This window comes from Crinia signifera, chromosome 9 (assembly GCF_055691185.1).
Source record: "Crinia signifera chromosome 9, ASM5569118v1, whole genome shotgun sequence".
In the NCBI taxonomy this organism is placed as follows: Eukaryota; Metazoa; Chordata; class Amphibia; order Anura; family Myobatrachidae; genus Crinia; species Crinia signifera.
In genome coordinates, this window is record NC_139225.1 from 166619496 (window position 1) to 166759727 (window position 140232).

The 140232-nt window shown below is 49.3% G+C and overlaps 2 protein-coding genes across 3 annotated transcripts; both read right to left on the minus strand.

Annotated features, from left to right (window-relative positions):
• Positions 1-1514: 1514 nt before the first annotated feature.
• On the minus strand, positions 1515-4680 carry FBXO46 (F-box protein 46). 2 transcript variants are annotated; one of them, XM_083160407.1, is made up of 2 exons: positions 4509-4680; positions 1515-2955 (listed from the first exon to the last, which is right to left on the minus strand). In XM_083160407.1, the coding sequence occupies exons 1-2, from the start codon at positions 4617-4619 to the stop codon at positions 1570-1572; spliced, it is 1497 nt and encodes a 498-aa protein (XP_083016533.1). In that variant the 5' UTR covers positions 4620-4680; the 3' UTR covers positions 1515-1569. The 2 variants fall into 2 exon arrangements, with proteins under 2 accessions (XP_083016533.1, XP_083016534.1); XM_083160408.1 differs by having other exon boundaries at positions 4529-4664.
• Positions 4681-61845: 57165 nt separating this feature from the next.
• Positions 61846-119920, minus strand: GIPR (gastric inhibitory polypeptide receptor). The gene is made up of 12 exons (XM_083160409.1): positions 119790-119920; positions 107272-107379; positions 107072-107196; positions 92911-93014; positions 88709-88862; positions 84277-84436; positions 84076-84136; positions 83514-83583; positions 80992-81080; positions 63957-64095; positions 63837-63878; positions 61846-62072 (listed from the first exon to the last, which is right to left on the minus strand). The coding sequence occupies exons 1-12, from the start codon at positions 119875-119877 to the stop codon at positions 61908-61910; spliced, it is 1305 nt and encodes a 434-aa protein (XP_083016535.1). The 5' UTR covers positions 119878-119920; the 3' UTR covers positions 61846-61907.
• Positions 119921-140232: the final 20312 nt, after the last annotated feature.

The following is a 140232-nucleotide window of genomic DNA, read 5'->3' on the forward strand; positions in this document are numbered from 1 at the left end:
ATTGTGCTGTACACTATGGGAGCGATAACCAGGGACAGAACCCTCCCCCTACAGGAGGCAGCAGGTAGTGAGTGTGTGTCAGTATGACACCTGTACATACAGCACGCAATACGCTGAAGTCAGGGTAGTGCTGAACTGCGTGTTCCTGTACAATACCCACTTCTAAGGTTTCATGGTAATGGAATCCCCTAAAGTTACTTCATAGTCACCGATATGACCAGGAGAGGAGAACAATGACCGCGCACAGCCGCGACACGAGATAAACCATCGGCTCACAAATCCAACCCTCATGTACCCCAACGCGTCACATTCAGGTGGGATCAGTACTGACCCAGCAACATAAGAGATCCGCGAGCCGTGTCCGGAGTGGGGGGGGGGGTCACAATACGCACTACACAGATATCCTGTCCTCTGTAATGAGGTAAATGTGAAGAGCGTATATACCACCCCCGTATTCTCCCGAGCACTGGCACTTCTCAGTAGTGCACAGTAATCGTCTTGCCAGTCACCCGGTTCTTCTTCTGCGAATCCAGGCTGATTACCGCCTCCACAGGAGTGTATTACAGGAGCCACCCGGGACTTCATATTACTGCGACAGCAAAATAATCTATTACAGGGATATACCCCCCTGCGGTGTGTGGCCATGTAACCCCCAGCAGTGCCAGGTCTGGGAACACCCCCCACCCCCTGGCAGTGCCAGGGTCACGCAACACCCCCTGACAGTGCCAGGTCTGGTAACACCCCCCACCCCCCGACAGTGCCATGTTCACGTAACCCTCCCCCCTATCCGTGCCAGGTACCGTGACACCCCCCACCCCCCCCAGCAGGGCCAGGTTCATGCAACACCTCCCCAGCAATACCGACAGGCAGTGCCGACACAACGACAGATATATACATATATAACTTCCCCAGGGCTGCTGACGGTCTCCGTGTCACACACAGTAACAGGCAGTGCCGACACAATGACAGATATATACATATATAACTTCCCCAGGGCTGCTGACTGTCTCCGTGTCACACACAGTAACAGGCAGTGCCGACACAACGACAGATATATACATATATAACTTCCCCAGGGCTGCTGATGGTCTAGGTGTTATACACAGTAACAGGCAGTGCCGACACAACGACATATATAACTTCCCCAGGGCTGCTGACGGTCTCTGTGTTATACACAGTAACAGGCAGTGCCGACACAACGACAGATATATACATATATAACTTCCCCAGGGCTGCTGACGGTCTCTGTGTTATACACAGTAACAGGCAGTGCCGACACAACGACAGATATATACATATATAACTTCCCCAGGGCTGCTGATGGTCTCTGTGTCACACACAGTAACAGGCAGTGCCGACACAATGACAGATATATACATATATAACTTCCCCAGGGCTGCTGACGGTCTCTGTGTTATACACAGTAACAGGCAGTGCCGACACAATGATATATACACACAATCGGGCTCGGATCCCAGGCGCGGTCTGGCCCATGTGACACACGGATATCAGGGCACTGTATAAATAATCCCTTTTATTCAAACACTCATACACACCCGTCCTCGCCCCTCACCTGCCCTCGTCACCCTCCCCATGCACTCTTCCTTTTACCCGGGTCCCCTCTCCAGGCAGCACCCAGTTATTGTCATGAAGTCCCAGCTGGCAGCCAGGAGCCGCCCGGTCTGGCCGTCGGCAGCACATCCAGTAGGAGCGCCCGTAGGGCAGATCGTGGTGGTAAGGCTTTGGGTGCCATCGGCACATGGACACATCACCCCGTCTGTAAATGCGTTTGCACTGTTTGCAGGGGTCATCGCGGTACAGGAGATCCTGGCTCCAGCGTGAGTCACATGGCCTCACTCCGTAGTCATCAATCAGGGCTCGGAAGCGCCGACACGCGCACTTCATAGCAGCTAGCGAGTGCGTGGGCAAGTAAGCAAAGATAGCCAGGAGAACATGGTCCGGTAAGGAAGGCAGGTAAAGCCGCGGCTGTAGCAGGCGCTGCACCTGGAAACGGATCTCCAGAAAGTCGTGGGAGACATGTCGGTAGAGGCGGCAGAGGGGTGGGACAGGCGGTGGTGGGGGCGGGGGTGGAGGAGGAGCAGTAGACAGACGCGGGAAGAAGAGCTGACCAGGTAGTGGTTCCGTTTCATCTGCTTCCCCTCCATAGAAGACACAGCGGTCCACGGCCCCCGTGAGCACCAGGTCCACGTGAAAGCCAGACTCAGAAGATGCCGCCTGCATTTCCTCTTCACGCTCATACTGCTGGGACTCCATCTTCTCCAGCAGGACGCAGACGCGGTGCGGCTCGGGACTTAGTAACTGGTACAGGTCACATGTGATGGGGTCACCCGGCCTCTCCGCCACGCGAAAGGCGATGCGGACCTCGCGCTCTGCGTGTTCTGCCTCGTACTGCGCCACCGCTTCTGCCACGCTCCGACAATGGCCCTCTTCCCCATCTTCTGAAGAGGTCACTAGGACCAGGGGGGGTCTGGGTTCAGCAACTTCGGCCCCCCGATTCTCAGCAAGGGCCACCATTTCCGCAACTGTGGGAGGAACTTCTGGATCAAGCGCATGGCGGCGTCTCTTTGCCCTGGAGCTGCCTCCCGCACTCCAGCGACCTTTGACTTTAGCACCTCCCGGGCGAGGGGAAGTTCCGCTCCCCGCACACTGGTAGGCTACAAAGAAGGCCACTTTCTCCTTGGTATTCCCGGGTTTGATAACATACCATGTGTCTAGCAGGACACGGTCATCGCCAGTAATGTGACATTCGGGGTTATCTGGGGGTGCAGGCTTGTCCTCCGCAGCATTCCCCCCCTCGTCGCAGCCAGCAGCCTTTGTGGTTGGAGGACAGTTTGCAGCATAAGCACCAAAGGGACGAGGGTTCCACAAGTGGAGGGGAGACGTAATCCCGGGATCCATGGCTGGGGCAGGAGATCTCTCACTAATGCCGGAGTTCTGCAAACACAGAGAGACTGATTACAGGATGGACGCCGGAGCCACACTGCACCCGATACAGGCAGCGCAGCGGGCAGAGATTATATACACACACACACTATGTAATGCATACACCAGGCCTGCGGTCAGACATGGTAGGGCGCTGCACACTGACAGTAGCAGGGGAACAGATAGGGTGTCACAGGGTATAATGTTACACACATATGGGAAGGGATAGTCCCAGGACCTGCAGCAAGGGCAGACATATATTATATATACTGCATGTAGACCGCCAGACCTGGGGCCCTGACCATTGCTCCCCTGAGCCCTAAGGACAGATCTCCCAGGGCTAGCACCGGCACAGACCCCCCCCTGGCACCAGCTCCCCCTGCACTGACACCCCAATCCTTGGCACCAGGTCCCCCTGCTCTGACACCCCAATCCCTGGCACCAGCTCCCCCAGCTCTGACACCCCGATCCCTGGCACCAGCTCCCCCAGCACAGTCTCGGCAGGCCTGGCACCAGCTCTGACACCCCGATCCCTGGCACCAGCTCCCCCAGCACAGTCTCGGCAGGCCTGGCACAAGCTCCCCCAGCACAGTCTCGGCAGGCCTGGCACCAGCTCCCCCAGCACTGACACCCCGATCCCTGGCACAAGCTCACCCAGCACTGACACCCCGATCCCTGGCACCAGCTCCCCCAGCACAGTCTCGGCAGGCCTGGCACCAGCTCTGACACCCCGATCCCTGGCACCAGCTCCCCCAGCACAGTCTCGGCAGGCCTGGCACAAGCTCCCCCAGCACAGTCTCGGCAGGCCTGGCACAAGCTCACCCAGCACTGACACCCCGATCCCTGGCACCAGCTCCCCCAGCACAGGCTCGGCAGGCCTGGTACAAGCTCCCCCAGCACAGTCTCGGCATGCCTGGCACAAGCTCCCCCAGCACTGACACCCCGATCCCTGGCACCAGCTCCCCCAGCACTGACACCCCGATCCCTGGCACCAGCTCCCCCAGCTCTGACACCCCGATCCCTGGCACCAGCTCCCCCAGCACAGGCTCGGCAGGCCTGGCACCAGCTCCCACAGCACAGTCTCGGCAGCCCTGGCACCAGCTCCCACAGCACAGTCTCGGCAGGCCTGGTACAAGCTCCCCCAGCACAGTCTCGGCATGCCTGGCACAAGCTCACTCAGCACTGACACCCCGATCCCTGGCACCAGCTCCCCCAGCTCTGACACCCCTATCCCTGGCACTAGCTCCCCCAGCTCTGACACCCCGATCCCTGGCACCAGCTCCCCCAGCTCTGACACCCCGATCCCTGGCACAAGCTCCCCCAGCACAGTCTCGGCAGGCCTGGCACAAGCTCCCCCAGCACAGTCTCGGCAGGCCTGGCACCAGCTCCCCCAGCACTGACACCCCGATCCCTGGCACAAGCTCCCCCAGCACAGTCTCGGCAGGCCTGGCACCAGCTCCCCCAGCACAGTCTCGGCAGGCCTGGCACAAGCTCCCCCAGCACAGTCTCGGCAGGCCTGGCACCAGCTCCCACAGCACAGACCCTTATGCCCGAGCAGGGGTTACCTGGGACAGTGCGGTCTCACCTGCTGCCATCAGCTCCTGCCCCGCTGCCAGCCTTGCCGCCGCCGGACACCCGCTCCTCGCCCGCTGGCTTCCACACCCGGAGATGATCATGTCACCTGATCCCTTAAAGGGCCAGTCCTTCCCCCGCCCCCACGCTGAGGGCACTGCTGCTGACGGACAGGCGCTGAACACTCTGGCAGCCAATCAGGAGTCATGGATCCGGCCATGCCCTTATATGGTATCTCCCCGGCACAATAAGGGAGAGACATCCAACGCCAGGATTTGGCGAGCAGCGCATACAGGGAAGCGTGCAGCTAATGGGCTTCCCTGCTAACCACCTGTAGCACGATGCAGCGGCTCCCTAACGTAGTGTCTCATGTAATCCTCCAGTGTTATTAGGTGTGTACGCGTACAATGTACACTATATAGTGCAGATCTGCGTACAATGTACACTATATAGTGCAGATCTGCGTACAATGTACACTATATAGTGCAGATCTGCGTACAATGTACACTATATAGTGCAGATCTGCGTACAATGTATACTATATAGTGCAGATCTGCGTACAATGTATACTATATAGTGCAGGTCTGCATACAATGTACTATATAGTGCAGATCTGCGTACAATGTACACTATATAGTGCAGATCTGCGTACAATGTATACTATATAGTGCAGATCTGCGTACAATGTATACTATATAGTGCAGATCTGCGTACAATGTATACTATGTAGTGCAGATCTGCATACAATGTACTATATAGTGCAGATCTGCGTACAATGTACACTATATAGTGCAGATCTGCGTACAATGTATACTATATAGTGCAGATCTGCGTACAATGTATACTATATAGTGCAGGTCTGCGTACAATGTATACTATATAGTGCAGATCTGCGTACAATGTATATTATATAGTGCAGATCTGCGTACAATGTATACTATATAGTGCAGATCTGCGTACAATGTATACTATATAGTGCAGATCTGCGTACAATGTACACTATATAGTGCAGATCTGCGTACAATGTATACTATATAGTGCAGATCTGCGTACAATGTATACTATATAGTGCAGATCTACATACAATGTACACTATATAGTGCAGATCTGTGTACAATGTACACTATATAGTGCAGATCTGCGTACAATGTACACTATATAGTGCAGATCTGCGTACAATGTATACTATATAGTGCAGATCTGCATACAATGTACACTATATAGTGCAGATCTGCGTACAATGTATACTATATAGTGCAGATCTGCGTACAATGTACACTATATAGTGCAGATCTGCGTACAATGTACACTATATAGTGCAGATCTGCGTACAATGTACACTATATAGTGCAGATCTGCGTACAATGTATACTATATAGTGCAGATCTGCGTACAATGTACACTATATAGTGCAGATCTGCGTTCAATGTATACTATATCGTGCAGATCTGCGTACAATGTATACTATATAGTGCAGATCTGCGTACAATGTATACTATATAGTGCAGATCTGCGTACAATGTACACTATATAGTGCAGATCTGCGTACAATGTACACTATATAGTGCAGATCTGCGTACAATGTACACTATATAGTGCAGATCTGCGTACAATGTATACTATATAGTGCAGATCTGCATACAATGTATACTATATAGTGCAGATCAGCGTACAATGTATACTATATAGTGCAGATCTGCGTACAATGTATACTATATAGTGCAGATCTGCATACAATGTACACTATATAGTGCAGATCTGCGTACAATGTATACTATATAGTGCAGATCTGCGTACAATGTATACTATATAGTGCAGATCTGCGTACAATGTACACTATATAGTGCAGATCTGCGTTCAATGTATACTATATCGTGCAGATCTGCGTACAATGTATACTATATAGTGCAGATCTGCGTACAATGTATACTATATAGTGCAGATCTGCGTACAATGTACACTATATAGTGCAGATCTGCGTACAATGTACACTATATAGTGCAGATCTGCGTACAATGTACACTATATAGTGCAGATCTGCGTACAATGTACACTATATAGTGCAGATCTACATACAATGTACACTATATAGTGCAGATCTACATACAATGTACACTATATAGTGCAGATCTGCCTACAATGTACACTATATAGTGCAGATCTGCGTACAACGTATACTATATAGTGCAGATCTGCGTACAATGTATACTATATAGTGCAGATCTGCGTACAATGTACACTATATAGTGCAGATCTGCATAAAATGTACACTATATTATAGTGCAGATCTGCGTACAATGTACACTATATAGTGCAGATCTGCATACAATGTACACTATATAGTGCAGATCTGCATACAATGTATACTATATAGTGCAGATCTGCGTACAATGTATACTATATAGTGCAGATCTGCGTACAATGTACACTATATAGTGCAGATCTGCGTACAATGTATACTATATAGTGCAGATCTGCATACAATGTACACTATATAGTGCAGATCTGCGTACAATGTATACTATATAGTGCAGATCTGCGTACAATATATACTATATAGTGCAGATCTGCATACAATGTACACTATATAGTGCAGATCTGCGTACAATGTACACTATATAGTGCAGATCTGCGTACAATGTATACTATATAGTGCAGATCTGCGTACAATGTATACTATATAGTGCAGATCTGCGTACAATGTATACTATATAGTGCAGATCTGCGTACAATGTACACTATATAGTGCAGATCTGCATAAAATGTACACTATATTATAGTGCAGATCTGCGTACAATGTACACTATATAGTGCAGATCTGCGTACAATGTACACTATATAGTGCAGATCTGCATACAATGTATACTATATAGTGCAGATCTGCGTACAATGTATACTATATAGTGCAGATCTGCGTACAATGTACACTATATAGTGCAGATCTGCGTACAATGTATACTATATAGTGCAGATCTGCATACAATGTACACTATATAGTGCAGATCTGCGTACAATGTATACTATATAGTGCAGATCTGCGTACAATGTATACTATATAGTGCAGATCTGCGTACAATGTACACTATATAGTGCAGATCTGCGTACAATGTACACTATATAGTGCAGATCTGCGTACAATGTACACTATATAGTGCAGATCTGCGTACAATGTATACTATATAGTGCAGATCTGCGTACAATGTATACTATATAGTGCAGATCTGCGTACAATGTACACTATATAGTGCAGATCTGCGTACAATGTACACTATATAGTGCAGATCTGCGTACAATGTACACTATATAGTGCAGATCTGCGTACAATGTACACTATATAGTGCAGATCTGCGTACAATGTATATTATATAGTGCAGATCTGCATACAATGTATACTATATAGTGCAGATCTGCGTACAATGTACACTATATAGTGCAGATCTGCGTACAATGTATACTATATAGTGCAGATCTGCGTACAATGTATACTATATAGTGCAGATCTGCGTACAATGTACACTATATAGTGCAGATCTGCATACAATGTATACTATATAGTGCAGATCTGCGTACAATGTACACTATATAGTGCAGATCTGCATACAATGTATACTATATAGTGCAGATCTGCGTACAATGTATACTATATAGTGCAGATCTGCATACAATGTATACTATATAGTGCAGATCTGCGTACAATGTACACTATATAGTGCAGATCTGCGTACAATGTACACTATATAGTGCAGATCTGCGTACAATGTACACTATATAGTGCAGATCTGCGTACAATGTATACTATATAGTGCAGATCTGCGTACAATGTACACTATATAGTGCAGATCTGCGTACAATGTATACTATATAGTGCAGATCTGCGTACAATGTACACTATATAGTGCAGATCAGCGTACAATGTACAGTATATAGTGCAGATCTGCATACAATGTACAGTATATAGTGCAGATCTGCATACAATGTACAGTATATAGTGCAGATCTGCATACAATGTATATTATATTATCGTGCAGATCTGCATACAATGTATACTATATAGTGCAGAACTGCATACAATGTATATTATATAGTGCAGATCTGCATACAATGTACACTATATAGTGCAGATCTGCGTACAACGCATACTATATAGTGCAGATCTGCGTACAATGTATACTATATCGTGCAGATCTGCGTACAACGTACACTTTATAGTGCAGATCTGCGTACAATGTACACTATATAGTGCAGATCTGCGTACAACGTACACTACATAGTGCAGATCTGCGTACAATGTATACTATATCGTGCAGATCTGCGTACAATGTACACTATATAGTGCAGATCTGCGTACAATGTATACTATATCGTGCAGATCTGCGTACAATGTATACTATATCGCGCAGATCTGCGTACAATGTATACTATATCGTGCAGATCAGCGTACAATGTATACTATATCGTGCAGATCTGCGTACAATGTATACTATATCGTGCAGATCTGCGTACAATGTACACTATATCGTGCAGATCAGCGTACAATGTATACTATATCGTGCAGATCTGCGTACAATGTATACTATATAGTGCAGATCTGCGAACAATGTATACTATATAGTGCAGATCTGCGTACAATGTATACTATATAGTGCAGATCTGCATACAATGTATACTATATAGTGCAGATCTGCGTACAATGTACACTATATAGTGCAGATCTGCGTACAACGTACACTATATAGTGCAGATCTGCATACAATGTACACTATATAGTGCAGATCTGCGTACAATGTACACTATATCGTGCAGATCTGCGTACAATGTATACTATATAGTGTAGATCTGCGTACAATGTACACTATATCGTGCAGATCTGCATACAATGTACACTATATAGTGCAGATCTGCATACAATGTATACTATATAGTGCACTATATAATCAATGCAGCCAAGACTTCCTGGCTGCAATACAGGAGCGCGCATCTGGATCGCAAGGGTTAAAACCTGTGCGATCTGCATGAGATCCAGATGAGATTTTGACTATATAGTCAAAATCTCATGCACATTGTACAAATGTGTACGCACCATTACACTGGATTCAGTATTGAATCCCGGCGGTCGGGATCCCGGCGTTCAGAATCCCGACGCCGGAATCCCGACAGCCGAAATGCCGACAAGGGGGGGACGTGGATCGCCCCCCCTTGCGGGCTCGCTGCGCTCGCCACGCAGCGGGCCCGGTGCCTCGCTACGCTCGGCACACTAATTTATTCTCCCTCCAGGGGTGTCGTGGACACCCCAGGAGGGAGAATGTGTCGGCATTTCGGCGGTCGGGATTCTGAACGCCGGGATCCCGACCGCCGGGATTTTAACTGCATCCCATTACACTGGTATACTGTACTGTACCCTATCAGTGTGTAATACTGTACTGTACCCTATCAGTGTGTAATACTGTACTGTACCCTGTCAGTGTGTAATACTGTACTGTACCCTATCAGAGAGTCATACTGTACTGTACCCTATCAGTGTGTAATACTGTACTGTACCCTATCAAAGTGTCATACTGTACTGCACCATATCAGTGTCATACTGTACTGTACCCTATCAGTGTGTAATACTGTACTGTACCCTATCAGAGTGTCATACTGTACTGTACCCTATCAGTGTGTAATACTGTACCCTATCAGTGTGTCATACTGTACTGTACCCTATCAGAGTGTCATACTGTACTGTACCCTATCAGTGTGTAATACTGTACTGTACCCTATCAGAGTGTCATACTGTACTGTACCCTATCAGTGTGTAATACTGTACTATACCCTATCAGTGTGTAATACTGTACTGTACCCTATCAGAGTGTCATACTGTACTGTACCCTGTCAGTGTGTAATACTGTATTGTACCCTATCAGAGAGTCATACTGTACTGTACCCTATCAGTGTGTAATACTGTACTGTACCCTATCAGTGTGTAATACTGTACTGTACCCTGTCAGTGTGTAATACTGTACTGTACCCTATCAGAGAGTCATACTGTACTGTACCCTATCAGTGTGTAATACTGTACTGTACCCTATCAGTGTGTAATACTGTACTGTACCCTATCAGAGTGTCATACTGTACTGTACCCTATCAGTGTGTAATACTGTACTGTACCCTATCAGAGTGTCATACTGTACTGTACCCTATCAGTGTGTAATACTGTACTGTACCCTATCAGAGTGTCATACTGTACTGTCCCCTATCAGTGTGTAATACTGTACTGTACCCTGGCTATCAGTGTGTAATACTGTATTGTACCCTGTCAGTGTGTAATACTGTACTGTACCCTCGGTGTAACTACACTATACTGTACCCTATCAGTGTATAATACTGTATTGTACCCTGTCAGTGTGTAATACTGTACTGTGTATTGCTCAGCAATCATATTGCTCAGTGTCCCCTTTTCATCTGCGACCAGAGATGGTCGCAGATGAAAATGTCACCCTCCCGGCAGAAGAGGCAGGGGAAGTCGCTGGTCGGAGGAGCATGCTCCTCCGACCAGCAACCATTCAGGGGCTGAAAACGGGAGCACGCACTCGGCAATATGGTCGCTCAGTGACCATATTTCCAGCGGTATTTGCAATAATCATCCCGTGTGTACGCAGCATGACCCCCTCCATGCAGGAGAAAATGCTCTGTTCCTGGACTTCCCTGTGGTGAAACACCTTTGCCTAGCTCCCTACAGGTGATGGCAATCATACATTACCAGGCACTGGAAAGGGTCAGGTAGGCAAGTATGCCCTATCAGTGTGGAATACTGTACTGTACCCTATCAGTGTGTAAAACTGTACTGTACCCTCAGTGTAACTACACTATACTGTACCCTATCAGTGTGTAATACTGTACTGTACCCTATCAGTGTGTAATACTGTACTGTACCCTCAGTGTAACTACACTATACTGCATCCTATCAGTGTGTAATACTGTACTGTACACTGTCAGTGTGAAATAATGTACTGTACTGTAACCTGGGTGTAACTACTTTATACTGCACTGTACCCTGGGTGTGGGAAGCGGTCATCTATTAGAATGAACTTAGGTCTACAGTCATTAGGTGGACCCCACTAGGTCGACTGGCAGGAAGGTCGACCTGACTTAAGGTCGACATGGGCCAAGGTCGACTTGACTTAAGGTCGAATTTGCATAAAGGTCGACATGAGGAAGGTCGACTGGTCATAAGGTCGACATGGGTTTTTCACTGTTTTTTGAGCCGACATGTGCCGACAGGCGGTATTTCATGCCCTACCATCCACTAGGCTGTGGTGGGAGAATAAAATAGTGTGCCGAGCGCAGCGAGGTACCGTGCCCGAAGCATCGCGAGCGAAGCGAGCGATGCGAGGGTCCGATTCTCATTGCCAACTGTGTCCATGTCGACTGTGTCGACATTCAGATAAAAAAACAGTGAAAAACCCATGTCGACCTTATGACCAGTCGACCTTCCTCATGTCGACCTTTATGCAAATTCGACCTTAAGTCATGTCGACCTTGGCCCATGTCGACCTTAAGTCAGGTCGACCTTCCTGCCAGTCGACCTAGTGGGGTCGACCTAATGACTGTAGACCTAAGTTCATTCTGACAGATGTACCGATTCCCTGGGTGTAATACTGTACTGTACCCTGTGTGTATCACTATACTGTACTGTACTGTGCTCTGGGTGTAACACTATATTGTACTGTGCACTGGGTGTAACTACATTATACTGCATTGTATACTGACCTGTACCCTGTGTGTAATACTGAACTGTACCCTGGGTGTTACTACACTATATTGTACTGTACCCTGGGTGTAACTACACTATACTGCAATGTACCCTGTTTGTACCACTATACTGTACTGTACCCTGGGTGTAACACTATACTGCACTGTACCCTGTCTGTAACACTATACTTTACTGTACTGTTCCCTGAGTGTAACACTATACTGCACTGTACCCTGGGTGTAAAACTATACTGTACTGTACATTGGTTGTTACTACACTATACTTCACTGTACCCTGTGTGAAAAACTAAACTGTACTGTGACCTGTCAGTGTGAATTACTATACTATACTGTACCCTGGGTGTACAGTATACACTGTACGCCAGTGTTGGCGGGGCAGTTGTGGGGTTTTGGGGTGGGTTAGGGAAGGGGTTTGGGCATGTTGTGGATGTGTGAAAGGTCGGTGTAGCGTTGGTGGGGGAGGGGTGGTGTGGGTGTAGTGGAGGTGTGGGTGGGGCGGTTGTCGTGTTTGCGCAAGTGGATGGTGGGGTGCTGTGTCTCGTAGTGGAGGAGCGGGGGCGGTGGTGTGGTGTGTGTTGTTGTATGGTGTGTGGTAGAGGTGTGCAAGTGTGGCGGGGGGTGCTTGTGGGGGGGCTAGTGTGAGTTGTGAGATAGTGTGGGTGGTGTGTGTAGGTGTGGTGCGTGGGTGCACCGGTTGCGAAACATGCGTTTGCGTGTGTGCTGTGGGAAGTGTGTGGTGTGGTTGGGAGGGGGATGGGCGGGTGCAGTGGCCGGTCTGACTCCTGTCATACATTCAGGGGCTGGCACAGCAGAGAGCAGACACATGTGGAGGGAGGGAGAGACACTCTCTGAATCCCTCTGCCAGCCTGCACACACATACTGGCACTGTGCCAGTTAAGTTAAAGGGGGGGGGGTGTTGAGGCTGTGAGCAGCATGTGCAGGGAGTGGGGGGCAGTTGGGAGTCCCCCCAGCATGAAGGAATAGATGCACAGCGTCTATTCAGCGATGCAGAGGACGAAAAGGGGGCGTGACCTGGCGGGGGATAATTTGCATATGCCCCACCTTCATTTGCATAGACCATGCCCCTTTTTCGCCCGGGTTCCCGTTTCATACACTGAAGTAGTTTGAAGGAATGTGGCTGTGCCGGTGCCTCCCCATCACTGCATAATGGCCCTTATTCTGATTGAGTCTGACGGCTCCGTGTGTGCGTTCGGACGGCCGTTGTTTGGTATTAGTGCATGTGCAGAGGCGTATCTGCGCACGTGCGAATGCCTCGCACGTCTGAACACGGAGTGAGGTCCATGCAGAAAACGATCTTACAGAACCATCCGAGCAGGGGGTGGAGAGGGACGTGAAAGGCTGTTTGGGCTCATTACCATGTGCGTACACCCCGTGTTTCATGGGCGTTCCCATGAAAGCGCTGGGCGTACGTATGGTAATGCGGCCGTGACGCACGTGTGGAGGGCGGACATATGACATAGCCGGATGGCAGCTGCCCCCCCATATACCTGCTTTCATACGGAGAAATGTCCGAGTGGTCTGGAGCACTCGGTGCTGTCTGACCCCCTCGGTCCATCATTCGATGGTCGGCGACCATTGGAGGATGGGGGAGGTTCCCACAGATGGAGGAGGTGTTCACATGAAACATCTACTCGCGGTCTGTACGGTCGGCATCTTACCGCATTCGGGCGGTGTGAGCGATCCATACGGTAGGTGGTTCCTGTCCGAAATACGCATCTGTCCGAATCAGCTAGAATAAGGGCCAATGTGTGTGGGCTGGAGGGATGTGTGCACATGATGGGGAACTTTTTCGGTTCCCTGCAGTGTTTGTGAGGACTGGAGTATGTGACTGTGTGTATAACTCCGCCCATGACTCCGCCCAGTGTTATACACACAGTCACAGACTGACAGTTCTGGCTAAATATATAAGAGATTAGACATTTTTTTTAAGGGGGCACAAAACTCTACCACAGGCAGCAACTTGTATGAACACTTGTGAAGAGACCCCCTCCGCCCTGAATACTGGAATTTTGCATCATTCTATGTGGCATAACATGGATTTTGGCTCATTCCTTGTGATGTTATGTGAATTTTGGAGCATTCCCTCTGGCATGTGGTTTTCGGTGCATCCCGTGTGGCTTAATGTGAATTTCGTCACATTCTGTTTTGCGTAATGTGAATTTCGGCACATTCCATTTGGAATATTGTGAATTTTGGCTCATACTGCGTTGCATAATGTGAATTTCGTCTCATTCCGTGTGGCATGATGTGAATTTCGGCGCATTCCGTGTGGCTTAATGTGAATTTTTGGCACATTCTGTGTGGCAATATCTGACTTTTTGGCTCGTACTGTGTGGCAAAATGTAATGTGAATTTTGGCTCATTCTGTGTGGCCTAATGGGTAAGGGGTGTATTGCACTGGAGGCGGGATCTCTTGGTTAGGGGGAGATGTCGGTAGATCACCATTATGTAGGTGTACAAAAAGTAGATCCCGGGTTACAAAAGTCCAGCCACCCCTGCATTACGGTTTATGGAATGTCCACTGGACATGGTTGACCAATACCTTCTCAATGTCGACATGTATTGTTCTTTCTATGTATGATGTGTGGAAATGTGTTTTCTAGCAAAAACTAGGGATGTGCGGGCTCGGGTTACCGAGATCCGCGCCCGCACGAATGTCATCAATCCGAGCCCGGATCCGAGCGGGCAAAATGTCATCGCCTGGCAATGGTTTCTCGCGAGGGGGAACGGGGTGGAACTTAGTTCCACCACCTCTGATGGTGAGGTGGAACATTTTATCCTCCACATTGGCCCTGCACAGTAATTCTCACAGAAAAGCATTCTAGTTTGCAGGGGGATGACAAAAACCCTACCACTGGCCCTGTCTCTGCCTAATGGGGGGAGGGGGTGTAATTAGGTGTCATAGAGACATGAGTTCCCCCACCTCTGCACAGGGCCACCGACAGGGGGGGTCTGGGGGTACTTGAGTCCCGGGCCCCATCGGCTTTGACCGAGGGTAGGGCCCGGGTAACTCTCCCCAGCAGTCACTCACCCCCTCACTGTGCCCGCCCGCCACCCGGCTCCAAGTTGGTAACGCATTGAGCCTGGCGGCCACGGTGGCACATTGTTACTATCCACACTCACTGTGCAGTCACATGATGCTGCAGCAGCATCATTCACAAGCCGCCAGGACTCAGCAAAGGAAGGAGCCCCGCCCCCAACAGCGGCATGACGTAATGACATCACGCCGCACATGACTGAGCCTGCAGCAGCACAGTCACGAGACTTGCTGCTGCGTGATGTGGAGAGGAGAGAGGAGCTGCCAGACCCGATCCCACTCCCCGGTACCAAAAGTTAGTTAAAAGGCCTTGGTATGTGCCCACTGTCCACCAATGTGTTTCTTTTATTTATACACCCACCAATGTGTATATATTATTTATACAGTACATCCACTGGCCACCAATGTATATATTTTTATATGCCCACTGATGTATATAGTCACGGCCTGGACTTGCTGTGTTCCGGGCACTAACCTGGGTGAGCCAGTGGAGGGCGCTGGGATTCGGAAGCTGGGAGGCTTGAGATATCTGGAGCTCATGCACGGAGGGATGGAGAATAATGACCTGCCGGGGACACAGAGGATTGGCTGATACCTAAAGCAGAGACGCGGGGTCTAAGCCGACAGCGGTGTTCACCAGTGACCCCCGCAAGGGGATATGGACTTAGCTGCAACTGCCGACCAGGTCGCGGCCCTCTGCCCAGGTTCCTCTGTGACTTTGGCAGGGTTTGATACTCTGGAGACTGGAGAGCAACAATGTTATGGGGTACTTAAACCATCGATGGTGATCGATGGCACTGAATGCTTGGTAGCAACACAGAGGGCACAGAGGAATGTGGGTAGCAAGGTGTACACAGTATAGCGGACTGAGTACCATGGGATGCGGCCTGGGAGCCGGTCGATGGTATTCGATGGTGCGACTTGGGAGCCAAGGGAGTGTACTTGTGATGCGGCCTGGAAGCCGGAGGAGAGTACTTGTGATGCGACCTGGAAGCCGGAGGAGAGTACTTGTGATGCGGCCTGGAAGCCAGAGAGGTATATTCGGTGATGCGGCCTGGAAGCCGGAGGAGACTCGATGGGAATCGATAGTTATCGATGGTGATCACTGGGGATCGCTGGAGCGGCCTGGAAGCCGAAGGGTGACGGGCATGGGAACCCACTGGTATCCGGACACTGAGCTGGAAACCTGGGCTGCACACTGAGAGCTGGATCACATGGCAGATGGAACTCGTGGAAGCTTCTGGCAGGAGTGGAATAACCAGGAACGCTGAGGATGTAACAGGTAACAGTGGACTCAGGTAACCGGACCTCTGGAGCAAGTGGGGAGTCTTTAAAGGAGCTTGACGATGGAGAACTTGCAGGGGAACTGACAAGTTGTTCAAGACGGGGAGGAGACTGTGAAGCAGGCTTTTATCCCTCCAGGTGATTAGGGAATCAGACGCAGGCTTGTGGAATGAGCCGTAGCAGCTGCACACTGACCAGGAAGTGAGTTGGAGTTTACCTGGATCGTGTGACCTGCAATCCGGACAGAGAACACACCTGGAGTTCTAGGTGACACAGGGAATGACCTGAGAGCAGGAGTCAACGCACCAGGGGTTGCAGACTGTACCAGTAGCTGATCTGCAGAGCAGATTACACCAGCGTGCCAGTAAGGGGCGCACGCGAGCGGCATGAGAACCGGGGTTCCTGACGGTACCCCCCCTTTAAGGGTGGGCACCAAACACCCTTTGGGCTTGCTTGGATTGTCTCTGTGGAAAGCTGTGATCAAACGAGGGGCATGAACATCGGCAGCATTGATCCAGCTTCTATCTTCTGGTCCATAGCCTTTCCAATCGATGAGATATTGGATGCTTCCATATGGTCTGCGAGAATCCACCACTTTATCGACCTCGAATTCAACCCCTCGATGGGTATAGACTCTGGGGAGCTCAGGAGAAGATCTGTGGAATCGGTTGAGGACAAGAGGTCGCAATAAAGATATGTGAAAGGAATTCGGGATTTTCAAGTAGGACGGTAGCTTCAACTTGTAAGATACGGGATTGATCATCTGAGTCACAGGGAATGGCCCGATGAACCGTGGGGCGAACTTCATGGACGGGACTCTTAAGCAGAGATTTTGGGTAGAGCCATACTATATCTCCGGGTTTCAACAGGGGAACTGCTCTCCTTTTACGGTCAGCAAAGAATTTGTATCTCTTTGAGGTTTTCTTGAGTGAGACATGGACATTCTTCCAAACTTGGGAGAAATGTTTGAGTGTGGAAGATTCAGCAGGCACTTCGAGAGCTGGTAACGACTCAAAGACAGGTGGTCGAGGATGTTGACCGTACACTACGTAGAAAGGAGAGTAGCCGGTAGCTGTATGGTATCTAAAATTATGGGCAAATTCTACCCATGGTAACAGACTAACCCAGTTATTCTGTGATGAGAAGACATACAGGCGGAGGAATGCTTCAAAGTCCTGGTTGACTCTCTCTGTTTGCCAGTTGTACTGCGGGTGGTACGCTGTGGAAAAGTTCAATTTTACCTTCAGGGCAGAACAGAGAGCTCTCCAAAAACGGGCGACAAATTGCACTCTGCGATCGGAGACAATTTTTGCAGGGAGTCCATGAATTCGGAAGATATGCTGAATGAATATCTGGGCAAGCTTGGGAACTGAGGGCAGACCAGTCAGGGGTATGATATGTGCCATTTTGGAGAAACGGTCTACCACCACCCAGATGGTATTGCATTCTTGAGACTTTGGGAGGTCAGAAATGAAGTCCATGGAAATGTGCATCCAGGGACGCGTTGGAATGGGCAACAGAAGCAGAGTACCTGCAAGGGACTGATGATGGACTTTATGCTTGGCACAGGTAGGACATGAGGCCATGAAATCCTGGACATCTTTTTTCATGTGAGGCCACCAGTATGACCGGCGAATAATCTCTAAAGTCTTGAGAACTCCTGGATGACCGGAGAAGGGTGAAGCATGAGCCCAGGATAATAACTTTGGCTGGAGCTCTGGTGATACGAGCATCTTTCCTCGTGGTGGCACAGGAAACACATAAGTGGTAGCAAAGGCAGTAGGACTGATGATTGGACGCTGTTCTTGCGGCACTGTGTCATCCTCCATGGTGCGAGACAATGCGTCTGCCTTTGCATTTTGGGAACCAGGACGGTAAAATATTTTGAAGTTGAACCGTGAAAAGAATAAGGACCAACGAGCTTGACGGGAATTTAAGCACTGGGCTGCTTGGATGTAAAGCAAGTTTTTGTGATCTGTAAAGATGGACACGGGGAATTTGGCCCCTTCTAACAGATATCTCCATTCTTCCAGTGCTAATTTGATTGCCAACAACTCTTGATCGCCAATGGAATAGTTTTTCTCAGCAGGGAGGAATTTTCATGAGAAAAACCCACAGGGATGCTGTTTGCCATCGTCAGTGGTTTGGGAGAGCACAGCACCAACACCCATATTGGAGGCATCCACCTCGAGAAGGAAAGGTCTGTCTGTATCTGGCTGCTGGAGGATGGGAGCAGAGATGAAGACTTGTTTTAGTAGGTGGAATGCGGACAAGGCTTCTTCAGAGCAAACGGCCGGGTTGGCACCTTTTTGGGTGAGAGCTGTGATCTAAAAGATAAGCATGGAGAATCCTTTAATGAATTTTCTGTAATAATTGGCAAAGCCAGTGAAATGCTGGACTGCCTTGAGAGTGGTTGGCTGGGACCAACTATTGATGACTTCAAGTTTCGAGGGATCCATTCGTAACTCTGAGCCGGACACGATATACCCTAGGAAGGGTATCTGGGAAACTTCGAAAGTGCACTTGGAGAGTTTACCATACAATTTATTGGCACGTAAACGGGATAGCACTTCTTTGACTTGGAGACGATGAGACTGGAGATGTGGGGGAAAAAATCAAGATATCGTCGAGGTATACAACAAGATACTTGTATAGGACATCTCTAAAAATTTCATTGACAAATTCTCGGAAGACAGCTGGTGCATTACTGAGACCGAAGGGCATTACCAGATATTTGTAATGCCCATCTCTGGTGTTGAAGGCGGTCTTCCATTCGTCACCTTTGCGAATCCTGATTAGGTTGTACGCCCCTCTGAGGTCAAGCTTGCAAATTTTTGTACCTTTGACATGGTCAAATAACTTGGTGATGAGAGGGAGAGGATAACTGTTCTTGATGGTTAGGAGAGAGTGAGCGACCCGCACCAGATGTAGTGCTTATGATTGGTAGGTATAGATGTGAATGGATATATGCCCACCTGTGGGAATTTATTATATATAAATCTTCCCTACTAGGTTGGGGGTGCTGCCGACTGATTAGTAGATATGAATTACGTAAAAAAGAGTGTTCTTGATGGTTATCTCATTGAGACCTCTATAATCTATACAGGGGTGTAACCCTCCATCTTTCTTTTTTATGAAAAAGAATCCTGCACCAGCAGGGGAAGATGAGGGACGGATAAAACTGGAGATTTTCTTGGATATACTCGGACATTGCTTTGATCTCAGGTACTGATAGGGGATAAGTGCACCCCTTAGGAGGGGACTTCCCAGGGAGAAGATTGATGGGACAATCCCATCGACGGTGTGGAGGAAGTACATTAGCGTCTTGTTCGCTGAAGACATCACTGTAGTCGCGATACACAGAGGGAAGACCAGACAGATCTTTGATCGCAGAGGATCGGACAGGAGTTACTTCACTCAAGCAATGTTTATGGCAATAATCACTCCATTCTTCAATCTGAAGAGATCTTCAATTGATACAGGGGTTGTGAAGTTGTAACCACGGCAACCCAAACACAATGTCGTAGGAGGATTTGGGGATGACCAGGAACTCCATACATTCTTGATGAAGTATACCCACATGAAAGGAAACAGGTACTGTCCGATGCACAATGTCACTTCCAGAGATTCTTCTTCCATCCACCGCAGTCAAGTAGTGAGGCTGGGATAACGGGAGAACAGGGATTTTACACTTGTTCACCAAGTCAGCTGAGATAAAGTTCCCTGCAGCCCCGAAGTCTGCCAGGGCTGAGACATGCAGGGTACCCACTGGGGACACAAGGGCAACAGGTAGCACTAAGTCAGTGGTAGGAGGAGATTTACTGGAACAACCTAACCTGACTCTCCCAGTGCAGGTTAGGGCTTGGCGTTTCTTCTCTTTGTCTCCTGGACATTTCCTCTGTAGATAGCCTAGATCAACTTAGCTGCAACTGCCGACCAGGTCGCGGCCCTCTGCCCAGGTTCCTCTGTGACTTTGGCAGGGTTTGATACTCTGGAGACGGGTAGAGCAACGATGATTATGGGATACTTAAACCATCGATGGTGATCGATGGCACTGAATGCTTGGTAGCAACACAGAGGGCACAGAGGAATGTGGGTAGCAAGGTGTACACAGGATAGGGGACTGAGTACCGTGGGATGCGGCCTGGGAGCCGGTCGATGGTATTCGATGGTGCGACTTGGGAGCCGGAGGAGAGTACTTGTGATGCGGCCTGGAAGCCGGAGGAGAGTACTTGTGATGCAGCCTGGAGGCCGGAGGAGAGTACTTGTGATGCGGCCTGGAAGCCAGAGAGGTATACTCGGTGATGCGGCCTGGAAGCCGGAGGAGACTCGATGGGAATCAATAGTTATCGATGGTGATCACTGGAGCGGCCTGGAAGTCGAGGGGTGACGGGCACCCACTGGTATCCGGACGCTGAGCTAGTAACCTGGGCTGCACACAGAGAGATAGATCACACGGCAGATGGAACTCGTGGAAGCTTCTGGCAGGAGTGGAATAACCAGGAACACTGAGGATGTAACAGGTAACAGCGGACTCAGGTAACCGGACCTCTGGAGCAAGTGGGGAGTCTTGAAAGGAGCTTGACGCTGGAGAACTCACAAGGGAAAATGACGAGTTGTTCAAGACAGGGATGAGACTGTGAAGCAGGCTTTTATCCCTCCAGGTGATTAGGGAATCAGACGCAGGCATGGGGAATTAGCCACAGCAGCAGCACACTGACCAGGAAGTGAGTTGGAGTTTACCTGGATCATGTGACCTGCAATCCGGACAGGGAACACACCTGGAGTTTTAGGTGACACAGGGAATGACCTGAGAGCAGGAGACATCATGCCAGGGGTTGCAGACTGTACCAGTAGCTGATCTGCGGAGTAGATTACACCAGCGTGCCGGTACAGGGCGCACTCGAGTGGCATGAGAACCGGGGTTCCTGACATATATTTTTAAATGCCCACTGCCCACCAATATTTATATATTTATATGCCCACTGCCAACAATGTATATTTATTTAAACACCAATGTTTATTCATAATAGGTGGTAACGTATAAATTACTGGCACAGGCCAGCAATGTATTGTATATATTACCGCCTATTATTAATAATCATTGGGGGGCAGTGGTGTTTAAATAAATATACATTGGTGGCAGTGAGCATATACATATATAAATATTGGTGGGCAGTGGGCATTTAAAAATATATACATCAGTGGGCATATAAAAATATATACATTGGTGGGCATCGATAAATATATACATTGGTGGGCAGTGGGCATATAAAAATATATATATATATATATTTTTTTTTTTTTTACAATAGGTGGGGGCCTACCTATTTTGTCATTCCTGGGCCCCACAATTTCTGATGGCAGCCCTGCATCTGCATGACCACTTTATGCCCTGCTCCCGCGCCCGCCATCTTCACTCCAGTCTAGGAGCGGGTTGGGAAAAGGGTGTGCTGGTGCTGCTGCTGGGGCTTGAACTTGAACGCTGGGGCTGTCTGCTGGGGCTCCCTCGGTGCTGCTGTGTACTCTGTCCTCTCTGCTTAGGGTGGAATCACCCCAGCAAGGAGGACAGTCAGCTGTGTAACTGACACTGTAAACTGATTCTGCTCTGTGTAACTAACTGTGTACTTAGTACTACTGTCTCCTCTGTGCTGGGGCCTACCTCTGGTGCTGTGCTGTATATAATAATATTATATATATATAGTCCACTGGTGCTGCTAGTGTCTGCACTGAATAGAGGCTGCCAGTACCTACTCAGTCCACTGGTGCCACTGACAGTGCTACTGCCTACCTAGTAGTACCTACTACCTAGGCTATTATATTTAATTAATAAATAATTCCTGTCCTGCAGTGCTGTAATAAATTCCAGGCTGCTGGTGCCCTGCCAACCAGTAACTACTGCAATATATTTATTATGATATCATTCTGCTGGTGCCTAGTACTGCCGTATCTACCGTCTGGTGCCTAGTATTGCCGTATCTACCGTCTGGTGCCCACTGCCTAGTACTGCCGTATCTACCGTCTGGTGCCTAATACTGCTGTATCTACCTGTCTGGTGCCTAGTACTGCCGTATCTACCTGTCTGGTGCCTAGTACTGCGGTATCTACCTGTCTGGTGCCTAGTACTACCATATCTACCTTCTGGTGCCTAGTACTGCCGTATCTACCTGTCTGGTGCCTAGTATTGCCGTATCTACCTGTCTGGTGCCTAGTACTTCCTTATCTACCTGTCTGGTGCCTAGTACTGCCGTGTCTACCTGTCTGGTGCCTAGTAGTGCCATATCTACCTGTCTGGTGCCTAGTACTGCCGTAGCTACCTGGCTGGTGCCTAGTACTGCCGTATCTACCATCTGGTGCCTAGTAGTGCCATATCTACCTGTCTGGTGCCTAGTACTTCCTTATCTACCTGTCTGGTGCCTAGTACTGCCGTGTCTACCTGTCTGGTGCCTAGTAGTGCCATATCTACCTGTCTGGTGCCTAGTACTGCCGTAGCTACCTGGCTGGTGCCTAGTACTGCCGTATCTACCGTCTGGTGCCTAGTAGTGCCATATCTACCTGTCTGGTGCCTAGTACTGCCGTAGCTACCTGGCTGGTGCCTAGTACTGCCGTATCTACCTATCTGGTGCCTAGTACTACCGTATCTACCTGTCTGGTGCCTAGTGTTGCCGTATCTACCTGTCTGGTGCCTAGTACTTATCAATACCGATATAAATATAACCAGATGGATGATAAGTGAAGTGCGCAGTTTACGTACTGTGTCCGTAAACTACTAACCTTTTATTCCTAGCTACGTGCGAACAAAGCGTAGCGAACCTTGTCATATGTATAAAACAGGTTATACTGATACCTATGAAGCGGTATCCTTTCGTTGTACTTAGTACCCAAATGTGAGTACAATTTTAAGGAGAATTTCCTTAAAATCCTTTGTCGCTAAATGCGAATAAAAGCCAAGACTCAAGTATAAATTACGGAATCAGGGGATAAAGTCTCCAAATCATGTATTTCAGTCCCTAACTGATTACAGGGGGTTACAGAAGGAGAGAGAAACAATATAGCACAGTATACAGTTTGTTACACAATACAAAGTATGTTATAAACTACTGAGGGAAAAACAACAGATGTAAAAGCACTCAGCCACACTACAGAATACACTTACAGGAATGCAAATGTTACCGTCTCATCAAATAACGCTGACGCAAATCGGTCTGAGCTCACTATGGGCCTTATTTTGGTTCATTCTTTCTGACAAAATCCTTCTTAGATGGGCAAAACCATGTGCACTGCAGGTGGGGCAGATGTAACATGTGCAGAGAGAATTAGATTTTGGGTGGGGTTTTACTTCAAAGTGAGATCTATATTGCAGTATAAAAATAAAGCAGTCAGTATTTTCCCTGCACAGAAACAAAATTACTCACCCAAATCTAATTCTCTCTGCACATGTTACATCTGCCCCCCCTGCAGTGCACATGGTTTTGTCCATCTAAGAAGGATTTTGTCAGAAAGAATGAACCAAAATAAGGCCCTATGTTCTGTCCAGAACACAGTACAGGGAAATAGCAGGGGAACAGACAGTTTAGGATGTGCTTGAACTCTTATAGTGTCCAGTTAGAGGGGGCAGTGAGGGTCTCCATTGGTCAGGAGATCAGGTGTCGCTTCTCTTGGATTGGTGCATGGGAATGCACCTCTGTGTCTATTGTTCTTTAGGCATCATCATAGGGGTCGTAAGTCAACACTGTAAACCAGCAGCGGATCTCCCACACTGTCCTCATGGTGAAATGACCATTAAATAAGTAATTGTTCCATAACTTTTAGCTGGTACAAGTTGCGAACTTTATACCAGAACCGGAGCGCTGCGCATGAGAGACGGAACACACAGATGCGAAATATGTATAAGAAAGATCGTGTTTTACCATTTAAACTATTTGCTGCGGATTAAAACCATTTATCTACATTTTATTTGTATGTGAGTGTGGAATATGAATTTATGTGTAATAGTATGGCTGCGTATGGGATTTGCAATATTATTTCACCTGATTCCTATACTCTATTTACGTAAGTGTGCGAACCAAGATGGCGGCCATACCGTTCTATTGTGTTGTACATGCAACTCGACTTTGACAGTCCACCCTTTGACAGTAAAATTAAAATGTCACATTTTAAACTACCTGGAAACACAAAAGAATAATTCATAACCCTCGTAAAATTATTTGAGTTACGTAATTATACATAAAAGGGGAATAAACCGTTGTGCGCTATGTCCAATCCTAGATTTATTTATTGGTGACAAGGGGCAATAATATACAGATTTTTGGGACCAAAAGAAAAACAGGGGTGTTACATTTATTTACATATTTCAGATATGTTGTATTTAAGAAGAAATCAAGGTGGAGTCATAGGGACGCTATTACACTACTAGAATAAAACGAAAAGAAATAGAAAAAATTTAAAGGAGGAGATATATATATATAATAAGAGTAAGAGAACAAAGCAGACATGCATTTCTAAGTATGGTATCCCTTCTATGGGTGATGGTTTTGATCATAACTATAAAAGCTTCTTACCAAAACTCTGGTTCTGGGTAACGTATCAAGCTTACTTAGAGATTCTATCACAACCTAATCTGGGTTGGGTAATACACTCTCAGAACCCTGTACCACGTGTCCTATACTTGGCAGCAATGTAAAAACAATGTCCTTGAAAAGAACGGGGAATAAATTAAAATAGAATCAAACGGGGAAAACAAAACTGTTGATAGTAGTCCTTCCAAGCATTTTACCAGTGGGCTTTGTCACAGTCCTTTTTGTAGCTTGTACAGGTTGCTTGACCTTTGTTGCTCTTCAGTCCTCTCGGAATAATGCCTCTCGCAATATTTTCTTTCTTTCGCTCTTAATATAAGGAACTTCTGGGTTTCTGGCCTTCTTGCAGTACGACAAATGTACCCAAGTCTCTCTTTCTGCGATTGTTATTGAGGTAGTTCTGGTCAACAAGACTTGGTATGATCGTTCTCAATGGTCTATCAAGCAATCTGTGTGTGGCAAATCATGGGAAACAACAAATCTTCTGGTTCATGGTTATGACAGTTTTTAACAGGCGTGTCAGGTGTCAACAAATTCTTCTTTGCAATAATTTCAGATGTTCATCTTTAATTTGAGTTGAAAAAAAAATCAGTTCATGGTTATGTCTACGATCTTCCTGTGGAGCTATCATGACGTGTGGCTGCCGGCCAAGCAATGTTTCGATGGGACAAATGAGCTGGAACTCTGAGAGTGATTCTACTTGTTAAAACAGAAATAACGCATCAATAATTCTATACTTTTGTTATACTCTGTTTTCTCAAATATTGTTATTTATTGCTGCAGGTGGTGTTAGCTTGTTGCACAAGGTACTAGCCACGGCGTATGAGGCCTACCCTTTGCGCTAAGCACCAGGTGTTTGTTAGAAGCAGCAGCCATTTTGTTGAATCATAACTTGCATAATAACATTATAAAATGGCTGATCATTCAGAACAGTGCGTAAAGGTGATTTCTTATAGAGAATTGTTTTTGGTTTTAGAAGCTTAAGAATGTGATGTTGACATTATAATGGAGCAAGGACAGAAAGCTAGTCTCCACAAACGTAATAATATGGGAACAGGGCCACACATGCGTAGACCCCAAGGCCACAGTGCCTAGTTACAAGGAAGTTGGGTGTTGGGTTAATTATGACATCATGATTGAAAGCAGAGCTTGCCAATAAGACTCAATGCTTATGAGTAATTAATTAATTAATGTGATTAAGGTTTAAATATCAGAGTTAGAGAAGGAGGAGAAAGGCAGTTGAGGAAGAACAAGCAAGCACGGGGGGCTGGAGGTAACTATGAAGGAGGTTTAATCATGGATGATCACTGTCCTTGAAAGGTGTCCATTTTGATTTGATTTAGAATTACTGTTTAAGTATTAGTTAGTCAGTTGTATGTTTCTTGTGTTAGTCTGCATTTGCAAATACCTGTAATGAAGCTATTCTTTAAGTAAAGCATTGTCATACATTTTATAACAAGGTTGTGTGGGTGTGCAATCATTTCAGCGTTGCCGTTATATTTAAAGGCAATAAAATAAATATATACAAGTTTGGGTTATCAATTATATCTAATCTTATCAAACAAATCTTTACGCTATCATACTACTATACAGAGCAATGAGCAGTGCCCCTGGCCATAGCAACTCTGTTTCAACCATAACTTTACCCAGTTTGTTCTTGATAGTACCCTTCACCCTCCCCACCTTAGCGGTTACTTGGGATCAGTAGGGAGTATGGAGTGTACTATCAATCCCTAAGAGTTTACAGGTGACTTGATAAACCCCTCTTAAGAAAAAGAATATAAGTATTTTTGAGATACCCTATCTATACATAACTATATCAGTACATACCAATAATAGTAAACATATTTCTAAACATATCCGCTGGGTGGTAACTGTACAAAGTCAATTTGTATTACCTGAAAAGGGCCTTCTGTAGGAGGGATGTGGGATGGCTCTGTTGGAACGGTTTTCCAATGTTCTTTCCTCAAACAGGTGAGGCATGACATTGCCACTCGACCTGCTTGAGAAGCAAACCTTGGTGCACACCAGTAGGCTTTCACCAACTTGCACATACCTTCCTTTCCGAGATGTGTCAGCCCATGAGCCGCCTCAGCTAAACTAGGAAGGTATGCCCTGGGGCCACTGGTTTTCCATGTCCATCTCTTCAGAGTCCGGTGGACTCTTGACCACATCCCTTCGACTTCCATACTGCCCTCTCCTGTGGGGAACACAAATTCTGCATGTCTATGAACCTTTGAATGGATACAAGTTAGAACACACAAACATTTACAGGGGAAACATTATTAGCAGAGCACGTGGCTCACCCAGCTGCCCCGCCAGCACAGCTATTACCAAGTGTCACTGGATCCTTTAAGAGGTGTGGGCTTTACACTTGATAACAGCCACTCTGTCCGGCAGCTGTGCGGCTGTCAGGAATCTTTTAACATACAATGCTTGCACCAGTGGATTGCCAGCTACTGTCACAAAATTTCTGAGGCGCCATAGGGCCCCAAAATCTCTTGTATTACCCCAACAAGCGTACTTAGAGTCGGTACAGATATTGACTGCTTTTCCCTCAGCCAGCTCACACACCCTGGTCAGTGCCACTAATCTGGCTACTGTTGCTGAGTGAGATAGTCCAAGGGGCTCAGCCTCTACTATACCTTCTACATCTATCACAGCATAGCCAGTGCACAATTCTCCCTTCTCGGTGTCACTGTGGCAGCTACCATCAGTGAAGAGAAAAAAAATTGTAGTCATCTCTACCTTTTCCAATGTGTTGTTTCCACCCTTTGGGGAAATGCTGCAAAGGTCTGATTCAAACATGTCACACAATCATGTTCGTCTAGGCTCTCACTAAATTCCACCATTCCAGCAACCTCAGTATCAACTCCCAACTGCCTTGGAGGGCACACCTGGTAAGAGTGTTGCTGGGTTTACACTATTACACATTTTACTGGTAATATTTTATAAAAGTCATCAATGCAAGTTCCCATTTAGTGAACTTGGCTGATGATTTTTACATGTTTGGGTGGAATTTTAGGAGTGTCCAGACTACATGAGGAGCATAAATAGTTAAAACACACCCCAACACCACATCCTCAGTCTTGTTTACCGGTAGTGCTATGGCAACTACACTGTGTAGACAAGTAGGAATTGTTCAAGAAACTGGGTTTAATTATATGCACTGCAGTACGGTATTGGTCAGCTGGCATCACCAGGTTTCTAAGTCACTACTTCTGTCGCATACCCAGCAGATTCTTTGCAGTAACATAACATGGTTTCCTCTGTTCAGGCATTCCCAGGGAAGGGGTTTGTGGTTGCACCTATGCCTATGTAAGAGCATATTACAACCTTTTCCATTCTCTGTGAAAGGGAATGCCTTGGACACTTCTTGTACTGCTATTCATAAAATGATGGCTGTGGTTGCCAGGAGTAACATGAACAAAGGAACAAATGATTAAGGTTATGGAAACAGTGTAACTATTATTTTGTCCACTGTACTGTTTTATGGAATACAGAACATTCATAATACATATTTTTCTGCTGGGTCTGCGACAGTGTCCCAGATTTTCCATCCTGGTCTGGCATAACTGCAATTTGTCCTTCGATACCTTATGTCCTGTCTCTGAGGAATACATCAGTAGTTGTCTAGTGCCATCCACTGATGGTAGTGATAAGTCAGGACATACCAATAAATCATTGACCTATTGTGTCGATGTCGGGCCATTTATGGGCTGAACGGACTATGGGCCTTATTTAGATCTGATCGCAGTACAAATTTGTTCTCAAAATGGGCAAAACCATGTGCACTGCAGGTGGGGCAGATGTAACATGTGCAGAGAGAGTTAGATTTGTGTGAGTTATTTTTTTTCTGTGAAGGGTAAGAATTGGCTGCATTATTTTTACACTGCCATTTAGATTTCAGTTTGAACACACCCCACCCAAATGTAACTCTCTCTGAACATGTTACATCTGCCCCACCTGCAGTGCACATGGTTTTGCTTATTTTGAGAACAAATTTGTACTGCGATCAGATCTGAATAAGGGCCTATACGCAGTTATGCAAGACCTGGGAGGAGGTTTTAGGGCTGTAAAGGTCTAGGGGACAGAAGAGAAGGTAGAGAAATCAAAGCAAAAGAAATCAATGACAGTGGTATTGGTAGATTGCGACATGATTTTTCATTTGAATGACAGCAGGATTTAGCACTATGGGGAATTGGCGCTCAACTATTTTACTTTTGCCCCTCATAAATCTTGTTCTAATCTGTAAGCCCCCCTCCACTCTTTTACCCAGGGGGTGAGACTATTGGTCACGCTAGGGGTATGAATTAAAATTCACTGTTGTGACCTTGCTATATCACTGGGTACACTCCCAGCTTGATCTCAGATTGTAAATGGTGGTGTAGTATTTTGGGGCGCTATCCTGCGTGCTTTTAAATGGATTTCTATTGGAGCTATTTTTGCCATTAATCCTGTGTCCTGCCCATCTTTAGTTCAAAGGGAACTTGGTATTTATTAAGCTGTAATTTCAGCTACCTTAGATGGGTTAGAAACTATAACAGTAGAGTGCAGCATTAATCACTGAGGTCTATCCGACAATTCTGCACCTATTGTGCACCTTTGTACCGTTGTATCTAAGGGGGTTATTCTAGTCCATTCTTTCTGACAAAATCCTTCTTAGATGGACAAAACCATGTGCACTGCGGGTGGGGCAGATGTAACTTGTGCAGAGAGAATTAGATTTGGGTGGGGTTTTTCTTCAAAGTGAGATCTATATTGAAGTGTAAAATTATGCAGTCAGTATTTTCCCTGCACAGAAACAAAATAACTCACCCAAATCTAATTCTCTCTGCACATGTTACATCTGCCCCCCTGCAGTGCACATGGTTTTGTCCATCTAAGAAGGATTTTGTCAGAAAGAATGAACTAGAATAAACCCCTAAGTTATGAATCTTCTGGAACCCAGAAGATGACATAGCTCATTTTTCGGGCAGGTCTCTACCTAGAAGATTAGTTGGAGACGCTGCAGCCAACAGAAAAGAATGTTTGATATGCAAGGGCCCGATGATAATCTCTGTTGATTTCATCAATGGGTAATGCTGCACTTTTCCCATTACCCCAATCGTAACTACCATTTGCTTGGTACAATTACATTTTCCCATATTTTAGGCTCCTCCCTCAAATATTGCGTCAGGTTACTTGGTTGTAGGATGCAAGTATGATCTACTTCCTACTAGTACATTGGTGTCACCCTTAGGGCGGCATCGACTAACAGGTGGGGCAAGGGTCATGTGTTGTCACCTGTCCGTCTCCTTCCCTTGTCTTTGTGGTGGATAACTACATGTCTCCTTTCGATGTGGCTCCCAGTCACTTCTATGTGTTTTATTTCTCCTAGGGTTCCCTGACTTGTGGTTTCTGGCTATGTGACCCTCTTTATAGCAGATGAAGCACACCCTTTGCTTCCTGCCTGCATTTTGAGGTATCGTGTATTGTGTGTGTGTGTTTGGGGACCTGTTGAATGTCAGGATGCTATCAGTCCCTTCTTTCTCAGTCAGTGTTTGTTTATACTTCTTAATACTTTTGTCATGATCAATAAAAGATTTTCTTAAGGTATCCACTGTCAAACTTCTCCAGTTGGGGAACAAAGTTTCTACCCTGGTCTTCAACTCTTTCTTAAGACCTTCTATCAGCACAGAGACAATCATTCCCCTAAAGTGTGTGTTGTCCTTGAGGTCAGTGATACCAGTGTGTTTTGACACTGCCTGTAAGGCCCGTTTGAAATATTCGCTGGCAGACTCACTATCCTTTTGTTGGATAGTGAGTGTCCGGTTATATTCAACCAGCGAAGGGAAATATACACCCAATTGTAAATTTATTAGGCGTATATTTTCCTGGTTGCCTTCCTCAGTCAAAGTCTTATCACCCTCCACACCACTATCTCGAATAAATTTCAGGATGTCTATGTATGAAGGGAAGCAAGCTCTCAACATGCTCCACCAATCCTTATTGGTGGGCTCATCTGAATTTCCCAGATCCTTTATGAATTTCTGACAAAGTGGAAATTTGCGATGGGAAAATTGAGATGGGAAAAGGGAAATTGATACTTGTTTCCTAGAACGGCCACACCGATTTTGATCGGGTCGGAAAAATTGCGTCGGTCGCATGCGACCAAATCGCATGCGATGCGACCGACGCGATGGACCCGATTTTTACATTGAATCAAATGTGAATAGGGTACGCGTCCTCCGACCTTTTCATACCCCTACTATCCACGTCGGCGTGGAGTTGAGAATATAAAGTGTGGCGAGCGCAGCGAGCCACTGAGCCCCGCGAGGGGACGCGCATTACTTCACAGGTATACGCGTCCCCTCGCGGGGCTCGCTGCGCTCGCCACACTTCGGGCTCGGTGGCTCACTGCGCTCGCCACACTTTATATTCTCAACTCCACGCCGACGTGGATAGTAGGGGTATGAAAAGGTCGGAGGACGCGTACCGCCGCCCCTCGTGGGCTCGCTACGCTCGCCACGCTTCGGGTTGGCGTCAATCGTGGGGTGCTGCTCACGATGGGGGGGGGCATTAATTTATAGGCATGACGGGGGAATATACAATGAGAAATGGGCCATATTGGCCCATTTCTTGTTAGCTATGTAAAATGTGCTTAATCGCGTCCATCGCATCTTGTGCCATTATAATGGCACAAGACTGATGCGATGAACGCTATTACATTGTTAAAAATATTTTAACATTGAACCCTATGGCAAAATCGTGTCCATCGCGTCAGTCGCGTCGCGTGCCATGTCAATGCACGCGACCGACATGATGGACCCGGTTTTGTGCATGTTACTAAACTTTACAGGCATCACCTCACCTCTGTCACGTTTCGTGAAGCACCAGCTGGAGTGTAACGGAGGCTGGGTGCTTTAATATAAGGTTGTTGCATTAACGACAGAATGGAGTGAAGCAAAGAGATAAAATATAACCTTATTTAATGAAGATACAGCGGTACATGTTGTAATAATGGCACAAGAATAATACTGTAGTTTCTGGAAAGATAAAAGTCAATAATATACAATACTTTATTGAAGAAGTTGAAGATGCTTGGTAATTGAAAGAAGTATTGAAGAATGGTTGAAGAATTGGATGATTGGATGGAGACTTGGATGATTGAATGAAGATTGGTTGATTGTAATAATAATTGGATGATTGGATGAAGATTGGATGATTGGAAGAATAATTGGATGGTTGGACGAAGATTGGATGATTGGAAGAATACTTGGATGATTGGATGAAGATTGGATGATTGGAAGAATAATTGGATGATTGGGTAAAGAATTGAAGAATTGGTTGAGGGAATAATGATGAAGTCCGAGTGACCTTGCTGAATAGCTGCAGAACCAGGAGTAACCGTGGAGAATAACCGTCAGGAGTGAGGAGAAAGATAATACCCCTTTGGGGGGCTAACCTTGTCCAGTCCGTTTAGGCGGCAGCAGGTTCCGTGGTATACAGGTATAGCAGTGAGTAGAGGATGACTTCACCGGAGGCGCAGGAACTGTAGTGAATGCTACAGACAGCCAGGAGTGAACAATGATGTATAGGGATGGACATCATTGTACTGACTGCCGGTCTTGCCCGGCAAGTCAGTACTTGAAGGGTGAGCTGTGCGGCGATTGGGTGGCTGTTTGACAGCCCTAGGTGGAGCAGAGCAGTATAGGCTAAAGGATCCCAAAACATGGCCGCCGCCAGCGGAGGCGACAGAAACCAGCCGGCGGGGATTGTGCGCACATGCGCTGCTGCTGGCGATTCCAGCCAGAGACCAACCAAACACAGACCTGTCATGGTGGCTCATATCTCACGCCACCCAGACCCTGCATGGCACCGGAGTACACGCCACCACTGTCACCCGGCGTTGACAGTGCGGGAGTATGCACCCCACCAGCATAAGGAACAGGAGCGGAGGTGAGCGCTGTGACAGGAGACACCCTGACACAAGTTCTAGGGGCAGGCACAGCACAGGGGAATTGTGTAGCAGCCATGGTGGTCATGACAATCTCTGTCTCCCTTTCCATAAGGAGCCTCCACTGTGTGAATAGGGTAGATTTGTACCCCCTCAGCACCATTGGACACTGCTCTGGGAATAACTGTCTCTGTGCTGTGTTGTGTGTGCTTACCTGTGTCTCTGAATGTGTTGCTGGCATCACCCATCTCCTCTGCTAGGATGGCAGCAGCAGCTTTGGCTGTCTCAGCCCTTCTCTCATTTCTGTTAATTTTGCAAGAGGTGGCTGATGTCAGCAACATCTAGTCTCCTCCTGTATTTTCCTTATGGGGGGTAAAAACAGTGTACAGGTTATTAATCTTCACACTTTTGTCTGTTTCCCCTTCGACGGTAACTGCTCCCTCTGGGGGAGGTGCATTTGCATTCCTGCACACCCACGTATGTTCTCTTTGACACACTTTACTATTTCTATATCGCTATGGGTCACACCGTCATGCGCCCGTCAACCCCGTGTACTCACACGCTGGGTCCACAACCAGTGTTATCTTAACACTCTTGGTCCTATTTATTTCTGCCCTTTTTCTAAATAATAAAAAAATATTTCTGTACAGAAAAACCTTCCCGGGTTTGCAGTTTCTCACCAGATGTTATGTGAGTATAAACCCCTTAAACAACTATAGGAAAAATACTGTTTGAATTGCTTGTTTTGAAAACAATCCGAGAATACTAAACTTTATGTTTTAATAACCGCACCATCAACAGTATTTTTATATATTACTTAATACTGCTTGTAATTAATACTAGCCAATGCTGGGCTACTATGTGTGCTGCGTGTGTAGGGCCCGTGAACTGCCACGTATGTATGTGTCTTTGTTTCTTAATCCTGTTCACACACGTGTTCTACAATGTATTGCAAGTTGTGACCATTTTTCGAAGAAGCGGCGATTTGCGCAAATGCGAAATTAATCCTGTACTTGTTCCGTAAGTTACGTACAAAAGCCCAAAAGCCCAACATAAGCACGTGTGTGCGTTCCTTACGTAATACACTGCAGATGCTTCACATTACTGTATGGGCCTAAAACCTGCCACCATGTGGTGGGGTCCTTGGCCTTGCAGTAACTAATAACAACAGTTTATAGTTTTACACAGAAAGAAATCCTGTATGCACTATAACAAACACAGACCTTTGCCTACACGCGTGCGAAAATATCACACATGTGCATGTACCTTAACTTCAAGCAATTCAAACACTATACCCAGTTAAAACTACTTGTGGCAAACAGAAGTGTAAACAGACCCAATATAAAATACTGTACATACTTTAAACACAAATTATTATTAACTTCACTTATTGTCCTTCGGATTCATACACTAGCACCTATCAAGCTCTGTACTGCCGCCGACTTGGCCTTTCCAGCAAGGGTTAATGACGTCACTTCCACCCTTTTGCTGGTATAGCCTCAAGTGCTGCGTGTAGTACAGCACTTTAAAGTATGTAACGGCCGGACCCAGCCCCAATTATCAATACCGATATAAATAGAACCAGATGGACGATAAGTGAAGTGCACAGTTTACGTACTGTGTCCGTAAACTGCTAATTCTTTATTCCTAGCTACATGCGAACAAAAGCGTAGCGAACCTTGTCAGTGTATAAAACATGCTATACCGATACCTATGAAGCGGTATCCTTTCGCTGTACTTAGTACCCAAATGTAAATACAATTTTAAGGAGAATTTCCTTAAAATCCTTTGTCGCTAAATGTGAATAAAAGCCAAGACTCAAGTATAAATTACGGAATAAGGGAATAAAGTCTCCAAATCATGTATTTCAGTCGCTAACGGACTACAGGGGGTTACAGAAGGAGAGAGAAACAATATAACACAGTATACAGTTTGTTACACAATACAAAGTATGTTTCAAACTACAGAGGAAAAAACAACAGATATAAAAGCAATCAGCCACACTACAGAATACACATACAGGAATGCAAATGTTACCGTCTCATCAAATAGCGCTGACGCAAACCGGTCTGAGCTCACTATGTTCTGTCCAGAACACAGTCCAGGGGAATAGCAGGGGAACAGACAGAATTTAGGATGTGCTTGAAATCTTATAGTGTCCAGTTAGAGGGGGCAGTGAGGGTCTCCACTGTAAACCAGCTGCATCCAGATCTCCCAGGTACACTGTCCTCATGGTGAAATGACCATTAAATAAGTAATTGTTCCATAACTTTTGGCTGTTAAAAGTTGCAAACTTAATACCAGAATCGGAGGGCTGCGCATGAGAGACGGAACACACCGATGTGAAATATGTATAAAAAAGATCGTGTTTTACCATTTAAACTATGTGCTGCGAATTAAAACCATCTACATTTTATTTGTATGTAAGTGTGGGATATGAATTTATGTGTAGTAGTATGGCTGCGCACGTGTTCGCATTATTATTTCACCTGGTTCCAATACTCCATTTACATAACTCTGCGAACCACGATGGCGGTCATACCATTCTATTTTGTTGTACATGCAACTCGACTTTGACATACTGCCATATCTACCTGTCTTGTGCCTAGTACTGCCATATCTACCGTCTGGTGCCTAGTATTGCCGTATCTACCTTTCTGGTGCCTAGTACTGCCGTATCTACCTGTCTGGTGCCTAGTACTGCCGTATCTACCTGTCTAATGCCTAGTGCTGTCGTATCTACTGTCTGGTGCCTAGTACTGCCGTATCTACCTGTCTGGTGCCTAGTACTGCCGTATCTACTGTCTGGTGCCTAGTACTGCTGTATCTGGCTGTCTGGTGCCTAGTACTGCCGTATCTACCTGTCTGGTGCCTAGTACTGCTGCATCTGCCTGTCTGGTGCCTAGTACTGCTGCATCTACCTGTCTGGTGCCTAGTACTGCCGCATCTACCTGTGTGGCGCCTAGTACTGCCGTATCTACTGTCTGGTGCCTAGTACTGCCGCATCTACCTGTCTGGTGCCTAGTACTGCCGTATCTACCTGTCTTGTGCCTAGTACTGCCGTATCTACCTGTCTGGTGCCTAGTACTGCCGTATCTACCTGTCTGGTGCCTAGTACTGCCGTATCTACCTGTCTGGTGCCTAGTACTGTTGTATCTACCGTCTGGTGCCTAGTACTGCCGTATCTACCTGTCTGGTGCCTAGAACTGCCGTATCTACCTGTCTGGTGCCTAGTACTGTCATATCTACCTGTCTGGTGCCTAGTACTGCCGTATCTATCGGTCTGGTGCCTAGTACTGCCGTATCTACCATCTGGTGCCCACTGCCTAGTACTGCCGTATCTACCTGTCTGGTGCCTAGTACTGCTGCATCTACCTGTCTGGCGCATAGTACTGCCGTCTCTACCTGTCTGGCGCCTAGTACTGCCGTATCTACCTGTCTTGTGCCTAGTACTGCCGCATCTACCTGTCTGGTGCCTAGTACTGCCGCATCTACCTGTCTGGTGCCTAGTACTGCCGCATCTACCTGTCTTGTGCCTAGTACTGCCGTATCTACCTGTCTGGTGCCTAGTACTGCCGTATCTACCTGTCTGGTGCCTAGTACTGCCGTATCTACCTGTCTGGTGCCTAGTACTGTTGTATCTACCGTCTGGTGCCTAGTACTGTCGTATCTACCTGTCTGGTGCCTAGTACTGCCGTATCTACCGTCTGGTGCCCACTGCCTAGTACTGCCGTAGCTACCGTCTGGTGTCTAGTACTGCTGTATCTACTGTCTGGTGCCTAGTACTGCTGTATCTACGGTCTGGTGCCTAGTACTGCCGTATCTACCTGTCTGGTGCCTAGTACTGCCGTATCTACCTGTCTGGTGCCTAGTACTGCCGTATCTACCTGTCTGGTGCCTAGTAGTGCCGTATCTACGTCTGGTGCCTAGTACTGCCGTAGCTACCTGTCTGGTGCCTAGTACTGCCATATCTACCTTCTGGTGCCTAGTACTTCCTTATCCACCTGTCTGGTGCCTAGTACTGCCTTAACCACCTATCTGGTGCCTAGTACTGCAGTATCTACCTGTCTGGTGCCTAGTACTGATGTATCTACCAATCTGGTGCCTAGTACTGCCTTATCTACCTGTCTGGTGCCTAGTACTGCCGTATCTACCTGTCTGGTGCCTAGTACTGATGTATCTACCGTCTGGTGCCAAGTACTGCCGTATCTACCTGTCTGGTGCTTAGTACTACCGTATCTACCTGTCTGGTGACTTGTACTGCCATATCTACCGTCTGGTGCCTAGTACTGCCGCATCTACCTGTCTGGTGCCTAGTACTGCCGTATCTACCTGTCTGGTGCCTAGTACTGTTGTATCTACCGTCTGGTGCCTAGTACTGCCGTATCTACCTGTCTGGTGCCTAGAACTGCCGTATCTACCTGTCTGGTGCCTAGTACTGTCGTATCTACCTGTCTGGTGCCTAGTACTGCCGTATCTACCTGTCTTGTGCCTAGTACTGCCGTCTCTACCTGTCTGGCGCATAGTACTGCCGTATCTACCTGTCTTGTGCCTAGTACTGCCGTATCTACCTGTCTGGTGCCTAGTACTGCCGCATCTACCTGTCTGGTGCCTAGTACTGCCGCATCTACCTGTCTGGTGCCTAGTACTGCCGCATCTACCTGTCTGGTGACTAGTACTGCCGTATCTACCTGTCTGGTGCCTAGTACTGCCGTATCTACCGGTCTTGTGCCTAGTACTGCCGTATCTACCTGTCTGGTGCCTAGTACTGCTGCATCTACCTGTCTGGCGCATAGTACTGCCGTCTCTACCTGTCTGGCGCCTAGTACTGCCGTATCTACCTGTCTTGTGCCTAGTACTGCCGCATCTACCTGTCTGGTGCCTAGTACTGCCGCATCTACCTGTCTGGTGCCTAGTACTGCCGCATCTACCTGTCTGGTGCCTAGTACTGCCGTATCTACCTGTCTGGTGCCTAGTACTGCCGTATCTACCGGTCTTGTGCCTAGTACTGCCGTATCTACCTGTCTGGTGCCTAGTACTGCCGTATCTACCTCTCTGGTGTCTACTACTGTTGTATTTACCGTCTGGTGCCTAGTACTGCCGTATCTACCTGTCTGGTGCCTAGTACTGCCGTATCTACCTGTCTGGTGCCTAGTACTGCCGTATCTACCTGTCTGGTGCCTAGTACTGCCGTATCTACCTGTCTGGTGCCTAGTACTGCCGTATCTACCATCTGGTGCCTAATACTGCCGTATCTACCGTCTGGTGCCCACTGCCTAGTACTGCCATATCTACCTGTCTGGTGTCTAGTACTGCTGTATCTAAAGTCTGGTGCCTAGTACTGCCGTATCTACCTGTCTGGTGCCTAGTACTGCCATATCTGCCTGTCTGGTGCCTAGTACTACTGTATCTACCTGTCTGGTGCCTAATAATGCCGTATCTACCTGTCTGGTGAGTAGTACTGCCGTATCTACCTGTCTGGTGCCTAGTACTGCCGTATCTACCTGTCTGCTGCCTAGTACTGTTGTATCTACCATCTGGTGCCTAGTACTGCCGTATCTACCTGTCTGGTGCCTAGAACTGCCGTATCTACCTGTCTGGTGCCTAGTACTGCCGTATCTACCTGTCTGGTGCCTAGTACTGCCGTATCTATCGGTCTGGTGCCTAGTACTGCCGTATCTACCGTCTGGTGCCTAGTACTGCCGTATCTACCATCTGGTGCCCACTGCCTAGTACTGCCGTATCTACCGTCTGGTGTCTAGTACTGCTGTAGCTACTGTCTGGTGCCTAGTACTGCTGTATCTACTGTCTGGTGCCTAGTACTGCTGTATCTACCGTCTGGTGCCTAGTATTGCCGTATCTACCTGTCTGGTGCCTAGTACTGCCGTATCTACCTGTCTGGTGCCTAGTAGTGCCGTATCTACGTCTGGTGCCTAGTACTGCCGTAGCTACCTGTCTGGTGCCTAGTACTGCCATATCTACCGTCTGGTGCCTAGTACTGCCTTATCCACCTGTCTGGTGCCTAGTACTGCCTTAACCACCTGTCTGGTGCCTAGAACTGCCGTATCTACCTGTCTGGTGCCTAGTACTGTCGTATCTACCTGTCTGGTGCCTAGTACTGCCGTATCTACCTGTCTTGTGCCTAGTACTGCCGTCTCTACCTGTCTGGCGCATAGTACTGCCGTATCTACCTGTCTTGTGCCTAGTACTGCCGTATCTACCTGTCTGGTGCCTAGTACTGCCGCATCTACCTGTCTGGTGCCTAGTACTGCCGCATCTACCTGTATGGTGCCTAGTACTGCCGCATCTACCTGTCTGGTGCCTAGTACTGCCGTATCTACCTGTCTGGTGCCTAGTACTGCCGTATCTACCGGTCTTGTGCCTAGTACTGCCGTATCTACCTGTCTGGTGCCTAGTACTGCTGCATCTACCTGTCTGGCGCATAGTACTGCCGTCTCTACCTGTCTGGCGCCTAGTACTGCCGTATCTACCTGTCTTGTGCCTAGTACTGCCGCATCTACCTGTCTGGTGCCTAGTACTGCCGCATCTACCTGTCTGGTGCCTAGTACTGCCGCATCTACCTGTCTGGTGCCTAGTACTGCCGTATCTACCTGTCTGGTGCCTAGTACTGCCGTATCTACCGGTCTTGTGCCTAGTACTGCCGTATCTACCTGTCTGGTGCCTAGTACTGCCGTATCTACCTCTCTGGTGTCTACTACTGTTGTATTTACCGTCTGGTGCCTAGTACTGCCGTATCTACCTGTCTGGTGCCTAGTACTGCCGTATCTACCTGTCTGGTGCCTAGTACTGCCGTATCTACCTGTCTGGTGCCTAGTACTGCCGTATCTACCTGTCTGGTGCCTAGTACTGCCGTATCTACCATCTGGTGCCTAATACTGCCGTATCTACCGTCTGGTGCCCACTGCCTAGTACTGCCATATCTACCTGTCTGGTGTCTAGTACTGCTGTATCTAAAGTCTGGTGCCTAGTACTGCCGTATCTACCTGTCTGGTGCCTAGTACTGCCATATCTGCCTGTCTGGTGCCTAGTACTACTGTATCTACCTGTCTGGTGCCTAATAATGCCGTATCTACCTGTCTGGTGAGTAGTACTGCCGTATCTACCTGTCTGGTGCCTAGTACTGCCGTATCTACCTGTCTGGTGCCTAGTACTGTTGTATCTACCATCTGGTGCCTAGTACTGCCGTATCTACCTGTCTGGTGCCTAGAACTGCCGTATCTACCTGTCTGGTGCCTAGTACTGCCGTATCTACCTGTCTGGTGCCTAGTACTGCCGTATCTATCGGTCTGGTGCCTAGTACTGCCGTATCTACCGTCTGGTGCCTAGTACTGCCGTATCTACCGTCTGGTGCCCACTGCCTAGTACTGCCGTATCTACCGTCTGGTGTCTAGTACTGCTGTAGCTACTGTCTGGTGCCTAGTACTGCTGTATCTACTGTCTGGTGCCTAGTACTGCTGTATCTACCGTCTGGTGCCTAGTAATTCCGTATCTACCTGTCTGGTGCCTAGTACTGCCGTATCTACCTGTCTGGTGCCTAGTAGTGCCGTATCTACGTCTGGTGCCTAGTACTGCCGTAGCTACCTGTCTGGTGCCTAGTACTGCCATATCTACCGTCTGGTGCCTAGTACTGCCTTATCCACCTGTCTGGTGCCTAGTACTGCCTTAACCACCTGTCTGGTGCCTAGTACTGCAGTATCTACCTGTCTGGTGCCTAGTACTGATGTTTCTACCGGTCTGGTGCCTAGTACTGCCGTAGCTACCTGTCTGGTGCCTAGTACTGCCGTATCTACCTGTCTGGTGCCTAGTACTGATGTATCTACCGTCTGTTGCCAAGTACTGCCGTATCTACCTGTCTGGTGCTTAGTACTACCGTATCTACCTGTCTGGTGCCTTGTACTGCCATATCCACCTGTTGGGTGCTTAGTACTGCTGTATCTACCTGTCTGGTGCCTAATACTGCCGTAGCTACCTGTCTGGTGCCTAGTACTGCCGTGTCTACCTGTCTGGTGCCTAGTACTGCCATAACTATCTACCGTCTGGTGCCTAGTACTGCCGTATCTACCTGTCTGGTGCCTAGTACTGCCGCATCTACCTGTCTGGCGCATAGTACTGCCGTCTCTACCTGTCTGGCGCCTAGTACTGCCGTATCTACCTGTCTTGTGCCTAGTACTGCCGTATCTACCTGTCTGGTGCCTAGTACTGCCGCATCTACCTGTCTGGCGCATAGTACTGCCGTCTCTACCTGTCTGGCGCCTAGTACTGCCGTATCTACATGTCTTGTGCCTAGTACGGCCGTATCTACCTGTCTGGTGCCTAGTACTGCCGCATCCACCTGTCTGGTGCCTAGTACTGCCGTATCTACCTGTCTTGTGCCTAGTACTGCCGTATCTACCTGTCTGGTGCCTAGTACTGCCGTATCTACCTGTCTGGTGCCTAGTACTGCCGTATCTACCTGTCTGGTGCCTAGTACTGCTGTATCTAAAGTCTGGTGCCTAGTACTGCCGTATCTACCTGTCTGGTGCCTAGTACTGCCGTATCTGCCTGTCTGGTGCCTAGTACTACTGTATCTACCTGTCTGGTGCCTAATAATGCCGTATCTACCTGTCTGGTGAGTAGTACTGCCGTATCTACCTGTCTGGTGCCTAGTACTGCCGTATCTACCTGTCTGGTGCCTAGTACTGTTGTATCTACCATCTGGTGCCTAGTACTGCCGTATCTACCTGTCTGGTGCCTAGAACTGCCGTATCTACCTGTCTGGTGCCTAGTACTGCCGTATCTACCTGTCTGGTGCCTAGTACTGCCGTATCTATCGGTCTGGTGCCTAGTACTGCCGTATCTACCGTCTGGTGCCTAGTACTGCCGTATCTACCGTCTGGTGCCCACTGCCTAGTACTGCCGTATCTACCGTCTGGTGTCTAGTACTGCTGTAGCTACTGTCTGGTGCCTAGTACTGCTGTATCTACTGTCTGGTGCCTAGTACTGCTGTATCTACCGTCTGGTGCCTAGTATTGCCGTATCTACCTGTCTGGTGCCAAGTACTGCCGTATCTACCTGTCTGGTGCCTAGTAGTGCCGTATCTACGTCTGGTGCCTAGTACTGCCGTAGCTACCTGTCTGGTGCCTAGTACTGCCATATCTACCGTCTGGTGCCTAGTACTGCCTTATCCACCTGTCTGGTGCCTAGTACTGCCTTAACCACCTGTCTGATGCCTAGTACTGCAGTATCTACCTGTCTGGTGCCTAGTACTGATGTATCTACCTGTCTGGTGCCTAGTACTGCCGTAGCTACCTGTCTGGTGCCTAGTACTGCCGTATCTACCTGTCTGGTGCCTAGTACTGATGTATCTACCGTCTGTTGCCAAGTACTGCCGTATCTACCTGTCTGGTGCTTAGTACTACCGTATCTACCTGTCTGGTGCCTTGTACTGCCATATCCACCTGTTGGGTGCTTAGTACTGCTGTATCTACCTGTCTGGTGCCTAATACTGCCGTAGCTACCTGTCTGGTGCCTAGTACTGCCGTGTCTACCTGTCTGGTGCCTAGTACTGCCATATCTATCTACCGTCTGGTGCCTAGTACTGCCGTATCTACCTGTCTGGTGCCTAGTACTGCCGCATCTACCTGTCTGGCGCATAGTACTGCCGTCTCTACCTGTCTGGCGCCTAGTACTGCCGTATCTACCTGTCTTGTGCCTAGTACTGCCGTATCTACCTGTCTGGTGCCTAGTACTGCCGCATCTACCTGTCTGGTGCCTAGTACTGCCGTATCTACCTGTCTTGTGCCTAGTACTGCCGTATCTACCTGTCTGGTGCCTAGTACTGCCGTATCTACCTGTCTGGTGCCTAGTACTGCCGTATCTACCTGTCTGGTGCCTAGTACTGTTGTATCTACCGTCTGGTGCCTAGTACTGCCGTATCTACCTGTCTGGTGCCTAGAACTGCCGTATCTACCTGTCTGGTGCCTAGTACTGTCGTATCTACCTGTCTGGTGCCTAGTACTGCCGTATCTATCGGTCTGGTGCCTAGTACTGCCGTATCTACCGTCTGGTGCCCACTGCCTAGTACTGCCGTATCTACCGTCTGGTGTCTAGTACTGCTGTATCTACTGTCTGGTGCCTAGTACTGCTGTATCTATGGTCTGGTGCCTAGTACTGCCGTATCTACCTGTCTGGTGCCTAGTACTGCCGTATCTACTGTCTGGTGCCTAGTACTGCCGCATCTACCTGTCTGGTGCCTAGTACTGCCGTATCTACCTGTCTTGTGCCTAGTACTGCCGTATCTACCTGTCTGGTGCCTAGTACTGCCGTATCTACCTGTCTGGTGCCTAGTACTGCCGTATCTACCTGTCTGGTGCCTAGTACTGTTGTATCTACCGTCTGGTGCCTAGTACTGTCGTATCTACCTGTCTGGTGCCTAGTACTGCCGTATCTACCGTCTGGTGCCCACTGCCTAGTACTGCCGTATCTACTGTCTGGTGTCTAGTACTGCTGTATCTACTGTCTGGTGCCTAGTACTGCTGTATCTACGGTCTGGTGCCTAGTACTGCCGTGTCTACCTGTCTGGTGCCTAGTACTGCCGTATCTACCTGTCTGGTGCCTAGTACTGCCGTATCTACCTGTCTGGTGCCTAGTAGTGCCGTATCTACGTCTGGTGCCTAGTACTGCCGTAGCTACCTGTCTGGTGCCTAGTACTGCCATATCTACCGTCTGGTGCCTAGTACTTCCTTATCCACCTGTCTGGTGCCTAGTACTGCCTTAACCACCTATCTGGTGCCTAGTACTGCAGTATCTACCTGTCTGGTGCCTAGTACTGATGTATCTACCTGTCTGGTGCCTAGTACTGCCTTAGCTACCTGTCTGGTGCCTAGTACTGCCGTATCTACCTGTCTGGTGCCTAGTACTGATGTATCTACCGTCTGGTGCCAAGTACTGCCGTATCTACCTGTCTGGTGCTTAGTACTACCGTATCTACCTGTCTGGTGACTTGTACTGCCATATCTACCGTCTGGTGCCTAGTACTGCCGCATCTACCTGTCTGGTGCCTAGTACTGCCGTATCTACCTGTCTGGTGCCTAGTACTGTTGTATCTACCGTCTGGTGCCTAGTACTGCCGTATCTACCTGTCTGGTGCCTAGAACTGCCGTATCTACCTGTCTGGTGCCTAGTACTGTCGTATCTACCTGTCTGGTGCCTAGTACTGCCGTATCTACCTGTCTTGTGCCTAGTACTGCCGTCTCTACCTGTCTGGCGCATAGTACTGCCGTATCTACCTGTCTTGTGCCTAGTACTGCCGTATCTACCTGTCTGGTGCCTAGTACTGCCGCATCTACCTGTCTGGTGCCTAGTACTGCCGCATCTACCTGTCTGGTGCCTAGTACTGCCGCATCTACCTGTCTGGTGCCTAGTACTGCCGTATCTACCTGTCTGGTGCCTAGTACTGCCGTATCTACCGGTCTTGTGCCTAGTACTGCCGTATCTACCTGTCTGGTGCCTAGTACTGCTGCATCTACCTGTCTGGCGCATAGTACTGCCGTCTCTACCTGTCTGGCGCCTAGTACTGCCGTATCTACCTGTCTTGTGCCTAGTACTGCCGCATCTACCTGTCTGGTGCCTAGTACTGCCGCATCTACCTGTCTGGTGCCTAGTACTGCCGCATCTACCTGTCTGGTGCCTAGTACTGCCGTATCTACCTGTCTGGTGCCTAGTACTGCCGTATCTACCGGTCTTGTGCCTAGTACTGCCGTATCTACCTGTCTGGTGCCTAGTACTGCCGTATCTACCTCTCTGGTGTCTACTACTGTTGTATTTACCGTCTGGTGCCTAGTACTGCCGTATCTACCTGTCTGGTGCCTAGTACTGCCGTATCTACCTGTCTGGTGCCTAGTACTGCCGTATCTACCTGTCTGGTGCCTAGTACTGCTGTATCTACCTGTCTGGTGCCTAGTACTGCCGTATCTACCATCTGGTGCCTAATACTGCCGTATCTACCGTCTGGTGCCCACTGCCTAGTACTGCCATATCTACCTGTCTGGTGTCTAGTACTGCTGTATCTAAAGTCTGGTGCCTAGTACTGCCGTATCTACCTGTCTGGTGCCTAGTACTGCCGTATCTGCCTGTCTGGTGCCTAGTACTACTGTATCTACCTGTCTGGTGCCTAATAATGCCGTATCTACCTGTTTGGTGAGTAGTACTGCCGTATCTACCTGTCTGGTGCCTAGTACTGCCGTATCTACCTGTCTGGTGCCTAGTACTGTTGTATCTACCATCTGGTGCCTAGTACTGCCGTATCTACCTGTCTGGTGCCTAGAACTGCCGTATCTACCTGTCTGGTGCCTAGTACTGCCGTCTCTACCTGTCTGGTGCCTAGTACTGCCGTATCTATCGGTCTGGTGCCTAGTACTGCCGTATCTACCGTCTGGTGCCTAGTACTGCCGTATCTACCGTCTGGTGCCCACTGCCTAGTACTGCCGTATCTACCGTCTGGTGTCTAGTACTGCTGTATCTACTGTCTGGTGCCTAGTACTGCTGTATCTACTGTCTGGTGCCTAGTACTGCTGTATCTACCGTCTGGTGCCTAGTATTGCCGTATCTACCTGTCTGGTGCATAGTACTGCCGTATCTACCTGTCTGGTGCCTAGTAGTGCCGTATCTACGTCTGGTGCCTAGTACTGCCGTAGCTACCTGTCTGGTGCCTAGTACTGCCATATCTACCGTCTGGTGCCTAGTACTGCCTTATCCACCTGTCTGGTGCCTAGTACTGCCTTAACCACCTGTCTGGTGCCTAGTACTGCAGTATCTACCTGTCTGGTGCCTAGTACTGATGTATCTACCTGTCTGGTGCCTAGTACTGCCGTATCTACCTGTCTGGTGCCTTGTACTGCCATATCCACCTGTTGGGTGCTTAGTACTGCTGTATCTACCTGTCTGGTGCCTAATACTGCCGTAGCTACCTGTCTGGTGCCTAGTACTGCCGTGTCTACCGGTCTGGTGCCTAGTACTGCCATATCTATCTACCGTCTGGTGCCTAGTACTGCCGTATCTACCTGTCTGGTGCCTAGTACTGCCGCATCTACCTGTCTGGCGCATAGTACTGCCGTCTCTACCTGTCTGGCGCCTAGTACTGCCGTATCTACCTGTCTTGTGCCTAGTACTGCCGTATCTACCTGTCTGGTGCCTAGTACTGCCGCATCTACCTGTCTGGTGCCTAGTACTGCCGCATCTACCCGTCTGGTGCCTAGTACTGCCGTATCTACCTGTCTGGTGCCTAGTACTGCCGTATCTACCGGTCTTGTGCTTAGTACTGCCGTAACTACCTCTCTGGTGTCTACTACTGTTGTATTTACCGTCTGGTGCCTAGTACTGCCGTATCTACCTGTCTGGTGCCTAGTACTGCCGTATCTACTTGTCTGGTGCCTAGTACTGCCGTATCTACCTGTCTGATGCCTAGTACTGCCGTATCTACCTGTCTGGTGCCTAGTACTGCCGTATCTACCATCTGGTGCCTAATACTGCCGTAGCTACCGTCTGGTGCCCACTGCCTAGTACTGCCATATCTACCTGTCTGGTGTCTAGTACTGCTGTATCTAAAGTCTGGTGCCTAGTACTGCCGTATCTACCTGTCTGGTGCCTAGTACTGCCGTATCTGCCTGTCTGGTGCCTAGTACTGCCGTATCTACCTGTCTGGTGCCTAATAATGCCGTATCTACCTGTCTGGTGAGTAGTACTGCCGTATCTACCTGTCTTGTGCCTAGTACTGCCATATATCTACATGTCTGGTGCCTTGTACTGCCGTATCTACCTGTCTGGTGCCTTGTACTGCCGTATCTACCTGTCTGGTGCCTAGTACTGCCGTAACTACCTGTCTGGTGCCTAGTAGTGCTGTATCTACTGTCTGGTGCCTAGTACTGCCGTATTTACCTGTCTGGTCTTTAGTACTGCCATATCTACCGTCTGGTGCCTAGTACTGCCTTATCCACCTGTCTGGTGCCTAGTACTGCCATATCTATCTACCTGTCTGGTGCCTAGTACTGCCGTATTTACCTGTCTGGTGCCTAGTACTGACGTATCTACCTGTCTGGTGCCTAGTACTGCCTTATCTAAATGTCTGTTGCCTAGTACTGCCGTATCTACCTGTCTGGTGCATAGTACTGATGTATCTACCGTCTGGTGCCTAGTACTGCCATATCTATCTACCGTCTGGTGCCTAGTACTGCCGTATCTACCTGTCTGGTGCCTAGTACTGCCGCATCTACCTGTCTGGCGCATAGTACTGCCGTCTCTACCTGTCTGGCGCCTAGTACTGCCGTATCTACCTGTCTGGTGCCTAGTACTGCCGTATCTACCTGTCTGGTGCCTAGTACTGCCGCATCTACCTGTCTGGTGCCTAGTACTGCCGCATCTACCCGTCTGGTGCCTAGTACTGCCGTATCTACCTGTCTGGTGCCTAGTACTGCCGTATCTACCGGTCTTGTGCCTAGTACTGCCGTATCTACCTCTCTGGTGTCTACTACTGTTGTATTTACCGTCTGGTGCCTAGTACTGCCGTATCTACCTGTCTGGTGCCTAGTACTGCCCTATCTACTTGTCTGGTGCCTAGTAATGCCGTATCTAGCTGTCTGGTGCCTAGTACTGCCGTATCTACCATCTGGTGCCTAATACTGCCGTAGCTACCGTCTGGTGCCCACTGCCTAGTACTGCCATATCTACCTGTCTGGTGTCTAGTACTGCTGTATCTAAAGTCTGGTGCCTAGTACTGCCGTATCTACCTGTCTGGTGCCTAGTACTGCCGTATCTACCTGTCTGGTGCCTAATAATGCCGTATCTACCTGTCTGGTGAGTAGTACTGCCGTATCTACCTGTCTTGTGCCTAGTACTGCCATATATCTACATGTCTGGTGCCTTGTACTGCCGTATCTACCTGTCTGGTGCCTTGTACTGCCGTATCTACCTGTCTGGTGCCTAGTACTGCCGTAACTACCTGTCTGGTGCCTAGTAGTGCTGTATCTACTGTCTGGTGCCTAGTACTGCCGTATTTACCTGTCTGGTCTTTAGTACTGCCATATCTACCGTCTGGTGCCTAGTACTGCCTTATCCACCTGTCTGGTGCCTAGTACTGCCATATCTATCTACCTGTCTGGTGCCTAGTACTGCCGTATTTACCTGTCTGGTGCCTAGTACTGACGTATCTACCTGTCTGGTGCCTAGTACTGCCTTATCTAAATGTCTGTTGCCTAGTACTGCCGTATCTACCTGTCTGGTGCATAGTACTGATGTATCTACCGTCTGGTGCCTAGTACTGCCATATCTATCTACCGTCTGGTGCCTAGTACTGCCGTATCTACCTGTCTGGTGCCTAGTACTGCCGCATCTACCTGTCTGGCGCATAGTACTGCCGTCTCTACCTGTCTGGCGCCTAGTACTGCCGTATCTACCTGTCTGGTGCCTAGTACTGCCGTATCTACCTGTCTGGTGCCTAGTACTGCCGCATCTACCTGTCTGGTGCCTAGTACTGCCGCATCTACCCGTCTGGTGCCTAGTACTGCCGTATCTACCTGTCTGGTGCCTAGTACTGCCGTATCTACCGGTCTTGTGCCTAGTACTGCCGCATCTACCTCTCTGGTGTCTACTACTGTTGTATTTACCGTCTGGTGCCTAGTACTGCCGTATCTACCTGTCTGGTGCCTAGTACTGCCCTATCTACTTGTCTGGTGCCTAGTACTGCCGTATCTAGCTGTCTGGTGCCTAGTACTGCCGTATCTACCATCTGGTGCCTAATACTGCCGTAGCTACCGTCTGGTGCCCACTGCCTAGTACTGCCATATCTACCTGTCTGGTGTCTAGTACTGCTGTATCTAAAGTCTGGTGCCTAGTACTGCCGTATCTACCTGTCTGGTGCCTAGTACTGCCGTATCTGCCTGTCTGTTGCCTAGTACTGCCGTATCTACCTGTCTGGTGCCTAATAATGCCGTATCTACCTGTCTGGTGAGTAGTACTGCCGTATCTACCTGTCTTGTGCCTAGTACTGCCATATCTATCTACCTGTCTGGTGCCTAGTACTGCCGTATTTACCTGTCTGGTGCCTAGTACTGACGTATCTACCTGTCTGGTGCCTAGTACTGCCGTAACTACCTGTCTGGTGCCTAGTAGTGCTGTATCTACTGTCTGGTGCCTAGTACTGCCGTATTTACCTGTCTGGTCCCTAGTACTGCCATATCTACCGTCTGGTGCCTAGTACTGCCTTATCCACCTGTCTGGTGCCTAGTACTGCCATATCTATCTACCTGTCTGGTGCCTAGTACTGCCGTATTTACCTGTCTGGTGCCTAGTACTGACGTATCTACCTGTCTGGTGCCTAGTACTGCCTTATCTAAATGTCTGTTGCCTAGTACTGCCGTATCTACCTGTCTGGTGCATAGTACTGATGTATCTACCGTCTGGTGCCAAGTACTGCCGTATCTACCTGTCTGGTGCCTAGTACTGCCGTATCTACCTGTCTGGGTCCTTGTACTGCCATAGCTACCATCTGGTGCCTAGTACTGCCGTATCTACCTGTCTTATGCTTAGTATTGCCGTATCTACCTGTCTGGTGCCTAGTACTGCCGTAGCTACCTGTCTGGTGCCTAGTACTGCTGTGTCTAACTGTCTTGTGCCTAGTACTGCCATATCTATCTACCGTCTGGTGCCTAGTACTGCCTTATCTACCTTTCTGGTGCCTAGTACTGCCGTAGCTACATGTCTGGTGCCTAGTACTGCCGTATCTCATTCTCTATATATATATATACTACCTCTCTGCTGGTGCCTAGTAGTGCTGTATCAGTCCAGGGGTGCCCCCATGTCTGCTGTATAATTATATGGGTGCCCCCATGTGTCCCGTATCAGTCCAGAGGTGCCCCCATGTGTCCTGTATCAGACCACGGGAGCTGCCATTTTTTTTAATCAGAAGGGAAAAAAAGTGTTTTTTTTCTTTTTTTCTTACTGCAAGGGCTATTAAATGTGCTGTATAATTTCATGTGTCCCGCCATGTCTGCTTTATAATTCCATGTGTCCCGCCATGTGTGCCGTATCAGTCCAGGGGTGCCGCCATCTGTGCCGTATAATTCCATGTGTGCTGTATCAGGTCAGGGGTGCCCGCATGTATGATGCATAATTCCTGGGGTGGGTCATATTATTTATTTATTAACAATCTCTTATATAGCGCACACATATTACGCAGCGCTTTACAGAGAATATTTGACCATTGACATCAGTCCCTGCCCCAGTGGAGCTTACAATCTATATTCCCTACCACGCACACACAGACATTCTATGGTTAATTTTTGGAGTAAATTTTTTATATTACCAGTATATTTTTGGATTGTGGGAGGAAACCGGAGTACCCGGAGAAAACCCACGCAAGTACAGCGAGAATATACAAACTCCACAGAGCCATGGTGGGAATAGAACCCATGACCTCAGCGCTGTGGGGCAGTAATGCTAACCATTACACCATCCGTGCTGCCCCGTATATATGACACATGGTGGTGATAGAACCCATGACCTCAGCGCTGTGAACCAGTAATGCTAACCATTACACCGTCTGTACTGCCCCGTATATATATAACACATGGTGGGGATAGAACCCATGATCTCAGTGCTGCGAGGCAGTAATGTAACCATTACACCATCCATACTGCCCCGTATATATAACAGATGGTGGGGATAGAACCCATGACCTCAGTGCTGTGAGGCAGTAATGTAACCGTTACACCGTCCGTACTGACCCGTATATATATAACACATGGTGGGAATAGAACCCATGACCTCAGTGCTGTGAGGCAGTAATGCTAACCATTACACCATCCGTACTGCCCCGTATATATAACACATGGTGGGGATAGAACCCATGATCTCAGTGCTGTGAGGCAGTAATGTAACCATTACACCATCCATACTGCCCCGTATATATAACACATGGTGGGGATAGAACCCATGACCTCAGTGCTGTGAGGCAGTAATGCTAAAAATTACACCGTCCGTACTGCCCCGTGTATATAACATGGTGGGAATAGAACCCATGACCTCAGTGCTGTGAGGCAGTAATGCTAACCATTACACCGTCCGTACTGCCCCGTATATATAACACATGGTGGGGATAGAACCCATGATCTCAGTGCTGCGAGGCAGTAATGTAACCATTACACCATCCATACTGCCCCGTATATATAACAGATGGTGGGGATAGAACCCATGACCTCAGTGCTGTGAGGCAGTAATGTAACCATTACACCAACCGTACTGCCCCGTATATATAACACATGGTGGGGATAGAACCCATGATCTCAGTGCTGTGAGGCAGTAATGTAACCATTACACCATCCATACTGCCCCGTATATATAACACATGGTGGGGATAGAACCCATGACCTCAGTGCTGTGAGGCAGTAATGTAACCATTACACCATCCGTACGGCCCTGTATATATAACACATGGTGGGAATAGAACCCATGACCTCAGTGCTGTGAGGCAGTAATGTAACCATTACACCATCCGTACTGCCCCGTATATATAACACATGGTGGGGATAGAACCCATGACCTCAGTGCTGTGAGGCAGTAATGCTATAACCATTACACCATCCGTACTGCCCTGTATATATAACACATGGTGGGGATAGAACCCATGACCTCAGTGCTGTGAGGCAGTAATATAACCATTACACGTCCGTACTGCCCCGTATATATATCACATGGTGGGGATAGAACCCATGACCTCAGTGCTGTGAGGCAGTAATGCTAACCATTACACCATCCGTACTGCCCCGTATATATAACACATGGTGGGGATAGAACCCATGACCTCAGTGCTGTGAGGCAGTAATGCTAACCATTACACCATCCGTACTGCCCCGTATATATAACACATGGTGGGGATAGAACCCATGACCTCAGCGCTGTGAGGCAGTAATGCTAACCATTACACCATCCGTACTGCCCGTATATATAACACATGGTGGGGATAGAACCCATGACCTCAGCGCTGTGAGGCAGTAATGCTAACCATTACACCGTCCGTACTGCCCCGTATATATAACACATGGTGGGCATAGAACCCATGACCTCAGCGCTGTGAGGCTGTAATGTAACCATTACACCGTCCGTACTGCCCGTATATATAACACATGGTGGGGATAGAACCCATGGCCTCAGTGCTGTGAGGCAGTAATGCTAACCATTACACCATCCGTACTGCCCCGTATATATAACACATGGTGGGGATAGAACCCATGACCTCAGTGCTGTGAGGCAGTAATGTAACCATTACACCATCCGTACTGCCCGGTATATATAAAACACATGGTGGGAATAGAACCCATGACCTCAGTGCTGTGAGGCAGTAATGTAACCATTACACCATCCGTACTGCCCCGTATATATAACACATGGTGGGGATAGAACCCATGACCTCAGTGCTGTGAGGCAGTAATGTAACCATTACACCATCCGTACGGCCCTGTATATATAACACATGGTGGGAATAGAACCCATGACCTCAGTGCTGTGAGGCAGTAATGTAACCATTACACCATCCGTACTGCCCCGTATATATAACACATGGTGGGGATAGAACCCATGACCTCAGTGCTGTGAGGCAGTAATGCTATAACCATTACACCATCCGTACTGCCCTGTATATATAACACATGGTGGGGATAGAACCCATGACCTCAGTGCTGTGAGGCAGTAATATAACCATTACACGTCCGTACTGCCCCGTATATATATCACATGGTGGGGATAGAACCCATGACCTCAGTGCTGTGAGGCAGTAATGTAACCATTACACCATCCGTACGGCCCTGTATATATAACACATGGTGGGAATAGAACCCATGACCTCAGTGCTGTGAGGCAGTAATGTAACCATTACACCATCCGTACTGCCCCGTATATATAACACATGGTGGGGATAGAACCCATGACCTCAGTGCTGTGAGGCAGTAATGCTATAACCATTACACCATCCGTACTGCCCTGTATATATAACACATGGTGGGGATAGAACCCATGACCTCAGTGCTGTGAGGCAGTAATATAACCATTACACGTCCGTACTGCCCCGTATATATAACACATGGTGGGAATAGAACCCATGACCTCAGTGTTGTGAGGCATGCGCATGTGTGCCCCGCCATGTGTGCTGTATCAGGTCAGGGGTGCTACCATCTGTGCTGTATAATTCATGGGGTGCTGCCAAGTGTGCTGTATTATTTCAGGGGTGCTGCTAAGTGTGCCATATCAGTCCAGGGGTGCTGCCAAGTGTGCTGTCTTATTCCAGGGGTGCTGCCAAGTGTGCTGTATTATTTCAGGGGTGCTGCTAAGTGTGCCATATCAGTCCAGGGGTGCTGCCAAGTGTGCTGTATCAGTCTAGTGTTTGTGCCACCCACTTGTGTCGCTTATCATAGTTATCCAACTATTTCGGTGCAACCTTTTGGCCTAAAAACAACATTGTGAGGTGTGCGGTGTTCAGAATAGACTGGACATGAGTGGAGATGAATGTTATTGAGATTAATAATAGCGTAGGAGCAAAAAAAAGCGAAATTCTGTGATTTTAGTGTTTTTTTATGCTTTAAAAAAAAAAAAAAATCAGAACCCAAACCCCAAAACGTTGAGGGGGTGTTTTGGCAAAACCCAGTAGAACCCAAAACCTGAACCTCAGAACCTAAAACTCGAAAAGTGGCCGGTGCACATCTCTACTGTGTATATAATATAATGGGGTCACCTTATTACACCCCTGTAACATTTCCCCCCAGCCTATGTCTGTCTGTCTGTAACTCTCAGATAACACTGTACTGTGTATATAATATAATGGGGTCACCTTATTACACCCCTGTAACATTTCCCCCCAGCCTATGTCTGTCTGTCTGTAATGCTCAGATAACACTGTACTGTGTATATAATATATAGAGATGTGCGGCGGCCACTTTTTCGGGTTTTGGTTTTGGTTTTGGATCTGGATCTCCCTTCGTGTTTTGGATCTGGATTGGTTTTGGCAAAACCACCCTTGTGGGTTTTGGTTTTGGTTTTGGTTTTGGATCTGGATTTTTATGAAAAAATGCTAAAAATGGCTAAAATAACAGAATTTGGGCCTGTTTTTGCCCCTAAAGTATTATTAACCTCAATAACATTAGTTTCCACTCATTTCTAGTCAATTTTGATCACTTCACAGCTTACAAAATAGTTTTCATTTACTGTAGTTGGGCCAAAAGCATACCTCCCAACTTCTGTCCGAATGAAATAGGGGGCGGGGCGTATGCAAATGAGGGCGCGGCTTATGCTAATTAGCCGCGACCTCATTTTCATACGAGAATAGACGCTGTGCGCATGCGCACAGCGTCTATTCTACTAGATTGGGGGTCTCCCAACTGTCACCCCCCCCGCAGCGGGACAATGCCTGCCGCGGGTGGGACAGCGGGACAGGACCCGAAAATCGGGACTGTCCCTCTAAAATCGTGACAGTTGGGAGGTATGCAAAAGGGTATACCGAGGTAGCTGGATGACTAAGCTAAGCGACAGCAGTTGGCATCACATACATCGGCCTTGTCATGACTGGTGGTAGAAGCTTCAGCACTTCTATCAGGTTGCTGATCTCCCACTATTTCCTCCTCCATCATCCTCCAAAAATGTGTTTTTATTTTATTTATTACTTTCATTTGTTTTTCTTAATTTACACTGGACACAGCCTGTCACACTGGACACAGCCCCTTGGACACTGGACACTGCCCCTGGACACAGCCCCTGGACACTGCCCCTGGACACTGGACACAGCCCGTCACACTGGACACAGCCCCTGGACAATGGACACAGCCTCTGGATACAGCTCTTGTACACTGGACACAGCCTGTCACCCTGGACACAGCCCCTGGACAATGGACACAGCCTCAGGACACAGCTCCTGTACACTGGACATAGCCTTCACACTGGACACTGCCCCTGGACACTGGACACAGCCCGTCACCCTGGACACAGCCCCTGGACAATGGACACAGCCGTTACCCTGGACACAGCCCCTGGACACGGCCCCTGGACAATGGACACAGCCTCTGGACACCGCCCCGGGACACAGCTCCTGTACACTGGATACAGCCGTCACACTGGACACTGCCCCTGGACACAGCCCCTGGACACTGGACACAGCTCCTGTACACAGCTCCTGTAAACTGGACACAACCCCTGTACACTGGACACAACCCCTGTACACAGCCCCTGTACACTGGACACAGCCCCTGTCACACTGGACACTGGATATATGTAGTCACACTGGACAATGTATATATGTCACACTGGACACTGGATATATGTCGTCACACTGGACAATGGATATATGTCGTCACACTGGACACAGGATATATGTTGTCACACTGGACACAGGATATATGTCGTCACACTGGACACAGGATATATGTCGTCACACTGTACACAGGATATATGTCGTCACACTGGACACAGGATATATGTCGTCACACTGGACACAGGATATGTCGTCAGTCGTCACACAAGACAGGACACAGGATATATGTCGTGAGTGACTTGAAACACTGGACAATGGATAAGATATAGGCCGTCACACTGGACACAGGATATATGTCGTCACACTGGACACTGGATATATGTCGTCACACTGGACACAGGATATATGTCGTCACACTGGACAATGGATATATGTCACGCTGGACACAGGATATATGTCGTCACACTGGACACAGGATATATGTCGTCACACTGGACACAGGATATATGTCGTCACACTGGACACAGGATATGTCGTCAGTCGTCACACAGGACAGGACACAGGATATATGTCGTGAGTGACTTGTGACACTGGACAATGGATAAGATATAGGCCGTCACACTGGACACAGCCCCTTGTATTAATGCTGCCCCTGTACACAGTGTACTACTCAGCAGCACTGCAGCCCCTGCGTGTGAGCACTGCAGCACGACACAGGATATATGTCGTCAGTCGTCACACAGGACAGGACACAGGATATATGTCGTGAGTGACTTGTGACACTGGACAATGGATAAGATATAGGCCGTCACAATGTATATATGTCACACTGGACACTGGATATATGTCGTCACACTGGACAATGGATATATGTCGTCACACTGGACACAGGATATATGTTGTCACACTGGACACAGGATATATGTCGTCACACTGGACACAGGATATATGTCGTCACACTGTACACAGGATATATGTCGTCACACTGGACACAGGATATATGTCGTCACACTGGACACAGGATATGTCGTCAGTCGTCACACAAGACAGGACACAGGATATATGTCGTGAGTGACTTGAAACACTGGACAATGGATAAGATATAGGCCGTCACACTGGACACAGGATATATGTCGTCACACTGGACACTGGATATATGTCGTCACACTGGACACAGGATATATGTCGTCACACTGGACAATGGATATATGTCACGCTGGACACAGAATATATGTCGTCACACTGGACACAGGATATATGTCGTCACACTGGACACAGGATATATGTCGTCACACTGGACACAGGATATGTCGTCAGTCGTCACACAGGACAGGACACAGGATATATGTCGTGAGTGACTTGTGACACTGGACAATGGATAAGATATAGGCCGTCACACTGGACACAGCCCCTTGTATTAATGCTGCCCCTGTACACAGTGTACTACTCAGCAGCACTGCAGCCCCTGCGTGTGAGCACTGCAGCACGACACAGGATATATGTCGTCACACTGGACACAGGATATGTCGTCAGTCGTCACACAGGACAGGACACAGGATATATGTCGTGAGTGACTTGTGACACTGGACAATGGATAAGATATAGGCCGTCACACTGGACACAGCCCCTTGTATTAATGTTGCCCCTGTACACAGTGTACTACTCAGCAGCACTGCAGCCCCTGTGTGTGAGCACTGCAGCACTGAGTTAGTTAAATCACAAAAAAAAAACACAGGGTTCAGGGCTAAATAAAATAAATCACAACACAGGGCTTAGGGCTAAATAAATCACATCAGGGCACGGGCCACAGGACAGCCCCTGGACAGTGGACACTGCAGCCCCTGCGTGTGAGCACTGCAGCAGGACACAGGATATATGTCGTCACACTGGACACAGGATATATGTCATCACACTGGACACAGGATATGTCGTCAGTCGTCACACAGGACAGGACACAGGATAAATGTCGTGAGTGACTTGTGACACTGGACAATGGATAAGATATAGGCCGTCACACTGGACACAGCCCCTTGTATTAATGCTGCCCCTGTACACAGTGTACTACTCAGCAGCACTGCAGCCCCTGTGTGTGAGCACTGCAGCACTGAGTTAGTTAAATCACAAAAAAAACACAGGGTTCAGGGCTAAATAAAATAAATCACAACACAGGGCTTAGGGCTAAATAAATCACATCAGGGCACGGGCCACAGGACAGCCCCTGGACAGTGGACACTGCAGCCCCTGCGTGTGAGCACTGCAGCACCTAGTTAGTTAAATCACACTACAGGGCTCAGGCCACAAGTCTACAACACAGGGCAGTGAGGGCAGGTCACGGAGCACAGCACAGCAGCATACCTCCCAACTTCTGTCCGGAGGAAATAGGGACACTCGCGCGGTAGGGCGTATGCAAATGAGGGCGCGTCTATTCTACTAGATTGGGGGGTCTCCCAACTGCCACCCCCCGCAGCGGGACAATGTCTGCCGCGGGTGGGACAGCGGGACAGGACCCGAAAATCGGGACTGTCCCTCTAAAATCGTGACAGTTGGGAGGTATGCAGCACGGAGCACATGGCACGGAGCACAGCACAGGGCAGTGAGGGCAGGTCACGGAGCACAGCACAGCACGGAGCACATGGCACGGTGCACAGCACAGGGCAGTGAGGGCACAGGTCAGGTCACGGAGCACATGGCACAGAGCACAGCACGGAGCACACGGAGCTTCCCAACCACCCTCTTCCCTCTCCAAGATTGAAATGAAGATGGCGGGCGCGCGTGCGTCTTTTATAAGATCCCGCTCCCGCGAGAATCCGACAGCGCGATGATGACGTTCGGCCTCGTTATTGGTCCGGAATTCAGGCGGGAACACCCGAGCCGGCTCGGATCTGGCCCGGATCCCCGATATTCGGATCTGTCGGATCTCGGGGATCCGGACCCGCTCATCTCTAATAATATAATGGGGTCACTATATTACACCCCTGTAACATTTCCCCCCAGCCCATGTCTGTCTGTCTGTAACGCTCAGATAACACTGTACTGTGTATATAATATAATGGGGTCACCATATTACACCCCTGTAACATTTCCCCCCAGCCTATGTCTGTCTGTCTGTAATGCTCAGATAACACTGTACTGTGTATATAATATAATGGGGTCACCATATTACACCCCTGTAACATTTCCCCCCAGCCCATGTCTGTCTGTCTGTAACGCTCAGATAACACTGTACTGTGTATATAATATAATGGGGTCACCTTATTACACCCCATATTGAGATTTAGATGAATGTAGGACGTAAGCGCAGTTTGTGAATGTCAGATGCGTCCCTGTAATTCCCCCATAAGCTGGATAAACAGTGAGGTTATTACACTTTCCCTACAAACCAATCCCAGAGTCTGCAGCCTGTACCTTACGGAGCGAGGTCATTGGTAGGATTATAGCAGTAGAGTGTCAGCCCGTTGGGACAGGCCCAATAATCCCCAGCAAAGGTCACAGGATTTGCTTTGGCAGAATTTGAGGATTTGTGAGTGACTTAGAACGATACACAGAAGGTTGTGTCTCGTCCCTGTGTATCGCTGTGACCAGAGGCAGAATGGGCAATATGTCTGATTACACTCAGTGCGCCTTCTGGGGTGTCATAGGCGCACATGTGAGTTCCCCAATATCTTACTTTCCTTGTGTCAGCTGTGCGCTGTATATAGGGCCTCATAGTGACAGTGGGATCTGCCCCAGAGGCAGTGGCTATAAAATCAGCGCCGCCCCCCCTCCCCCGCCGGCAGGCAGCCACCCAAAACCCCCCCGGAGTTTTGGCCGGCCCGGCAGCCCACCCCCGGGAATTTCGGCCTGCACCTCCCCCCCCCAGCCCTGCCTTACCCCTCCGTCGGGTCCCGCTGCCGGGTCTGTGGCCGGGACTGCTGATCTACATGTCTGCGGTCCCGGCGATTCTCCTAATGAAAAATTACCTTCATAAAAATGGCTGCCCCTAACAGCAGACCATAAGGTGTCTGCTGTCCCCGGAAGATGGTACCTCAAAAATGTTGAACCTTCCTGTTTATGTGTGTTGCCATGAGGTCTATCTGAGGGACCCCAAATCTTTGTAAACACCTGATGATTCAGCTCCCATTCGCATGGCCAGTGGCGTAACTATGAATTGGGTGCCCCCCCGCCGTTAATGGGGGGCGCCCCCCGCCGCACCCCCCGCCCGCAGCCTTACCTGTCTTGCTGGTCCCGTCCCGGCTCCCTTGCTGGCTTCATTCTTCTGCACAAAATGTCCGCCCCCATACAGCAGACAGTTTCAGAACTGTCTGCTATATGGGGCGGACATTTTATTGTGGTCCGTCTCACTAGCAGAAGAATGAAGCCAGCAAGGGAGCCGGGACGGGACCAGTGAAGTCAGGTAAGGCTGCGGGCGGTGGATTGGCGGGCGACAGATGGGCGGACGGGAGGGGGCTAACTATAGCACCACAGCCCCCCAGCGCCCACACATGTACAGCGCCCCCCCGCGGCCGCGGGGGCTGCGGTGCTATAGTTACGCCTCTGCGCATGGCCACACCTGCTCCCTGCTGAGGAAGTCTGCCAAAATATTGCTTTCGCTGGGGACATGCAGAGCTGACAGTGACCGCAGATTTGACTCTGCCCATGGCAATATCTTTGCGACTTCTTCCCACAAGGCCAGACTTTTGGTGCCGCCTTGTTTGTTGATGTACGCCACCACGGAGATGTTTTGTCTGTCAGTATTCTTAGATGCGTGTACTTTGCTCGGCCTTGGAAGCCTTGGAAGTGGCGCAATGCGTTTACTACCGCACGCACAGCGGCGTAACTATAGCACCGCAGCCCCCGCTGCGGTCAAAGTGTGTTTTGTATGTATTAAACTTTTATTTTACAGTGTGTCAGTGTGATTTTGTTAACTATTTTTTGTACTGCTGAACTACAAGTGCCAGCGGGCCCTTTAATGCCCCGCATGCTGGGACTTGTGGTTCTCCAAGTCCCAGCATGCGGGGTAGGCATGCTGGGACTCATAGTTCGCCAGTATAAAACAATAGTTTGACTTCTTTTTTTACACAAGCCATCAGCCCGATGCCCACCGCCCAGGGGCATCGGGGACAGCCCCGGACTATCAGCATGGGCTGGTAAGTCCTTGAGGGGGGGGACCCCTTCATTGGGGGGGGTCCCCACTTCCCCAGGACCCCTGCCCATGCTGACCAGCCAGGGGGTTAATGCTTTGGCCGCGGGAGCTTATATAATAAGTTTCCCCCGGCTGTGGCATTACCCTGCCGGCTGGTTGTGTCCGGTGCTGGTTCTTAAAATACGGGGGACCCCTAGTCACTTTGTCCCCCGTATTTTGGGAACCAGCGCCGGACCTTGAGCCTGGTGCTGGTTTCATGAAATCAAGGGGACCCCTATTTGTCGGGGACCCTGATTTTATGTCACCAGCACCGGCTCAATGAGCCGGGGGATGGTTAAGGTCGGGCGGGGGACCCCGCGCTCGTTTTTTTTTTGTTTTAACCCTTTGTTTTATTTTTTACAGCAGAACCCTGCACAGAACATTGCGATCTGTGCAGGGTTCTGGCTAATTCGCCAAACAGACCCTGGTCTGAAATAAGTGCGATAATTAGGCACCTAAAAAATGCGATGTGCAAATGCGCATAGCATTAAATAAGCGACTTGTATACTTTTCTGTGCGAAAACATCTGGATGCGATAAAAATGCATAAATATGCGATACATAATATGCGATTTCAGTCCCTTAGCGCATCTCATTAAATTAACGATTTAATGGGAAAATGCGATATCACCATTTTGTGGTCTAATTACCGCAAAAAAACGAAAATCGCATCCCATAGAATGTCACCCTCTGTGTTTTTGATGAATGGGCACATGGAAGAAGGCATCTTTCAGATCCACCGGCGCCATGAAGTAGATTGGACTATGGGGGTTATTCTAGTTCACTCGCAAAGGCACAATCACTCTCTTATGAGCATAACTATGTGCACTGCAGGTGGGGCAGATGTAACGTGTGCAGAGAGTTAGATTTGGGTGGGGGGTTTACTTCAAACTGATATCTACTGTATATTGCAGTGTAAAAATAAAGCAGTCAGTATTTACCCTGCACAGAAACAATAAAACGCCCAAATCTAACTCTCTCTGCACATGTTACATCTGCCCCACCTGCAGTGCATATGGTTTTGTCCATAAGAGAGTGATTGTGCCTTTGTGAGTGAACTAGAATAACCCCCTATGTCTCCATTCTTGGTTCCGGCCTCTTGCCCCCATATCCTGAAGGTAATCCCTCACAGTGTACCATGGCAGACCACTGATATCACCCACGTAGAACCCCTCTTCCCCGAACCCCACACCCATCTGGAACCTCTCAGTAATTACCGGCTGCTCATTCACAAAAGTTTACTGAACAATGACAAGCTATAAATAAATAAATAAATAAATAAATAAATAGACAAACAATAGAAATAAAGGCAAGGGGGGGGGGAGGGGGGGGAGCAGATCAGCAGCGGCTAGTCTGGAGTATGGGGGGAGCGGCCTCTGAGCTGTCAGACATCAGATCCTCCATGCAGGCTCTCCTAGGAGGGGGGTGAAGGGCCCGGGGGCCACAGGTGTGGTGTCTGCCATTGAACGTATCCTGGAGCTTCCTGCGTAGCTCAGCTTGAACCTGCGGGAATGATGGGGAGACGCTGAGATACAGGAGGGAACAGGGGGTTATACTGGAAGCAGTGGGGATACTGAGGAACAAGGGGGGAGAGGCTGAGATACAGGAGGGATGAGGGGGTTATACTGGAAGCAGTGGGGATACTGAGGAACAAGGGGGGAGAGGCTGAAATACAGGAGGGATGAGGGGGTTATACTGGAAGCAGTGGGGATACTGGGGAACAAGGGGGAGAGGCTGAGATACAGGAGGGATGAGGGGGTTATACTGGAAGCAGTGGGGATACTGAGGAACAAGGGGGGAGAGGCTGAAATACAGGAGGGATGAGGGGGTTATACTGGAAGCAGTGGGGATACTGAGGAACAAGGGGGGAGAGGCTGAGATACAGGAGGGATGAGGGGGTTATACTGGAAGCAGTGGGGATACTGAGGAACAAGGGGGGAGAGGCTGAAATACAGGAGGGATGAGGGGGTTATACTGGAAGCAGTGGGGATACTGAGGAACAAGGGGGGAGAGGCTGAGATACAGGAGGGATGAGGGGGTTATACTGGAAGCAGTGGGGATACTGGGGAACAAGGGGGAGAGGCTGAGATACAGGAGGGTTCAGGGGGTTATACTGGAAGCAGTGGGGATACTGGGGAACAAGGGGGAGAGGCTGAGATACAGGAGGGTTCAGGGGGTTATACTGGAAGCAGTGGGGATACTGAGGAACAAGGGGGGAGAGGCTGAGATACAGGAGGGATGAGGGGGTTATACTGGAAGCAGTGGGGATACTGGGGAATGAGGGGGAGAGGCTGAGATACAGGAGGGATGAGGGGGTTATACTGGAAGCAGTGGGGATACTGGGGAATGAGGGGGAGAGGCTGAGATACAGGAGGGATCAGGGGGTTATACTGGAAGCAGTGGGGATACTGGGGAACGAGGGGGGAGAGGCTGAGATACAGGAGGGATCAGGGGGCTATACTGGAAGCAGTGGGGACACTGGGGAACGAGGGGAGAGAGGATGAGATACAGGAGGGATCAGGGGGTTTTACTGGAAGCAGTGGGGATACTGGGGAACAAGGGGAGAGAGGCTGAGATTCAGGAAGGATCAGGGGGCTATACTGGAAGCAGTGGGGACACTGGGGAACGAGGGGGGAGACACTGAGATACAGGAGGGATCAGTGGGTTTTACTGGAAGCAGTGGGGACACTGGGGAACGAGGGGGGAGAGGCTGATATACAGGAGGGATCAGGGGGTTATACTGGAAGCAGTGGGGACACTGGGGAACGAGGGGGGAGAGGCTGAGATACAGGAGGGATCAGGGGGTTTTACTGGAAGCAGTGGGGATACTGGGGAACAAGGGGAGAGAGGCTGAGATACAGGAAGGATCAGGGGGCTATACTGGAAGCAGTGGGGACACTGGGGAACGAGGGGGGAGACACTGAGATACAGGAGGGATCAGGGGGTTATACTGGAAGCAGTGGGGACACTGGGGAACGAGGGGGGAGAGGCTGATATACAGGAGGGATCAGGGGGTTATACTGGAAGCAGTGGGGACACTGGGGAACGAGGGGGGAGACACTGAGATACAGGAGGGATCAGGGGGTTATACTGGAAGCAGTGGGGATACTGGGGAATGAGGGGGGAGAGGCTGAGATACAGGCGGGATCAGGGGGTTATACTGGAAGCAGGTGGGATACTGGGGAACGAGGGGGGAGAGGCTGAGATACAGGAGGGATCAGGGGGTAATACTGGAAGCAGTGGACATACTGGGGAACGAGCACTCACCTCCTTGTTACAGATACAGTACAGAACAGCGACCAGCAGCCCCTATGAAGGAAGGACACAGACATGGTCTCATTGGCACCTCGGTAAAACCTGGGGCCTGCCCTGGGATTGGGGACTTACATGAAAGGAGCTGAGCAGTAATTCCAGACCCAGTTTGCTGTATCGGATACGACCCCTGGCACTCTCTTCTGGGATCAGATTAAAGACGGCTTCATGGATCCCGAGAAGAGGAATCAGGGTCAACGTGGACTTGGCCAACCTGAGAGAGCAGGAGGAGAGACAGAGGGATGAAGCCTCTGCAGGGGGAAATGCTCTGCAGAGTCACTCATTGATAATGGATAATGCTGGTATGAGTGTGGAGAGATGACCTGCAGTGTTGGAATAAAGCAGTGGAGACACTGCAAATGCACCAAGGCACAGGAAAGAGGCACAGGGAAGAGACACAGGGAAGAGGCACAGGGAGGAGACACAGGGAAGAGGCACAGGGAAGAGACACAGGGGCACGGCACTCGGATGCCCCTAAGCTTCAATGTATAAACAGACTGGAAGCACTTTATGAGATTACAAATTGGGGTATCGGATGGCTCCATAACACCTCCTGTGATTATTCACTGAGTGTGGACTGGGACTGGCTGGGATGGGAGCATGGTAGGGGTGACAGATGGTATGGGACTGGCTGGGATAGGAGCGTGGTTTGGGTGGCAGATGGTATGGGACTGGCTGGGATGGGAGCATGGTATGGGTGGCAGATGGTATGGGACTGGCTGGGATAGGAGCGTGGTAGGGGTGACAGATGGTATGGGACTGGCTGGGATAGGAGCGTGGTAGGGGTGGCAGATGGTATGGGACTGGCTGGGATGGGAGCGTGGTATGGGTGGCAGATGGTATGGGACTGGCTGGGATAGGAGCGTGGTAGGGGTGACAGATGGTATGGGACTGGCTGGGATAGGAGCATGGTATGGGTGACAGATGGTATGGGACTGGCTGGGATAGGAGCGTGGTAGGGGTGACAGATGGTATGGGACTGGCTGGGATGGGAGCGTGGTATGGGTGGCAGATGGTATGGGACTGGCTGGGATAGGAGCGTGGTAGGGGTGACAGATGGTATGGGACTGGCTGGGATAGGAGCGTGGTTTGGGTGGCAGATGGTATGGGACTGGCTGGGATGGGAGCATGGTATGGGTGGCAGATGGTATGGGACTGGCTGGGATAGGAGCGTGGTAGGGGTGACAGATGGTATGGGACTGGCTGGGATAGGAGCGTGGTTTGGGTGGCAGATGGTATGGGACTGGCTGGGATGGGAGCATGGTATGGGTGACAGATGGTATGGGACTGGCTGGGATAGGAGCGTGGTATGGGTGGCAGATGGTATGGGACTGGCTGGGATAGGAGCATGGTATGGGTGGCAGATGGTATGGGACTGGCTGGGATGGGAGCGTGGTATGGGTGGCAGATGGTATGGGACTGGCTGGGATAGGAGCGTGGTAGGGGTGACAGATGGTATGGGACTGGCTGGGATAGGAGCGTGGTTTGGGTGGCAGATGGTATGGGACTGGCTGGGATGGGAGCATGGTATGGGTGGCAGATGGTATGGGACTGGCTGGGATAGAAGCGTGGTAGGGGTGACAGATGGTATGGGACTGGCTGGGATAGGAGCGTGGTAGGGGTGACAGATGGTAAGGGACTGGCTGGGATGGGAGCGTGGTATGGGTGGCAGATGGTATGGGACTGGCTGGGATAGGAGCGTGGTAGGGGTGACAGATGGTATGGGACTGGCTGGGATAGGAGCGTGGTTTGGGTGGCAGATGGTATGGGACTGGCTGGGATAGGAGCGTGGTAGGGGTGACAGATGGTATGGGACTGGCTGGGATAGGAGCATGGTATGGGTGACAGATGGTATGGGACTGGCTGGGATAGGAGCGTGGTAGGGGTGACAGATGGTATGGGACTGGCTGGGATGGGAGCGTGGTATGGGTGGCAGATGGTATGGGACTGGCTGGGATAGGAGCGTGGTAGGGGTGACAGATGGTATGGGACTGGCTGGGATAGGAGCGTGGTTTGGGTGGCAGATGGTATGGGACTGGCTGGGATGGGAGCATGGTATGGGTGGCAGATGGTATGGGACTGGCTGGGATAGGAGCGTGGTAGGGGTGGCAGATGGTATGGGACTGGCTGGGATAGGAGCGTGGTTTGGGTGGCAGATGGTATGGGACTGGCTGGGATGGGAGCATGGTATGGGTGACAGATGGTATGGGACTGGCTGGGATAGGAGCGTGGTATGGGTGGCAGATGGTATGGGACTGGCTGGGATAGGAGCATGGTATGGGTGGCAGATGGTATGGGACTGGCTGGGATGGGAGCGTGGTATGGGTGGCAGATGGTATGGTACTGGCTGGGATAGGAGCGTGGTAGGGGTGACAGATGGTATGGGACTGGCTGGGATAGGAGCGTGGTTTGGGTGGCAGATGGTATGGGACTGGCTGGGATGGGAGCATGGTATGGGTGACAGATGGTATGGGACTGGCTGGGATAGGAGCGTGGTATGGGTGGCAGATGGTATGGGACTGGCTGGGATAGGAGCATGGTATGGGTGACAGATGGTATGGGACTGGCTGGGATAGGAGCATGGTATAGGTGGCAGATGGTATGGGACTGGCTGGGATAGGATCATGGTATAGGTGGCAGATGGTATAGGGCTGGTTGGGATAGGAGGATGGTATGGGTGACAGATGGTATGGGACTAGTTGGGATAGGAGCATGGTATGGGTGACAGATGGTATGGGACTGGCTGGGATAGGAGCATGGTATGGGTGCAGCTGGTCTGGGACTGGCTGGGATGGTAGTGTGGTATGGGTGCCAGGTGGTATGGGACTGGCTGGGATAGGAGCATGGTATGGGTGCAGATGGTATGGGACTGGCTGGGATAGGAGCATGGTATATATGCCAGATGGTATGGGACAGGCTGAGATAGGAGCATGGTATAGGTGGCAGATGGTATGGGACTGGCTGGGATAGGAGTGTGGTATGGGTGACAGATGGTATGGGACTGTTTGGGATAGGAGCGTGGTATAGGTGGCAGATGGTATGGCACTGGTTGGGATAGGAGGATGGTATGGGTGACAGATGGTATGGGACTGGCTGGGATAGGAGCATGGTATGGGTGCAGCTGGTCTGGGACTGGCTGGGATGGTAGTGTGGTATGGGTGCCAGATGCTATGGGACTGGCTGGGATAGGAGCATGGTATGGGTGGCAGATGGTATGGGACTGGCTGGGATGGGAGCATGGTATGGGTGACAGATGGTATGGGACTGGCTGGGATAGGAGCGTGGTATGGGTGGCAGATGGTATGGGACTGGCTGGGATGGGAGCATGGTATGGGTGACAGATGGTATGGGACTGGCTGGGATAGGAGCGTGGTATGGGTGGCAGATGGTATGGGACTGGCTGGGATAGGAGCATGGTATGGGTGCAGCTGGTCTGGGACTGGCTGGGATGGGAGCATGGTATAGGTGGCAGATGGTATGGGACTGGCTGAGATAGGAGCGTAGTATAGGTGGCAGATGGTATGGGACTGGCTGGGATAGGAGTGTGGTATGGGTGCAGCTGGTCTGGGACTGGTTGGGATAGGAGCGTGGTATGGGTGACAGATGGTATGGGACTGGCTGAGATAGGAGCGTGGTATAGGTGGCAGTTGGTATGGGACTGGGTGGGAGAGGAGCGTGGTATGGGTGCAGCTGGTTTGGGACTGGCTGGGATGGGAGCATGGTATGGGTGACAGATGGTATGGGACTGGCTGGGATGGGAGCATGGCATAGGAGGCAGATGGTATGGGACTGGGTGGGATAGGAGCATGGTATGGGTGACAGATGGTATGGGACTGGCTGGGATAGGAGCATGGTATAGGTGGCAGATGGTATGGGACTGGCTGGGATAGGAGCGTGGTATGGGTGGCAGATGGTATGGGACTGGCTGGGATAGGAGGATGGTATGGGTGACAGATGGTATGGGACTAGTTGGGATAGGAGCATGGTATTAGTGGCAGATGGTATGGGACTGGTTGGGATAGGAGCGTAGTATAGGTGACAGATGGTATGGGACTGGCTGGGATAGGAGCGTGGTATGGGGGGCAGATGGTATGGGACTGGCTGGTATAGGAGCATGGTATGGGCGACAGATGGTATGGGACTGGCTGGGATGGGAGCGTGGTATAGGTGGCAGATGGTATGGGACTGGGTGGGATAGGAGCATGGTATGGGTGACAGATGGTATGGGACTGGCTGGGATAGGAGCGTGATATGGGTGACAGATGGTATGGGACTGGCTGGGATAGGAGCGTGGTATGGGTGGCAGATGGTATGGGACTGGCTGGGATTGGAGCATGGTATGGGTGACAGATGGTATGGGACTGGCTGGGATAGGAGCGTGGTATGGGTGGCAGATGGTATGGGACTGGCTGGGATAGGAGCATGGTATGGGTGACAGATGGTATGGGACTGGCTGGGATAGGAGCATGGTATAGGTGGCAGATGGTATGGGACTGGCTGGGATAGGATCATGGTATAGGTGGCAGATGGTATAGGGCTGGTTGGGATAGGAGGATGGTATGGGTGACAGATGGTATGGGACTAGTTGGGATAGGAGTATGGTATGGATGACAGATGGTATGGGACTGGCTGGGATAGGAGCATGGTATGGGTGCAGCTGGTCTGGGACTGGCTGGGATGGTAGTGTGGTATGGGTGCCAGGTGGTATGGGACTGGCTGGGATAGGAGCATGGTATGGGTGCAGATGGTATGGGACTGGCTGGGATAGGAGCATGGTATATATGCCAGATGGTATGGGACTGGCTGAGATAGGAGCATGGTATAGGTGGCAGATGGTATGGGACTGGCTGGGATAGGAGTGTGGTATGGGTGACAGATGGTATGGGACTGTTTGGGATAGGAGCGTGGTATAGGTGGCAGATGGTATGGCACTGGTTGGGATAGGAGGATGGTATGGGTGACAGATGGTATGGGACTGGCTGGGATAGGAGCATGGTATGGGTGCAGCTGGTCTGGGACTGGCTGGGATAGGAGCATGGTATGGGTGCAGCTGGTCTGGGACTGGCTGGGATGGGAGCATGGTATAGGTGGCAGATGGTATGGGACTGGCTGAGATAGGAGCGTAGTATAGGTGGCAGATGGTATGGGACTGGCTGGGATTGGAGCGTGGTATGGGTGCAGCTGGTCTGGGACTGGTTGGGATAGGAGCGTGGTATGGGTGACAGATGGTATGGGACTGGCTGAGATAGGAGCGTGGTATAGGTGGCAGATGGTATGGGACTGGGTGGGAGAGGAGCGTGGTATGGGTGCAGCTGGTTTGGGACTGGCTGGGATGGGAGCATGGTATGGGTGACAGATGGTATGGGACTGGCTGGGATGGGAGCATGGCATAGGTGGCAGATGGTATGGGACTGGGTGGGATAGGAGCATGGTATGGGTGACAGATGGTATGGGACTGGCTGGGATAGGAGCATGGTATAGGTGGCAGATGGTATGGGACTGGCTGGGATAGGAGCGTGGTATGGGTGACAGATGGTATGGGACTGGCTGGGATAGGAGCATGGTATAGGTGGCAGATGGTATGGGACTGGCTGGGATAGGAGGATGGTATGGGTGACAGATGGTATGGGACTAGTTGGGATAGGAGCATGGTATGGGTGACAGATGGTATGGGACTGGCTGGGATAGGAGTGTGGTATGGGTGGCAGATGGTATGGGACTGGTTGGGATAGGAGCGTAGTATAGGTGACAGATGGTATGGGACTGGCTGGGATAGGAGCGTGGTATGGGGGGCAGATGGTATGGGACTGGCTGGTATAGGAGCATGGTATGGGCGACAGATGGTATGGGACTGGCTGGGATGGGAGCGTGGTATAGGTGGCAGATGGTATGGGACTGGGTGGGATAGGAGCATGGTATGGGTGACAGATGGTATGGGACTGGCTGGGATAGGAGCGTGGTAGGGGTGACAGATGGTATGGGACTGGCTGGGATAGGAGCATGGTATGGGTGACAGATGGTATGGGACTGGCTGGGATAGGAGCGTGGTATGGGTGGCAGATGGTATGGGACTGGCTGGGATAGGAGCATGGTATGGGTGACAGATGGTATGGGACTGGCTGGGATAGGAGCGTGGTATGGGTGGCAGATGGTATGGGACTGGCTGGGATAGGAGGATGGTATGGGTGACAGATGGTATGGGACTAGTTGGGATAGGAGCATGGTATGGGTGACAGATGGTATGGGACTGGCTGGGATAGGAGCATGGTATGGGTGGCAGATGGTATGGGACTGGCTGGGATTGGAGCATGGTATGGGTGACAGATGGTATGGGACTGGCTGGGATAGGAGCGTGGTATGGGTGGCAGATGGTATGGGACTGGCTGGGATAGGAGCATGGTATGGGTGACAGATGGTATGGGACTGGCTGGGATAGGAGCATGGTATAGGTGGCAGATGGTATGGGACTGGCTGGGATAGGATCATGGTATAGGTGGCAGATGGTATAGGGCTGGTTGGGATAGGAGGATGGTATGGGTGACAGATGGTATGGGACTAGTTGGGATAGGAGCATGGTATGGATGACAGATGGTATGGGACTGGCTGGGATAGGAGCATGGTATGGGTGCAGCTGGTCTGGGACTGGCTGGGATGGTAGTGTGGTATGGGTGCCAGGTGGTATGGGACTGGCTGGGATAGGAGCATGGTATGGGTGCAGATGGTATGGGACTGGCTGGGATAGGAGCATGGTATATATGCCAGATGGTATGGGACTGGCTGAGATAGGAGCATGGTATAGGTGGCAGATGGTATGGGACTGGCTGGGATAGGAGTGTGGTATGGGTGACAGATGGTATGGGACTGTTTGGGATAGGAGCGTGGTATAGGTGGCAGATGGTATGGCACTGGTTGGGATAGGAGGATGGTATGGGTGACAGATGGTATGGGACTGGCTGGGATAGGAGCATGGTATGGGTGCAGCTGGTCTGGGACTGGCTGGGATAGGAGCATGGTATGGGTGCAGCTGGTCTGGGACTGGCTGGGATGGGAGCATGGTATAGGTGGCAGATGGTATGGGACTGGCTGAGATAGGAGCGTAGTATAGGTGGCAGATGGTATGGGACTGGCTGGGATTGGAGCGTGGTATGGGTGCAGCTGGTCTGGGACTGGTTGGGATAGGAGCGTGGTATGGGTGACAGATGGTATGGGACTGGCTGAGATAGGAGCGTGGTATAGGTGGCAGTTGGTATGGGACTGGGTGGGAGAGGAGCGTGGTATGGGTGCAGCTGGTTTGGGACTGGCTGGGATGGGAGCATGGTATGGGTGACAGATGGTATGGGACTGGCTGGGATGGGAGCATGGCATAGGTGGCAGATGGTATGGGACTGGGTGGGATAGGAGCATGGTAGGGGTGACAGATGGTATGGGACTGGCTGGGATAGGAGCATGGTATAGGTGGCAGATGGTATGGGACTGGCTGGGATAGGAGCGTGGTATGGGTGACAGATGGTATGGGACTGGCTGGGATAGGAGCATGGTATAGGTGGCAGATGGTATGGGACTGGCTGGGATAGGAGGATGGTATGGGTGACAGATGGTATGGGACTAGTTGGGATAGGAGCATGGTATGGGTGACAGATGGTATGGGACTGGCTGGGATAGGAGTGTGGTATGGGTGGCAGATGGTATGGGACTGGTTGGGATAGGAGCGTAGTATAGGTGACAGATGGTATGGGACTGGCTGGGATAGGAGCGTGGTATGGGGGGCAGATGGTATGGGACTGGCTGGTATAGGAGCATGGTATAGGTGGCAGATGGTATGGGACTGGCTGGGATAGGAGCGTGGTATGGGTGACAGATGGTATGGGACTGGCTGGGATAGGAGCATGGTATAGGTGGCAGATGGTATGGGACTGGCTGGGATAGGAGGATGGTATGGGTGACAGATGGTATGGGACTAGTTGGGATAGGAGCATGGTATGGGTGACAGATGGTATGGGACTGGCTGGGATAGGAGTGTGGTATGGGTGGCAGATGGTATGGGACTGGTTGGGATAGGAGCGTAGTATAGGTGGCAGATGGTATGGGACTGGTTGGGATAGGAGCGTAGTATAGGTGACAGATGGTATGGGACTGGCTGGGATAGGAGCATGGTATAGGTGGCAGATGGTATGGGACTGGCTGGGATAGGAGCGTGGTATGGGTGACAGATGGTATGGGACTGGCTGGGATAGGAGCATGGTATAGGTGGCAGATGGTATGGGACTGGCTGGGATAGGAGGATGGTATGGGTGACAGATGGTATGGGACTAGTTGGGATAGGAGCATGGTATGGGTGACAGATGGTATGGGACTGGCTGGGATAGGAGTGTGGTATGGGTGGCAGATGGTATGGGACTGGTTGGGATAGGAGCGTAGTATAGGTGACAGATGGTATGGGACTGGCTGGGATGGGAGCATGGTATGGGCGACAGATGGTATGGGACTGGCTGGGATGGGAGCGTGGTATAGGTGGCAGATGGTATGGGACTGGGTGGGATAGGAGCATGGTATGGGTGGCAGATGGTATGGGACTGGCTGGGATAGGAGCGTGGTATGGGTGACAGATGGTATGGGACTGGCTGGGATAGGAGCGTGGTATGGGTGGCAGATGGTATGGGACTGGCTGGGATAGGAGCGTGGTATGGGTGGCAGATGGTATGGGACTTGCTGGGATAGGAGCGTGGTATGGGTGACAGATGGTATGGGACTGGCTGGGATAGGAGCATGGTATGGGTGACAGATGGTATGGGACTGGCTGGGATAGGAGCGTGGTATGGGTGGCAGATGGTATGGGACTTGCTGGGATAGGAGCGTGGTATGGGTGACAGATGGTATGGGACTGGCTGGGATAGGAGCATGGTATGGGTGACAGATGGTATGGGACTGGCTGGGATAGGAGCGTGGTAGGGGTGGCAGATGGTATGGGACTGGCTGGGATAGGAGCGTGGTATGGGTGGCAGATGGTATGGGACTGGCTGGGATAGGAGGATGGTATGGGTGACAGATGGTATGGGACTGGCTGGGATAGGAGCATGGTATGGGTGGCAGATGGTATGGGACTGGCTGGGATAGGAGGATGGTATGGGTGACAGATGGTATGGGACTAGTTGGGATAGGAGCGTGGTATAGGTGGCAGATGGTATGGGACTGGCTGGGATAGGAGCGTGGTATAGGTGACAGATGGTATGGGACTGGCTGGGATGGGAGCGTGGTATGGGTGGCAGATGGTATGGTACTGGCTGGGATGGGAGCGTGGTATAGGTGGCAGATGGTATGGGACTGGGTGGGATAGGAGCATGGTATGGGTGGCAGATGGTATGGGACTGGCTGGGATAGGAGCGTGGTATGGGTGGCAGATGGTATGGGACTGGCTGGGATAGGAGCATGGTATGGGTGACAGATGGTATGGGACTGGCTGGGATGGGAGTGTGGTATGGGTGGCAGATGGTATGGGACTGGCTGGGATAGGAGCATGGTATGGGTGACAGATGGTATGGGACTGGCTGGGATGGGAGCGTGGTATGGGTGACAGATGGTATGGGACTGGCTGGGATGGGAGCTGAGTGGGGACTGGGTGGGATAGGAGTGTGGTGTAGTTGTAGCTGGTATGGGACTGGCTGGGATGGGAGGGTGGTATGGGTGCAGCTGGTATGGGTCTGGTTGGGATGGGAGGGTGGTATGGGTGGCAGATGGTATGGGACTGGCTGGGATGGGAGCGTGGTATGGGTGGCAGATGGTATGGTACTGGCTGGGATAGGAGCGTGGTATGGGTGACAGATGGTATGGGACTGGCTGGGATGGGAGCGTGGTATGGGTGGCAGATGGTATGGGACCGGCTGGTATAGGAGCCTTGTATGAGTTTCAGCTGATATGGTACTGGCTGGGATAGGAGCGTGGTATGGGTGACATGGTATGGGTGGCAGATGGTATGGGACTGGCTGGGATGGGAGCTGAGTGGGGACTGAGTGGGATAGGAGCATGGTATGGGTGACAGATGGTATGGGTCTGGGTGGGATAGGAGCATGGTATGGGTGACAGATGGTATGGGTCTGGGTGGGAGAGGAGCGTGGTATGGGTGGCAGCTGATACGGGACTGCCTGGGATGGGAGCTGAGTGGGGACTGGTAACAAGCCACCATACTGTATGTGACTTGCGCTGGTCTGTGAGATGTTTCTATTCTTTTAGTGTAACTGGTGCAATGCGGCCCTCAGTCAGTGCGTATAATATTACTGCTGTGATACACAGGGCACAGAGCCAGAGTCCATGCCATCTGTGTGTGGTGTTACTGCTCTGCAGCGTGACCCAGGAGCGATGCTCTGCAGAGTGGCCTAGGTGTGATGCTCTGCAGATCTGGGTGTCACAGAATCTCCTCTGATGAATGTTGAAGGTGTTACTGCTCTGCAGCGTGACCCAGGAGCGATGCTCTGCAGAGTGGCCCAGGTGTGATGCTCTGCAGATCTGGGTGTCACAGAATCTCCTCTGATGAATGTTGAAGGTGTGATGCTCTGCAGGGTGTGTCAATTGACCACTACTCTATGGAATACCTAGGGTGCAATGGTCTGCAGAGTGTGTCAAGTGACCACTATTAATAATTATTTCTGCTCAGTATTCACTGCTGAAAGAGAGGGGAAGGGGCCACAGTGAAGTTGCAAGTATAGTCAGGAAACTGAGGGAGAGACAAGTACATTTACAGAGGAGAAAGTCCTCACAGAACTCTCAAAACTGAAAGTGGATAAATAAATGGGGCCAGATGGGATACATCCAAGGATACTAAAAGAGCTTAAAGAGAAGTTGGAAAAACCAATAACAGAATTATTCAACCAGTCACTAGCTACTGGAGTAATCCCAGAGGACTGGAAAACAGTGAATGTAGTCCCACTGCACAAAAGTGGAAGCAAGGAAGAGGTAAGCAACTATCGACCAGTGAGCCTTACATCAGTAGTAGGGAAACTGATGGAAACACTCTTAAAACAAAGAGTTGTAGAGCATCTCAAAACCAGCAACTTACAGGATCCGAAACAGCATGGGTTTACTGGGGGAAGATCATGTCAAACAAATCTTATTGACTTTTTTGACTGGGTGACTTAAGGGGTGTACACACTGAGAACTTTTAACAGGAGATTTTGACTATATAGTCAAAATCTCCTAGAAGGTTAGCCAAAATCTCCCTATTTTTCTCCTGCTTAGTCAATATTGTCTAGCAGAAATTGCTTAGCATAGATTGACTGTGCAGGCAAGGTAAATTTGACTAGATCATAGACTATCATTGCTAATGGTGTGTACACACTTGTACAATGTGCATGAGATTTTGACTATATAGTCAAAATCTCATCTGGATCTCATGCAGATTGTATGGGTTTTAACCCTTGCGATCCCGATGCGTGCTCCCGTATCGCAGCCAGAAAGTCTTGGCTGCATAGACTATATAGTGCAGATCTGCACTATATAGTCTAAATTGTATGCAGATAGTCTAAATTGTATACATAGTCTAAATTGTATACATAATCTAAATTGTACAAGTGTGTACACACCTTTAGACAAAATCACTTAGTAAAAATCTCCAGTGCATCTAGCCAAAATCTCTCCCAAAATTGCTTAGTCAAAATTGATTAGTCAAAATTGGCCATTAGTCAAAATCTCCCCATGTGTACACCCCTTAAAGTAATATATCAAGGTGGGGCTGTAGATGTAGCTTATCTAGACTTCAGTAAAGCTTTTGACACTGTCCCACATCGCAGACTGTTAAATAAACTTGAAAGCTTGGGATTGGATTCTAAGATAGTTGAATGGATAAGAACGTGGTTGCAGGACAGAAAACAGAGAGTTGTAGTAAACAGAGTACAGTCAAAGGAGGGAAAGGTTACAAGTGGAGTACCCCAGGGATCTGTACTTGGACCGGTGCTTTTTAATATCTTTATTGGTGATATTGCAAATGGAATTGAGGGTAAAATGTGCCTTTCTGCAGATGACACAAAGGTATGCAACAGGGTAGACACACCAGGAGGGGTAAAACAAATGATTGAGGATCTAGGCAGATTAGAGAAATGGTCAAGAGAATGGCAACTACAGTTTAATGCCAAAAAATGCAAAATCATGCACTTGGGTCTCAGAAATCCAAAGACTAAATATAGTATAAATGGCACTATAATGGAAACTACTGAGGAAGAGAGGGATTTAGGTGTCACTATTTCAGGGGACTTAAATGCAGGTAGGCAATGTAACAAAGCAATGAAGAAGGCAAGTCAGATGCTTGGTTGCATAGGGAGAGGTATCAGCAGTAGAAAGAAAGAAGTAATAATGCCACTGTATAGGTCATTGGTACGACCTCACCTAGAGTATTGTGTTCAGTTCTGGAGGTCATATCTCCAGAATTATATAAATACATTAGAGACTGTACAAAGAAGAGCAACTAAAATGGTGCATGGCCTACATCACAAAACGTACCAGGAAAGACTAAAAGATCTTAATATGTATAGTTTAGAGCAGAGAAGGGAATGGGGGGACATGATAGAAACTGTCACATATATCAGGGGTTATAACAAGGTACAGGTGGGAGACATTCGTCACAGGAAGAGGAGCAGCAGAACACAAGGACATGCACTGACACTAGAGGGAGGAAGGTACAGGTGGGAGGCATTAGTCACAGGAAGAGGAGCAGCAGAACACGAGGACATGCACTAACACTAGAGGGAGGAAGGTAAAGGTGGGAGACATTAGTCACAGGAAGAGGAGCTGCAGAACACGAGGACATGCACTGACACTGGGGGGAGGAAGGTACAGGTGGGAGACATTAGTCACAGGAAGAGGAGCAGCAGAACACGAGGACATGCACTGACACTAGAGGGAGGAAGGTACAGGTGGGAGACATTAGTCACAGGAAGAGGAGCAACAGAACACGGGGACATGCACTGACACTAGAGGGAGGAAGGTACAGGTGGGAGACAATCTTCACAGGAAGAGGAGCAGCAGAACACGAGGACATGCACTGACACTAGAGGGAGGAAGGTACAGGTGGGAGACATTCTTCACAGGAAGAGGAGCAGCAGAACACGAGGACATGCACTGACACTAGAGGGAGGAAGGTACAGGTGGGAGACATTAGTCACAGGAAGAGGAGCAGCAGAACACGAGGACATGCACTGACACTAGAGGGAGGAAGGTACAGGTGGGAGACATTAGTCACAGGAAGAGGAGCAACAGAACACGGGGACATGCACTGACACTAGAGGGAGGAAGGTACAGGTGGGAGACAATCTTCACAGGAAGAGGAGCAGCAGAACACGAGGACATGCACTGACACTAGAGGGAGGAAGGTACAGGTGGGAGACATTCTTCACAGGAAGAGGAGCAGCAGAACACGAGGACATGCACTGACACTAGAGGGAGGAAGGTACAGGTGGGAGACATTCTTCACAGGAAGAGGAGCAGCAGAACACGAGGACATGCACTGACACTAGGGGGAGGAAGGTACAGGTGGGAGACATTAGTCCCAGGAAGAGGAGCAACAGAAAACGAGGACATGCACTGACACTAGGGGGAGGAAGGTACAGGTGGGAGACATTCATCACAGGAAGAGGAGCAGCAGAACACGAGGACATGCACTGACACTAGAGGGAGGAAGGTACAGGTGGGAGACATTCTTCACAGGAAGAGGAGCAACAGAACACGAGGACATGCACTGACACTAGGGGGAGGAAGGTACAGGTGGGAGACATTCTTCACAGGAAGAGGAGCAGCAGAACACGAGGACATGCACTGACACTAGAGGGAGGAAGGTAAAGGTGGGAGACATTCTTCACAGGAAGAGGATCAGCAGAACACGAGGACATGCACTGACACTAGGGGGAGGAAGGTACAGGTGGGAGACATTCTTCACAGGAAGAGGAGCAACAGAACACGAGGACATGCACTGACACTAGAGGGAGGAAGGTGCAGGTGGGAGACATTAGTCACAGGAAGAGGAGCAGCAGAACACGAGGACATGCACTAACACTAGAGGGCGGAAGGTACAGGTGGGAGACATTCTTCACAGGAAGAGGAGCAGCAGAACACGAGGACATGCACTGACACTAGAGGGAGGAAGGTACAGATGGGAGACATTCTTCACAGGAAGAGGAGCAGCAGAGCACGAGGACATGCACTGACACTAGAGGGAGGAAGGTACAGGTGGGAGACATTAGTCACAGGAAGAGGAGCAGCAGAACACTAGGACATGCACTGACACTAGAGGGAGGAAGGTACAGGTGGGAGACATTCGTCCCAGGAAGAGGAGCAGCAGAACACGAGGACATGCACTGACACTAGAGGGAGGAAGGTACAGGTGGGAGACATTAGTCACAGGAAGAGGAGCAGCAGAACACGAGGACATGCACTGACACTAGAGTGAGGAAGGTACAGGTGGGAGACATTCTTTACAGGAAGAGGAGCAGCAGAACACGAGGACATGCACTGACACTAGAGGGAGGAAGGTACAGGTGGGAGACATTAGTCACAGGAAGAGGAGCAGCAGAACACGAGGACAAGCACTGACACTAGGGGGAGGAAGGTACAGGTGGGAGACATTAGTCACAGGAAGAGGAGCAGCAGAACACGAGGACATGCACTGACACTAGGGGGAGGAAGGTACAGGTGGGAGACATTCTTCACAGGAAGAGGAGCAGCAGAACACGAGGACATGCACTGACACTAGGGGGAGGAAGGTACAGGTGGGAGACATTAGTCACAGGAAGAGGAGCAGCAGAACACGATGACATGCACTGACACTGGGGGGAGGAAGGTACAGGTGGGAGACATTCTTCACAGGAAGAGGAGCAACAGAACACGAGGACATGCACTGACACTAGGGGGAGGAAGGTACAGGTGGGAGACATTAGTCACAGGAAGAGGAGCAACAGAACACGAGGACATGCACTGACACTAGAGGGAGGAAGGTACAGGTGGGAGACATTAGTCACAGGAAGAGGAGCAGTAGAACACGAGGACATGCACTGACACTAGGGGGAGGAAGGTACAGGTGGGAGACATTCTTCACAGGAAGAGGAGCAACAGAACACGAGGACATGCACTGACACTAGAGGGAGGAAGGTACAGGTGGGAGACATTAGTCACAGGAAGAGGAGCAACAGAACACGAGGACATGCACTGACACTAGGGGGAGGAAGGTACAGGTGGGAGACATTAGTCACAGGAAGAGGAGCAGCAGAACACGAGGACATGCACTGACACTAGAGGGAGGAAGGTACAGGTGGGAGACATTAGTCACAGGAAGAGGAGCAGCAGAACACGAGGACATGCACTGACACTAGGGGGAGGAAGGTACAGGTGGGAGACATTCTTCACAGGAAGAGGAGCAACAGAACACGAGGACATGCACTGACACTAGAGGGAGGAAGGTACAGGTGGGAGACATTAGTCACAGGAAGAGGAGCAACAGAACACGAGGACATGCACTGACACTAGGGGGAGGAAGGTACAGGTGGGAGACATTAGTCACAGGAAGAGGAGCAGCAGAACACGAGGACATGCACTGACACTAGGGGGAGGAAGGTACAGGTGGGAGACATTCTTCACAGGAAGAGGAGCAGCAGAACACAAGGACATGCACCGACACTAGGGGGAGGAAGGTACAGGTGGGAGACATTCTTCACAGGAAGAGGAGCAGCAGAACACGAGGACATGCACTGACACTAGAGGGAGGAAGGTACAGGTGGGAGACATTAGTCACAGGAAGAGGAGCAGCAGAACACGAGGACATGCACTGACACTAGGGGGAGGAAGGTACAGGTGGGAGACATTAGTCACAGGAAGAGGAGCAGCAGAACACGAGGACACGCACTGACACTAGAGGGAGGAAGGTACAGGTGGGAGACATTAGTCACAGGAAGAGGAGCAGCAGAACATGAGTACATGCACTGACACTAGAGGGAGGAAGGTACAGGTGGGAGACATTAGTCACAGGAAGAGGAGCAGCAGAACACGAGGACATGCACCGACACTAGGGGGAGGAAGGTACAGGTGGGAGACATTCTTCACAGGAAGAGGAGCAGCAGAACACGAGGACATGCACTGACACTAGAGGGAGGAAGGTACAGGTGGGAGACATTAGTCACAGGAAGAGGAGCAGCAGAACACGAGGACATGCACTGACACTAGGGGGAGGAAGGTACAGGTGGGAGACATTCTTCACAGGAAGAGGAGCAGCAGAACACGAGGACATGCACTGACACTAGAGGGAGGAAGGTACAGGTGGGAGACATTAGTCACAGGAAGAGGAGCAGCAGAACACGAGGACACGCACTGACACTAGAGGGAGGAAGGTACAGGTGGGCGACATTCTTCACAGGAAGAGGAGCAGCAGAACACGAGGACATGCACTGACACTAGAGGGAGGAAGGTACAGGTGGGAGACATTAGTCACAGGAAGAGGAGCAGCAGAACACGAGGACATGCACTGACACTAGGGGGAGGAAGGTACAGGTGGGAGACATTCTTCACAGGAAGAGGAGCAGCAGAACACGAGGACATGCACTGACACTAGAGGGAGGAAGGTACAGGTGGGAGACATTAGTCACAGGAAGAGGAGCAGCAGAACACGAGGACACGCACTGACACTAGAGGGAGGAAGGTACAGGTGGGAGACATTCTTCACAGGAAGAGGAGCAGCAGAACACGAGGACATGCACTGACACTAGGGGGAGGAAGGTACAGGTGGGAGACATTAGTCACAGGAAGAGGAGCAGCAGAACACGAGGACATGCACTGACACTGAGGGAGGAAGATTCAGGGGAAATGTGAGGGAGAATTACTTCACAGAAAGAGTAGTAGATAAGTGGAATAGCCTCCCATCAGAGGTGGCATTGGCAAATACATGGTTTGAGGGAATATATTTAGGGGCAGACTAGATGGGCCAAGGGGTTCTTATCTGCTGTCAAATTCTATGTTTCTATGGTACTCTATTTAATGCCTAGGGTGTGATGCTCTGCAGGGTGTCTCATGTGACCACTCCATTATGGAATGTCGAGGGTGTGATGCTCTGCAGGGTGTGTCATGTGACCACTGCTCTGCGCACCTGTACTTGCGGTCACTCGTTCTCATTTGATTTGCTCTCAGCTTCAGTACCAGAATGCGCAGAATGCGGAGGAAGATGATGAAGTTCACCTGTAACATACACGGGACGTTGTCATACATCACTTCACGGAACGTCGTCATACATCACTACACGGAATGTCGTCACACATCACTACACTGGGTGCCGTCATACATCACTACACGGGATGCCATCATACATCACTACACTGGGCACCATCATACATCACTACACGGGACGCCGTCATACATCACTACACTGGGCGCCATCATACATCACTACACGGGATGCCGTCATACATCACTACATGGTATGCCGTCATACATCACTACACGGAACATTGTCATACATCACTACACGGGACGGCGTCATACATCACTACACGGAACGTCATCATACATCACTACACGGGATGCCGTAATACATCACTACACGGAACATTCTCATGCATCACTACGAGGGACGCCGTCATACATTACACGGGACGCCGTCATACATCACTACACGGGAAGCCATCACACATCACTATGCGGGACGCCTTCACACATCACTATGCGTGATGCCTTCATACATCACTACACGGGACGGCGTCATACATCACTACGCTGGACACCATCATACATCACTACGCTGGACACCATCATACATCACTACACGGTATACCATCCTACATCACTACACGGGACGCCATCATACATCACTACGCGGGACACCGTCACACATCACTACACGGGACGCCGTCATACATCACTACACGGGACGCCGTCATACATCAATACGCGGGACGCCATCATACATTACTACATGGGATGCCGTCATACATTACTACACAGGACGCCATCATACATCACTACACGGGACGGCGTCATACACCACTACACGGGACACCGTCATACATCACTACGTGGGATGCCGTCATACATTACACGGGACGCCATCATACATCACTACACGGGACACCGTCATACATCACTACGTGGGATGCCGTCATACATTACACGGGACACCGTCATACATCACTACACGGGACGCCATCATACATCACTACACGGGACGCCTTCATAGATCATTACGCGGGACGCCATCATACATCACTACGCGGGACGCCGTCATACATCACTACACGGGATGCCGTCATACATCACTACATGGGACGCTGTCATACGTCACTACACGGGACAACATCAAGCGTCACTACACGGGACGGCGTCATACATCACTATGCTGGACACCATCATACATCACTACACGGGACGGCGTCATACATCACTACGCGGTATACCATCCTACATCACTACACGGGACGCCATCATACATCACTACGCGGGACACCGTCAAACATCACTACACGGGACGCCGTCATACATCACTACACGGGACGCCGTCATTCATCAATACGCGGGACACCGTCATACATTACTACACAGGACAACGTCATACATCACTACGTGGGATGCCATCATACATTACACGGGACACTATCATACATCACTACACGGGACACCGTCATAGATCACTACGCGGGACGCCGTCATACATCACTACACGGGATGCCGTCATACATCACTACATGGGACGCCGTCATACGTCACTACACGGGACGCCATCATACATCACTACACGGGATGCCATCATACATCACTACGCGGGGCGCCGTCACACATCACTACACGGGGCACCGTCATACATCACTACGCGGGACACCATCATACATCACTACACGGGGCACCATCATACATCACTACACGGGACGCCGTCATACATCACTACACGGGACACCGTCATACATCAGTACACGGGATGCCGTCATACATCACTACGCGGGATGCCGTCACACATCACTACACGGGGCACCGTCATACATCACTACACGGGACACCGTCATACATCACTACACGGGGCACCGTCATACATCACTACACGGGACGCCGTCACACATCACTACACGGGGCACCGTCACACATCACTACACGGGACGTCGTCATACATCACTACATGGGACACCGTCATACATCACTACACGCGACGCCGTCATACATCACTACACGGGACGCCGTCACACATCACTACACGGGGCACCGTCATACATCACTACACGGGACACCGTCATACATCACTACACGGGATGCCATCATACATCACTACACGGGGCACCGTCACACATCACTACACGGGACGTCGTCATACATCACTACACGGGACGCCGTCACGCATCACTACGCGGGACGCCGTCATACATCACTACACGGGACGCCGTCATACATCACTACACGGGACGCCGTCATACATCACTACACGGGACGCCGTCATACATCACTACACGGGACGCCGTCACACATCACTACACGGGACGCCGTCATACATCACTACACGGGACGCCGTCATACATCACTACACGGGACGCCTTCACACATCACTACAAGGGACGCCGTCATACATCACTACACGGGACGCCGTCATACATCACTACACGGGACGCGCACCATGAAGAGATGGACACTTACCAGCACGGCCAGGAGGATGGGAGTGCGAATTATCCACCAATAAGAGCGGTTGTCATTCCTCTGCCAGCATCTACAATACAGCAGAGAAGTGTCACCCCCAGCGCACATCTCGCCCGTTATAGGGCACGCAGCGCCCCATCGTCCGGTCCATGTCGCTGCTTTATGTAATATGTAGGTGTATGATAACACGTCCCGGATATACCATCTGTGTGTTGTGTGAGATGTGATGGGTGATCACAGCAATGACGAGCATTAAACCCCTGACAATGAGCATGTAGCCTCTGTCAATGAGCAAGAAACCCCTAGAAACGAGCATGTAGCCCCTGGCAAGGAACGTGATATCCCTGGCAACAAACCTCAAATCCCTGGCAACAAGAATGAAATCCCTGGCAACTAACACAAAATCCCTGGCAACGAGCATGAAATCCCTGGCAACGAGCATGAAATCCCTGGCAATGAGCATTTACTGTATGTAAAATAAAATGATAATTTATGTATGTAGGAGCCAGAACTTTTGTGACAGAAAGGCGACTGTACTTCTCCCGCGGCACGTGGCACTCACTGTGTGTTCTCGTACAACTGTCTCACAACCACCCACGGGATCACAAACAGGACAGGGGCACCTGAAACACAACATTGCACAAATGAGGATGGCGGTGCGTTCACAGCGGGAATTGCTGCATTACAGTCCAAATAACAGGAGAGTTGGATTTGTTGCCGCAATCCAACGCAGAAGTGACAGGGACAGGAACGCTGCGCTTACCCCAGCCGAGCGCCATGTATCGCGGCAGCGCAGCTTCTTCTGAGAATGACATCATGATCAGAAGGTTGTGTAAGTACAGTCCTTCCACCAGCAGCCAGTAGTAATTAGCAGCTACACAGTATTGTGTGATGGTCTGTGCCACACGACAACCTACAAGGGTCTGAGACATACACAGAAATGCACAATGTAACACACTCATGCACAATATTGGTGAAGTGTAGCAACAGCTGCAGGCTAAGTGTTTCTTGGAAGCTATTGTGGAGCAACAGTAGGTGGCGCTGTAACTTACGCTGTGATTGAGGTTCTCCGGTGTAAAGTCAGACAGGTATATTCTGCAATATATTACACACAGTGACACACACACACACACACATATATATATATATATATATATATATATATATATATATATATATATATACTAGGTGATTCATCGCGTGGAAGATGAAACATCTCTGCTTCTTTCCTCAGTCTGAGCGGGTACCGGCTGGGTGATGCGCGACTTGGACACGGCGGAGACCTGGTGAGTAGGATTTCCTTCCACAGGTCCCCATATGGATTTCTAAGGATCCTGGGACCTGGACTCTTTAGCCCTGGAGCCCCGACACCAAGGCCCTGGACTCTGCAGCCCCGGACCCAGGACCATGGAGCCCCGGACCTGGGGACCTACCGACAGGCTGAAGATAGGTAAGTATCAGTATGTGTGGGCTGTGGATGTATTGAAGTTTTATTTTTCTAGTGCGTCCGTGTGTTTATTTGACTATTTTTCATAATGTGGAACTATAAGTGCCAGCGGGCCCTTTAATGCCCCACATGCTGGGACTCCAAGTCCCAGCTTGCAGGGGAGGCTTGCTGGGACTCCTAGTTGCACAGTATTAAACAATAGTTTATTCTTTCTTTTACACTGAAATCAGCCGGTGGCCACCGCACAGTGTCACCGGGGACAGCACCAGGCTTCAGCCTGGTCAGGTAAGTCCTGGAGGGGGGGAACCCTTTATTGGGGGGGTCCCCACTCCCCCAGGACCCCTGGCCAGGCTGACTGGTCGGTAGGGAGAATGTTTTGGCCACAGGACCTTATATAATAAGTGTCCCCCGGCTGTGACATTACCCTGCTGGCTGGTTTGGCCTGGGGCTGGTTCTTAAAATACGGGGGACCCCTATTCATTTTGTCCCCCGTATTTTGGGAACCAGCCCCCGGCCTGGTTTTAAAAAATCGGGGAACCCCTATTTGCTAGGTTCCCTGATTTTTTATTACCGGCCCGGCTCTTTCAGCCTGGTGCTGGTAACGGCTGTGGGGGGGACCCCACGCTGTTTTTTTTATTTATTTATTTCTCTTTTTTTTTACTCTGCAGCCTGCAGGGATCTGACTGGTCCATGCAGACTGCCTGTATGAATTGGTATTAGTGGCTGTATATACGCCATCAGAGGGTTACAAAGCAGTCGTATTTGACTGCTTTGTAAATCCCCCTCCGGAACAAGACTTTGCATACAGCTAAAACAGTCGTATGCAGTCGTAGTCATTCGTATTAAGAATACGAATATGACATTTTGTATTCGTATTCTTAGTAAATTTCCCCCTCTGTTTTTTGTGTTTAAGATGGCTGCTTTTTGCAGCAGTGCATACACGGGATGAGTAGATGTGACCTTGCATATATTATTTATATATATTGTTTATATATTTAGTAGCTACTTTTGCGGTGATGCATGTCTCTTTTTGTTATGCATCGACCGCCCCTTTACCTAGATTACGTATGCAGTGCGGCTTAGAATGTATTCGCCGCCGGCGTTTTTATAATTTTTTTGTCACTTCGTCACATAGGCCCTTATTCAGATCTGTGCGGATATTCCCGCATTCTTACGGAGCGGTCCGCACGCCACGGTGTTTTGCCGCATGCGGCCATCGTCCGTAGAAACGCCCACGTGTCCTCCGCATTCGGACGGACTCACTCTTTAAGAACAGGGCGTGTTTACGGACGACATACAAACCATGCGTGTGCGGGAGAAACACTCCGATTCGGCACGGTATTACAGAGTATTACAGAGTATGCTCGGGAATACCGCATCCGAACGGGAGCCAAGCGGTGCTACCGCACGTAAGCGGAGGATTTACGCCAAACAACCCACTATGAAGTATCTTCTGCAAGACATCACATGACCCACTTATTCAATTACCTATCCTCTTAAAAAACTGCTTATTTGGAATTGGAATCAATTAGATTCCAATATATCCTTACAAGCATGCCTAACACATGCATAGCACACATTAACCCTTACAGCAATTGAAGTGCAATGGTTTCAATTAAAGCACTGACAAGCGTCCTATTAGTGAGTAATGAGTAAAGGAGTAGATTCTATTGGGTTCAGGTGTTAATGGTTGTAGTCATTAGGCGTACGTTCGCCTACCGCATGAACGAGTGGTGTCCGCAAAGCAATAGTACACTTGTGGACACCGCACATTTCAGCCCTTTTTGCTCGCGTGCATTCGGAGTGGTTTCCGAATGTACGCCCCCCAACATAAGTGTACTCCCCCGTGTCCGCCCATGTTTCCGCCCCGTTTTGCCCACTTTGAAACTACGCCCATGTGTCATTCCGCATGACGCCCATAATACGCCCCTATTTCCCGACTGATTGCGGTGACCAGTTTTGGACGGGCTTTGTCCGAACTGGTACCGAGTCAAGGCGTGGCACATGCGCGTAGCGTTCTCCACGCATGCGCAGACGCCGTAAAGACGCGATCCGTAAGAACGCGGTAAAGTCCGCATCAATCAGAATAAGGGCCATTGACGGGTTACTAGCAGTGGTGTGATTTGCACCCATGCTGCTATGATTGATTTTTGTTTTTATATGTTTTTTAAAACTGTTTACATGTTGACTGTCTTCATGTCTTTGTTGTTAATAGATGTTGCCTTAGCAACCCACCCCGTAACCCGGAAGTGATGCACCACCGGCTATTGTGGGTGTGATGTCATCATACAGCGTCCTGGAACGCACGCGGCCGGCGGATGATGTAGCAGAATCCGGCAGATGGAGGTGGGTAGCTGACACTTGGTGGAGATTTAAGGTATGTTATCTGTAATGCACATTTGATCTTGACAAAGGTTTATTAAAACCGAAACGTTAATCATTGTTTTCCTCTGGCCGTGGACTCTTTTTGTTACTACCTGAAGACCTCTGAGTGCCGCTCCCCTTCCCCCCCACCCCCCCCCCCCCCCCGGCTTGTCGGGGTGACGTATATGGTTGCTGCTAAGCATCGTGGAAGGCACCGGGGCACCTACCGTGTTGTGATTGGAGTTCTCGGTCATTCTGTATACACAGCATACACACACACATACATACATACATACATACATACAGTACATATACACATACATACATACATACTGTACATATACACATACATGCATACATTCATACTGTACATATACACATACATACATACTGTACATATACACATACATATACATAGATACATACTGTACATATACACATACATACATACATACATACATACATACATACATACTGTACATATACACATACATTCATACTGTACATATACACATACATATATACATACTGTACATATACACATACATAGATACATACTGTACATATACACATACATACATACATACATACATACTGTACATATACACATACATATACATACTGTACATATACACATACATACATACATAGATACATACACACACACACATACATACATACATACATACATACATACAGTACATATACACATACATACATACTGTACATATACACATACATAGATACATACTGTACATATACACATACATACATACATACATACTGTACATATACACATACATACTGTACATATACACATACATACATACATACATACATACATACATACATACTGTACATATACACATACATACATACATACAGTACATATACACATACATACATACATACTGAACATATACACATACATACATACATACATACATACATACATACTGTACATATACACATACATACTGTACATATACACATACATACTGTACATACATACTGTACATATACACATACATACAGTACATATACACATACATACATACATACTGTACATATACACATACATACATACATACTGTACATATACACATACATACTGTACATATACACATACATACTGTACATACACACACACACCCTTATACCCCATTCATACCGGTGTCTGAGAATTCCTGCATTCACATTGTATTTCTACCCGGGACTTTTCTTGTGTGATAAGATCAACCCGTGTCGACATTCCCAGGTGTGCAACACTCATTATTACTGGGTGGAATTGGGTCGGTTACTGGGGCGGCCCTACCCTGTGCCAAACACCCATCACACATAGGACAAACATGAGCCCCTAGGCATCATCCCTCGCCCGTCTCACCCTCTCTCTCAGCAGCGCCGTCACATCCTCCTCTCCATGGATCATGCTGTGCTGGCCCCACTGCAGAGCGTCCCGTGACAGCAGAGACACAGCGCGCAGGATGAAGGAAGCAAACAGGTTGCAGTGGATCAGATTCCGCGTGCAGCGCAGACGCCTGTAACAGACCAGAGTCACCGTAAGACATGAACAACATGTGTGCATTTGCCAGCGCTAGGTGCCATCATGTGTTCTAACATGTTATATGTAGTGCCGTATGTACGGATCTAGGATAACATGTTATACGTAGTGCCGCATGTACGGCTCTTAGATTATAATATGTAATGGGCATTACTGTGTGTGGTATAATATGTAATGGACATTACTGTGTGTGGTATAATATGTAATGGGCATTACTGTGTGTGGTATAATATGTAATGGGCATTACTGTGTGTGGTATAATATGTAATGGGCATTACTGTGTGTAGTATAATATGTAATGGGCATTACTGTGTGTGGTATAACATGTAATGGGCATTACTGTGTTTGGTATAATATGTAATAGGCATTACTGTGTTTGGTATAATATGTAATGGGCATTACTGTGTGTGGTTTAACATGTAATGGGCATTACTGTGTTTGGTATAATATGTAATGGGCATTACTGTGTGTAGTATAATATGTAATGGGCATTACTGTGTGTAGTATAATATGTAATGGGCATTACTGTGTGTAGTATAATATGTAATGGGCATTACTGTGTGTGGTATAACATGTAATGGGCATTACTGTGTTTGGTATAACATGTAATGGGCATTACTGTGTGTGGTATAACATGTAATGGGCATTACTGTGTTTGGTATAATATGTAATGGGCATTACTGTGTGTAGTATAATATGTAATGGGCATTACTGTGTGTGGTATAATATGTAATGGGCATTACGGTGTTTGGTATAATATGTAATGGGCATTACTGTGTTTGGTATAATATGTAATGGGCATTACTGTGTGTAGTATAATATGTAATGGGCATTACTGTGTGTGGTATAATATGTAAGGGCATTACTGTGTGTGGTATAATATGTAATGGGCATTACTGTGTGTGGTATAATATGTAATGGGCATTACTTATTCTGATCGGTGCGGCCGGATCCGAATATGCAGCCAGGACCGTGCGTGCGAAACCCCGCCTTCCATACGGATCGCCAACTCCGTCCGTACGCGGTAAGAAGCTGGCCGAACGGACCGCACGTGTATTTTTCACGGAATACGCCTCCTCCATCTCAGGGAACCTCCCCCATCATTCGATGGTCGCAGACCATCGAATGCAGGACCGAGTGCTCCACCAGCTCCGCAACCTCAGACCACACGGACATTTTTCCGTGCAAAAGCAGGGATCTGGGCGGGCAGCTGACATCCGGCGATGTCATATGTCCGCCCCTACACGTGCGTCACGACTGCTTTACCATACGTACGCCCTGCGTTTGCATGGGAACGCCCATGAAACGCGGGGCGTATGCATATGGTAATGAGCCCAAATAGCCCTTCACGCCCCTCTCCACCCCCTGTTCTGAGTGTTCACATTTCATGCGGGATTTGGCCGTACGCCCCGCTCGCACATGTGCAGAGACGCCTCTGCACATGCGCAGACACAAAACATCGGCGGACCGACCGCACGCGGACATTACCGCACCAACCAGAATAACCCCCTGTGTGTGGTATAATATGTAATGGGCATTATGGTGTGTGGTATAATATGTAATGGGCATTACTGTGTGTGGTATAATATGTAATGGGCATTACTGTGTGTAGTATAATATATAATGGGCATTACTGTGTGTGTGGTATAATATGTAATGGGCATTACGGTGTTTGGTATAACATGTAATGGGCATTACTGTGTGTGGTATAATATGTAATGGGCATTACTGTGTGTGGTATAATATGTAATGGGCATTACTGTGTTTGGTATAATATGTAATGGGCATTACTTTGTGTGGTATAATATGAAATGGGCATTACTGTGTGTGGTATAATAGGTAATGGGCATTACTGTGTTTGGTATAATATGTAATGGGCATTACTGTGTGTGGTATAATATGTAATGGGCATTACTGTGTGTGGTATAACATGTAATGGGCATTACTGTGTTTGGTATAACGTGTAATGGGCATTACTGTGTGTGGTATAACATGTAATGGGCATTACTGTGTGTGGTATAATATGTAATGGGCATTACGGTGTTTGGTATAATATGTAATGGCCATTACTGTGTTTGGTATAATATGTAATGGGCATTACTGTGTTTGGTATAATATGTAATGGGCATTACTGTGTGTAGTATAAAATGTAATGGGCATTACTGTGTTTGGTATAATATGTAATGGGCATTACTGTGTGTAGTATAAAATGTAATGGGCATTACTGAGTGTAGTATAATATGTAATGGGCATTACTGTGTGTGGTATAATATGTAATGGGCATTACTGTGTTTGGTATAATATGTAATGGGCATTACTGTGTTTGGTATAATATGTAATGGGCATTACTGTGTGTGGTATAATATGTAATGGGCATTACTGTGTGTGGTATAACATGTAATGAGCATTACTGTGTGTGGTATAATATGTAATGCGCATTACTGTGTTTGGTATAATGTGTAATGGGCATTACCGTGTGTGGTATAATATGTAATGGGCATTACTGTGTGTGGTATAATGTGTAATGGGCATTACTGTGTGTGGTATAATATGTAATGGGCATTACTGTGTGTGGTATAATGTGTAATGGGCATTACTGTGTGTGGTATAATATGTAATGGGCATTACTGTGTGTGGTATAATATGTAATGGGCATTACTGTGTGTGGTATAACATGTAATGGGCATTACTGTGTGTGGTATAACATGTAATGGGCATTACTGTGTGTGGTATAATATGTAATGGGCATTACTGTGTGTGGTATAATATGTAATGGGCATTACTGTGTGTGGTATAACATGTAATGGGCATTACTGTGTTTGGTATAATATGTAATGGGCATTACTGTGTGTGGTATAACATGTAATGGGCATTACTGTGTGTGGTATAACATGTAATGGGCATTACTGTGTGTGGTATAACATGTAATGGGCATTACTGTGTGTGGTATAATATGTAATGGGCATTACTGTGTTTGGTATAATATGTAATGGGCATTACTGTGTTTGGTATAATATGTAATGGGCATTACTGTGTTTGGTATAATATGTAATGGGCATTACTGTGTGGTATAATATGTAATGGGCATTACTATGTGTGGTATAATATGTAATGGGCATTATTGTGTTTGGTATAACATGTATTGGGCCTTATGGTGTGTGGTATAATATGTTATGGGCATTACTGTGTGTGGTATAATATGTAATGGGCATTACTGTGTTTGGTATAATATGTAATGGGCATTATGGTGTGTGGTATAATATGTTATGGGCATTACTGTGTGTGGTATAATATGTAATGGGCGGATCCGATACGATTTGCCGGCGGTCGGGATCCCGGCGGTCGGAATCCCGACACTGGAATCCCGACCGCCGAAATCCGGACAAGGGGGGGACATGGATCGCCCCCCCTTGCGGGCTCGCTGCGCTCGCCACGCAGCGGGCCCGGTGCCTCGCTACGCTCGGCACGCTATTTTATTCTCCCTCTATGGGTGTCGTGGACACCCACGGAGGGAGAAAGTTTCGGGATTTCGGCGGTCGGGATTCCAGTGTCGGGATTCCGACCGCCGGGATCCCGACCGTCGGCAAATTAACTGCATCCCGTAATGGGCATTACGGTGTCACGCATATGTGACTTGAGAGTACATTTTATATACGTGTACCTTCGGCATCATACGAGGGTCGCCGACCATGGAAAGATGCGGTGGATCCCCCTAGGCTGTTACTGTGTAACATCCATTGGCAGGCCCTGTGAGGGAATAGCCCTTGTGAAGCGGTGGCGGCCGAGCCACCATTCACAATGTGTGGTTTGGTGGAATAACCCCGTAGTGTGTGTGGGGAGCGGCACTGTGCTAAACTACTAGGGATGTTCCCTCACCGCCCATTTCCCTGTGCATATGCCGGGTGCAGACACCTCAGAATTACCTATCGTTCTGTGTGCAGAGAGCCTGAGAAGGGACAACGTTCCATGTTATAAATCATTTAGGACGATAATAAAACCTTAACAATTAGGAGAAGAATACAGACCTAAGCTGTGTGAGGATACACAGGGCCACAATGAGCGCAGCCAGCGAGATTCCGTACCCCACGCTGTACATCACCCGCAGCTGGGACAGGATCCAGGCCTGACTCTGCCAACACAAAGCACAACACAGAGTTACACTGCGGCACAGTCACAGCATCACACAGAGTCACAGCACCACACAGTCACAACATCACACAGAGTCAAAGCGCCACACAGTCCCAGCATCACACAGTCACAGTGCCACACAGTCCCAGCATCACACAGAATCACAGCACCACACAGTCCCAACATCACACAGAGTCACAGCGCCACACAGTCACAACATCACACAGAGTCAAAGCTTCACACAGTCAAAGCGCCACACAGTCACAACATCACACAGAGTCACACAGTCAAAGCGCCACAGTCACAACATCACACAGAATCACAGCGCCACACAGTCCCAACATCACACAGAGTCACAGTGCCACACAGTCACAGCATCACACAGAATCACAGCACCACACAGTCCCAACATCACACAGAGTCACAGCGCCACACAGTCACAACATCACACAGAGTCAATGCACCACACAGTCCCAGCATCACACAGAGTCAAAGAGCCACACAGTCCCAGTATCACACAGAGTCAAAGCGCCACACAGTCAAAGCGCCACACAGTCACAACATCACACAGAGTCACAGCGGCACACAGTCAAAGCGCCACACAGTCACAACATCACACAGAATCACAGTGCCACACAGTCCCAACATCACACAGAGTCACAGCGCCACACAGTCACAACATCACATAGAGTCAAAGCGCCACACAGTCCCAGCATCACACAGTCACAGTGCCACACAGTCCCAGCATCACACAGAATCACAGCACCACACTGTCACAGCATCACACAGAATCACAGTGCCACACAGTCCCAGAATCACACAGTCACAGCGCCACACAGTCCCAGCATCACACAGAATCACAGCACCACACAGTCACAGCATCACACATAATCACAGCACCACACAGTCACAACATCACACAGAATCACAGCGCCACAGAGTCCCAGAATCACACAGTCACAGCGCCACACAGTCCCAGCATCACACAGAGTCACACAGTAACAGCATCACACAGTCACAGTGCTACACAGTCCCAGCATCACACAGTCACAGCACCACACAGTCACAGCATCACACAGTCACAGCGCCACACAGTCCCAGCATCACACAGAGTTCCAGTGAAACACAGTCCCAGCATCACACAGTGTCACACAGTAACAGCATCAAACAATCACAGCTCTACACAGTCCCAGCATTACACAGAGTCCCCACACCACACAGTCCCAGCATCACACAGAGTCACAGTGCCACACAGTCACAGCATCACACAGAGTCACAGCACCACACAGTCCCAGCATCACACAGAGTCACAGTGCCACACAGTCACAGCATCACACAGTGTCACAACACCACACTGCATCACACAGTCACAGCACCACACAGTCCCAGGATCACACAGAGTCCCAGCACCACACAGTCCCAGCATCACACAGAGTCACAGTGCCACACAGTCAGAGCATCACAGAGTCACAGTGCCACACAGTCCCAGCATCACACAGAGTCACAGCGCCACACAGTCACAGCGCCACACAGTCCCAGCACCACACAGAGGGGTTTATTCTGTTTGGTACGGTGGGACCGTATAAGGGCGGATCAGGTTTTTTTCCCTCTGCGCTAGGGTTACCACCTAGTCCCTTTAATTCCGGACACATATTAATTACACAGGTTCTGTGGCTGGCTGACTTCAAGACTCCACTTCACCTGATTTTAAACTGCCACAGAACCTGTGTAATTAACATGTGTCCGGAATTAAAGGTCCTAGGTGGTAACCCTACTCTGCGCATGCGTAGCTTTCGCAATGCGCATGAGCGGCGACCCCACACCGCTCACGGACAGGTCTCTCCGTGCGAAATAACCTGTCCGCAAGAGTACGGTCATTGTGGGCGGCATGGGGGCGTTTTTATGGAAGCAGCCGGAATAATGAGGAAAACTGGGCGTAAACATGGGCGTACACAGGGGTGTGCACACAAAATGCACGGTGCCACAACCGCCTCGATCGGCGAACGCACTGTGCATTTTGGCCCAAAAACAGGCGGACGCCAAAGATAGCTCCAGACCACCCCTAGAGCTACCGTATGAGAGCGGACGGCTGGGTCTGCTAATTAACGCTGATTACTACACCTGAATGCAGTGTTGCAAGTAAGGGGGTACGGCGTGGTACGGAGTACCTGTAAGAAATATGTTGCAGGTACGCAGTACCACTTACCCCCTGACCCACTGTCAATTCTAGTTTTATTTTAAGCCTAAATATAATGCATCCACAGCCCGCCCACCCAGCGTTATGATTGGTGCTGTATGCAGCTACTGCTGATTTAGCCTGTCACACTGACAGGCATCAGCAGCGCCGACAGCATGAAGAGCAGGCTCCACAATTGTAAGCACAAGCTGCCTGGCTCTCCCACAAGCAAGAACCAACCCACCCCCAGTCATTCCCTGTTTCTCATTCCCTGTCTCCTGATGCCATGCTACCATGCCCCCTCATGACACATGGCCACACCCATTTTTTTGGTGAAGGCTATCAGTACCACCAAGAAAAAAATTCTACTTGCACCACTGCCTGAATGTAATAAGCAATGCTGCAGTCTATTAAGTGAAAACCATTATTTCACTACCTGCAAGCCACACACAGCCCTCAAACACATTGGAAGCTTATCTTTCTACACTTCTCTACATGTAAAGGTTGGTTTCATTTTAGGTAATATCCATTCTAAGACCTGCATACCTCCCAACAGTCCCGATTTTATCGGGACAGTCCCGATTGTCAGGGCCTGTCCCGATGTCCCACCCGCGGGTGGCAGTGTCCCGCGGTGTGGGGGGGGGGGCTGTTGGGAGTCCCCCGTCAGCTGCTCAACAGCGGGGAATAAACGCTGTGCGCATGCGCACAGCGTCTATTCCCGCAGCCAGGGGGCTGGGGGCATGGCTAGAGGCTCACAGAGCCTCTGGGTCATGCCCCCATAGCGGCAAAATGGGGGCGTGGCCTCGCGGGGGAGCTGCGAGTATAGGCCACGCCCCAAATTAGGTCACGCCCCCTGAAAATTTCGGCGCGTCTCCGGCGCGCAGAAGCAACGTCCCGCTTCCTGTACTGAGAAAGTTGGGAGGTATGCACCTGCTTATATATGTCCAGGTAGTTATTTTGTAACCATCTACACCCATTCAGAAAGTGTTTTTTTCTACTTTAAAAAGCAGGACACTCAATTCACAGGAGTCGACATGTGTCAACTTTTTCACTGTAATACAAACATACCATTTTTTTATTATGAAAAAGACACATAAACCACGTCTAAGAGCAACAAGGATGTTTTTGGACGCAATTTCTACTTGCAATGGTGGAGCAATGTGTGGCACCCCAGAAAGAAATACTGGGACTGTTTTTGGAAGCAATGTACAGGAATGTGTATGAATATCTGTTGTTTTGTTATGGAAAACATCCATGTGCTTTATTTATGCTGCTGCCTCATTTCAGGGGCACTCTGGGTACTGCAGAGGTAACGTCTTCTCTCATGTGTCCACATGTATAGCAGGCACTTCCTAGTGCACGGATTGGCTCAGGAAGCTGGCTACACATGCACAGGATGAGGGGAGGAGTCTGTAGAAAGTGAAAGTAAAGCGAGGACAGAGTCAGCCAGCATATGGAGAGAGCATGGCTGCTGAGTGATAGCTGTTGGAGCAGTCAGCATTACAAGGAGCAAGGGCACTGACCTCTCATGGAGACAGCCAGCTAAGCTGCAGAGAAAGACTTTGGGAGGCCCTGGAGTTTATGTGACCCCTCCATAGCCACAGGGAGTGGAGCTATAAGGTACAGTAGTGCTGAGAGGAGATGAGCACCCTGGGCTGGCTACAGTGCTGAGAGGAGATGAGCACCCTGGCTGCTGTGAAGCTATAAGGTACAGTAGTGCTGAGAGGAGACGAGCACCCTGGCTGCTGTGAAGCTATAAGGTACAGTAGTGCTGAGAGGAGATGAGCACCCTGGCTGCTGTGAAGCTATAAGGTAGTGCTGAGAGGAGATGAGCACCCTGGCTGCTGTGAAGCTATAAGGTAGTGCTGAGAGGAGATGAGCACCCCGGCTGCTGTGAAGCTATAAGGTAGTGCTGAGAGGAGATGAGCACCCTGGCTGCTGTGAAGCTATAAGGTAGTGCTGAGAGGAGATGAGCACCCTGGCTGCTGTGAAGCTATAAGGTACAGTAGTGCTGAGAGGAGATGAGCACCCTGGCTGCTGTGAAGCTATAAGGTACAGTAGTGCTGAGAGGAGATGAGCACCCTGGGCTGGCTACAGTGCTGAGAGGAGATGAGCACCCTGGCTGCTGTGAAGCTATAAGGTACAGTAGTGCTGAGAGGAGACGAGCACCCTGGCTGCTGTGAAGCTATAAGGTACAGTAGTGCTGAGAGGAGATGAGCACCCTGGCTGCTGTGAAGCTATAAGGTAGTGCTGAGAGGAGATGAGCACCCTGGCTGCTGTGAAGCTATAAGGTAGTGCTGAGAGGAGATGAGCACCCCGGCTGCTGTGAAGCTATAAGGTAGTGCTGAGAGGAGATGAGCACCCTGGCTGCTGTGAAGCTATAAGGTAGTGCTGAGAGGAGATGAGCACCCTGGCTGCTGTGAAGCTATAAGGTACAGTAGTGCTGAGAGGAGATGAGCACCCTGGCTGCTGTGAAGCTATAAGGTACAGTAGTGCTGAGAGGAGATGAGCACCCTGGCTGCTGTGAAGCTATAAGGTAGTGCTGAGAGGAGATGAGCACCCTGGCTGCTGTGAAGCTATAAGGTACAGTAGTGCTGAGAGGAGATGAGCACCCTGGCTGCTGTGAAGCTATAAGGTACAGTAGTGCTGAGAGGAGATGAGCACCCTGGCTGCTGTGAAGCTATAAGGTAGTGCTGGGAGGAGATGAGCACCCTGGCTGCTGTGAAGCTATAAGGTACAGTAGTGCTGAGAGGAGATGAGCACCCTGGCTGCTGTGAAGCTATAAGGTAGTGCTGGGAGGAGATGAGCACCCTGGCTGCTGTGAAGCTATAAGGTAGTGCTTGGAGGAGATGAGCACCCTGGCTGCTGTGAAGCTATAAGGTAGTGCTGAGAGGAGATGAGCACCCTGGCTGCTGTGAAGCTATAAGGTAGTGCTGAGAGAAGATGAGCACCCTGGCTGCTGTGAAGCTATAGGTAGTGCTGGGAGGAGATGAGCACCCTGGGCTGGCTACAGTGCTGAGAGGAGATGAGCACCCTGGCTGCTGTGAAGCTATAAGGTACAGTAGTGCTGAGAGGAGATGAGCACCCTGGCTGCTGTGAGTAAGTAACCAGTGATGGCCAGGCATTTGTTTGTGATACAGACCCAGCCAGTAAAGACCTTCCCAGTCAAGCAGCTGAATCAGCATTACATGTGACTAGTCTGTATTTGGACACCCAGCCTTTGCAAGTTTCTGCTATTGCTGTTTGTATTATAATACTACAACGTTTATTCCTGATACTGCAAAAGACAAGTCCATGCATAGACTGTTGGTTTAACATTTGGACACTGTGCAACCCGGATAATGTACTGAACATAAGGCAAGATACTAAAGGTTGCATCTGCAGCATTTATTTGACTTTGATTCTGTAGTTTGAGAATGCTGGAAGAGACTTTATATACTGTGTGTGTGTGTGTGTGTGTGTATATATATATATATATATATATATATATATATATATATATATGTATGTCCTTGAAAACGGGTATATATATGGTAATCAAATGTTTGAAGACAAACTGCGGCACTCCAGGGTCTTGTATATAATCAAAGTGGCATTTATTACTTTAAATGCAAAAGATCCGACGTTTCGAGGATCAAGTCCCCGTTTTCAAGGTGTGGTGAAACGTGTATATATATATATATATATACTTGAGATTGTGGCTGCAAAAGCAAGGATTCCGAGCCTTAATGACAAAGAGACTGCTTAACTGTCCAAGGGCTTTTTTAAAGAGACACACAGACTAATGCAGACTTCAGCACCTGTATTCTAAGTAAATGGTGTCAATTGCTATTATTGCTTGAAGAAGCTGAAATTGCAATAAAACCCCTTTATTTCACTGTCACCTGTTTAACTCCTGCCTCTCTGTTGCCACTGAAGATGTTCCCGCAAGGTAAATCTCTGTAACCTCAGACCTGAGTGTTACAAATGTCCTAAGGCCATGGCCACTATTTTGCATATAATCTGTATATTTTTGCCCAAGAACATACATTATGCACTTTCATATCTGCTATGAACTTTATGTAGCACACTCTGTATGTAAGATGCCACCAAGCACATTATTGCAATCACATATCTCTAACAAAGGATCCCAACATCTGCCTATCACACTCTAAAGTCTTATTGTGAACAATAGTAGAACATGTTTGCATGTGGCGGACGCTGAGATATACGGAAGGTGTCGGTGGGAAAACGGACGAGATCCGTCCGTGCACTGTGGCGTACGCTCTGATGTACGCCAGGTATCGGTGGCTAAGAGGGAGATCCGTCCGTGCACTGTGGCGTACGCTCCTATGTACGCCAGGTATCGGTGGCTAAGAGGGAGATCTGTCCGTACACGGTGGCGTACGCTCCTATGTACGCCAGGTATCGGTGGCTAAGAGAGAGATCTGTCCGTACACGGTGGCGTGCGCTCTGATGTACGCCAGGTATCGGTGGCTAAGAGAGAGATCTGTCCGTACACGGTGACGTACTCTCAAGTGTACGCCACTCCCCATTGTCGGTGTCTGTGACCGTCCGTGTGCGGCTGTTCTGTGGGCGGACTTACGCTCACTGCGAGTCTATGGGAAACGTATGGTGTGACGGACCGTACGTACATTTCACCGTACCAAACAGAATAACACCCAGAGTCACAGCGCCACACAGTCCCAGCATCACACAAAGTCACAGTGCCACAATCCCAGTGCCACACACAGTCAGAGTGCCACACAGTCACAGCATCACACAGAGTCCCAGCGCCACAGTCCCAGTGCCACACACAGTCACAGTGCCATACAGTCACAGCATCACACAGTCACAGCACCAAACAGTCACACTGCATCAAAAAGTCCCAGCTTCACTCTGTGGCACACAGTCATAGCGTCACATTACCCCATCTAGCACTCTATATTACTCCTATAGTACTCCATATTGTACATTACCCCATCTAGTACTCTATATTACTCCTATAATACTACATATTGTACATTACCACATCTAGCACTCTACATTACCCCATCTAGTACTCTATATTACTCCTATAATACTACATATTGTACATTACCCCATCTAGTACTCTACATTACCCCATCTAGTACTCTATATTACTCCTATAATACTACATATTGTACATTACCCCATCTAGTACTCTATATTACTCCTATAATACTACATATTGTACATTACCACATCTAGCACTCTACATTACCCCATCTAGTACTCTATATTACTCCTATAATACTACATATTGTACATTACCACATCTAGCACTCTACATTACTCCTATAATACTCCATATTGTACATTACCCCATCTAGTACTCTATATTACTCCTATAATACTACATATTGTACATTACCACATCTAGCACTCTACATTACCCCATCTAGTACTCTATATTACTCCTATAATACTACATATTGTACATTACCCCATCTAGTACTCTACATTACCCCATCTAGTACTCTATATTACTCCTATAATACTACATATTGTACATTACCCCATCTAGTACTCTACATTACCCAATCTAGTACTCTATATTACTCCTATAATACTCCATATTGTACATTACCACATCTAGCACTCTACATTACCCCATCTAGTACTCTATATTACTCCTATAATACTACATATTGTACATTACCCCATCTAGTACTCTACATTACCCCATCTAGTACTCTATATTACTCCTATAATTCTACATATTGTACATTACCACATCTAGTACTCTACATTACCCCATCTAGTACTCTATATTACTCCTATAATACTACATATTGTACATTACCCCATCTAGTACTCTACATTACCCCATCTATTACTCTATATTACTCCTATAATTCTACATATTGTACATTACCACATCTAGTACTCTACATTACCCCATCTAGTACTCTATATTACTCCTATAATACTACATATTGTACATTACCCCATCTAGTACTCTACATTGCCCCATCTAGTACTCTATATTACTCCTATAATTCTACATATTGTACATTACCCCATCTAGTACTCTACATTACCCCATCTAGTACTCTATATTACTCCTATAGTACTCCATATTGTACATTACCACATCTAGCACTCTACATTACTCCTATAATACTCCATATTGTACATTACCCCATCTAGTACTCTATATTACTCCTATAATACTCCATATTGTACATTACCACATCTAGCACTCTACATTACCCCATCTAGTACTCTATACTGTATTACTCCTATAATACTACATATTGTACATTACCACATCTAGCACTCTATATTACTCCTATAGTACTCCATATTGTACATTACCACATCTAGCACTCTACATTACTCCTATAATACTCCATATTGTACATTACCCCATCTAGTACTCTATATTACTCCTATAATACTCCATATTGTACATTACCACATCTAGCACTCTACATTACCCCATCTAGTACTCTATATTACTCCTATAATACTACATATTGTACATTACCCCATCTAGTACTCTACATTACCCCATCTAGTACTCTATATTACTCCTATAATTCTACATATTGTACATTACCACATCTAGTACTCTACATTACCCCATCTAGTACTCTATATTACTCCTATAATACTACATATTGTACATTACCCCATCTAGTACTCTACATTACCCCATCTATTACTCTATATTACTCCTATAATTCTACATATTGTACATTACCACATCTAGTACTCTACATTACCCCATCTAGTACTCTATATTACTCCTATAATACTACATATTGTACATTACCCCATCTAGTACTCTACATTACCCCATCTAGTACTCTATATTACTCCTATAATTCTACATATTGTACATTACCCCATCTAGTACTCTACATTACCCCATCTAGTACTCTATATTACTCCTATAATTCTACATATTGTACATTACCCCATCTAGTACTCTACATTACCCCATCTAGTACTCTATATTACTCCTATAATACTCCATATTGTACATTACCACATCTAGCACTGTACATTACCCCATCTAGTACTCTATATTACTCCTATAATCTATATATTGTACATTACCCCATAAAGTACTCTACATTACCCCATCTAGTACTCTATATTACTCCTATAATTCTACATATTGTGCATTACCCCATCTAGTACTCTACATTACCCCATCTAGTACTCTATATTACTCCTATAATACTACATATTGTACATTACCACATCTAGCACTCTATATTACTCCTATAATCTACATATTGTACATTACCCAATCTAGTACTCTATATTACTCCTATAATACTCCATATTGTACATTACCACATCTAGTACTCTACATTACCCCATCTAGTACTCTATATTACTCCTATAATTCTACATATTATGCATTACCCCATCTAGTACTCTATATTACTCCTATAATACCCCATATTGTACATTACCCCATCTAGTACTCTATATTACGCCTATAATTCTACATATTGTATATTACCCCATCTAGTACTCTACATTACCCCTATAATACCCCATAATGTATATTACCCCACTTAGTAATCTACATTACCCCTATAATACTCCATCTAGTACTCTACCCCATGTCATACTGTTTATTACACCACTAGTTAAAGGCTTCTGCAATGTACTTTCACTTTGATCTGTGAATTTGGTCTCTAGCGGTCAGTGGTAATACTTTCCCTTAGAGAGGTGAGGAGTAGTTAGATATATATATATATCTATATATATATATCATTCCAAGTGCCCCGCACTCCTGTGGATGTCTTTTAGTAGTGACCCGGTGCCTTCCTTGTAGCTTTGGTAAGCTCTTGTAGATGCTGGGATGGATATAGGCGGCACTCTCGGATTTAGTGAAGCAAAGAAAATTTATTGTGGCTCCAACATGTTTTGGACGCAGCCCGTCCTCCATGGAGGACGGGCTGCGCCCGAAACATGTTGGAGCCACAATAAATTTTCTTTGCTTCACTAAATCCGAGAGTGCCGCCTATATCCATCCCAGTATCTATCTATATATATATATATATATATATATATATATATATATATATATATATATATATATATATATATATATATGCACGCAGGTCAGCCTGCCCCGGTGCCCTCTTACACAAATAGTATAGTAGAGATCAGAAAACAAACAGAGGCACTCCAGAGGCCTTAGGTGAAAAAAAATCAATCTGTAGTGTCCCAACATTTCGGGGTTAGCAAACCCCTTTGTCAAGATTGATTTTTTTTCACCTAAGACCTTTGGAGTGCCTCTGTTTGTTTTCTGATCTCTACTATATATATGTATGTATGTATGTGTATATATGTATGTGTGTGTGTGTATGTGTGTATGTGTATATATATATATATATATGGTAGTTCAGGACTGGACTGACTACAACAAAGAGGTACTCAGACAGTTGAGTGACACTGCCACATATACCCCTCTAACCTCTAACCCCATACCTTCCTTCAAAACGCAAGTTGACAATTCACTTCGACTGGGATTGACCCAAGGGTGGTTGGACAAAAAGACATGTGACTACCTAACTGTCACACATCCAGTGTGCCCCATCATTTACACCCTCCCCAAGATGCACAAATGCGCCTCTCACCCTCCCGGTAGACCTATCATATCAGCACGCAATTCGTTACTACAACCACTGGCCATATATGTGGACTCATATCTTCAACCCATAGTACAGTCAGATGATAGCTACATCCGAGACACCACCGACTTCTTGGCAAAACTGAATGCACTACCTGGCGACTTCAACAATGTTATACTGGCCACCATGGACGTGGGGTCATTATATACCGTAATTCCCCATGAAGATGGCTTGGGAGCACTTCGACGGGCACTATACAGACATCAACAACCAGCACGTCCACCGACAGAATTCCTACTGGACCTAAGTGAAAAGGTGCTGAAGTATAACCATTTCCTATACGGTGAGACCTACTATGTCCATTGCTCCGGGACTGCCATGGGTTCCAACCTGGCACCTTCATATGCCAACATATATATGAGCCAATATGAGTGCACCCACATATACCCTACCTACGGTGAACACCTGCGTTTTTATAAACGCTTTATTGATGACATTTTCATCATGTGGCAAGGCACCACAGAAACCTTCACGGACATGGTGGACACACTCAACAATCTTGATCACCCTGTTAAATTCACCCATGAAGTCAGCCACTCCTCAGTTAACTTCCTTGATATCTCCATCAACATCAACGAGGGACGCATCAGTACCACACTATTCCGTAAACCTACGGACAGAAACACTCTTCTTCTTGCCTCTAGCCAACACCCCCCGGCACTAAAAAACAACCTGCCCATCTCCCAATTCCTGTGCGTCATGCGCAACAACTCAGAGGAGATACTCATGGAGGAGCAACTTGAGGAGATGGCCAATCGATTCCGTGAGAGGGGCTATGCCACCACCACCATCAATGGCTGTCTCAAGAAAGCACGGAAGAAATTCGCCATGAATAAGAAAAAAACTGATGAAAACACTGAGAGGATGGTATACACTACCACCTTTGATAATATGTCTACTAGAATCAACAAGTCCATACGCCAGCATTGGCCAATTATCAACTCAGACCCTCAGCTACATTTGACCAAAACAGCCCCACCCATGATGGCATACAAGAGAGCACCGAACTTGAAACAACTCCTAATGAGACCCACCAAACAACCTGACCGTACCTTAAACACCACCTGGCTCATGGAAAGAAAGCCGGGATGCTTTAAATGCAGTGGATGTGCAACGTGTAGAAGCATGATCACCGGACCCACATTCCCACACCCCCATACTGGACGACAACTGAAAATAAAATTCAAACTCCATTGCAATATGGATCATCTGATTTATATACTGATATGTCCCTGCGGACTCTACTATGTGGGAATGACCACTAGAAGATTTAGAGAAAGAATGGAAAACCATAGACTGTCCATTCGCCAAGCCACCGAGTCTGGGACGGCAGACCTACCGGTACCGAGACATTTCATCAAGATGAAACACACTGTACCTGACCTCAGATGCAAACTCATCGACTGGATACCACCGCCAGCCAGAGGAGGGGATCGAGCCCTACTACTACGAAAAGCTGAAAGTAAATGGATCTACACTCTGGACACAATAGCACCAAGGGGGATGAATGAGAATAATCCTCTCTCCATATTTCTACAATGAGAACACCACATAACATCTGAGTGAATAGACACTCCTCTGAGCTCGTTTCTCAATTTGCATTATATTACTTTATACGTCCAGAGTTTTTTCATGTTTTTTCGGATGATTTTTCACGTTTTTTCCCAAAACCAGTTTCTTCCCATTTTTCCCATTTTTTTCCATAATACACAGACCGTCACGATCATATCACAATACTTGGCCTCCCCCTAGACATAGATACACTCATTCACAGTATAAGCACGGTTGGTTCATACAACCTAATACAGCCCCCTAGTCAATACTAAGGGACCACGGTGCCCCACCCGGACATATAGCCACCATACTTCATTTTTCCGCATGATTTTTAAGGCATATATGGATGTATGCTCTAATCTCTGTTTGTTTTGACAAGTGCATCCAAATTTGAGCACAGTATAGCCAACCTCTTACACCATCACGCATAGACAATATACTGCGCCTGCCGGGTATGATAGCCCCACTACTTGAGGGGGTACATGGAGTTCCTCCCCATAACTAATGATTGATTATTGCACGCATATTTGGTCATTGACTGCGCTGGCGCCGCAGTGATACTTTGCCATGTTTAACTATGACCTTTTTTTCTTTCACAGACATGTGTCTGCATATCTCTTTGTTTATATATTACCTGTGATACTGGTCATACACGTTCTTATGACTTATTATATATACTGTTCCCCCTATGCCTGTTGTCCTGGTCCTGCTGGCAGTGCTGTGCATTACAAGGTTCCCCACCGTCTGAATGACAGTTCCACATCATAACATTGACACATGTGACCCGCACCAGCCAATTAGGGGCTGAGGCTGAGTGTCACATGTGATCTGTGCCCCCAGTCGTTGTCACAGCGTTACCCCTTTGAGACACTATGTCACCGCTATATGAGCGGATCGGCGGGGCACCGCAGTACAGCACTGGCCACCTGTTGATCGCAATTTACACAGCGATCAGCGCCGCATACATCGCGGCCGCGCACTTCCGGTTTACCCGGAAGTGACGTCATGCGCTCCAGCAGTTGGAGCGCAATTAGGTGGTGGGAGGTAACACTCCCCTATATAAGCAGGACCCGGGGCAACGCTCACTTGTCCCTGTTCCACACCTATTGCTGTTGCTGATATTTGACTGTACCATGCTGCCTTGAGAATGGTCCTGAGGGACCGAAACGTCGGTAAGCTTGTACATTATTAAACCATTGGGACTTTGAACCTAAATAACACTATTCTAAAGTCTGGTGAGTGCTGTTTTCCCCACTTGGGGAGTTTCCTGTATACATATAGCTGGGTCCTCCTGAACTCAGCTACATATACGGCACCCCAGCGGCTACCATTTGTGAGGGTGAGAGTGCAGGTCTTTTGTGTATGTATATATATATATATATATATATATATATATATATACACTAGTAATCCCACTCGAAGCAAATTCTTCGCTGCCAATAGATGGCAGTGTTTCGGTGACAGACTGACACTGGTCGTATACTGTATATATAGATGATACTAGTCGGCTGCCTTGTGATTTGCATGTGTGAGAAAGCTGTAGTTTCACTCTCTGCCAGCAGATGGCAGTGTTTTGGAGACTTGGACACTAAACATATATATAGATGATATCACGGTCACCAGGGCAGCAGTACATGGGACATAGGCAGCAGCGATGTCTCTTACCTCTGACTGCACCTGTTCTGGGTCCACGTTCTCGCACTGGGTGTGGTCTCGCCACGGCAGGTCACTCTCATCCCGCACCCACTCACCATCTGCACCGCAGCGCCGGAATACAAAGCCATCCTTTACTGAGGAACAGAGAGAATGTAAAGCACAGTGGTCCACACCCTGACAGGGCCACCCCCCATGTTCCCTCTCCTCACCTTGAGCGTACCATGGCAGGTAAGATGGACATGGCTCTGCATGGGTGCTGTTAGGAGTGGCGTCCCCCCAGCATACGTACATGTCAAATGTGCGATTACAGAAGACTCCTGTATGTGAGAGAGAGCATGGGTGATGGTAGTATGTGACATTGGGCTAGGGATGCCCATTGGTGCAGTCGATGGCGACATTATGCGACATTATGCAACCAACCATCGATGGAAATAAACTGTGTTATGGAAGACCATGGTCATCCAATTTCTTTGACTGAGTGGCCCATAGGCCAATCAGAATTTGGGAGCAGTGTTCCAGGGTTGTCAGGGGTGGAGCTACAGTATGCTCCATGTCCCGGCACATTTTTGGGGAAAAAATAGTTCTGCTGTGCCATCGATGGAGGGAAACATCTGGTTCTCCCCCATCGATGGCAAAAGTATTCCACATCACCCATTTTAAATCATCGATGGTCAATGGCCATTCATACATTGGGCCAGAGGTGGCAGAAGAGGATGAGGAACTGGGGTTTGGCAGCATCTGGTGTCCGATGGGTCGAGGGTGGAATATTGTATGCTGTCCGTGCTAAGGGCCAGGAGCAGAGAGATGGCATAACGGGCCAGGAGGAGTGTGAGAGGGAATGTAGCGGAGGATGAGGCAGAAGACACCGGCGGACTGTATGGGAGGACACAAGAACTAGGACAGGCCAGAAATATGAAAGCCTAAGACACAATGAAGAGGAGGGTGGTGCTCATGGAAAAGGACAGAAGAGGGCTTGAGGAGGATGAGGAGGGAAAAGAGGCCACTGGTCACTGTAACTGTGACATCCCGGAAATGCATAAATATTATAATAAGTATGTAAAATGTATTTATTTGATGAAGATCCCTCATAGATGGAACATATTGGGATTCAATCCCCTCATAGAGGGAGAGTTTAGTAATATATAAGAAAGCCCATCTGAGGGGAGGTGGGTTAATCCCAAACTGTCTTGATGGAGAAACTTCACCACCACAAGGCTGTGGACTGTACCAATCTTCTGAAGGGAGAGGGGAGGCTGATAAGTGACAGTTAATCTGCTCACAGGCAGAGTGAGAGCGCCACAAGCCCAGGATGAGAGGGGTTAAAAAGCAGAGCTGCATGTGACAGTTTGGCAGTTGCTGAGGAGAGAGACAGAGCAGGGGTGTGCGCTGTCATGAGAGCTGCAGAGGCACCAAATGTGGCAAGAATTACCAAAAGGTGACTCCCGTTGACGCAGTACGGTTGTCCAGTGTTTGTCCCCATCAGGAAGCAGCGCCGTCCTGCTGGTCAAGAATCCCATGGAGGTGCTTCAGAATTGGGCTGTGTCATAAGCCTGGCCTAGCTGATTGAGGCCGGTAGAGCCTCTCTATTCCACAAAAAGAGTGAGTGAGTCAAGCCCCGGAAACCCCTGAAAGGCAATAGGGGTGGACCCGAAATTATTCCCTAGGGTTTAAGAACAGACTTGGGATAGGGAAGCAGACTTTGCACCTTGATTATAGGGCCCCACAGGACATTCATTGCTAATCAAACTAGGAGATATAATACAGCAGCAGAAAGGATTATAAACAGAGTTGTCAGTGCAAGAACTCAGGATTATAACTGAATACAGGGAGAAGATCCGTTAATGTGCACATAATATCAATTTCCCTTAAGAGCTAAATTGCGCAATTTAGAGAAAAAGACTTGGGGCGAAATTTAATAGGGTGCGTTTTTTTTATTTTTGCGATTTTTTTTCGCAAAAACTGCCGTTTTCGGACATTTTCCGAAAATCGCATATTTTATATGTTGCAATTTTCGGAAAAATTTGCATTTTTTAAAGGTGTTTTCCCATTAAAAAGTATAGAACTCGCATATTTAATGGGTTGCGATTTTTAGTAAAGGTTACTAAAAATCGCAAAAAAAATAGACCAGGTTCTGACTGGCGATTTTGTCAGAAACATGCACAGATCATTGAGATCTGTGCATGGTTCTGTTGTAAAAAAATAGTTAAAACAAAAGAAAAAAACGGCGTGCTAGGCGGCCAATGGAATCATCCGGAGGAGAGGCGCGGAAGATGGACATCTCTGCGCCTCTCCAGTCTGTGAGCGGGTACCAGCCAGGAGCAGCACGTCTGCCGGAGAAGATGCCGGGGTCGTCGCCGGGGACCAGGTGAGTAGGATTTCCTTCCTCAGGTACCCCTTTTGGATTACTTCGGATCCTGGACCCCGGAGACATCAGCCCTGGAGCCCAGGGCCCCGGAACCAGGACCAAAGCCCCGGAACCGGACTCTTCAGCCCAGGAGCCCCGGACCCAGGATCCAGGGACCGACCTATGGGCTCAAGGTAGGTAAGTATCAGTATGTGTGGGCTGTGGATGTATTAAACTTTTATTTTTCCGGGTGTCAGTGTGTGTTTTTATTTAACTATTTTTTTGTACTGTGGAACTACAAGTGCCAGCGGGCCCTTTAATGCCCCGCATGCTGGGACTTGTGGTTCTCCAAGTCCCAGCATGCGGGGTAGGCTTGCTGGGACTCATAGTTCTACAGTATAAAACAATAGTTTATTTTCTTTCTTTTTTTTTACACTTTTTATCAGCCCGATACCCACCGCCCGGGGCATCGGGGACAGCCCTGGACTTTCAGCATGTGCTGGTAAGTCCTGGAGGGGGGGGTACCCCTTCATTGGGGGGGTCCCCACTTCCCCAGGACCCCTGACCAGCCACGGGGATAATGCTTTGGCCGCGGGACCTTACATAATAAGTGTCCCCCGGCTGTGGCATTACCCTGCTGGCTGGTTAGGTCTGGTGCTGGTTCTTAAAATACGGGGGACCCCTAGTCATTTTGTCCCCCGTATTTTGGGAACCAACGCTGGACCTTGAGCCTGGTGCTGGTTTCATTAAATCAAGGGAACCCCTATTTGTTTGTCCCTCTGATTTTATGATACCAGCACCGGCTTTTTGAGCCTGGGTGTTATGCACACGGGTGTCCTCCCCAAATGTTATGGACACGGGTGTCCTCACCAACCCTAACTCCGTTGCCTCCACCTAGAATCGACGGACGAGTGCAGGGCTAGGCTTCACCTGGGCCCGTCTTGGCTGAAGGGCGAATTAGGTCCGCCCCACTCCGCTACAGGCAGGTCTTAAGTATGGACAACTCGTCCGCCGAGGCCAGGAGAGAACAAGGGTAAAGCTAACTGAACCAAGCGGTGAGGACAACCGAGCCCTAAGGGCGGATGTGAGGAACACCCCGTGACTAAGAAACTTATGGGGTAATACGATTACCAGTGAATGTAACAATACACATGAGTTGACACAATAAGAAAAGAATACTGGTGAACCCAGGGGGGTATTGGTGTAACAATACACAATGATGACACAAAATCAGAATAACGAGTGCGGACCCCACGGGGTAGTACCGTGGGTTCCAGGTGTAACAATACACTATGAAGATGACACAAAATATATAAATACACAGTGATCTCAGAACAAGAAGGTAAGTGAGAAATCCCAACTTATCTGAGAACAGTGACTGCTGCAGGCAAGGCAGGCTACCACCAGGATAATAGCCAGGAGGTGGATAGGAATGCTGGATGCGGCAGCTGGAAATCCACAGACAGGCAGGAGCGGGACAAGAAAGCCAGGAACTGGGAACACTCAGAACGCAAGGTCAGAACTATAACCGGCGTCTGAGTGTCCCGGTGAAAAGGTTTAAATAGAGAGCCGGCCAATGGTGAGCAGCTGCGGCTGATCACCTGGGCGGGCGGCTGAGCCGGAGTCTTCCCCTTCCGCCTGGTTGCCTGACGTCCCCCGTCGCCTAGGCAACTGCTGCAGCTGTGGGGGAAGAGATTGAGGAGGCGGACCTGGACGCGACGGCGTCCCTGCTGCCTAGCGATAGCCGGGACGTGCTGCAGGGAAACCACCAGGCTAGCGCCGGAACTACCCGCGGGAGCCCTGACAGTACCCCCCCCCCCTTGAGGAGGGGTCACCGAACCCTTACTGCCAGGCTTCAAAGGAAATCTGTTGAAAAATTAACCTGGGAGCGTGTAACAACCTGTCAGGAACCCAAGACCTTTCTTCATCCCCGAAGCCCTGCCAATGAACTAGAAACTTAAGCTGCCCCCGAATGACCTTGGAATCTAAAATGCGTTCTACCACAAATTCTTTATGGTCCTTTACAAGGACTGGTTTACCGCATTGCTTAGGGTGAAAAAGTGTAGAGACCGGCTTGAAAAGGGAGCAATGGAAGACATTATTAATTCTCAAAGACCTGGGTAACTGCAACCTGAACGCTACTGGGTTAATTTGTTCAATAATGAGGAATGGTCCAATGAATTTGGGGCCCAGTTTCGGACACCTCTGACGAAGCTTGATATTCCGAGTTGACAACCAAACCTTTTGACCAATCCTAAACAAACATGGCCTCCTGTGCCTATCGAAAAAGAGTTTGGACCGTGCAGAGGACTGTTTAAGGGAGAGATGAACCTTCTTCCAAGACTCTCTGAGAAGAGAGACTGCAGAGGAGGAGGACTGAGCTGCATTTATGGGAATGTCGAAGGAATTACATTTAGGATGAAACCAAAAATTACAGAGAAAAGGCGACCTTTTGGATGACACATGGTAAGCGTTGTTATAAGAGAACTCGGCTAAAGGTACCAGCTCTGCCCAATTGCTCTGACACTTGGATACGAAGCAGCGTAAATATTGCTCTAAGGCCTGGTTGGTCCTTTCGGTTTGTCCATTGGATTGTGGGTGATACCCAGAGGACAGACTGAGCTGAATCCCCAGACTGGAACAAAAGCTTCTCCAAAACATGGCCACAAACTAAGAACCCCTGTCCGAAACTATGTCCCTGGGGAGACCATGAAGTCTAAAAATGTGAGTAATGAACAATTGGGCTAACTCTCTGGCAGTGGGAAGCTTGCGCAATGGTATAAAATGCGCCATTTTGCTAAATCGATCGACCGTGACCCAAATGGTGGTGAAGTGGGCAGAAGGAGGAAGGTCGACGATGAAATCCATAGAAATATGGGACCATGGTCTCTCCGGAATAGACAAAGGAAGGAGTTGACCCACTGGTGATAATCGAGAGGACTTGTGCCGGGCACAAATCGGACAAGAGGAAACAAAGTGAGTCACGTCCTGTTTCATGGTGGGCCACCAGACTGCTCTGGACAAGTGTTCAAGAGTCTTGGTGATACCTGGATGTCCAGCAAGCCTACTGGAATGAAAGTCCTTGAGGACCAACTCTCGTAAACTCTTGGGAACAAAAAGCCGATCCTGTGGTGTCAACCGGTGAGCAGAGGACTGGGAAGCGAGGACGCGTGCTGCTAAATCTTGGGTCAGAACGGCAATAATAATAGAAGATGGGACAATGGGTACTGCATCTAGTCTGGCACCTTGAGTGGTCTGAAAGCTACGAGAAAGTGCGTCAGCTTTGATGTTCTTGGGACCTGGTCTAAAGGTGATAATGAACCGGAATCTGGTAAAAAACAGAGCCCAGCGTGCTTGACGCGGGTTTAGTCGTTTGGCCGATTCGATGTAAGCCAGGTTTTTGTGATCTGTGATTACCGTGATGAGATGCTCTGCTCCCTCAAGCCAATGACGCCATTCCTCAAATGCCCATTTTATGGCCAGAAGTTCCCTATTGCCAACGTCGTAATTCCTTTCTGCCGCAGAGAATTTACGAGAAAAATAGGCACAAGGATGAATCTTGTGTTCATGGACGTCTTCCTGAGAGAGAACTGCACCGGCCCCAACATCGGAAGCGTCTACTTCGACCAGAAATGGATTTCTGGGATCAGGATGACGAAGAATGGGGGCCGAACAGAAAGCCCTCTTCACCTTCTCGAAGGATTCAATGGCCTGGTGGGATCAATTTTTTGGATCTGCTCCCTTACGGGTTAACTCGACAATGGGGGCGACAATATCCGAAAAGGAGCGGATAAACTTGCGGTAATAATTTGAGAATCCTAAGAATCTTTGAACCGCTTTGAGATTGTTGGGGCGAGCCCATGAAAGAATAGCTTGTACTTTACAAGGATCCATAGAAAACCCCTTAGAGGTGATGACATAACCCAGAAAAGAAATCTGGGAAACTTCGAACTCACACTTTTCCAACTTGGCGTACAAGTGATTCTCCCGTAGTTTTTGGAGAACCATGCGGACATGTTGTCGATGTTCTGAAAGATTCTTGGAAAAAATAAAAATGTCGTCCAGATAGACTACAGCAAATAACCCTAAAAAAGGCCTGAGTACTTCGTTTATGAGGTCTTGGAAGACTGCGGGGGCGTTGGCCAACCCGAACGGCATCACCAGATATTCGTAGTGGCCAGTGTGGGTATTGAAGGCCGTCTTCCACTCGTCCCCGTGGCGGATTCTTATGAGGTTATATGCACCCCTCAAATCGATCTTTGAAAAAACGACCGCTTCCCGGATTTGATCAAACAAGACCGAAATGAGGGGTAACGGGTAGGAATTCTTTATCGTGATTTGATTCAGAGCCCGGTAGTCTATACAGGGGCGTAAGGACCCATCCTTTTTCTCCACAAAAAAACCCCGCCCCCACAGGAGACTTAGATGGGTGAATGAAACCCTTCTCAAGGCTTTCTTTTATATACTCATCCATAGCCTGGGATTCTGGGACAGACAGGGCATATGAACGCCCCTTGGGCAGCCTAGAGTTGGGGAGAAGATCAATGGCACAATCAAACGAACGATGAGGGGGCAATGTCTCTGCTTCCTTCTTGGAGAAAACATCAGAATAATCCCGGTAGGGAAGAGGTAAAGCAGAAAGGACAGGGTGTGAGGCTCGGAGAGAAAGAGAGAGACAGTTGTCCGCACACGAGGACCCCCACCGAGTGATCTCCCCCGAGACCCAATCTATGTTAGGGTTGTGTTTTTTTAACCAAGGTAGGCCCAAGACAAGAGGAGCAAAAGGACAATGAAAAATGAAAAAAGACATTTCTTCGGAGTTAAGGGCTCCAATGGACAACTGAAGGGAAGGAGTGCGAGAGGAAATACTGCCATTGGAGAGTGGGAGACCATCTAACCCACAAACGGAGAGGTTCCCCTCAAGGGGAATGGGATCGAGCCCTAAGGACTTGACATGGGTGGCGTCAATAAAATTGCCGGCCGCCCCACAATCCAAAAAGGCAGAAACCTCCGACACCTGCTTCCCAATGGAGAGGGTAACAATAATTAAGATGCAATCAAGGGGGGAAAAACAAGTTAGGCCTAAGTGCACTCCCCCGAAGTCACCTAGGCCCTGTCTTTTCCCGCCTTAAGAGGGCAGGCCACAGCACGATGACCCTGGCCTCGCAGTAGAGACACAAGCCCTTAAGCCTCGTCCGGTTCTTTTCGGAGGCGGACAGGCAAGTGGCCCCAATCTGCATAGGCTCTTCACCTGAAATCTCCGGGGTATCCCCGGAAGGGTGAGAGGAAAACACCCCCGACTCCCTCTCCCTCTGACGTTCACGAAAGCATCGGTCTACCTTGATGGCTAGCTGCATGATCTCATCCAGAGATGTGGGAGAGGGATAATGAACCAACGCGTCCTTAATACCATCAGACAACCCAATTCTGAATTGACTGCGCAGGGCCGGGTCATTCCACCCTGAATCAGTCGCCCATCTCCTAAACTGAGTACAATAGCTCTCTGCAGTACACTGACCCTGCCGTAGTGCCCGAAGGTTCGCTTCGGCAGAGGCGGACCGGTCAGGGTCATCATACAACAAGCCCATAGCAGAAAAAAAAGAGTCAACGGAGGAAAGAGCTACATCTCCAGCTGGGAGGCCGAATGCCAAGGTCTGTGGATCCCCCTGGAGGAGGGAAATAATTATGCCAACACGTTGGGACTCAGAGCCAGATGAGACCGGGCGGAGCTTAAAATATAATTTACAGGCCTCTCTAAAGTTCTAGAAATGTGAGCGATCCCCAGAAAAACGATCTGGGAGACTAAGTCTAGGCTCCGGGTTTCTAGAAGCAGACACGACACCATGGACCCGCTCCTCTTGTGTGTTGACCCGGAGTGTAAGCTCCTGGAGTTTTTGTGTAAGCGAATGCATCTGTCCTACCAAAGCATGACCGGCGGCCTGCTGCGCAGGATCCATGATAGTAATGAAACTGGGCTAAGTGTGGCCGGTTATAATGTTATGCACACGGGTGTCCTCCCCAAATGTTATGGACACGGGTGTCCTCACCAACCCTAACTCCGTTGCCTCCACCTGGAATCGACGGACGAGTGCTGGGCTAGGCTTCACCTGGGCCCGTCTCGGCTGAAGGGCGAATTAGGTCCGCCCCACTCCGCTACAGGCAGGTCTTAAGTATGGACAACTCGTCCGCCGAGGCCAGGAGAGAACAAGGGTAGAGCTAACTGAACCAAGCGGTGAGGACAACCCAGCCCTAAGGGCGGATGTGAGGAACGCCCCGTGACTAAGAAACTTCTGGGGTAATACGATTACCAGTGAATGTAACAATACACATGAGTTGACACAATAAGAAAAGAATACTGGTGAACCCAGGGGGGTATTGGTGTAACAATACACAATGATGACACAATATCCGAATAACGAGTGCGGACCCCACGGGGTAGTACCGTGGGTTCCAGGTGTAACAATACACTATGAAGATGACACAAAATATATGAATACACAGTGATCTCAGAACAAGAAGGTAAGGGAGAAATCCCAACTTATCTGAGAACAGTGACTGCTGCAGGCAAGGCAGGCTACCACCAGGATAATAGCCAGGAGGTGGATAGGAATGCTGGATGCTGCAGCTGGAAATTCACAGACAGGCAGGAGCGGGACAAGAAAGCCAGGAACTGGGAACACTCAGAACACAAGGTCAGAACTATAACCGGCGTCTGAGTGTCCCGGTGAAAAGGTTTAAATAGAGAGCCGGCCAATGGTGAGCAGCTGCGGCTGATCACCTGGGCGGGCGGCTGAGCCGGAGTCTTCCCCTTCCGCCTGGTTGCCTGACGTCCCCCGTCGCCTAGGCAACCGCTGCGGCTGTGGGGGAAGAGATTGAGGAGGCGGACCTGGACGCACGGCAGCGTCTGCCGAATGTCGCGGCCTGATGACGCAGCCGCGTCCAGTGACGCGACGGCGTCCCTGCTGCCTAGCGATAGCCGGGACATGCTGCAGGGAAACCGCCGGGCTAGCGCTGGAACTACCCGCGCGAGCCCTGACACCGGGGCTGGTTATGCTTAGGAGGGGAAACCGCACGCCGTTTTTTTTTTTTCATTTTTTTTTCAACACACCGCACATTACTGAAAATGTGCCGATTTTCATGACTGAAAATCGCACATTTTCAGGACTTAAAAATCGCACAAAATCGCACTGTATTGCGCTATTTTGCCGCAAAATCGCATCTCATTAAATATGCGCAATAACGCGATTTTAAAAAGTGCGATTTTTATACATGCATAAAAATCGCGTGTCATTAAATTTCACCCTTGATTTTTAATGTTATAGCAATATTGATATTTTAGTTATTTATTTGAATAATGTATTAGTTGTGCAAAACCAATGTTTAAATGTAACATTTAAATATTGTAAAACTGAATTGTTGTAATTTAATAAACCCTGTTAACCTTTATCTTAGCCTTTGTAAAATTACCTGAAAAGAAAGATCTGAGCTAATACTAGAGTGTTACAAATTTGGCGTCACGAACAGGATCGAATATGAATGTGCAAGGAGGCAACCCCACCGCAGATGAAAACAGGATCAGGATCCTTAATGACAAGATCGCTGAACTAACCCAAAGTCTCGCTGAGATAAAAAAAAAGCTATGAGACCTAAAACGGGAATGTGCAGTACCAACAAACCATTGTGATTCAAAAGGGAGGACAATATGTCGAGGATGCAAACAAAGTGGTCATATCAAAAGGAATTGTCGACAACCCACGAGAAAAACGCACAGAGTAGGTCCACCGTGGGAAAGAGGACCCAGAGATATAGGCTATAGCACAATAGTTCAGAACCAGATTAGCGTATCTGGAGTAACATCTGTAAGCGATATTCATCAATTCAGCCCAAGAAAGATTTCAGGTCATGTTGTGTGGTTTGGTATCCGGACTATTTGTCTACACCAAGAAGATAGACAGCCATTAGGTCGACACCATTAGTTCGACAACTCAATAGGTCGACATGCCATTAGGTTGACATACCATTAGGTCGACATGTTCTTTAGGTCGACATGTCATTAGATCGACACTACCATTAGGTCGAAAGTGTCTAGGTCGACAGTCAAAAGGTCGACATGTTTTTTTTACTGGTTTTTTTGAGCCAACATGTGCCCACAGGCGGTATTTCATGCCCTACCATCCACTTCGGTGTGGAGTTAGATTATAATAGTGTGCCGAGCGCAGCGAGGCACTGTGCCCGAAGCATTGCGAGCGAAGCGAGCGATGCGAGATGCCGCGGTTCACTTCAAACTGTGTCCATGTCGACTGTGTCGACATTTGGGGTAAAAAAACAGTGAAAAAAACCATGTCGACCTTTTGACTGTCGGCCCTTTGACTGTTGACCTAATGGCAGTGTCGACCTAATGGCAGTGTCGACCTAATGGCTGTCTATCTTCTTGTTGTAGACAAATGGTCCCACATCCATGTGGTTTAGTGTACCACGTGGGTATGGATTTATAAAGCGAGCTGACACCAAAAAGAAGAGTCTATGTGCATTACTCTGCCATTGAGAAGACCAACCCTGATGAGTGCTTCAAGAGTCTGGGAACTGGAGAAATAGTTGAGTTTGATTTGGCAAATGGAAAGAAGGGCATCAAAGTGATTAATGTAACAGGTCCTAATGGTGTTCCGGTGCAAGGCAACAAATATGCCACAAATCACAGCCAATACTGGCCCTGTCCACACTGTAGAGATTCTCCACGCACCTGTCAACAGGATATTCGACACAATGGAGGTGGAGAGGAACCAGGAGAAGGTCATAGTGCGGAAGAAAGTACTAATCCTCAGCGGCCTTATTGCCACATGAGAACAGAAGAATCTGGACAACAACATGATTTTCCTGAGCAAAGTGAATTGGTGGAACGAACAGACAAACAAACTGTGGAGAAACAGAATGAGACAGTGCAGCAAAGACTGCAGAATGTGGTCAAACAGCAACCGCTTCAAGAGGTGTATGTGATAGTAAATTAAAAGTTGAAGACATCGATTTCAGTATGGTCAAACCAAGTCAAGCAGATTCAAGTACATTTGATCAAGAAAAAGACACAGAAGAAGTGATTTGTGTGGCTGTGGCTGGGGGATTGGGAACCCTTCGGCTGGTTTCACACACTCCGGCTCCTGCCGGACGGTGAAATCCCGCACGGCCCGGGAGCCGTTCCGCACACATTAGTTGTGAATGGACACTATTGTGTCCATTCACACGGGACGGCTGTGGCCATCCCCTCCATGATAAACTACTCCCTGGCCGTGCGGGATTTAACCGTCCGGCAGGAGCTGGAGTGTGTGAAACCGGCCCTAGACCCAATTCCCCAGATTCTGTTATGTCAAACTCTAAATCTAAGGTTCCTGAAGAATCCAGGGTACTTGTGTACTAGCACGGCGCCCACGATAATTAGTCGGCCGATTTTTATCGCATCGCATGAGATGCGATTTTGACCCATATACAATGCTTAAATGCACCCCCACACCACCCCGCTAGTATAAACGTGAACCTGAAGCGTGGTGAGGGGCGGCGGTACGCGTCCTACGACCTTTTCATACCCCCACTATCCACGTTGGCGTGGAGTCGATTTTATAAAGTGGTGAGCGCAGCAAGCCACCGAGCCCAAAGCGTGGCGAGCACAGCGATACCAGACTGGTATCACTCAGACCTCAAGTTCACCACTATAACCTCTGAGGAGATAAAACTGATATACCAGCAGGCTTTTAAGAAGTCTAAGGTAAATAACCAAGGTACCTCACGTAGGCAGCGTAGATATTAGCCATGATGTAGAGTGTAATTTGTTATCTGATATATTGTGTGTCTAGAAAATTAGTTTCGTGGAAATTGTGAAGATGAAAATTCAAATATTGTAATTAAACAATTTAAATGTTTTATGTCCTTGTTGATGAAGTGCGTGAGGACACGCATATTTCTAGAGGAGAAACATGTGACATCCCAGAAATGCATAAATATTATAATAAGTATGTAAAATTTATTTATTTGATGAAGATCGCTCACAGAGGGAACATATAGGGATTCAATCCCCTCATAGAGGGAGAGTTTAGTAATATATAAGAAACCCCTGCTGGAGGGGAGGTTGGTTAATCCCAAACTGTCTTGATGGAGAAACTTCACCACCACAAGGCTGCGGACTGTACCAATCTTCTGAAGGGAGAGGGGAGGCTGATAAGTGACAATTAATCTGAAGGGGGCTCACAGGCAGAGTGAGAGCCCCACAAGCCCAGGATGAGAGGGGTTAAAAAGCAGAGCTGCATGTGACAGTTTGGCAGTTGCTGAGGAGAGAGACAGAGCAGGGGTGTGGGCTGTCACGAGCGCTGCAGAGGCACCAAATGTGGCATAAATTACCAAAAGGTGACTCCTGTTGACGCAGCACGGTTGTCCAGTGTTTGTCCTCATCAGGAAGCAGCGCCGTCCTGCTGGTCAAGAATCCCATAAAGGTGCTTCAGAATTGGGCTGTGTCATAGGCCCAGCCAAGCTGATTGAGGCCGGTGGTGCGCAGTTACGCAGAGCCCCTCTAATCCACAAAAAGAGTGAGTGAGTCAAGCCCCGGAAACCCCTGAATGGCAATAGGGGTGGACCCGAAATTATTCCCTAGGGTTTAAGAACAGACTTGGGATAGAGAAGCAGATTTTGCACCTGGATTATAGGGCCCCACAGGACATTCATTGCTAATCAAACTAGGAGATATAATACAGCAGCAGAAAGGATTATAAACAGAGTTGTCAGTGCAAGAACTCAGGATTATAACTGAATACAGGGAGAAGATCCGTTAATGTGCACATAATATCAATTGCCCTTAAAAGCTAAATTGCACAATTTAGAGAAAAACACTTGATTTTTAATGTTATAGCAATATTGATATTTTAGTTAACCTTTATCTTAGCCTTTGTAAAATTACCTGAAAAGAAAGATCTGAGCTAATACTAGAGTGTTACATAACCAGGCCTTCTTCTAGAGGGTAATTTGCGGGAAGGGGCTCAGTGCACACCTGCATAGGGGCGAATACATGGCCGAGGGCCCATGATGATGATGATGATGATGATGAAGACGGTGAGCAGCTCTGATGATGATGAAGACAGGTGCGCGACTGCAGCCTGGGTCGGGTACAGGCCGGCCCTGCTTCCTACATAGCGCCATACAGGCAGCGTTCCTGGAGCCACAGAGTGCCCCTCCACCTCCTCCCAGCGGCATCCGCAGTGGCAGAGTGCCCCTCCACCTCCTCACAGCAGCGCGCGCAATGGCAGAGTGTCCCTCCTCCCAGTGGCGTGCGCAGTGGTAGTGTCCCTCCACCTCCTCCCAGCAGTGTGCGCAGTGGTAGTGTCCCTCCACCTCCTACCAGCAGCGCGTGCAGTGGCAGAATGTCCCTCCACCTCCTCCCAGCACCGCGCGCAGTGGCAGGGCCCCTCCACCTCCTCCCAGCAGCGTGCGCAGTGGCAGAGTGTCCCTCCACCTCCTCCCAGTGGCGTCCGCAGTGGCAGAGTGCACCTCCACCTCCTCCCAGCAGCGTGCGCAGTGGCAGAGTGCCCCTCCACCTCCTCCCAGCAGCATGCGCAGTGGCAGAGTGTCCCTCCACCTCCTCCCAGCGGCGCGCACAGTGGCAGAGTGTCCCTCCACCTACTCCCAGCGGCGCGCGCAGTGGTAGTGTCCCTCCACCTCCTCCCAGCAGCATGCTCAGTGGTAGTGTCCCTCCACCTCCTCCCAGCAGCACGTGCAGTGGCAGAGTGTCCCTCCACCTCCTCCCAGCACCGCGCGCAGTGGCAGTGCAGCTCCACCTCCTTCCAGCAGTGTGCGCAGTGGCAGAGTGTCCCTCCACCTCCTCCCAGTGGTGCGCGCAGTGGCAGAGTGTCCCTCCACCTCCTCCCAGCAGCATGCTTAGTGGCAGAGTGTCCCTCCACCTCCTCCCAGCGGCGCACGCAGTGGTAGTGTCCCTCCACCTCCTCCCATCGGCATGCGCAGTGGCAGTGTCCCTCCACCTCCTCCCAGCAGCACGCGCAGTGGCAGAGTGTCCCTCCACCTCCTCCTAGCAGCGCGCGCAGTGGCAGAGTGTCCCTCCACCTCCTCCCAGCGGCGCGCGCAGTGGCAGAGTGTCCCTCCACCTCCTCCCAGCGGCATGCGCAGTGGCAGTGTCCCTCCACCTCTTCCCAGTGGCGCGCGCAGTGGCAGAGTGTCCCTCCACCTCCTCCCAGCGGCGCGCGCAGTGGCAGAGTGTCCCTCCACCTCCCCCTAGTGGCGCGCGCAGTGGCAGAGTGTCCCTCCACCTTCTTCCAGCGGCGCGCGCAGTGGCAGAGTGTCCCTCCACCTCCTCCCAGCGGCGCGCGCAGTGGCAGAGTGTCCCTCCACCTCCTCCCAGCGGCGCGCGCAGTGGCAGTGTCCCTCCACCTCCTCCTAGCGGCGCGTGCAGTGGCAGAGTGTCCACCTTCTTCCAGCGGCGCGCGCAGTGGCAGAGTGTCCCTCCACCTTCTTCCAGCGGCGCGCGCAGTGGCAGAGTGTCCCTCCACCTCCTCCCAGTGGCGCGCGCAGTGGCAGAGTGTCCCTCCACCTCCTCCCAGCAGCGCGCGCAGTGGCAGTGTGTCCCTCCACCTCCCCCTAGTGGCGCGCGCAGTGGCAGAGTGTCCCTCCATCTTCTTCCAGCGGCGCGCGCAGTGGCAGAGTGTCCCTCCACCTCCTCCCAGCGGCGCGCGCAGTGGCAGAGTGTCCCTCCACCTCTTCCCAGCGGCGCGCGCAGTGGCAGTGTCCCTCCACCTCCTCCTAGTGGCGCGTGCAGTGGCAGAGTGTCCCTCCACCTTCTTCCAGCGGCGCGCGCAGTGGCAGAGTGTCCCTCCACCTCCTCCCAGTGGCGCGCGCAGTGGCAGAGTGTCCCTCCACCTCCTCCCAGTGGCGTCCGCAGTGGCAGAGTGCACCTCCACCTCCTCCCAGCAGCGTGCGCAGTGGCAGAGTGCCCCTCCACCTCCTCCCAGCAGCATGCGCAGTGGCAGAGTGTCCCTCCACCTCCTCCCAGCGGCGCGCACAGTGGCAGAGTGTCCCTCCACCTACTCCCAGCGGCGCGCGCAGTGGTAGTGTCCCTCCACCTCCTCCCAGCAGCATGCTCAGTGGTAGTGTCCCTCCACCTCCTCCCAGCAGCACGTGCAGTGGCAGAGTGTCCCTCTACCTCCTCCCAGCACCGCGCGCAGTGGCAGTGCCCCTCCACCTCCTTCCAGCAGTGTGCGCAGTGGCAGAGTGTCCCTCCACCTCCTCCCAGCGGCGCGCGCAGTGGCAGAGTGTCCCTCCACCTCCTCCCAGCAGCATGCTTAGTGGCAGAGTGTCCCTCCACCTCCTCCCAGCGGCGCACGCAGTGGTAGTGTCCCTCCACCTCCTCCCATCGGCATGCGCAGTGGCAGTGTCCCTCCACCTCCTCCCAGCAGCACGCGCAGTGGCAGAGTGTCCCTCCACCTCCTCCCAGTGGCGCGCGCAGTGGCAGAGTGTCCCTCCACCTCCTCCCAGCAGCGCGCGCAGTGGCAGTGTGTCCCTCCACCTCCTCCCAGCAGCGCGCGCAGTGGCAGAGTGACTGAGTGAAGGGAAGCTGCAGAGTGTCACGTGGGGTATATGTTATTGAAATAGGTCGGTGCTGGGCCGCGGGTGGGCGGAAGCTGCTGCTGGGCGGCTCAGTTTACACAGAATTCACAAACATTCTATAGTCCGAAACAGCCGCCCATCCGGACGGTGGTCTCAATTATCGGACTGCCCGGCGTAATCCCGGACGCGTGGTAACCCTGCTCCGGCATGGTTTCTATATACCCTGAGGTCAGCTGCTATTGGCTGTCAGAGAAAGGAGGCAGAACAGGGTCCAGGCTGACCAATGAAACATCTGCAGATTTCTGTGAGGGGGGGATTTACTAAGATGAGAGTTCTATTTCAGAGGGGACGTTGCTATGGGCAACAAGCACAATCTACTTCTTATTTATTTAGCACCTTCTAAAAGATAATAGTATCTGATTGGTTGCCCATAGCAACATGCCATGTGAAGTAGAACTCTCGCTTTAGTAAATCCCCCCCCCCCCCGTAATTGTCCAACTAATGATCCACGTCCCAAAGAATATTTTCATATATTAACAAATGTTATTATATGTTGTTCTTATTAAGAGTTCTTACATTTTTATGAAATATTCTGCATTTATTATATATAGGTGTTTATCAGTTCCCAGCAGCCCTGTGGCACTTCATCAAACTACACTATAGCTACATTTGCCAGAATCCAAGATGGGGGCGAGAGAATCCGACAGAACCAAATGAGGTTTCTGAGTGGATGCAAATTTGGGGTTGGACCTCTGTTCTCAAAATGAGAAAAAAATGATTTTTGAGAAATCTGGGATCTGGTGTGATTTAGATTACATATAAGAGTTGCCCCACTGGTCAGGCGCCATTTCCCACGGGAGAGAGGACATGGGAAGCGGATGTTCTTTAGCCACCATAGAGGGTTGCACTGGGTGGGAAGGGTGTAAAAGATTGCAGGCATCTGTGGTCACAATGTCCCCTGGCCCTGTGTGTGTGTCTGTCAGCCAGTGCAATCTGGCCATTGGTACAGTGTAATGTGTAATGTGGGCTAGGTGACATGAGGGAGATTGCTAGACTAATGAGGGAGAGAGGGAGATTGCTGCTATGTCAGGGAGTCTTCTGCAGAATGCAGGAGGGGAGGTAACTATGATGTAACAGTGTAATGTGGGCTGGGTGACATGAGGGAGATTGCTAGACTTATGAGGGAAAGAGGGAGATTGCTGCTATGTCAGGGAGTCTCCTGCAGAATGCAGGAGGGGAGGCAACTATGATGTAACAGTGTAATGTGGGCTAGGTGACATGAGGGAGATTGCTAGACTAATGAGGGAGATTGCTGTTATGTCAGGGAGTCTCCTGCAGAATGCTGGAGGGGAGGTAACTATGATGTAACAGTGTAATGTGGGCTAGGTGACATGAGGGAGATTGCTAGACTAATGAGGGAGAGAGGGAGATTGCTGCTATGTCAGGGAGTCTCCTGCAGAATGCAGGAGGGGAGGCAACTATGATGTAACAGTGTAATGTGGGCTAGGTGACAGGAGGGAGATTGCTAGACTAATGAGGGTGAGAGGGAGATTGCTGCTATGTCAGGGAGTCTCCTGCAGAATGCAGGAGGGGAGGAAACTATGGTGTAACAGTGTAATGTGGGCTAGGTGACATGAGGGAGATTGCTAGACTAATGAGGGAGAGATGGAGATTGCTGCTATGTCAGGGAGTCTCCTGCAGAATGCAGGAGGGGAGTTAACTATGATATAACAGTGTAATGTGGGCTAGGTGACATGAGGGAGATTGCTAGACTAATGAGGGAGAGAGGGAGATTGCTGCTATGTCAGGGAGTCTCCTGCAGAATGCAGGAGGGGAGGAAACTATGGTGTAACAGTGTAATGTGGGCTAGGTGACCTGAGGGAGATTGCTACACTAATGAGGGAGAGAGGGAGATTGCTGCTATGTCAGGGTGTCTCCTGCAGAATACAGGAGGGGAGGTAACTATGGTGTAACAGTGTAATGTGGGCTAGGTGACATGAGGGAGATTGCTAGACTAATGAGGGAGAGACGGAGATTGCTGCTATGTCAGGGAGTCTCCTGCAGAATGCAGGAGGGGAGGTAACTATGATATAACAGTGTAATGTGGGCTAGGTGACATGAGGTAGATTGCTAGACTAATGAGGAAGAGAGGGAGATTGCTGATATATCAGGGAGTCTCCTGCAGAATGCAGGAGGGGAGGTAACTATGATGTAACAGTGTAATGTGGGCTAGGTGACATGAGGGAGATTGCTAGACTAATGAGGGAGAGAGGGAGATTGCTGCTATGTCAGGGAGTCTCCTGCAGAATGCAGGAGGGGAGGTAACTATGGTGTAACAGTGTAATGTGGGCTAGGTGACATGAGGGAGATTGCTAGACTAATGAGGGAGAGAGGGAGATTGCTGCTATATCAGGGAGTCTCCTGCAGAATGCAGGAGGGGAGGTAACTATGATGTAACAGTGTAATGTGGGCTAGGTGACATGAGGGAGATTGCTAGACTAATAAGGAAGAGAAGGAGATTTCTGCTATGTCAGGGAGTCTCCTGCAGAATGCAGGAGTGCAGGTAACTATGATGTAACAGTGTAATGTGGGCTAGGTGACATGAGGGAGATTGCAAGACTAATGAGGGAGAGAGGGAGATTGCTGCTATGTCAGGGAGTCTCCTGCAGAATGCAGGAGGGGAGGTAACTATGATGTAACAGTGTAATGTAGGCTAGGTGACATGAGGGAGATTGCTAGACTAATGAGGGAGAGAGGGAGATTGCTGCTATGTCAGGGAGTCTCCTGCAGAATGCAGGAGGGGAGGTAACTATGGTGTAACAGTGTAATGTGGGCTAGGTGACATGAGGGAGATTGCTAGACTAATGAGGGAGAGAGGGAGATTGCTGCTATATCAGGGAGTCTCCTGCAGAATGCAGGAGGGGAGGTAACTATGATGTAACAGTGTAATGTGGGCTAGGTGACATGAGGGAGATTGCTAGACTAATAAGGAAGAGAAGGAGATTTCTGCTATGTCAGGGAGTCTCCTGCAGAATGCAGGAGTGCAGGTAACTATGATGTAACAGTGTAATGTGGGCTAGGTGACATGAGGGAGATTGCAAGACTAATGAGGGAGAGAGGGAGATTGCTGCTATGTCAGGGAGTCTCCTGCAGAATGCAGGAGGGGAGGTAACTATGATGTAACAGTGTAATGTGGGCTAGGTGACATGAGGGAGATTGCTAGACTAATGAGGGAGAGAGGGAGATTGCTGCTATGTCAAGGAGTCTTCTGCAGAATGCAGGAGGGAAGGTAACTAAGGTGTAACAGTGTAATGTGGGCTAGGTGACCTGAGGGAGATTGCTACACTAATGAGGGAGAGAGGGAGATTGCTGCTATGTCAGGGAGTGTCCTGCAGAATGCAGGAGGGGAGGTAACTATGGTGTAACGGGGTAATGTGGGCTAGGTGACATGAGGGAGATTGCTAGACTAATGAGTGAGAGAGGGAGATTGCTGCTATGTCAGGGAGTCTCCTGCTAAATGCAGGAGGGTCGGCAGCTATGGTCTGACAGCCACTGCAATCTGCAACCTGGTGTATGTGTGTTTGTGTGTGTGTGTGTGTGTGTGTGTCTGTCTGTCAGCCACTGCAGTCTGGAACCTGTCCCCTGGCCCTGTGCGTGTCTGTCGGCAACTGCAGTCTGAACTCTCTGATATAACATATGTCTCACCGCTCCAGGGGGGGTCCGTCCTCATTTTCTCCTCGCAGTCTTCCTGATACTGCTTCCAGGCCTGTACGGTCTCCTGCACGGTGTCAGCGTGGGTTCCCTGCGGCAATGTAACATAAACCATCATATATAGTGTAACATAAATCTGTACTGATAGGAATATACTCAGCAGAGTGACCCCAGGGTTCCCTAGGGTGCCAGGGTAAAACACCGGATAATGCCACTTTCACAGCAGTGTCCCCTCGCTTTGCCCCATCCATACACTTTGCCAGCTACTGCATCTCCATGATGGCCCCTCGAAGTGGATAGGAAAGCACGCCAGCAGGTGGGGCACCAAGATGGCACACACCAGGCCTGGCACCATGCCACAATCCCAAGATGGTGTCACGAGTGAGTGGTAAAAGAGGTACCACTCATAGGATATGTGATGAGCTCACTACATATGTGTGCGCTTGCTGTCTGATCATGGGATGTGGAACCACTGCACACGTTACCCCACACCCTCTGTTGTCATCACTGGAATCCTGTCCCTTGTATGTCAGGCTGGTTGCGAATATTCCATTATGTATTGACGTTTTGAAGATTTCATTGGTTGTAGCTCCTACGTGGTACCCAGGTCCTTCATTGAGTTCCTTGGGTAGCACAGAGAAGCACAGAATAATGTAAGTCTAATGACCATGTCATATTTGTCATACGTACCTACATTCCCGGAAGTTGCGGGAGACTCCTGATTTGTTGGCTAGTCTCCCGCACACCTGGAAGACTAGGTACTCCTCCCACATGCTGCTCTCTTCCTAGTGAAGTGAGCAGGATGCAACGTTATGGTTATCTAAACTAAGACTTCTGTGTGAAGCGAGCCCAAAAAGGGGGGTGTCCTATGCAAAAGGAGCCATGACTCCAGAGTGGAGAATGAGCAGTAGGGAAAAGAGCGGTACAGTAAGTGCAGTCATAGGATGTGAGGGTCTGCCCCTGAGGTTCACAGCTACTTCTCCTCTCCAGAGTGGAGTATGAGCAGTAGGGAAAAGAGCGGTACAGTAAGTGCAGTCATAGGATGTGAGGGTCCGCCCCTGAGGTTCACAGATGCTTCTCCTCTCCAGAGTGGAGTATGAGCAGTAGGGAAATGAGCGGTACAGTAAGTTCAGTCATAAGATGTGAGGGTCCGCCCCTGAGGTTCACAGATACTTCTCCTCTCCAGAGTGGAGCATGAGCAGTAGGGAAGGGAGCAGTACAGGAGATGCAGTCATAGGATGTGAGGGTCCGTCCCTGAGGTTCACAGATGCTTCTCCTCTCCAGAGTGGAGTATGAGCAGTAGGGAAAAGAGCGGTACAGTAAATGCAGTCATAGGATGTGAGGGTCGCCCCCTGAGGTTCACAGCTACTTCTCCTCTCCAGAATGGAGTATGAGCAGTAGGGAAGGGAGCAGTACAGGAGATGCAGTCATAGAATGTGAGGGAACATCCCTGAGGTTCACAGCTGCTTTTTCTCTCCAGAGTGGAGTATGAGCAGTATGGAAAAGAGCGGTACAGTAAGTGCAGTCATAGGATGTGAAGGTCCGCCCCTGAGGTAGGTTCACAGATGCAGTCATAGGATGCGAGGGAACATCCCTGAGGTTCACAGCTGCTTTTCCTCTCCAGAGTGGAGTATGAGCAGTTGGGAAGGGAGCGGTACAGGAGGTGCAGTCATAGGATGTGAGGGCCCGCCCCTGAGCTTCACAGCTGCTTACTTTCTCCAGAGCAGAGTATGATCAGTAAGGAAATGAGCGGTACAGGAGGTGCAGTATTAGGATGTGAGGGGCTGTCACTGAGGCTCCCAGCTGCTTCTCCTCTCCAGAGCAAAGTATGATCAGTAGAGAAATGAGTGGTACAGGAGGTGCAGTCATAGGAAGTGAGGGCCCACCACCGAGGCTCTTAGCTGCTTCTCCTCTCCAGAGCAGAGTATTAGCATTAGGGAGTGAGGCAGAGCGGTAGAGGAGATGCAGTCATAGGATGTGAAGGCCCACCCCCAAGGCTCCCATCTACTTCTCTCCAGAGCAGAGAATAAACAGTAGGATAGTGAGTGGTACAGGAGGTGCAGTGATAGGGTGTGAGGAGCCATGCCTGAGGTTCCCAGCTGCTTCTCCTATCCAGAGCAGAGTATGATCAGTAGGGAAGTGAGCGGTACAGGAAGTGTAGTGATAGGATGTGAGGGTCTGCCCCTGAGGTTCCCAGCTGCTTCTCCTTTCCAGTCCAGTCCTAGCTTGCTGTTCCCTCCAGTCCCAGTCCAGTCCCAGCTTATAGTTCTCTCAAGTTCCAGCCTAGTTCCAGCTTACTGTCTCCTCTGGTCGCAGTCCAGTCCCAGCTTGCACTTCTCTGAAGATCTTGTCTGCTCCCAGCCTGCTACCTCCATACCAGTCCCAGTCCAGTTCAGCCTGCTACCTCCATTCCAGTCCCAGTCCGGTTCAGCCTGATTCCTCCATTGAGGTTCCACTCCGGTTCAGCTTGTCACCTCTATTGCAGTCCCAGCCTGGTTCAGCTTGCTACCTCCCTTCTGGTTCCAGTCCGGTTCAGCCTGCTACCTCCATTGAGTTCCCAGTCCAGTTCAGCCTGCTACCTCCCTTCCGGTCCCAGCCTGGTTCAGCCTGCTACTTCCCTTTCGGTCCCAGCCTGGTTCAGCCTGCTACCTCCCTTCTGGTTCAGCCTGCTACCTCCCTTCTGGTTTCAGTCTGGTTCAGCCTGCTACCTCCCTTCTGGTTTCAGTCTGGTTCAGCCTGCTACCTCCCTTCTGGTTCCAGTCCGGTTCAGCCTGCTACCTCCCTTCTGGTCCCAGTCCGGTTCAGCTTTTTACCTCTATTGCGTCCCCAGTCCAGTTCAGCCTGCTACTCAGAGCCGGCTCTACCATTAGGCACCTCTAGGCAGCTGCCTAGGGTGCCGGGATCTGGGGGGGTGTGCATCCAAGTCTGCTTATCAAAAAATCAAGGCTGTCTATGAGGATCCTTGTTGTACTTAATGCAAGTGGCGGCTGTGGAACTTCTAAGACCTCACCTCTATACTTTCCCTTGTGGCATAGTGGCCTAATTTGCTGTCCCTTTCTCCTTGTAATCTGTTGTGGGTGGCAAAGGGAGGCCTCCAGAAAAAGCCAGGGACTTAACCACCTTCCTGGGGTGGGGCTGGAGGACCACCTGATTTTTGGGAGCATCCCTGCCATTGTGGAATGTAAGGCAAGTATGCCTTAAGGGGTTGGAAAGTAGGTATTGGTGGTAGTATGGGTGGTGGTGGGGGGAGGACTGCCATAGGTTGTGGTTTTGCCTAGGGTGCTGAGAACCCTTACACCGGCCTTGCTGCTACCTTCCTTCCGATCCCAGCCTGGTTCAGCCTGCTACCTCCCTTCCGGTCCCAGCCTGGTTCAGCCTGCTACCTCCCTTCCGGTCCCAGCCTGGTTCAGCCTGCTACCTCCCTTCCCATCCCAGCCTGGTTCAGCCTGCTTCCTCCCTTCCGGTCCCAGCCTGGTTCAGCCTGCTACCTCCCTTCCGGTCCCAGCCTTGTTCAGCTTGCTACAGTACCTCCCTTCCAGCCCCAGTCTGCTTCAGCCTGCTACCTCCCTTCCAGCCCCAGCCTGGTTCAGCCTGCTACCTCCCTTCCGGTGCCAGCCTGGTTCAGCCTGCTACCTCCCTTCCGGTGCCAGCCTGGTTCAGCCTGCTACCTCCCTTCCGGTCCCAGTCTGGTTCAGCCTGCTACCTCCCTTCCGGTGCCAGTCTGGTTCAGCCTGCTACCTCCCTTCCGGTGCCAGTCTGGTTCAGCCTGCTACCTCCCTTCCAGTCCCAGCCTGGTTCAGCCTGCTACCTCCCTTCCGGTCCCAGCCTGGTTCAGCCTGCTACCTCCCTTCCGGTCCCAGCCTGGTTCAGCCTGCTACCTCCCTTCCGGTCCCAGCCTGGTTCAGCCTGCTACCTCCCTTCCGGTCCCAGCCTGGTTCAGCCTGCTACCTCCCTTCCCATCCCAGCCTGGTTCAGCCTGCTTCCTCCCTTCCGGTCCCAGCCTGGTTCAGCCTGCTACCTCCCTTCCGGTCCCAGCCTTGTTCAGCTTGCTACAGTACCTCCCTTCCAGCCCCAGTCTGCTTCAGCCTGCTACCTCCCTTCCAGCCCCAGCCTGGTTCAGCCTGCTACCTCCCTTCCGGTGCCAGCCTGGTTCAGCCTGCTACCTCCCTTCCGGTGCCAGCCTGGTTCAGCCTGCTACCTCCCTTCCGGTCCCAGCCTGGTTCAGCCTGCTACCTCCCTTCCGGTGCCAGTCTGGTTCAGCCTGCTATCTCCCTTCCGGTGCCAGTCTGGTTCAGCCTGCTACCTCCCTTCCGGTCACAGCCTGGTTCAGCCTGCTACCTCCCTTCCGGTCCCAGCCTGGTTCAGCCTGCTACCTCCCTTCCGGTCCCAGCCTGGTTCAGCCTGCTACCTCCCTTCCGGTGCCAGCCTGGTTCAGCCTGCTACCTCCCTTCCGGTGCCAGCCTGGTTCAGCCTGCTACCTCCCTTCCGGTCCCAGCCTGGTTCAGCCTGCTACCTCCCTTCCAGCCCCAGTCTGGTTCAGCCTGCTACCTCCCTTCCGGTCCCAGCCTGGTTCAGCCTGCTACCTCCCTTCCAGTGCCAGCCTGGTTCAGCCTGCTACCTCCCTTCCGGTCCCAGCCTGGTTCAGCCTGCTACCTCCCTTCCGGTGCCAGCCTGGTTCAGCCTGCTACCTCCCTTCCGGTGCCAGCCTGGTTCAGCCTGCTACCTCCATTCCAGCCCCAGTCTGGTTCAGCCTGCTACCTCCCTTCCGGTCCCAGCCTGGTTCAGCCTGCTACCTCCCTTCCAGTGCCAGCCTGGTTCAGCCTGCTACCTCCCTTCCGGTCCCAGCCTGGTTCAGCCTGCTACCTCCCTTCCGGTGCCAGCCTGGTTCAGCCTGCTACCTCCCTTCCAGCCCCAGTCTGGTTCAGCCTGCTACCTCCCTTTTGGTTCCAGCCTGGTTCAGCTAGCTACCTCCCTTCCAGTCCCAGCCTGGTTCAGCCTGCTACCTCCATTCCGGTCCCATCCTGGTTCAGCCTGCTACCTCCAATCTGGTCCCAGCCTGGTTCAGCCTGCTACCTCCCTTCTGCTCCCAGTCCAGCTCAGCTTGTTATCTCCATTCCTGTCCCAGTTCAGTTCATCCTGCTACCTCCATTGTGTTCCTATTCCGCTTTAGCCGGCTACCTCCCTTCTGGTCCCAATCAGATTCAGCCTACTACCTCCATTGCAGTCCCAGTCTGACTAAACCTGCTGTCTCAGTTCTGGTTAAAGTCCAGTTCAGCCTGCCCTCCATGGGCAGTTCATTCCCTTAATCTGCCATACACAATTTGCACACAGTAAATCCCCTTTAGACAAAAATGGGGAATGGCCTCATTGCAATGGGTCTCGCAGGTAAGTAGTCAGTGGGAGGAGTCAGTAGTAGGTGGATAGTGACAGTGAGAGGTAGTATACTAGCAATTGCTCTCTATGCTACCAGTGACAGTCCGGTCACACCCATATTCCCAGTGACCCCCAGTACAATGTAACACAATATTATTGGCTGTTATATAGTATAAGGCAAATCTCACCTTCAGTAGCAGCAGGAGCAGAGGAACGAGCCACGTCCACATCTCCAGCCGACGTCCTGTATATATATAGTATATATATATTACAACAATGCCACAAATCAGCCACTATTACATGTCATTGTGCACAGATCTGTCACACACAACTCCCATTGTGCACCTACAGGCTAGACACAACCGACCACACACTAGCCGCTAGCACCACGTTATACTATAGAAAAAGAAAGAGAAGTCTAATGCTGTGTACACACGGTCCGATTTCCTTTCCGATGTTGACGATATAGTCAACATCGGATCGGCATCGGATCAACATCGGATGCAGATCGCAAGGGTTTTAACCCTTGCGATCCCGATTCGATCCCGATGCGCGTTCACGTATCGGAAGCCAGAAAGTCTTGGCTGCCTTGTCTATATAGTGCAGATTTGCACTATATAGTCAAGATAGGATGCAAATCGGATGTGCCTTAAGATCCTATCCACGATTATATCTGATCAGATCGTGGATAGGATCTTAAGGCACATCTAACGTGTGTACACACCATAAGGGTGACTGTTCTGGCCTCCGAATTGTGTTGTTCTCATAGTAAGTATCCAAACACACCCAGATTGCACTGTGTGTATGTCAGTGCCATCCGGTGTGCGTCCTCATAAGTCACTTGTGGCCTCCCTTATTTTCCTCCTCTCCTGACCATTAGCTACCGAGTCTGAGTAGCTATTCTCCGTTTGGTTACCTCCTTCCAGACAGAATATATATATACTGATCATTCAATGAGCATGCAATGGGATTATTTGCCTCAATGTCAAGACACAGCTACTGTATAAAAAAAGATGCAGCCTTTAATTGTTACTGTAATGGATACAGTGAAACCCAATGTATATATTAGACCAGTGATTTTCAACCTTTTTACCTTGCGGCACACTGAATAAGATTTTAAAATTGCCAAGGCACACCATGAGATTCCCACAGGGCAAAACACATTGGCCGCCACAGGAAAAAAACAAACCTATTGCCCCCATATAAAAACCAATCACACTGGTCCCCACAGGTAACACAAATAAAATACATTGGCCCTTTACATGAAAAGACGACACCAGTAAATAACAGTTGAACTGGTGGTGGCTGTAAACTGGTTTGGGCATCTCTAGATCTGGGGGCACACTGAGAACAGCGCAGGGCACAGTAGTGTACCACGGCACAGTGGTTGAAAAACACTGTATTAGATACTACTGATATCGATACTGGATGCTGTTATTGTTATGGGACCATTAGGCTGACCACTGTATCAGAAGCCCACTCACGGCCCGTGCACAGTGTTGCACTACCCAGCAATTACACACACGTATATCATACACAATACTGTGGGCTGTATTAACACAAATGGCAGAATAACCGCCTGGAGGGCTGGACTGCTCTCAATCAGAAAGGAGCTGTAACGTGAGTAACTATGTACAAATCATACAAGTGATATGCATCATGTTATTGGCTGTATATTCACAAATGATTACATGGGCACATACAAAGCAAAACTGTTATTAGTAGGACACTAGCTGCAGCGTGAATGACTCTGTAACATGTAGCATACTGTGAATTGACTTTATCCACACAAACAACTTTGAACACATGGAGAGCTGACTGCTGTTAGTCAGAAAGGTGGTACAGCCTGGATTAGTATACCGGAGCTGTTAGCTCCTGCTTACTGGGACTCAGCAGTGTTAACCGCTCGCATGCTCAGCTGAGCTGCGGCGGGGATTACCTCACAGGAGCCGCGTGTGTATTCCCCAGCCGGGGACAGCGAATCTGGATGCGGCGGCTAACGGTGTCTCCTCTGCTGTGCCTGGCGATGTGTGTTGGCAGTAGATGGCTGGAGCTGTGTGGCTGGCAGTGGCAGGAACGCGTTTCGCCCATTGGCTTCCTCAGTCCGCCATTCTGACATGCAGCATCCTCTACCGACACACACTACACACACTACAGATACTGACAAACTGCGTCCTCTACCAACACAAACCACAGACACTGACACACATCATCCTGTCCTATCACACACCACAGATACCAACACACAGCATCCTGTACCAACACACACCACAGATACTGGCACACAGCATCCTGTACCGACACACACCACAGATACTGGCACACAGCATCCTCTACCGACACACACTACAGATACTGACAAACTGCGTCCTCTACCAACACAAACCACAGACACTGACACACAGCATCCTGTACCAACACACACCACAGATACTGGCACGCAGCATCCTGTACCAACACACACCACAGATACTGGCACACAGCATACTTAACCAACACACACCACAGATACTGACACACATTATCCTGTATCGACACACACCACAGATACTGACACACAGCATTCTGTATCGACACAGATACTGACACACACCACAGATACTGGCACACAGCAATCCTCTACCGACACACACTACAGATACTGACAAACTGCGTCCTCTACCAACACAAACCACAGACACTGACACACATCATCCTGTCCTATCACACACCACAGATACCAACACACAGCATCCTGTACCAACACACACCACAGATACTGGCACACAGCATACTTTACCAACACACACCACAGATACTGGCACACAGCATCCTCTACCGACACACACTACAGATACTGACAAACTGCGTCCTCTACCAACACAAACCACAGACACTGACACACAGCATCCTGTACCAACACACACCACAGATACTGGCACGCAGCATCCTGTACCAACACACACCACAGATACTGGCACACAGCATACTTAACCAACACACACCACAGATACTGACACACATTATCCTGTATCGACACACACCACAGATACTGACACACAGCATCCTGTACCGACACAGATACTGACACACACCACAGATACTGGCACACATTATCCTGTATCGACACACACCACACATACTGACACACAGCATACTTTACCAACACACACCACACATACTGACACACATTATCCTGTATCGACACACACCACACATACTGACACACAGCATCCTGTACCGACACAGATACTGACACACAACATCCTTATTGCTCGCCAAATGTCCCTGTTTATGAAGCATATTGTGAATTTGGGCTTAATCTGTGGGGCATTACGTGAATTTTGCTGAGAGACTGCATCTGGATTTCACTGATGATCATTTCACCGGAAGAGGCTTTCTCAAGGTGTGCGTCGCAGTCCAGATGCAGTCTCTCGGCATCCTCCGCAGCGGGATTCTGGTGAAAGCCTCAGGCTCCGTCCGTGGCCGGATGGCCAGGTACTCTTCTGCTTCTCCTCCCGGGATGCAGTTTAAATCCCGGCGGTCGGGATCCTTGCGTTCAAAATCCCGACGCCGGAATCCCGAACGCCGAAATCCCAACACTTTCTCCCCCCGTGGGTGTCCACGACACCCTCGGAGGGAGAATAAATTAATGTGCCGAGCGTAGTGAGGCACCGGGCCCGCTGCGTGGCGAGCGCAGCATGACCGCAAGGGGGGGCGATCCACGTCCCCCCTTGTCGGGATTTCGGCGTTCGGGATTCCGGCATCGGGATTTTGAACGCCGGGATCCCGACGCCGGCTTTTCATGCCGAATCCCTCCTCCCCGCTCTCTCCCCCCAGCTGCTGTTTGCCTCTACTTGAAGGACGGGCACCAACCTCGATCTATCCTGCATACTCCACTGTCCCTGTCCTCCTTCACAGCCGGGCTGCTGTCCGTGCGCCGCTCATCCCCCACCACTATGACATTGTTGTATGTGGAGGACAGCAGCGCACATTTGACCACCAAAAGGGCTGTACCTGCACTATTTAAGCTTTGCTATTTGGAAACACTCATCCACCCTGATCTGTGCAAACCTACCCTACGCTGGGGATTCCTCTATTCAGGGGGGGCAGCCAGACCAGAGGGGACAGCAGCTTTTCATTCCTTTCCTCCTAATAATTCCCCCTGCAAATAGACCACGCTCGCCCACAACACCTATAAGAGGCCGACAAATTATTTTGATGGCAGCTGACAAATCGTGGGACTTGCATGATAATTGAGGAGGGTGACCTCTCTAAGATGGAATGCTGATCCCCCACTTTTTGTTACAGGTGTATATAGTCGGGCAGTAGCAGCTCTATTAGGGGAGAACAGGAGGTTTTTTCCTTTCATATCCCCCAAATCCTGTATGAAATGTGTTTTCCCACAATCCCTCAGAAGCCCACTGATTGACAGTGGAAGCCGGCAAGTCTTATTAAGGGTATTTGACTAAAGAAACAGGCAAGGGGACTTCCCTGTAACACATCAAATATCCCATTATTGCCATAGGTATATAAAGTAGGATAGAAAACACACATCCAGGACCAACAGGGATATTTCAACCTATACTTTATCTCTCTCCCACTCTCTCTTTTCTTCTCCTTTTTCTCTCTCTGGCCTCCTTTTTCTTTTCCGTCTTGAGGGTAGGAGGAAGAGCAGTCCTTACTTTATGATTTCAGAATTGTTCAAGTTCTATATACCTGTACCTACACCAAGATTCTTTAAAAATGGTTTTCATATAAATGATTTGATTATCCTCTGCTGCGGAACAAAACAATGGCATATTTTAAGAGCCATAGACATTTCCTTATAACTGTCTCACTTGAACTAAACGTGGTCCACTGTAGATACCGCTTCATATAGGGTTAAAGCAGCGGCGTAGCTTTGTTTGGGGCGCCCCCCGCCGTTAATGGGGGGGGGCGCCCGCCCGTCCGGCGTGCCCCCCGTGCCCCCTCCCCCCATTGCCGCATGCTTACCTGTCCGCGTGTCCCGGCTCCCCTCCTGGCTTCAATAAATTCTATGCAGACGGACCACGATAAAATGGCCGCCCCCATACCGCAGTCAGTTTTAGAGAACAGTCTGCTTTATGGGGCGGCCATTTTATCGTGGTCCATCTCCATAGCATTGCTTGAAGCCAGGAGGGGAGCCAGGACGCGCGGACAGGTAAGCATGCGGGGGGCGGGGGGATTACTATAGCACCGCAGCCACCCCCCCCCCGGCGCCCCCATATGCACAGCGCCCCCCCCCCCCCCCGCAACCGCGGGGGCTGCGGTGCTATAGTTACGCCACTGGGTTAAAGTATACTTTGTGCTATTATTGCTCTAATAAACACATCTAAATAATATATTTTCTTTGACTCATTAAATTCAAACAACAGGCCGGAGTTTTATCTCTCGTCAGACACAGTGGGCGAAATATAATAGGGTGCGATTTTTGGGCATCTTCAAAATCGCACCTTTAAAAATCTATTTTTTTGCTGCGAATTCGCGATTTCGCGATTTTCGTGATTTTTTTAAATAAAAACCAGCACATGTCTAAAATATCCCACCCTATTACATTTCACCTAGTGTTTCTTCACAATGAGCTCTGTGGTAGCCACTGTTTGATACATTTGTTATATACTGTACCTTGTGGAAAACTGATTTGTTGTTACATTTGTTAAATTCCTCTAGGCTGAACCAGACACCTACTGTATGAGAAAAAACTTTCCCTCTGTAGCTCAGGGGTTCCCAATCTTTTTCGAATCATGGCACCCTGGAGTATCAGAATTTTTCCACGGCCCAAAAATATATATATACAATGAAGTCAGGGCCGGTGTGATGGGGCGCCCCGGTGCCCACCGGCTACACGGGGGGGGGGGGGGGGTGTCCGTGCCAGGAGAGAGGGAGCCACCCACTGTACCGCCCAGCCGGAGTGAAGTGCTGCCGTCCATCATCATCTGCCGGGCGGCAGCGCGAGAATCGCTTCTGATTTTGAAAACACTGGCTGCACGCTGATTGGCTGAGTGTTTTCAAACCCAGAAGCGCTTCCCGCGCCGCCGCACGGTGGATGATGGTGGACGGCAGCGGGCAGCACTTCACTCCGGTTGGGCGGTAAAGCGGGCGGCTCCCTCTCTCCTGGCCGGATGACGGCACCCTGTAAGTTGTGGTGGGGGCACCGCAGGTACCCTTCAGAGCGCACGGACCCCCCTGCTGCATATAGCCCCCACGCCGGATAGCGCCGCAGGGACCCCTCAGATAGCACGGACCACGCTGCTGCATATAGGGGGAGGGGAGTTCACCTCTGATCACCTTCGCTCACCTCTGCTCACCTCCATGGGGGGGGGGGGGGACTGAGGGACCAGGCTGCTCCGAACTGCCGCCCTCCAGTGGCCGGCGCCCTAGGCAAATGCCTAAAGCTGCCTAGTGGTGGCGCCGGCCCTGAATGAAGTAGATTTAGTTCATATGTGATTCTTAGGATCAGTTATGTGGTAAAGGTCAGGATTTGCTTCTGATTGTACACATTTTATGATTGGCAGCCACCAGCACTGGTTTTGTCCACAAATAATTGATTATAAATCATTTGAATTGGTCCAGGACCACCAACCCGTGGCACCCCTGCAAGTGTCCCGAGGCACCCCAGGGAGCCGCGGCACACAGTCTGGGAACCCCTGCTCTAGCTAATTACTTAATATTAGCATAGAGATTGGAGGCAGAACCACTTAGAACCCGATATTTGCGGCAGTGTTTTTGATTTATATGTAACTTTTGTGTGTGTAATATATCTGTCTGTAAGGGATGCCAATCCCGGGGCATTTTTTCAATCCCGGGAATCGGGATTGAAAAATGCTCAATCCGGGGATTCCCGGGATCCCGGGATTGGCATCTCTAATCAGTTTAGGCAAAAAAAATGATACAAAGAAGCCCAGTCCCCCCCGCTACAGCCGCCCCGCACATTCATTTACTCACACCGGCGGCCGGGAGCAGGGCAGACAGGGCAGGAGCAGGAGGCGTCAGCGGCGGTAGCAGCAGAGCCGCCCGGAGGGCGGGCGGCCGACGCTGCCAGGTCCGGTCCAGGTCAGAGATGATTCTGGAGCGGGTATAGGCAGTCCGACCTGCGCAGCGTGATGGTCAGAGGTCACGCTGCGCAGGTCGGACTGCCCATACCCGCTCCAGACTGCTGTCTGGGGATCAGGAACTCCTGGGCAGCGTCTGAGCACTCGCTCAGACGCTGCCCGGCATTAGATATGCGCATGCGCATATAATCCCGAAATCCCGGGATTGGAGGATCCAATCCCGGGATTCAAATCCCAGCGTTTTTTAGGCCAAATCCCGGGATCCCGCCGATCCCGATCCCGGGATTGGCCACCCTACTGTCTGTCTAGTACCTATTTTAGAGATAATAATAAAAGTTCATTCTTAATACACTTCACTCTTATCCTAACACATCCCCATTCCCTTATGCTGTGATACTGGCATTGACGGCTGAATCAGGGGCATTGACAGATTGAGTCTTTCGTGTTGCGCTACCTACCTCCATTTATTTCTCATACATTAGAAATGACGTTACATAATTTCCATATAAATGTGCCCCAACAAATAAGAGTATTTTTCTTCTTTCTTTGCAAGTATAATGGGGTCTAGTATTTTGTTGCATAATGTGTAGAAGTTGTATATGGTGTGGTACGCTACACTCAGGGACACTCCTCCTTTTGAGTGGCCACACCCCTTTTCCGGAACGCACCTTCGGTGCACAACTACATCTTTCACTTTTGTCGCAAAGGTGGGCCTGTGTACTTTAAATGCCAGGGCCTAGTTTTAATACCATTCCCACCCTCTCTCTGCCGCTCTCTAAGCATGTACACTGGCACCACTAATCCCCCCCTTCCCCTCCCAAACCCTCTCCTATCATGGTGCCCCCCCCCCCCCCTGTAATTTTTCCTGGATCCGCCCCTGTGTGTGTATACAGTATATATGTGTGTTTATACAGTATATACTGTATATGTGTGTGTATAGAGTATATATGTGTGTGTGTATATACAGTGTATATATGTGTGTGTGTGTCACACACTATACAGACACATAGATAGCAGTAGTACACACACACACCAGTCCCTATCAGAGTCCCTGCACTCTCCTCCTGCTTTCACTGCAGCTCAGCATGTGAGTGCGTATA

Coding starts and splice junctions, on each gene's coding strand:
- FBXO46 (XM_083160407.1), bottom strand. CDS start 4,619: ATGATCATCTCCGGGTGTGGAAGCCAGCGGGCGAGGAGCGGGTGTCCG. Junction 2,956..4,508: donor GTGAGACCGCACTGTCCCAG/GTAACCCCTGCT, acceptor CTGTGTTTGCAG/AACTCCGGCATTAGTGAGAG.
- GIPR (XM_083160409.1), bottom strand. CDS start 119,877: ATGGGATTCTTGACCAGCAGGACGGCGCTGCTTCCTGATGAGGACAAA. Junction 107,380..119,789: donor TCAACAGGAGTCACCTTTTG/GTAATTTATGCC, acceptor TCTCACATACAG/GAGTCTTCTGTAATCGCACA. Junction 62,073..63,836: donor ACTGTATCTGTAACAAGGAG/GTGAGTGCTCGT, acceptor TCATTCCCGCAG/GTTCAAGCTGAGCTACGCAG.